The sequence below is a fragment of the Polypterus senegalus genome, chromosome 2 (assembly GCF_016835505.1).
Source record: "Polypterus senegalus isolate Bchr_013 chromosome 2, ASM1683550v1, whole genome shotgun sequence".
NCBI classification, from domain to species: Eukaryota; Metazoa; Chordata; class Cladistia; order Polypteriformes; family Polypteridae; genus Polypterus; species Polypterus senegalus.
The window spans coordinates 180,556,144-180,700,322 of NC_053155.1; the positions used below are offsets into that span (position 1 = coordinate 180,556,144).

Consider the following 144,179-nt stretch of genomic DNA (forward strand, 5'->3'; position numbering starts at 1 on the left):
GGAGCACAATTGGGTTATTAGTGTATTGCATAACGTGTGTTTATTGGAGCACAAAGCAAGGAATACAAGTACTGCAGGATTTTACTTCTATTGCGGTCCATGCCTGTGTATGTTCTTCTATTTGTGTCCAGCATATTTGCACTGGAAGTTAGGTAGAGCCATCTTCTGCCTTTTGTCTTTGTAGGGTCATGCGTGGATGTTTAGAATTCCAAATAAATGAGGTTATTGTTGAATCTAATTGCTTAAAGAACGATTTATTAATGTATATTGGTATGTTTTGAAATAAAAAAAGGAGCTTAGGAAGAATAGAGGTCTATTTTCATAATGCCATGAAAGTTAATCCCATAACATAATCTACTGGTTAATAAGCAAAACACTTTTGGACAACTCTTTGGTGTTTAGAAATCCAACCAACTGTGTATTTAAACACAGAAATTACAAAAGGCATACCTATGCTGTCTTACAATATTCTTTGTTAACAAATTAATTACAAGCCCCTTCATTTATTCTGATGCAAGACAGTGAACTAATTAAAGTGATTTATTAAGCAAAATTTCAGCAGTCATTTCTACCTAAGACAGCAACACATTTATCTTCTAAATTCAATTTTTTATTAATTTCCTTCAAATAGAGAGAGATGAAATGGTCTTCAAAATGGTGATTTGATGAAAAGTGAAACTTAAGGAAACCAGATTCTATGCACCATACATTTAAAAAGTACAACTGAAAGCTTGCTACATAATTGAAATGGTAACAATTCCAACAACAGACAGATTTTATTTATTATGGAGGGTTTGCTTAGGAAAACTGGAAGAAAAAAAAAAAAGATTAAAATGACATTTAGCACAACTGTTGGTTTTAATGTTCCTTACTACAATTTTGTTTAGCTGATGAAAACAGAAATAGCGTTCAGTCAGCATTTCTGCAACAAGATGTATAACATTTTATTTACAAAGCAAAACTTAATTAGATGTGCACAATTTCCTAACAAACCAATTCGCAAAAGCAGTTTAAAAGGCAGGTGGTGTATGTTTAACCTAAAACAAAAAAAGGAATGAACAGCACTCTAAAATAGCCATTTATACGCTTTTGCTAAATAGCAAATAGAAAAAAAATAAAATCACAATTCAGGCACAAAAAAGATTTTATTATACAACATTATTAATGTACAATATGCAAATAAAAAAATCCTGGTAGCGTTAAAAAGAAAAAACACAAAGCAGCATAATTAATGCAAACACAAAATACATAATAAATAAAAAATGCCTGACAGATCAAACTAGGTTGGATGTTAGCTTCTGAACAAGAATAAGGCAACTTATTGCAGAAAACTTTTCACAGTTTTCTTTATTGAGGTCAAATCCTTAAGGACCTAAAAATGGTAGAAAACCACCGAGTATACATTGCCAAAAAAACAGTAAAATATGCTATTACTTGTAAAATATTGTTTAGTACAAGCTATGGATGCATAATTTACAATACAGCCTGTGGAACAAAAGGATCCAGGGATTTAGTTCCATCTATCATAAAATAAGGTTGAAAGACAAGGTCTATGGAAGATAGCATACATATATACAGTATTTTCAGAGCTATTTGATATCAACTCCACTCTCACTCTATTGCGTATAGTGACTGTGGCTGTACAAACCTGCCAGGATGCAATGTGTGAGGGCTGCAAAAAAAAAAAAAAAAAAGTAATTCTTCCACTTGGACTTGTTAAAAATGTTTTACACTTGAGCAACTGTCTATTCAAATTAAGATAAGACAGCGTGAAAGAGTACTGAAAAGTAAAGTTATTTCTTCCTAACTCAATATTTTGAAATATTTATTAAAATGTAATTAATTTGTAGATGCAATAATTTATACACATATATTATGAGCAATAGCCATAAAGTTATAACTTTAATTGAATCAATACAAGCAGTCTTTAAATCATATTGACTAATGAAAATTAAAAGCGATTTCTATAAACAAATAAATAAAACCTTATTTGGATATTAAGGAAAAATGCTGGCACAGTGGTTAATGCAGCTGTCTCACAGTCTCAACATGCTGAATTAATTTCTCAATACTATTAAATGTTTTTGTATAATCTACATGTTCTTCCTTATCTAAATTGTTTACTATAATTTTCTCCCACTTTCTATGGTTGTGCATATTTCTTGAGTAAGGACCAGTGTGGTAAAAATATACTGGTGTATGCCCCATCCCAAAAAAAAAAAAAATAAAGCAGATGGTCAAAATGCAAATACATCAATTGTGAAGTAACTGTTTATTGTTCTGCAAGAATTCAGTAGTGCAGAATAAACTCTTTTTTTTTTATATTCAAATATTTTTGCTCTCTGCTCAAAAAAAGATTCTTCTTCCATTTCCAAGTAATTAATTTTCTGAGGTAAACAAACAAAAGTGAGCCATCTGAAATGACAGGAGAAATGCAAACTGAAGAAACATTTAAAGCTGATACTTTCAAAATTTGTATTCACTCTTTTGGTAGCTTGAACATCAAGGCAGTCAAGCTTTAATATGCAATTTAATTCACTTTTTTGTTTAACTCACAAAATAAAACTTGCTACCTCAGACCAAACTGATGCAGAAGTCCCTCAATTATTTAAGTCTTTTAACCTAAATAAGGAGGATATTAAATATGCTTTTTTAGTGCTTGAATGATGTTGCTCAGTTTCCCTAAGGCACATATGCTGTTATTACCGAAATACTAACAACTTAATTTTAAGATAGTAAACATTTAAGCATTCATACTTCCAACAAGGGATTCAAAACACATTTTTTGTGAAAGACAGCAGTGTACAGAATACCTCTGCTTTAGTTTCACAACCAAACAAATCAAGAAAAAAAGGATACAAAAAATGTAATAATTAGTTTCATACCCAAATATATCAAGCAAAAACATAGAAAAAATGTAATAACTATTAATAATAAGAAACAAAATATATAAATAAAAGTAGCCAATTGCTTAAACTATTTTCAAAACAGAAACCAGAGGTTTACTTCATGATTTCTTAGAGTACTTGTTATTTTAAAGTGTTATAATATGACACATACCACAACTGAATTCACAGGAGGAAACAGGTGACCAAGCATATTTGCCTAATATTATGTCCAACTTTGACACATCCAGCATGGTCTAGATGTTTGACTTACACATTTTTTTTTAATCTAGGAAAGTCTTATAAATATGAAATTAGACAGAAAACTATGCTCAACATCCAATTTCCAATTAATGTATCCATCCATTCTCTCTAGTAAAATACAGATATCTAATTTAGAACATTTGTTTCAAATTGGCATCATATCTGACAAGTGCTTGCCAACATGTCTGCAGATTTCAGCTTGGTACACAGTAAGCAGGTCATTCTTCAATTGACTTGGTCTGCTAAAGACTGCTTATTCTATTAATCCACAAAAACATTCACTTGAATTACTTAGTCAGGTTCAAAAGTCATTAAAATATGACCCCACTTTGAAAGCTATGTGGGAATGATTCGGAGTTTTGTTTTTTTTTGCTGCCCATCAATAGCAATAGCCTACTGTAATTCCTTCAAATTTCTTTAATCAAATACTTAACAGCGATTGTATTATTTTTATTATTAGCATTACACAAACCCTTTTTACCAGACTTAATACCCATTAAGTAAAATTAAAGGATCCGCCCTGCTCAAGCCAGATGCTTTAGAAACATTCACATCTTTGCAAAACAGCAGACGTGCAGATTAATCTACACCAAGAGCCTTTAGCTGTCTCTCAATCTCTTCATCAGAAATCGTAGCAGTTTTAGATGTCGATGCTATGGGCATGTTTCTGCCGGCTGAAGGGGCGTTTGCCATCTGGGAGAATAAAAAAAAATGCATTTATTACCAGGCAGTAAATGCACATCCATTAATTATTTCCCCTAAGGCTGATGATAGAGACACACTAAAAAGTACCAAAAGTTTTTCAAGCAGGTTTAGTGGCACAGTACAAATAACATTTCATTCAAGGATACTGTAGACACAAATACATTATCTTTTATAGCACAAGAAAATTTCTTGGTCAACTAAGAGAAGTGATATGTTCTTTGCGGAAGAGATTCTGTATCTTTCAGTTGTCCGACACATTATCATCAGTACTACTTACTACATAGTACAGACAACAATTAACAAAGTTGTAGGTAATTACAGTTAACTAATGGATATCACTCCTCACTTTGTGCCTCCCAAATGTCCGTCAACAGTAGAAAGGCACAATTAGCATAATGTACAAACGTCCAGGTTAGTTTTCTTATTTCACTTTCTAAATTGTTTGTACTGCAGCTATCAATCATGGTTTCAAAACACAAGTATTATTAAATATAATTGTATGTAAAAAATCAGAAGCATGAAAGATTATTTTCTGGTTTTGGTCTATGCTTTGGTAATGGCAGACCCCTGAACCTAATGTGTAGGTTTTAAAGGGGTTTTGGTAGGGATCACTCATCCAGAATTAGATATTCAGGATCTGGATGTCAAATTAGATAAACAATGCTTACAACGTTTTAATGATGTACCATGACAAACTCTCCCTAGAATTAAGATAAACCTTTATCTGCATTATACTCCACAATAATTCACTACCCCACTTGCTAGAGAAGAGTGATCTGAAACCTCACTGAAAGAACAGTAACTAAAATATAACTTGTCCTCATGTTTATCTTTGTATTATGTACAGTTTCCTTCTAAAATTAAAACCAACATTGTTCTTAAATGAGAACAAAATCCAAAAAAGCTGTTTTTACTTTTATTTAAGGTTACAATAAATTTGTTTTGCCTACTGTTTCACTAGCCAACACAACCAACTGCAGAAATTTTGACAAATAAGTTCTTAGGAAAAAGAGCAATAGCAGATATTTGAGCTCAAAACTGTTCTGCACTATTCAGTCTTGAATTTTTACTCTAGCAAAACATTTACGCTTAATAAAAATGTAATTATCCTACCTTTCCAGAAATTTCAATGCCGATCTCATCCAGAACCTGGTTTACAATGTCTTGCGATTCTTCTTCATCCCCAGATTCGTCGAAGATTTCATCCAAAGTATCATTAACTATATATGAAAACAGCAAACAAATACAAAATATTCAAACACTGAGTTTTTATAAAAACATTAGATAAATATCTATACAGATTAAAAGAGTGTGATATACACTCTGGTAGAACACCTGTCTTGCATAACTGTATAGGGCAAAGCTCACAGCCTAAAAAAAAATAACCCCATAAAAAATAAATAGAATATTTTCAGAGGTATCTATTTTTCAAGAACAAATATTAACTGTACACACTTGTTAAAATTACAAATTGAGAACAAACTATAGATATGTTTCTGGCTTAAACATCACTTATGGAAACAATGAGCTGCAGATGCCATTACCTTTTAAGGTGTGCAACTCTGTCTAATAAGTATATCCTCAGAGGAAATGGCTGAAGTGTCTAAAATAATAAGCAAACATTCCCAGGATTATGTGTAATTAATTATTCAAAGATAGACACAAGATCTTGAGGTATCTAAATAAGCACTGACAAGGGACTACTTAATGAATTAGTTTGGCACAGGAGGTAAACATTCTATGTACTGCACAAACCGTAGGTTCAAGATTAATAATTATTTTATTGGAATGTTAAATGCCACATATCACAAGAAAATTAATTTTAGCCTATCCTACAGATATGGATATAGAAAGGTATGACCAGTTCATTACATTTCAAATGTATAATTTTATAAAGTTTTAAAAGTCACAATACTAGAATAAAATTATTTTTATTCTCTCTAAAAAAAAAAACACTCCAATTAGGGCTGGTAATGAAATATATTAGAAGATAAGGTATCCACATTTTTCAAATATCTTAAATCTCAGACATTTAAACAGGCCTCATAACAGAATTTATTTTGTTTTGTGACCAAAAACTCACAAAGATTGACGAACTTTGCACTAGACACACTCCTCCTTTTATTAACATTGATACTGGAGTACTGTGCTGAGTTAACTGGAAAACATGTGTGCATTAATAAAGGTCTTTTACGACCTTAAAAGACAGAAACCAGAATTTACTTTTCTCTTGAATATCAATGTTAGCCACCTTTTTTAATTCCATGTAATTGAAAGTTTGATGATGGGGTCAAATATTCACTATCAAGTTAAGTTCAAATTCTGATTCTTAAATGTTCAAAAAAGTGTGGAAAATTGAAATTCATTTCTGTGTCTTAAAATTACAGTTTTGTCAGAAAATAATGCATTTCTTTTGATGTGCGGAGCTTCAGGATGACTACATCCAAGTAAAGACAGAACATTTCCTTTCCAAGATACCTCCCTTGAGTGTTAAGGCCTATGTATAACAACTTCTGAAAAAATTAACTTCTCTTTTTCCAACAAGTTGCATCATGTCTGCCTTGTTAAAGGCACCAGGATTACTGTTTTTTGTTCAATTTCATTCATTAGTTATGTATGCATGCATGGAGGCACATGAACAGATACCCCAAACATACCCAAATTGATTCAAAAAAGTGTATAAATAATGATAGTCGGCAGCTTGCTTGCTCTACCAGAGCACATGCTTGATGATGAAGAGAAAGAAATGAATTCTGACACACCCAGGTCTGACACCTAGGACTCTATATAGATGAACGCATTAAGCCTCATGTACCAATCTGTGTATCTATAGAGCTTTAGATTACCTCAACTGACCCAATGTGTTTAGCTTCAAATTATTTATGTTGCTGATCTAACTCTGTTTCCTGTTCATTGCACTATGCATTTATTTATGTAAAAAATAATACTACACAAGTTAATGTACTTGGTTTTTACCTAGGTATATTTTTTATCTTTGGGAGCTTTTCCCCCTGCTTCCTTCACTCGCCAATTTTATATAAATATAAACACAGTGAAACATTCAAGATTTTAAAATTACAATATGACCATACAATGTGTAAAACAACACAAGTTTACCCTTGAATATGAATTCTACACATTTTGAGATAGCTTCATTTAAAAGGCCAGGATGCCACCCCAGAACCTACTTCTTGTATTATTTTAAATCATAAAAACATGCATGATCCAGTATTGAAACACCTGGTTATTCTCAAAAGAGTAACTGTATAAGGATTTAACAACCAGTCAGCTTTATTTTGATCTGTTTATACACAGCTATTAAGAAACAATCTGCAAAGAATACTTTACAAGAGGCTGACTTGTTTTAAAACAATATATAGCAAGGTCTGTACATATCAGGTTCAACATTTTTTATGATGCTGTTGTACAGCCCATACTGATAACACACCTTAAAAGGCCCATGTAACTGGTGAATTCAGTGCTAATTTGCTTAGTGGTGTTAAACAGGAAAAACCGACAAAGAACAATCGTACTGCTTCACAAACAGTACCAATACTCGCATGAGTAGGAGAGGCTGCTCAACAAACATACTCTATTATTCAGCATTCTGATCGCTTTCACTATCACTTGTTCCCTAATCTAAATGATTACATCTGTGGAATGCCAATGATGAAGGCATTCAAACCGTCTGCAGAAGAGTAGGTACAAAAGAAAGACTGAACATCTGAGTTGCATTTTTAAGCTTGTCACCATTGTAAGAAGTGCAATAGTTGTCATAGGGACCACCAAGTTTTAAAATAAAACTGGACTGGTTTTACTGGTGCTTGTTTTAATATTTTAAGGTCTGATCTTTTTGATCACCTGCATATAATACATTTACATAATCAACTCAAAAATAATAATAAAACAGACACATTAATGCGATACAATTATCTTTATGGCACATGCACTACAGAATTTCTTTATTCTGTAAATGTAGAAAATACTATGGCTAATGAATCGGATGTGGGGCTGTGTGTTCGTGATAAGACAGTCTTTAACTCAGGAACTTGTTAACTTTAAATTGAAGTTCCTTGTTTACTTATATTGTGAAGAGGTGAATTATATGTTGAATATCAGCTCAAAACTATCCCAATATGGACAAGTAGGGTCTGCAATGAATCAGCTGCCAGTGTCTTGTATACAAAAATCAATAAGCAACTCTCCAATGAAACAAGAGATTCTACAATATTGCTGGTTGACTACATTAATTTTGAAAATTAATTAAATACAGCAAAGTTAATATATTTTAAAACACATTTTATAATCTACTTACTCAATTCTTCAGTCATGCCCATCTTCATGTTTTCCTTTTGGAAATTTTGCATTGTCTGTAAAGTCTTTTGTGGGTCCATCTTCTTGTTGACTGCTTGCATTGTCTAACAATATAGAAGAAATGGGATATGTGTCCTGCAATACTGGACTAAAACTGAAAATTCAAAACAAGTAACATCAAAAAAACTTTAATTATATTTACTGTAGAAGTTTTTTTCTCAGTGGGTAATAGCAACACTTGAATTACAGAAGATAAAGTTGATTGTTAATTATTATCGCCTTGACTGAAATGAACAATCCTTTATGAGATTATGTGACGCAGAACAGACAATTCCACTTCAAAAAAGGGGGTCATTGATGCACTAAATGACATTCTGGTGAACACTGAAGAAACAGCACTTCCAGGTACATGATTCTTGTATACTGTACACAAAAAAGGTCTTCAAATAAAACATTAAAAAAACAAAACAAGTGCATCTACTGTACCATTTTGTGAAGCCCTTTAACATGTTTGTATTATTAAATTATTCTCCTTATTCTATACACAAATTATTCAGACCCCTTCACTTTCTGCTCACTTTGGATACATCTGCCATTCAGAACTCAATAATACATAATGACAAAGTGTGAAAACACATTTTCAGGTAGACTGGCAAAATTATTAAAAATCAAAAATGGAAACCTCTCATTTATAAAAGCAATCAGATTCTTAATTCAGTACTTTGTTAGAAGACCCTTTACCAGTAAATACAGTATACAGCTTTGCACCCCTGGATTTGGCCAGTTTATCCTATTTTTCCTGGCTTATCCGCTTAAGCTCCACTAGAGTGGATGGGAAGCATATATGAACGGACATCTTCAGGTCTCTTCACACATGTCCTCTGGGGTTTGGCTGGTACATGCAAGAGACCTCTGATAAAAACAGAAATATATGTATGCACAAAAAAATTCAGATGCATAAGACTGTGCGTACAGCACACTGTCCCTTTATAAATCCCAATGAATATAAAATATAATGCCGTATACGTACATATAGCCCCACCTTGTCTCCTCCCAGAATTTTGCATATTTTAATATACAAATCAATATAAATATCACAATCCATTCGGCATTTTGTTAAAAGACAATAGCAAAATAACATGGAAAAAAGAAGAAGAATTTCAGTGAATGTGAAGTGGAGGCAAAGAAAAATGTACTAATTTTTGGGTTAAGCAGTGGTATAAGCAAGAAATGGAAGTTATGGAGTGATACAGTGTAGCAGAGACACTCGAAAGTTAAAGTTCAGAAAGTCACACAAGTCCAAATATAAAAAAACAGGTGGTCAGATATCAAAGTCGATGCGAAGTCATAGCCCACTGTCTGTTTATTCTGTTTCAGACAATATTATAAACACTGACCCTTGTGCCGAAGATGCAACTCCATGCGGTGATGCTGCTGCTGTGCCCAGCACATCTTCAGATGCTGGCTGCACACACACCAATGTCTCAGAAATCGCTGGGCAACCATCTGGCTGTGTGCAGTCAGATACGGTTCCAGAGTCACAAAATGCAATGGCAAATTGTGGTATGTGATACTGACCACAATTTAAATTAATAGGTTTAAAAAATGAATGTTGCATATGATTACCTGTTTATAGATTCTGCTAATTACATTAAAACAAAGTTGTAATCGTGTCTGATTTGGCTGATCATGTGGTGTGTCAGGGTCAGGTTCATCATAGCAGATCTCTTCAGGTACAGGGCAAGCCACGATTGTGTGGCACATTATGCAGGATGCTACATGCCTGCACAATGCAACACATTTTTTATGGACTATAGAACACCACATTATTAGAGTGGAAATGCATTCTATTTACATAAGCAAGTTTATTTTCTAAAGGCGCCTTTATAGTGTAGCATTGGTGCAGAGTGATGCAACTGATCGATTCTCTTCTCTTTACACGGCTATTTGAGGTGACTCACTATCTTTAAAACAACTGCTTACCTTTTGACGCACTAGTTGGAAAAAGAACCCATGACTGTACAGAGCTGCAGTTTTTATAGGTTTTCCACCTATACAGTATATGATGTAATGTCAGCTTATTCTTTTGCAGATTCATCCCTGGATGATGTGACATATTCAGCACTGTTGCAACAACAATGTGCGTGCAACTGAGTGGTCCAATTACATTTGGAAAACCAGACGTTGCTGCGAATTGTGGTTGATGTTTCACAGTTTAACCACTGTGTAAGGAAATCACATATATCTGGATGACAAGTGGATAATGCCGTCCCAGACAAATGGATAATGCGTCCCATACAGCTGGTATGGCGGGACTCGATGTTTGTGAAATAACCAATCGGTCAGCAAGTTCACATTGAAAAGCTCCTGTGGTTAAAAACCTGAGAGTAGACAGAACTTGCAAAGGAGTAGGTACAGCACAATTCCTCAAAGTCTGCCTTAGTAAAGCTGGCGCCAGTTCAACACACAGCTCCAAGAGGAAACCTCTTGGAAATCGACATAGAAGCCAGTCATTATCATCACCTATAAATAAGCATTCTCTTCTAATTCTTCCATTTGTGATGTCTTCTAACAACACTAAAGCAGCTATGGTAGTTGAATGATTAAAATCAACTGAAATAAAATTGTAAATGATTTAATTTTGGGATATCTGATAAATCCTGCGTCACTGATGCAAGAGTATGAAAAAAAAAAGGTAAATGACAAAGAAAATGTAGCACTGCTTTAACGCTGGGCTACAGTGAAAATGTGCAGACTTTACACAAGTTTAATTTTTTATAAATCTCAAAGTGTGCAAGGAAACGAGCATATGCAAAATTTTTGTGCATAAAAAACATTTATACCAGGTTGGTTACTGTCAATGCTGAAAAGGTAGGTTTCAGTCCTTGTGATCTTGAATTGGGTTTAAGCAAATTCAAAACTGGGTGGATGGATGGCCAAAAAATATTTTTCTTCAGCATTCTCATTGTTTTTGTGTTTATATATTGTGCCTTCTGGCCTGAAAACAGTCTGCAGAGAGGCCTCTGCAAAGATGTCAGTTCAACTCAAAATTAAATCTTTATTATCGGATGGGAGTATAGGCTGGACCTGGTACAAAGAGTTCAGTGGCTTTAATATTTAAGTGGGGGTTTAATGCACAGGACAACTGCATCCCTGCTAAATATGTTGACTTAACAGGCCTGGTGTGTCACTAGAACCTAGCAGAATGGGCAATGCCCATTTTGCTATCTTGTTTCTCTATTTCTACTGCCTTAATGTTAATTAATGTGAGAATCAGTTCCTTCAGAAAAAGGTTCTGAGGTAAAGGGCTTTTCAGATAAGTTTCAAATATTCACTACAATATGTACTGGTTCAGCACTCAAAATGTACATACTTTGGTGAAACATTAAAACAAAATGCTGCAGCTCTGATCAAATATATTAATTCAGAAATATTGGTGTGTAAGATATTACCACATACAGGTGCTGGTCATAAAATTAGAATATCATGATTAAAGTTGATTTATTTCAGTAATTCCATTCAAAAAGTGAAACTTGTATATTAGATTCATTCATTACACACAGACTGATGTATTTTAAATGTTTATTTCTTTTAATTTTGATGATTATAACTGACAACTAATGAAAGTCCCAAATTCAGGATCTCAGAAAATTAGAATATCAATTAAGACCAATGCAAAAAAAGGATTTTTAGAAATGTTGGCCAACTGAAAGGTGTGAACATGAAAAGCATGAGCATGTACAGCACTCAGTATTTAGTTGGGGCTCCTTTGGCCTGGATTACTGCAGCAATGCGGCGTGGCATGGAGTCGATCAGTCTGTGGCACTGCTCAGGTGTTATTAGAGCCCATGTTGCTCTGATAGTGGCCTTCAGCTCTTCTGAATTGTTGGGTCTGGCGTATTGCATCTTCCTCTTCACAATACCCCATAGATTTTCTATGGGGTTAAGGTCAGGCGAGTTTGCTGGCCAATCAAGAACAGGGATTCCATGGTCCTTAAACCAGGTACTGGTAGCTTTGGCATTGTGTGAAGGTGCCACGTCCTGTTGGAAAATGAAATCTGCATCTCCATAAAGTTCGTCAGCAGCAGGAAGCATGAAGTGCTCTAAAACTTCCTGGTAGACGGCTTCGTTGACATTGGACCTCAGAAAACACAATGGACCAACACCAGCAGATGACATGGCACCCCAAACCATCACTGACTGTGGAAACTTTACAAAGGACCTCAAGCAACGTGGATTCTGTGCCTCTCCTCTCTTCCTCCAGACTCTGGGACCTTGATTTCCAAAGGAAATGCAAAATTTACTTTCATCAGAGAACATAACTTTGGATCACTCAGCAGCAGTCCAGTCCTTTTTTTCTTTAGCCCAGGCGAGACGCTTCTGACGCTGTCTCTTGTTCAAGGGTGGCTTGACACAAGGAATGCAACAGCTGAAACCCATGTCTTGCATACGTCTGTGCGTGGTGGTTCTTGAAGAACTGACTCCAGCTGCAGTACACTCTTAGTGAATCTAACCCCACAGTTTGAATGGGTTTTGTTTCACAATCCAGGGTGCGGTTATCCCTTTTGCTTGTACACTTTTTTCTACCACATCTTGTCCTTCCCTTCGGCTCTCTATTAATGTGCTTGGACACAGAGCTCTGTGAACAGCCAGCCTCTTTAGCAATGACCTTTTGTGTTTTGCCCTCCTTGTGCAAGGTGTCAATGGTCGTCTTTTGGACAACTGTCAAGTCAGCAGTCTTCCCCATGATTGTGTAGCCTACAGAACTAGACTGAGAGACCATTTAAAGGCTTTTGCAGGTGTTTTGAGTTAATTAGCTGATTAGAGTGTGGCACCAGGTGTCTTCAATATTAAACCTTTTCACAATATTCTAATTTTCCGAGATACTGAATTTGGGACTTTCATTAGTTGTCAGTTATAATCATCAAAATTAAAAGAAATAAACATTTGAAACATATCAGTCTGTGTGCAATGAATGAATCTAATATACAAGTTTCACTTTTTGAATGGAATTACTGAAATAAATCAATTTTGTCATGATATTCTAATTTTATGACCAGCACCTGTACAGTCATCATGTAGTAATAATGTGCAGTACTTTCAACTTTAATCTTTGAAAACACATGTAAGAAATGATACAGCCAAAATCTTGCAGTTTTGGAGTTAGTTACCTGACCTACATCATGTGTTTACAATACAATATTTGCCTTCTGAACAGTTCACACTATGTTGGCAGTAAAAACAAACAGACAACCTTCCCACCCCCATCTCTTTTTAAATGGTACAGTGCCTTTGAACATTAATTCCATAAGGGGGTGTTCTTATTATGCTTTTAGGAACAATCATTTTCTATACACCTTATTTTCCATATCAAATGAAAATGAAACTTAATGATCTGTTCAAATGGTATAAAATTTTAAAAAGCAGTAATTTAAAATACCAGTGAGAAAATAAGGTATTAATGTCACTTTTATTCAGATTTTTTTCAAAACAATACATTCTTATAATGAGCATGCTTTATGATATTCACCTTTTTAGATACATTTTTCATTGAATTTCTTTAGCTGTCTTGGTTCATTACATTTCTATTGAACCGAAAAGTGTTTATTAGAGGTTGAGTTATCAATGTGATAACCAAAGAATGATATAAAATGAGTTCAACCAACAACTGAAATTGTACATTTAAAAGGCAGAACACGACATAGTCTTATTGAGTCTTCACAAATTAGTCTTTGCAAAATTTATATAACTGTGTATGTATATATACTCCTAAGTATCCCAGAAAGCTGTTTTAAGTACAAATTTCTTTATACTCTAAGGCCAGGTTTATACTTCATGTGACGTGACGCATGCTCCAGCGGACGCTCCTGCTACGCAAGCGTTTTACTGTTTATACTTGCTTGCGTACTTTACATAAATCTGGAAGAATCCACCAGGTGGCAGTGCAAGATATCATCACGGTGAGAAAGCGTTTGGCTTTGCCTTGTTGTGAATTGCCTGGAACACCAATTAAATTCCGATGACATCTTACCGCAATATCTCTGAAAAGGATGTTAAATGATTAAATCCATCAATCCAGGGATGTGTCCATTCCAGCAAGCATTGGGCACGAGGCAGAAACAATCCCTAGACGGGGCATCAGCTCATCGCAAGGTGAATACAATCACTCACATACACTAGCGTCATTTTAGTGTCACCAAATCTGCATATCTTTGGAAGGAAACCGGAGCACACTGTGAAAACCCAGCAGAAAAACATGTAAACTCCAGGCAGGGAATACCAACGACGTGACTCCCTGCGAGACAGCAGTGCTACCGCTCTGCCACCGTGTCACCCCAATGTGTCATTATTTAAACGAAATTAACGACTTATCTGTAAAATGTAACATACATAGTTTAATGCATTTCATCATGAAAGTGATCTATACTAATAAAAGGCAAAGCCCTCACTCACTCACTCACTCACTCACTAATTCTCCAACTTCCCGTGTGGGTGGAAGGCTGAAATTTGGCAGGTTCATTCCTTACAGCTTCCTTACAAAAGTTGGGCAGGTTTTATATCGAAATTCTACGCGTAATGGTCATAACTGGAAGCAGTTTTTCTCCATTTACTGTAATGGAGATGAGCTTCAATGCCGTGGGGGCGGAGTTTCGTTTGACATCATCACGCCTCCCACGTAATCACGCAGTACATAGAAAACCAGGAAGACCTTAAAAAAGCGCTGAAGAAAACATGCATTATATAATTGAGAAGGCAGCGAAACAATAAGAAGCGAGCGAGTGACATATACAACCATATTCATGAGTTCTGCTACTTCGGAAACAAAGCACGATGTAAGCCTACACTTTAAATTAAGTTCATAGACAGGCTGCCGCTGGCATTTGTAATTTAGTGCCTGCCCATATAAGGCCGTCCGTCTGCGGCAATCCAATAGCAAACTGCCACGGGTAAATATTCACGGGTGAAGGACTGTGCTTATGGAGAGGAAGATGAGATGGTCAGGGTGGTGTTTGACACAAACTCAGAGAAACTGCGAGAGAAAGTTTTAAGTGCCAGGACTAAGGTAACATTAAATACAGACATGTACATAGCACGAGATGGCACCAGCACAGCTGGGAAACTTCGATGCATGTACACCGAGCGGCTCACGTGAACTGACGCAGTGCACAGATAAAAAGCAACAGTTCCAAAGAGCTGAACAAAAACCGAATTACACAATTGAAAAGGCAGCAAAAAATATGAAGCGTCTGATACTTACAAGCATATTCATAAATCCAGCTACTGCGGAAACAAAGCACACGTTGGAAAAAGTCAATGTCCCGCTAAAGGAAGACAGTGTAAAAACCCGTGCATGCAGTGTGTCAGGTCTCAGATAAAGAAGAAGACGAGCTGTTTATTGATGCAGTAAGAAACGAATTGATGAATGAAACCTGTCATCTTTACAACGATTGACAAAAACGGAATGTAACTTGAACACAACACATCCTAGAAATACGAACCTGATTGAAAGAAATAATGATAATCAAATCCTTGATGACAGCAACACTCAGTAACACTCACAAAACAAATACTGTATATTGACAGTCATGTTACGTTATTTTAAAATGTTCCCTTTTCTTTTTCTACCTTTTTTAACACACTACTTCTCCGCTGCGATACGCGGGTATATATATGTGTATATATATATCCCGATCTACATACTCGAATAATGGATACTTTATTCGCCATCAATGATTGTTTTGGTAAAGCCATACTCAGTGTATTCATTAGATGAACGGTAAAAAGTAAGAGCGAGGGAGGATGACTCATTGAGGCATGCAGGCTGTAGTGCGTCAACTCTATCTGAATTGCGCTGATCACATTTGAAAAATATATCTTTTCAAGTTCTATTTAGTCCATATGTGTCAAACTCAAGGGCAGGGCCACATCCGCCCGGCGTAATTATATCCGCCCGAGATCATTTTATATACTGTATTATTGTTATTAATGGCCCGGGTATATGAAGCGCTGGTAACACAATAAACTACAGATCCCATAATGCAGCAGCTTCAGCTGCCTTGCCGAACACTTACCGCGTTAATCAAGTCTACCTTATGATGCTACAAGTTATTGCGAAGCTAGAGTTATTGCACTGAGTTTGCACGGCGCTTTGGTGACTTTGAAGAACAAAAAAAGTCCGTCTACATGTGGCTCGAACCTTGTGCATGTTTGGTAGCACATATCTGTGTGAGAAGCTCTTCTCAGTGATAAAGACTAACAAAACAGCACACAGGAGTCGCCTCACTGATGAGCACCTGCAATCCATCCTGAGAATCTCCACAACACAGAACCTCACACCAAACATAAACGAACCTGTGGCCAAAAAAAGATGCCAGGCGTCCAGCTCTAAAATGACATATGAGCAAAGACAACTTAATGATTTGATTTGTTATTGCACGTAAGAGCGGGAGTCAACCGTTTTAACAAACAGCGTATTGCACTGATACGAAATAGCTGTGTGTGTATATATGTAGATATGTATGTATATGTATATATATGTTTATATATGTGTGTGTATGTATGTATGTATGTATGTATGTATGTGTGTGTATATATGTGTATATGTATAGATATGTATATATATATATATATATATATATATATATATATATATATATGTTCATGTGTATATATATATATATATATATATATATATATATATATATATATATATATGACAACAACACTCATCACTCACAACAGTGACAAAACAATTACATTGACAATCAGGTTACGTTATTTTCAAAATGTTTCCTTTTCTTTTTCATTGCTTCTTTAACACACTACTTCTCCGCTGCGAAGCGCGGGTATTTTGTTAGTATTAAGTATAAATCTAAAGATTCTAAATGTGCGGCGAGTTAGAATATCATACATTTAATATGTTCTGTGTGATGATCTATTGCTGTTTGCCACTGCTGTCAGGTCAGGAAGAAGCCCCAGAAAAAAAACACAGCACAAAAGATGGTATGTGAGACTTTTAAAATGTATAGTGTCATTACGATCCGGAATATGCGACACTTGAATATAAAAGCACCACAAATACATCTGTATGTTGGCATTTTGCTTCACCACATCGAACCATTCATCAAACACCGAAGCACACACATCGATCCCGTAGCATCCGCATAGAGGCTTTCTGTCACATGTAGATAGTAAACAGACTCTAATGTCACATTCCAACTTTTATCACACTGTGCAACTCCCCCAGAATTTTTTTCTGGTACTGCAACCCACGCACGCATCCCATTAATTTCTGAGGACCTGCTCAGAGGACGCATCAAATGAAGGCTTGGAACACGTGGCAGCTATGATGCATGCACGGCCGCGTTCTGAGTGTGAAGTATAAACGAGCCCTAAGTACCCATACTTTTTTATTTAGGTACTGTATTTAGAATTCAAATTAGATGTCACTCATTTATTGATTAATTACTCAAGCTCAACTCTAAGTTGTACACTCTTCTAAATGTCAGTGTTTTCAAGTTTATTATTTAACACATGGATTCTGGAACACAAGGTAAGAGGTAGTCTGTTTTGCAGCTATCTCTTACATTTATGTGAGCATGGGCACTTAGAAAATGAAGCTTTTCATAACCAAGGCAGTATTAGTGTTTATAAGTTTCACAAATACCACATGATGTGTATGTCATAGTAGTCTTTTTTCACTCAATTATTTTTACATGCAAGAATTAAGACTCAACACAAATAGGCTGATATAAAAAGACAGACAAGTGCACTTCTTATGTATGGATACTACTACCCGAACAGCTACGCATGGAACTCCAGCTTCATCCTAGTTGTTGCCCTGACTTTCACTTGCATGTCATATTTCAGAGTGAGAACTTCGCTTTGCACTCTTGTGGTGTTGAGGAAAATTAATAATTCCACTTTTAAGGCTATATCCTCTGTATGTAAATTTGGACAAAACGGGAAGCACTAATGCAGAGTTAGTGAAGTATGTACAGAGTTAAGATAAATGGCTCTGACCTTCTTCAATATATCGTGCACTGTCAAGATCTGCTGTGTCTTTGCCACAGTGCTCCATTTCTGAATGCATATAATTTAAATAGTGTAGATCTTGTTAAACTAGCCAATTTGAGATTAGGTGTAATTTTCCTCTGAACATGCTAAACATGTCAATAAAATTTAATGTTGTCCCTGAAGATCAATGTTCAGCTCAAAAAGCAGTCAGGTGTAAGTGGAATGATAATGCCAGAAGCCACGAGTCATCCTCTAACTGAGGATAGGCATGATGTTAAGCAACTTGAAAATCTCCATTATTTCATAGAACAGTTCTGCAGACCTTACCAGAAATTTACCTCTAAGCAGAAATTAACCTCAGATGAGCTACTGTCCTAGTGTGAAGGACCCCACTGCCCTCTCTACAGAGCATCTACAACTGCAGAGTCCGCAGGAGAACTGCCTTGATCCTGAGGGACCCCATCCACCCCCAACATGAACTGCTCACACTTCTACCGTCAGGCAGCAGGTACAGAAGTATGAAATGCAGGACTTCCAGGCTAAAGAACGCTCTCTTTCCCAAGGCTTTAGATTCCTAAATAACTGACTGGAGTTTAACACCATGGTTTACCTCATTCTGTCTACCTCACACAACTGTATTTGATTTGTCCATGACACACCTACCTGCACATTACACTTTATATTTCTATTCTGTTTTTATACTTTATGTTGCCACTGTTACTTATTATCTATCTGCTACTTATTATTAATGTTTATTTATTTATTTTTTTTTTATTTATTTATTTATTAATTTTATTACAATCAATACATAGCAATCAAGTTTTACAAAAAAAAATTATGCTAAGAACAGATCGATCCCCACCCTTGAGAGAGAGAGCAAGCCAAACGTGTAAAATTTAAGGCTTTTAAAAATACCTAAATCAACAAATTCTCTGTGCTTTATAAAATCATTTCAAAATATTACTGATTAGATCCTGCCATGTTTTGAAAAAAGTCTGCACAGATCCTCTAACTGAGTATTTGATTTTTTCCAATTTTAAATAATATAACACATCAGTTTCCCACTGACTTAAAAGAGGAGAGTTTGGGTTCTTCCAGTTTATCAGAATAAGTCTGCGTGCCAACAGTGTAGTGAATGCAATCACAGTTTGTTTGTCTTTCTCCACTTTAAGACCCTCTGGAAGAACCCCAAACACAGCTGTTAATGGGTTAGGAGGGATTGTGAGTCCAAGACTGTCTGAGAGGTAATTAAAAATTTTTGTCCAGAATAATGTTAATTTGGAGCAGGCCCAGAACATGTGACCTAGTGAGGCTGGGGCTTGGTTGCAACGTTCGCAGGTTGGATCATGCCCTGGAAACATTTTGGAGAGTTTTAGTGAGACAGATGTGCTCGATATATAATTTTGAGTTGTATAATTGTATGCTTTGCATATGGAGCTTGAGTGAATTCTCTGCATTGCTACTTTCCACTCCTTTTCTGATATATTAATTGAGAGGTCATTTTCCCAGTGTCCTCTTGGATCTTTGAAAGGAAGGGATTGTAAAAGGATTTTATATATTGTAGAGATGGAGTCTAACTCCTTGAAATTGAGCAATAATTTTTCCAGCGTGGATGAGGGTGCAAGATGAGGAAAATCTGGAAGGTTCTGTTTAACAAAGTTCCTGATTTGAAGATAGTGAAAGAAATTTGTAGCTGGAATGTTAAATTTGGAATGTAATTGTTCATAGGATGCAAAGGCGTTGTCTATATAAAGATCTCTAAGCAAGTTAATTCCAAATTTTTCCAGATATTAAAACTGCATATGTTTGTGAGGGTTGAAAGAGGTGGTTCTTTTGCAGGGTGCCACAGAAAGAAGCTTCTCCGTCTTAAAATGCTTTCTACATTGGTTCCAGATTCTAAGTGAGTGGAGCACAATTGGGTTATTAGTGTATTGCCGATAGCGTGTGTTTATTGGAGCACAAAGCAAGGAATACAAAGAAGTACTGCAGGATTTTACTTCTATTGCGGTCCATGCCTGTGTATGTTCTTCTATTTGTGTCCAGGTTCTTATCGACTGTATATTTGCCCCAGTAATAAAACTGGAAGTTAGGTAGAGCCATGCCGCCTTCTGCCTTTTGTCTTTGTAGGGTCGCTCTTTTGATGCGTGGATGTTTAGAATTCCAAATAAATGAGGTTATTGTTGAATCTAATTGCTTAAAGAACGATTTATTAATGTATATTGGTATGTTTTGAAATAAAAAGGAGCTTAGGAAGAATATTCATCTTAACAGTGTTAATTCTTCCAGCTAGTGTGAGATGAAGGGTTGACCATCTATGCAAGTCTTGTTTAATTTTTTCCATACAGGCACGAAATTTTGTTGATAAAGAGCTTTATGTTTACTTGTGATGTTTACCCCGAGGTATTTAAACTGTTTTGCAATGATAAAAGGAAGGGTGTCTAATCTAATATTATATGCTTGAATTCACGGAAAGAGTACACTTTTATTCAGATTAATTCTGAGACCAGAGAGCTTTTGAAATTCTGTGAGTGCTGCTAAGACTGCAGGCACAGAATTTTCTGGGTCCGATATATACAGTACCATGTCATCTGCATATAATGAGATTTTCTGTTCCAGTCCTTCTCTGCTAATCCCCTTTATCTGATCAGTATTTCGACAATGTATTGCCAGTGGTTCAATGGCAATTGCAAACAGCAGTGGTGACAAAGGGCATCCTTGTCTTGTGCCACGTTCTAGTTTAAAGTAGTCTGAGCAAATGTTATTGATGCAAACTGAAGCTTCTGGGTTAGTATACAGTAATTTAATCCATGCACAAATGTTGGGCCAAACCCAAACTTCTCCAAAATAGTAAAAGGTATTTCCATTCAATCATGTCGAATGCTTTTCTGCATCCAATGATAATAATATTTCTGGGGTGTTTGATTTAGTTGGTGAGTATATTACATTAAACAGGCGTCGAAGATTTGAAGATAAGTGTCGGCCCCTAATAAATCCAGTTTGGTCTTGTGATATTATTGAGGGAGCACTTTCTCCATCCTTCTAGCTATGATTTTAGAGAGTATTTTAACGTCGTTATTCAGAAGTGAAATTGGTCTGTATGATGCACATTGTAATAAGTCCTTATTTTGTTTTGGAAAGACAGTGATTAGTGCTTGGCGAAAGGTTTGTGGAAGAGATTGGTTATCTCTGGCTTCTGTAAATGTTGCTAATAGGAGGGAGCTAGCTGAGCGGAGAATTTCTTGTAAAACTCTGCAGGGTAGCCATCAGGGCCTGCTGCTTTTCCACCTTGGAGTGACTTTATAGCATCCAGTAATTCTGATAATGACAGAGGTTTATCGAGCTCCTCCACACTAATAGCGTCAATTTGTGGTATCTGTAATTTATCCAGAAATGCATTAGATTGTATATTGTCTTCTTTAAACTCAGTAGTATATAGGGATTTATAGTAGTCTCTAAAAGTGTACATTATATTTTTGTGTTCGATGATTTTATCTCCATTCGTGTTAGTAATTACGAGATTGCGTTGCACTTCTTGCTTGTGAATTTGTTGCGCTAAAAGCTTATTAGCTTTCTCTCCATGTTCATAATAATGATGTCTGGATTTGTAAATTAGTTGTTCGGTTTCTTTAGTTGTCAAGAGGTTTAATTCTGAATGTAGAGCCTGCCTCCTCTTATGTAGAGTCTCGCTTGGTAGTCTGGCATGTTCTTCATCTATTTTAGTAATTTCGCTTTTTATCTCTGCTACTTTCTTAGCGGATTTATTTCTGTGGGAAAGATATGAGATAATCTGTCCTCTTAAGAAGGCCTTAAGAGTTTCCCAGAGTATTCCTGCAGAGATCTCAGGGGATGTATTTGTCTCTAGAAAGAATTCAATTTGTTTGGATATAAATTCAGTACAATTCTCGTCAGCTAATAGAAGCGGATTGAGGCGCCATCTGCGGGTGAGTGTATGGGGCTTAGTAATTTCAGCTCCAAGATCATCGGAGCATGGTCTGAAATAACAATAGCATCGTATTTACAAGATTTAATCTTAGGCAAGAAGTTATTATCTATAAAGAAGTAATCAATCCTTGAGTAGCAATGATGTACTGGTGAGTAGAAAGAATATGTTCTTGAATTTGGGTTTAAAACCTCCAGGGATCTGATAAGTTGTGATCAGTTATAAACTTTGTAATTATCTTTGCGGTGTTAGTTGCGTTCCCCTGTGGAGGAAGTCTTATCTAAAAGTGGATTTAGAACACAATTAAAGTCCCCAGCCATTATAAGTTTATGAGTGTTCAGATTGGGAATGGATGCAAATAAATTTTGTATAAATTCCTTATCATCAACATTAGGTGCATAAACATTTATCAAAATCATTTTACAGTTAGATAAGTCTCCCATGACCATCACATATCTCCCTTCAGGATCCAATACTACATCTGATGCTACAAATGGTACTGTTCTATGTATGAGAATTCCCACCCCTCTAGTTTTCTTTGTAAAACTAGAATGGAACATTTGGCCAGTCCAGTCTTTTGCAGCGGAACTGATCCTTACTTAGTAAGTGGGTTTCCTGTAAAAATACTATTTTAGCATTTAGACCTGTTAGGTGAGAAAGTACTTTCTTTCTCTTTAATTCGTGATTCAGGCCTTTAACATTCCAGCTTACGAAGTTAACTGTCCCATCATGGAGACACTGATTCTGAGTTTTTGGTGTCATATTATAGTCTTAACTGGAAGTGAAATAGTTTAGGTCTTAATTTCCTATTCCCCCAAGAGTTGTTGCCATGCAGCTTATTATTACGTTGATAGTTATAATTATAAAGATTGAGATGATAGATTAGATATAGATCAAGCCTGCTCTCTTTCTCTTCCCCTTAACCCCCACCCTCCCTTTTGCCTCCCCAGGTGAGGCTAAAACCCACTTCATGCAGTCCCAGTCCTCTGACATACCCAGAGACAGAGCACGTCCAAAGCACATCAAGCCCCCATGCAGTGGCGCTTTAAGGTTAAAAGATAGAGATATCTGTTACCAATATAGTCTTTAAAAGAGGAAAAAGAAAGAAAAGAATTTTGCACTTAATATATATATATATATATATATATATATATATATATATATATATATATATATATATATATATATATATATATATATATATATACATACATACATACATACAGTGGAGGAAATAATTATTTGACCCCTCACTGATTTTGTAAGTTTGTCCAATGACAAAGAAATGAAAAGTCTCAGAACAGTATCATTTCAATGGCAGGTTTATTTCAACAGTGGCAGATTACACATCAAAAGGAAAATCGAAAAAATAACTTTAAATAAAAGATAGAAATTGATTTGCATTTCATTGAGGGAAATAAGTTTTTGAACCCCTACCAACCATTAAGAGTTCTGGCTCCCACAGAGTGGTTAGACACTTCTACTCAATTAGTCACCCTCATTAAGGACACCTGTCTTAACTAGTCACCTGTATAAAAGACACCTGTCCACAGAATCAATCAATCAAGCAGACTCCAGACTCTACAACATGGGAAAGACCAAAGAGCTGTCCAAGGATGTCAGAGACAAATTGTAGACCTGCACAAGGCTGGAATGGGCTACAAAACCATTAGCAAGAAGCTGGGAGAGAAGGTGACAACTGTTGGTGCGATTGTTCGAAAATGGAAAGAGCACAAAATGACCATCAATCGACCTCGCTCTGGGGCTCCACGCAAGATCTCACCTCGTGGGGTGTCAATGGTTCTGAGAAAGGTGAAAAGAATCCTAGAACTACACGGGAGGAGTTAGTTAATGACCTCAAATTAGCAGGGACCACAGTCACCAAGAAAGCCATTGGAAACACATTACACCGCAATGGATTAAAATCCTGCAGGGCTCGCAAGGTCCCCCTGCTCAAGAAGGCACATGTGCAGGCCCGTCTGAAGTTTGCCAATGAACACCTGAATGATTCAGAGAGTGACTGGGAGAAGGTGCTGTGGTCTGATGAGACCAAAATAGAGCTCTTTGGCATTAACTCAACTCGCTGTGTTTGGAGGAAGAAAAATGCTGCCTATGACCCCAAAACACCGTCAAGCATGGGGGTGGAAACATTTTGCTTTGGGGTGTTTTTCTGCTAAGGGCACAGGACAACTTAATCGTATTAACGGGAAAATGGACGGAGCCATGTATCGTGAAATCCTGAGCGACAATCTCCTTCCCTCTGCCAGGAAACTGAAAATGGGTCGTGGATGGGTGTTCCAGCACGACAATGACCCAAAACATACAGCAAAGGCAACAAAGGAGTGTCTCAAGAAGAAGCACATTAAGGTCATGGAGTGGCCTAGTCAGTCTCCGGACCTTAATCCAATAGAAAACCTATGGAGGGAGCTCAAGCTCAGAGTAGCACAGAGACAGCCTCAAACCTTAGGGATTTAGAGATGATCTGCAAAGAGGAGTGGACCAACATTCCTGCTAAAATGTGCGCAAACTTGGTCATCAATTACAAGAAACGTTTGACCTCTGTGCTTGCAAACAAGGGTTTTTCCACTAAGTATTAAGTCTTTTTTTGTTAGAGGGTTCAAAAACTTATTTCCCTCAATGAAATGCAAATCAATTTCTATCTTTTATTTAAAGTTATTTTTCGATTTCCCTTTTGATGTGCAATCTGCCACTGTTGAAATAAACCTACCATTGAAATGATACTGTTCTGAGACTTTTCATTTCTTTGTCATTGGACAAACTTACAAAATCAGTGAGGGGTCAAATAATTATTTCCTCCACTGTATAATCTTCATCAATTTTAGTGCATTAAGATGATATCCCCAGATAATAAACCCAGGTGATGGTGTTAAAGATGTGTCCAAAACAAGCATAACAAGTCTTAATGCAGTAATAGCAATAACAGCAAACCAAGGGTATGATATTGAACAGTCTCATTTAGGGTACACATAAAATAATTAGAAAAAAAAAAAAAAAAGGAGGAAAACGTAATTAAGCACAATAAAACACAAACATTTAGCGCCCTAGTAATACTAAGTAATGATAAGTAATAAGTAAGTAATAATAATATAAGAATATGAGAATATATGCTGATAAAAAAACCCGTATTTTAAAAACAAATAGATCAGACAGTAGATTATTAATCCTAGCTTTATCATTTACCGCCATGACTCACAATTATGTATCAGAATAGTCCCGGGATCAGCTTTCTTAACTCATTTTCATTAATGTTTATTTTTATACGTTGGTTTTGTCATTTGGTGTGGACAGCAATGAAAGAATTTCATTGTACAGGGAAAAGTGCTTCCTTACTGTGCACATGAAAATAAACTTTGAACTTGAACCTGAAGCAACAAAGCTGCGTGGTCTGTGTTTTTCTTCATGTGTTATACACAAACAAATTAAGAATATGACCTTCACTGCAATGTTCATTATGTGTTTTATAGCTACATTTTTTCATACAGTGCTTACTGAAGAATTCTGCAATGATAACGGATTTCAAAGTGCAAAGAACTCCTATTGGTGTCCCAGTAGTTGCAACTGAAACAAGCTTAAAAACTGGCAGCTTGGTGTTTACAAACTCCAAACAAGCTTGAAAACTATCATTGCTTTGCGTTCCCATTCACAGACAAAATGGAGAAGTTCCTTTTTGTGCTCAAGTCTTCAAACACCATACTAATAAAAATACACATCCATGCCATCTCAATCATATTGGTTAATTTATGAAATTGCAGTTCGGTCTTTAATCCTCAAAGGCTACTATCATAGGTTCGCATCATCTTGTTACTGTATCCCTTAACAAATGAATGTCCATGATGGAAGATGCAATGCTTTTTGTTTTTGTAATCTGCATGCAGCAAATCAGGACCTCAACAAACCTCTCCATTGCTGAATGAATTTTTGTGTTTAACAATGATGTCGCTCACATAGAACAATGAAATGGTTGTTTCTTTCCCACTTGTATTAGCACTGGCCTCAAAAACTTACTGCTGTGCTATTATATGAGATCTTAACCTTTCAGCTTTTCTTTTTTGTAACTTATTTTAGCAGGGAAAAAGCAATATCAAAATCTAGGATGGCAGCCATGGTAATTTGGTATTCCATCTTTTTGCATTAAATTCATTATCAACATGCAAAGTCATACAACATATACATGGGACGAGGTTCTGAATATCAGTTACGTTGTGCCACTTGATGTGACTCCAGATATTATTATATGGATCTTGCAACTTTGCAGAACAGAGGTGTTCATGCAGCTAAACAAGCAGCCTGACTGTAAAGAACCAGAAACCAAAGAGTTGATTTCCTGGTTCGATTCAAGAAGCGAGAACTCTGGCAACCACTGCTTGGAATATGTCTATCTAACGTGAGCTTTCTGGAAAACAAGAACTATGTACTGCAGCTGTTAATACATACTAAAACAGACTTTTCTTTATTATCTGCTCTGTGCTTCACTGAAAAATGTCTGAATGACTCTACTCCCTACTCTGCATTGGATTTACCACACTTCATGTTGTACCATATGGACCACGTTGCAGCACTTTGCAACAAAATAAAGCTGGAATGTACAGTATTTCTACATTAATCAAGTGGTGTAATGATGTGACAGTTATTTTAAATCATGCTCTCTCAATCAAGAATTGCTTATTATAAACTGTTAGCCATTTTATTTACCAAACATGTTCTCCTCAGTGAGTTCAGCCAGTGCTTACATTTGCCCACACACTAATGCTCATTAAGTGAAGTGGTAACTTGGTGACATAACCACCGATATTGAAAAAGACAACCCGGACTCTCAGATCATTATTTTGGGTGATTTTTAACCATGTCAGTTTTAACCAGGTCCTTCCTAAATATCAAAAACAAATAAAATGCCCTACCAGAGATTAAACTATTCTAGGATCGCCGCTATGCATTAAGAATACTTATTGTGCCTTCTCCCATGCCCTCCTTGGCAATTCTGACTATTCTATGATTCACCTTATTCCTACTTATAAAGAAAAGCTGAAAACTGTAAAGCCAGTCAAAAGAACAGTTAAAAATTAGACCAGCAAGTTAACAGAGGAGCTTTAGGCCTGCTTTGCCTATACAGACTAGTGTGCCTTCAAAACTACCACATCCAGCTTAATAATAATAAAATACATTTTATTTATATAGCGCCTTTCCCATGCTCAAGGCATTTACAGAATATAAGAAAGAACGGCAGGGTATACAGTATATAGCATTGTACAAACCAAATAAATAAAGAAAGAAGATTAAGACAGTAAATTCAGAGAAAAGCCTAACAGAAAACATAATTGATGGTCTAGCACACACACACACACACAGGTTACATGAGCATCTTGACAGAGAGGTAAACTGAGAACTAAAATCCTTCCTGAACAGATGAGTTTTGAGTTGTTTTTTAAAACAATTCATGGAGTTAGTTGATCTAATTAATTTCAATAGGTCATTCTAGAGTCTGGGCGCTAAACAGCTGAAGGCCCTGTCAGCCATGGAGTGAATATTAGTGTGGGGCACAACAAGATTGCCAGAATCAGAGGACCTTATTGGGTGAGCAGGCACATAGTGATGGAGAAGGAACAATTCACTGCAAATAAAAGCACATCAGTCTGGACAGGCCTTAAATAGATTACTAACTACAAGAAACTAACATCAAACAGATCTACTAATCTCAATCTCATTAATCAGTTAAATCAGTTTTATGGTCACCTTGGAAGACAATGACATAAATCTACTTGATAGTCTCACTGTTTCTACTCCTCTCCTCCAATCATCAGTACAAGACATCTGCAGCTTATTCCAAAAGCAAAATATTAAAACAAAGCAAAGTGCAGGCCAATTATCTACAGCATTTTCAACCAATCTATGGATCTGTGCATTGTTCCTGCCTGCTTCAAGACCTTCCCCATTATTCCAGTAGCAAAACAATCAAAAGGTTACAGGCCTTAATAACTACAGACTAGTAACTTTAAGCTCTGAGGTAATAAAGACCTTTGAACGCCTTATTATGAATTACCTCAAGCATAGTTCCTGGACACATTTCAGTTTGCATACAGAGCCAACCGGTCTGTGGATGATGCAGTGAATTTAGCTCTGAGCTTTATTTACCAACATCTTGATAAGCCAGAGACACATGTGAGGATCTTGTTTGTGAACTTTAGCTCTGCTTTCAATACAATCATCCTAGAGTTCCTAAATAAGAAATACACAGTTCAACCTTCCCAGTTCAATCTACCATTGTATTAGACTATCTTACAGACTGGAAACAGTATGTGCATATACATGTCTGACCCATTAACCCTTAGTACTGGTGCACCGCTGGGATGTGTCTTTTCTCCAGTAATTTTCTCACTATATACAGTACAAATTGACTGTACCTCTGGCGATTTGTCTGTCAAACTTTTTAAATTTGCAGATAACCTCACAATAACAGGCTTTATTTCAACCAAAGATGAGTCCATATGCAGACAAGAAGCAGAAAATATGACATTGTGGTGCTCCCAAAATTATTTCTGCTTTGAGTAGTGAGAAAAGCGCTATATAAATGCAAAGAATTGTTTTTATTCATTTTTGCTTAAACAATAGAACTATCAATAGCCAAACTGTTGCTGAATTTGTTATTGATGGTCTGTTTCACTGCATTTGCAATGAAGTGAATGTAAGTTCTACAATTGAGTAACTTAGGTAGAGTTAAAGCTCCATTAACTAGTAAGCACGGAATAATGACACACATAATAACAGCAGCTAATTGCATTCCAGCAAAAACTGAAGTGAGACTGAAGTTTTTTTTATTTAAAACTAGAACAAGTAGATAATAGAGGACATATTTTTTCATAATAAATAATTTATTGTCCAATCACTAGAATTACCTTCCAAGTACAAGGAATCACTAATTTAAAAAAGTCAGCAAAAAGATAAATACATCACTAGTGCAACTTATTGTGAAGCAATACAAACTAAACTATTTTTCCAAAAACCCAAAGATGTCCCAGATTTCTTTTATTTTGGACAGCAGTGAATAAACAAGAAGAGTAAGTGACAGCAGCGGTTTCAGAATCTGTAGTTATAACTGCAAATAGTTTCAAGACTATGCATGAATGATAAGGGAGCTAATTTAATCATGTCTGTTCTTTTAAGGCACGAATAGCTACTAAAACCAATTAAGACCCTACTTCTAAAGGTGGGAATATAAAAAAAAATAAATAAAAAAAAATTAAATAACGGCGAAAAAAAAAGCTTATTCAACCCTTGAATATGAAAATGTATCTAATGAAATGAAGTTATTACATTACTTGTAAGTGAGACTTATTGCTTGTTTGAAAATTTTTAAATTTAAAAAACAATGTTATACTTTTTCTCCTTTCCTGCAACATTATACACTTTTTTTTTTTTTACTACGGCAGTTTAATAAAGCAATAGGTAATACAGTTATGTAATGTAAGACTTTTTAGACTTACATATTTGTTTGGTCCTCAGTTCAAGAATATTTTTTTTCGCTTGTATAAAGTTTGCCCATGATAACTTTGCTGAAAGAGATACTAATCAGGGGTGGGCAGATTCAGTCCTCGAGGGCCGCAGTGGCTACAGGTTTGTTTTTTTTCCCCCAACCCAATTGCTTAATAAGTAACACTTATTGCTCAAGTAACAACTTCTGCTTCACTTTAGTTGTCTCACGTGTTAAGATTTTGAACCCTTATTGCTTATTTTAGTCTTAAACAGCTGTAGCCTTGCTTTTTAATTGCTCCTTATTAGCAACAAGATGCAAATGATAAAAGAAACCAGCATTTCTCCATTTAGCTTGTATCCATTTCAAACTGTGTGAATTTATCATGCGCTATTGGGTTTAATTAAACACTTGGAAGGAAAGGGAAGAGAAAAAGTGAAGCACAGAGAATAACTAGTCTGTTTTAGATTTCAAATCATTTGGATGATTTCCTTAGAAAGGAAAAAAAATCTAGGATATGAGAATGACATAGCAGAGTTAAAGCACTAACAAGTCATGAAATTAAATTATTGACAAGGATTGGTTTTTAATTAAGCAACTGGATTGGAACAAAAACCTGCAACCGCTGCAGCCCTCCAGGACTGAATCTGCCCACCCGTGAACTAAGTTATGCTCATTTATTAAGTTTCTGGCCTAACATAACTTAATAAAAACACATTATTAAAAATATTGTTTGAAGTTCTGGAGAAACTGAAGCTTTAACTGCAGGAATGCCTGTAGTCGTTTTAACTTTTATCGATATATATATATTAAAAGATACATGCATGCTGAAAATTCCAAAGAAAGAAATCACTGTCTTTTAGCTATTGAGCATCCAAAGTTTACAATTACCTACAAAACAATAGTTAAAAAATTCCTTTGGTCTAAGCACAGTGTAAGATGCTCAAACTCTGAATTGAACCATCTCCAAATTTTTTAAATTCTTTTCTGTCTCAAAAGTTTCAATCAAATCAAGAAGGAAGACAAGGGAGACTGCACTTGTGGCAATCTCATATTGCTTTTTAATATAACTGAAGTAAATGTTTTGATTGGCCAATACAAATACCTTAGAGCATAAGTGTTGTCAGATATTTTGCTATCTATTGCACAATGGATGACTGATTATGCTTAAGTTTCTAACATTCCTTTGAGTTTCTGCTGCATGTCGCAGCCCTGTTACAGCTGGACATAACCTGGTCTGTTATGTAAATGTGCACTTGAAATGAATAAACTGAACAAAAAAAAAAAAAAAAAAAAGTATTTTAGATTCATCTTTCATTCCTGTACATTTTAAGTCCTGAAGTCTTCAAACTCTACACGTAATCTTTTCTATTTAGCAGATATAGCAAAGACAAATTTATTTTCATACTTGGAAAATCAAATATTCATCAAAAAAGTGATTTATTTTTTAGTAAAGCGACGTTTTCTCTTGTTTTGTACTTTTTAAAAAAAATTTAGATATGTTTATTATATGACGATCAATGTTATTTACACTCCAATATTCCTTTAATCAAAATACTTTTGAGTCACGAGAGTAGATGTTTGCAGGATTATTTTAAAAGGTGAAACTTTGCAAAGGATAATAACCAGAACAAATACAAACTGTGATGGCTCAAAACAGTTTTGAAATTGTTCTTACTTTATCTTTCAGTTATGTGGTTTCCATCCCCAATAATGTGATAGGAAACTTCAAACATTAAATTTGCATTCAACAAAACACAGTGAAAACAAAAATATAATAATAATAATTCTTTACATTTATATAGTACTTTTTTCACTACTCAAAGTGCTCTCTCTATGCAAGGATGACCTGGGACGTAAACCCATGATCTACTTACTACAAGGCAGCAGCACTACAATTATTAGGAAGAAATATAATTAATTAAGCCTTCACTGAATTGAAATAGTGTTAAAAAGGGCAGCAAGATAAAAACATGCAGGACAAAATGGCACAGTTATAAATGCACACATCTATCTAAAAATATTTGCCAGTAATCACACAACCAACTGCCTTTGTGATTTTACAGAGGCTAGCAAAATGAAGTAATCCAGGTGCTTCCTTACAAAGATGTACTGTTAATTTTAATAAAATGTAGAACAACATATATTTTCGCAGTCTTCTTTAAATACAGCTGTGATCACAAACTAACTCTCAGATAGGTAAAGCTTCAGCAACCAGTAATAAATAAGAGTAAGATTATCTATATAAGAAAGATTATAATTCAGATTGAATTAAATAAATAAAAAGGTATAAATCACAGTTATATCACTAACTTCTGCAATGACATGTTTAGTGAAGTTCAGATTGTGCTTTAATATGAATTTAATGTTACAGTGGATTAAAATAATAATGAATGGCTAAAAATGTCAGGAAAATTGAACAGATTTAATATTCAGTACAGTATGTTGTATATATTAGTTTCTCACCTTTGCAGTTGTAGACATGGCTCCCGCCATTTTCATTTGGGAGCTCATAACTTTAGTCTGAGTAGACATTGAGGTAACTTTGGAGCTCACAGCATAGGTTCTGTTTTTTTGTTTCCGGAGCTGGACAAGTTGTTTGGCTAGAATTTTGCATGCCTCCTTGTTGCCGGTTTTAGCCATTTTCTTAATTTCTAGCTCCTGTAAAAAAAAAAAAAAAACCTGATTAGTAACTTTAGAAACAAGGAAATGGAATGCAGACTGCATCTGTCACCTGTTAATAAAATATTGATTTAGTACACAGTATATTAAATACAAGAACATGAGAAGAATGTCACGTGAGAAGAGATTATTCAATTTGTCTTGGTTTTTAATTAAGATATATTCTTCAAAGCATTAACCTCAAAAGAATAAAAAAGTGTACAATAAAAGTAAACTGGATGTGGAAGAGTCTTGTTAGCAGCATAATCATAGGCTAAACCTAAGATGGAATATGTACCCTACAAATATGTAGAGTGTATCAAAGATGTTTCTAGATTATTATTATTATTCAACTACTGACTAGAAAGAAAAGCAGAAATTTACATCAGACAAATAAGAAAACTGAAAATATTTACCTTTAAAAACCTCAAAGCATTAAATTATTAATTAAGTAAACAGAAAAAACAAACAAAAAAAAAAAACAGAAAAGAGATTAAGGTAGTCAGAACAATTTAAGGCTTAAATAACTCAACATCAGAAATGCCACAGGTTTCTGTTTCTCTCTGAATCCGAGAAAACAGGTCAGAATAAAATATTGTCTTGATCATTTTTTGTAAAAATACTTAGAGACAAGCACCATAAAGAAGGAAACAATATTTATAGTGTGGTTTGTATGTATACTAAAGAACTTCTGTAGAGGACTACCAAAGAAATAGATATAGTAGGTAATAATAATAATAATAATAATAATACATAATAATGCACTTTATTTATATAGCACCATTCCCATGCTCAAGGCGTTTCACAGAGTCTTAGAAAAAAAACAGTAAGGGTATATGTAACATTGGATACAAATGTTTAAATGAATAGAATAAAACAGATAACAAAGCATTAAATAGAATGAAGGATAATAAACCAGAGTAAAGTACTAAATTCAATACTAAAAGAAAAACCTAACAACAACCTAATTTGTGATATAACAGACACACAAATTATCCTGAGCACCAGGACAGAGAAGTAAACTGAAAGAAAGGGCAGAAGGTTAAGTTAAATGCCATCCTAAATAGATGAGTTTTAAGTTGTTTTTTAAAAGAATGAATGGAGTCAGCTGATCTAATTAATTTCAGGATGTCATTCCAAAGTCCAGATGCTATGAAGCTGAAGGCCCTGTCACCCATAGAGTACAGGTTAGTGTGAGGATAAACAAGATTACCAGAATTGGAGGACCTTAGTAGGCGAACAGGAGCATAGTGATTTAGAAAGTCACTGATGTAGTCCCGTGCAAGGCCATTTAAAGCTTTGTAGGTTATTAACAGAATTTTATATTCAATCATGTAAGACACAGGGAGCCAGTGAAGGCGAAGCAGGATGGGTGTGATGTGCTCACTAATTCTGGTTCATGTAAGGACTCTTGCAGCAGAATTTTGAATCAACTGGAGCTGTGATATACTGTAAGATTAGAAGGGACACATGCCAGCAGAGAGTTACAATAACCAATGTGGGATGTGATCTCTGGTGACCACCAGAGATTCTTATGTCTCAAGGATTATATAGTATTGTTTTTTTATATCGTCAGTAATGGTACAGAAGCATACTAAATTTTGTAATCTGCTATACTTACTTAGCACTACAATAAAATTAGGAAAGTATGTAAAGATTATCATTTTCTCTGAAAATGGTAAAAAAACAAAACTGAAGATTCAGGCAAAAGCAAAATTGCTTAGAGGCTTTGGTAATCAATTTGTTAATGCTGTGTTTAAGCAGTAAATCAAAAATGTAATGTTAATAAATCTGTGTGTGGGTTATTATAAGAGAAGGATTAAGAGTGTCTGGGGGTATGGTAGGTGGCGACCACTTTTTCAAAGTAATTAGACAATTGTCTAGCAACAAGCACAAAAAGGACATTATATACAGGTGATATGATTAAGGATTTAGAATTTAAAGTGGATATAGTAAATTGATTTTTTTATGTCACACAATATCTATCTCTCCTAACTAGTAAAGAGAAGTTTGAAGAAAAATAATAATTACTATTGCAGATTTCAAATTGCATTATGTCATAATTTGTCTGGCAAAATTTCAGCATCTTCTGCTGTTAAGATCATTTTAGACTCAAAATATCTTAAGTAATATAAATGCTACATATGATTAAATAAGGATATTGTTTTTATGAAATAACTTTAACGGATACCTTTGGTGCTTCTAAAAATCTAGGTTTGGTCTTCAATTAATCTTAGAGGGGAAAGAAAAAACCCCACATAACATTAACATACTATAATACTTCTATTTTGACCACTGATCATTATGAGTTACTAAATGTATTACACAACATACATCCAAAAAACCCAGAAATAAAAAAGTACTACAAATCTATATGATGGAATTGAGTCAGTTCTACAAGCAATATGGACAGGTTTTCTTTTACTTTTATAACATAGAGAAATGACAAATGTATTTTCTAACTGAAGGCACACTTGGATCCTTTATTTCAGTGGGAGACTATTAGCAATCAGATACCAAATTTTTTAAAGTCCCCCAAGTGGACCATGTCTAACAGCAGCAGTTAAAAATATACAGAAGTAACAAAGTATCCTAGCAGCATAGCACAGGAGCAAATCCAAGCTGAAATGATAAGGTTGGATTTAAAGGAAGTTCACAAAGAATTAACTTGACAGATATTCAATCAAAAGACAAACAATCCAATGAGTATAACATATTTTATGCAGAAGGCCTAATTGTTCAAGGTTCCATTACATTTTAGGTGGATTACCACAATTGGCATTTGAAAGATATTTTAAAAATTTTGGTACAAAACATTACTAATCAGAGTCTTAATAAAAACATACTTTAATATTCTGAATCTGCTTATTCTGCTTATGGCTGCAAGGATCTCGAGTGTATACCAGCAGGAAACCAAGCCTGAACTGTGCAAGTTAATTGCAGGGCCAAGTGACAGTTTTTGACATTAATGCCATGCCAGTTTAGTTTCGCCCCTAAGACTAATTGTACAGTTATTGCTGGCATAATGGCTGAATATCATGTTTATATAAGAATCATTTAAGACTCTTCATCTTACACAACAAGTGCTAAAATATGTCTAATATCATCCAAGTGAACAAAAAAATTAAATATCTCTTACATAGAAAAAAAAAAACAGGGACTGCAACCTCTTCATTTAGCTACATAAGTTTCTGATCACAGCACAGCAACACCTAACCTCCTTATTTCATTTTTTTTATCTTAAATGACTCTTACAAGACAATCATTCGAATAAGCACATTATTCGCATTTGGGATTTTTTTCTTCTGCTTCATTTTACTTCTATATTATGTCAGCTTTTTCACACATACAAGAGACAAAGTGAATAAACAGACTATGTTATTCTATACAAACTATCTATGTAGTGTACAAAGTGCATTATTTTCTTATTCCTGCATAGATTGTCAAGCATAATCAGCATCATTTTTAATGTCACCATTTGATCTTGTCAGACAGACAACAGTCCATGGATACTTTTTAAATATCCCTAGTAACTGTGATAGGCTGGTAGAATATATTTTGTTTTAATTCCACTACTGATTATTTTCTGAATGCTGCCTTTTTATCACATTAGAAAAATTCAAACAAGAACAGGCCATTCAGTCCAACAATCCTCTCTAGTTGTATTAACTTAAATCCCCCAATAAAGCATCACCTTCAGTTTTTGTGCAAATATTACCCTTAAAAAGTGTATCCATGTTCTTGTTGAACTTATTTTAATGCCAACGGTCTGTACTAATTCCTTCTATAATTTAAACACTGATCATATCACCTCTTAATTTTCTTTTGCTTAAATTGAAAATGCTCAGCTATTTTAATCTCTCATCATAACTCCACCCTTGCAGTCCTGGAATCAGTCTAGTCGCTCTTCTCTGGACTTTTTCTTTTGATTCTATGCCTTTGAACAATTTTCTATAATAGTTAGATATAAATCATTAAAAGAGCAGATTTTACACTGTTTGAGGTGCTAAAAATGAGGTATTAAAATCACTATTAACTGAATTGCTGATTTATAGGTCTACTCAACCATACCCCTAATTTAAAACTGAAGCTTACAATCTTTTATACTATCCATCCATCCATTTTCAACCCGCTTACTACCAAGATAGTTTTTTGATATAGTAGTTTTGTTATCTTTTTCACTGGTGTGTAAATAGAAGACTTTTGTAATGCTGTATATTTTCAGGAAGCATGACATGGTAACCACAATTGTAAGAGGTCTGAAACACGTTAGATCTAATTGTTCATGGTGCTATTCAAAGCTAATTCTTCCTCTGCTAAATCCATTTTTAGATCACTACATATATGACTTGTTTTGCCCCTGCTAATTCCACTTTAATAACAGAACACTGCAAAATTCAAATTGCAACAGCAAATCAAACTTTACTTGATATTATAAAGAACTGAGACCAATACAGATTGGCTCAAATAGGGTTATTAACTATTCTTTAAAAACTATATATAGTAAATTTCTTTCAAAGTAGGTGGTGCAAAAAAGAAAATAGCAATAATGTAGTATTTCTAAACACAAACAAACTTGAAAAACAGAGCATAGATGAGGAACAACTAAATAACCAGTTTACTTAATGGCATGTGCTGAAAGCCCTAAAAAGTACAGACAACCCCGAAAATTCGCGGGGGTTACGTTCCTAAAGCACCTGCAAATTGTGAAAAACAGCAGATTTTGGACATGATCAAAAAAATGCCTATTTTTATAGTTTAAACCATAAATATGCCCCCAAAACACTTAAATTTAATTTCAAACTCAGCATAATACATTACCCTAAAAAAGTGTAAAGGTAAACCCATAAACTGTACAGTACTGTACTGTTATGTCTCCCGCAGTGCTCGAATGTAAAATACCTATGTAACCCCTACATGTACTGTAATTAATGCAAGCACATTTTCTTTGGTATGCACTGTCATTTTCTTTCGTATAAGTGGGGTAAATATGTAATAACTTAATTTAATAAAAATACAGTAAAATATATGGATACTTAACAATAATGAATGAAACTGATTGAAGATGATGATGAATTGCTGTGCAGTACGATGAAGGTATGTAATGAAGATAAAGACTGCACAGCAAAGCAGATGATTTACAGTGCCTCGGGTGGCTACTACGGCATAACTTTTTAGTTCCGGGAGCAAATCCAATAGTTTAACCTTCTCCTGGACTGCCTTAAATTTTTCTGGTGCTTAGGTTCATTGCTAATTATCCTGTTATATTGACTTTCCTTCTACATTCTAAAGACATTTAGGTTACATTAACTAGTCAATCTAAATGTTACTGGTATGTGTGAAAACAATATGTGCATTACAATGGTCTAAAATGGGGGCTCCATCTATATTTTCTAACTTGTAATACATTCAGCTGGGATAGGTATCCAAGACTTTGAATCTTGAGCCAAAGCTAATGAATAATATACAACTTCAGGGTTGCATACATTACCACATTTTCTGACTGCAATTTCTTGGAGAAAGTAACAGAATATAATGAAAGAGAGGAGCCAGAGGAGTAGACATCACAGCAGGTCTAATGCAGCAGTTTTAGGAGGGCAGTTAAGGTTGGTCATTAGTGAGGTTAGTGTGTAGTGTACACAGTTAAGATTAGAGGTAACTTAAGGTTGGGGAAAATGTTAAGTTTAGGAGTTAGTGTGGTTAGTATGTACTTAAACACTGTTACAATTAGGGGTAACACAGGGTTAGAAGTTAGTATAGTTCAGGTTAGGGGTTTGTGTGGTTAGCAAGTATTATAGACCCGAGTTAGTAAAATCACTTAGACATTTATCACTAGGAAAGTACAAATTAACTTGGCAAAGAAATTTTATGAAGCAAAAAGCATCATAACAATTGTGAAGAAACAAACTTCAAAAATACAGAATTTAGTTTCCAATATACACACATCTTTTGTTTTTATGTTTATGGGCAGCTATTTTTAAGCTTATGCAAGAGTAGAATATTTTCTCTAGCTAAAGCCTGATCTCTCTTTTGTTACATGCACTTAAAGTAGATGGCTACTATTTTTTTCAGTCAAGAACCTCATAAAATGAGATTTTTCACATACAGAATTACCCTTGTCTAGACTTACTATAAAGCTGTATGGAATCATACGTATTGAAAATTAACTGGCAACCTCTCCTGTTTTAAGCCTGTTCTCAGTAGGCCACTGGACTAAATATTGCTTTATCGGTTTACCAGTTCTGCACAGTTACACTTGCAAATGCATCATCTGTGCGGTGCCTGCATTAACATGTGTGTTCAATTTACAATTTGCACAGTGGTAGAGCAGAGGACTGATTAAGATTTCTCTTCAATCAGCTGCTTGCTGAAAGTTTATTAGTAGAAGCTGTGCAAATGATTGCCACGGCAACACCGTTGTGGTCTAATTCACTGGATATTGCTATAATTGATCAATATAGCTAAGCCTCTTTACTGAATTATAGTTTATTTGGAAAGTATTTTTCCCTGGTAACTAATTTGGACAAAAAAGGTAATCAAGGCCACAAATAAAACAGAATACTTTCAAATGTGCTCCATTACAAATACCATATAAAACAAAGTCTAAAAATGCTAAATTAATGTTTTCCATTCGTAGTTACTATCATCTTATATTAACATGGGACATTTCAGACACAGTTTGGTATTCAGCATTGCTCTTTGTAAACAAAATTATTCTACTTAACACACAAGAAATTGCTTTCTTGAGTATCATTTCCATCAGCCTCATTAACTATTTATTGCAAAACAAAATCAAACATGTCTTCAAGGGATTCTTCTTGGCTACATCTTACTGCAGATATAACCTGCTATAATAAACAATACTACTCACAACCAAGAGGGCCATTAGTTTAAGTGTATACCTTTCATAAATGTATCACACTGTCAATAGATACAGCAAATTATTAGAGCAGTGCAGCTTTGTGGTTTGATAACATATGGACCTGGAGAATGTCAATTAACATGCTAATTCCCAAATACATGAATTAAAAACTAAATGCTTTTATATCCTTTTTGGGAAAAGCACATTAAAATGTATCACACAAGGCACAACAAAAAGAACTCTTTCCTTCTGTTTGATAGCTCAAAGCTGCAAAAAGAGTTTCACCAGTTTGCAGTGCTACTGTTAATTTTCTCAAGCTTATTAGCACTACAAATTCTGGCATAAGCAATCCAGCATATCCTCGGAGGGGAACTGAACATGCTCAAGATGGTTCTATTTAGGAGTTTTGATCACTCAAGATATTGGCAGCAGACTAGCCAGGCCACATAACAATTCTAAGCACCTTGAGACGAAAAGCCAGTCTTCTCACAGTAAGCATGCCTGTTATTTTTTAATTAAGCAATTGTACAATATAAAATATTGAAAAAAAAAATACCAACAATCTAAAAATCTTTTAATAAATGAAAAAAAAAACACTGAATTTTGACATTTCCAACATAGAAAAAAAAACACTGAACAAAAATGCATCAGAATGAGAAATATACAGTATAAACCTTATAAAAACCTACTACAAAGCAATACTGTATAATCCATTGGAACAAATAAAAATAACTCAACCTTAATAGCTAGTCAAACATGATGTATGTCGGACGTAATCATTTAAGTAAGTTTGAATGTAGAGAACAAATATATAGGTAGTAATTCATTATACTTAAAAGGTGCAGGAAAGTAATTCGTTACAGTCAACCAAGTTATTAATAAAAAAAATGCAGCCATTCAGAAAATAAAACAGAAATGGCTGTTTTCTCCTTGAGTGAACAAAATGCTAGCATTCTGTTACAAATGGAATTGAACCTGCAAGTCACAGATCAAGTAAAGCAAAGTAACCAGGGTGGCTTGGGGAGATGCACATTTGCACTATACAAACAACACACATAAAATAGAGCTATGTTTGTGGACAATAACTAGGATTTTACTTCAAATAGTTTTTCTGTTAATTATCCCTTTAAAATGACATTGTGGATAATGTAAAGCTTCCAGCTTAAATTGACTATATACAGTATGTATAAAGTACTTGCTCATTGTGACCAAGAACATTTCTATCTTCATCAATAAGATGTAAAACACTGCACATTTTAGCTGTACAGCAAAAGCATTGTCTTTTATTGAACATAATGTGCAATAACCTTAATACCGGAGACCTCCTTCATACATAGCACTAAAGTACAAACCAACATTATGACAACTGTTTCTTGCATATGCAAGTAGAAAAGCATCAATGGAAATCATGGAAGCTGATATCTTGTGCACAAGGGTACATTTGTAGACTGATCTACTCTATGCAAAAACAGCAAAATTTTAGGAGCACCTTTAGTATGCAAATGAGCAATTACAGTATGTAGTTCAAGCTGCAAACACAAACATTCGCAATTAGGTACAGAGAACAAGACCACTATTACACATTATTTACAGGTTATTGGAGTGATTTTTACTTAGTATAAAAGTGAGCAAATTAGAACCTTTTCTGTTTGAAAAAGCTTTTGAGAGCTTTTAATGATCATAACATAGACTACTTTTACAACAGCTTTGTTAAATACTGTCCATATATTAATCAAAATGTACTGACTGCTTTGGACAATAAACAGTTGTAGCCTACCATTCTTAAAAAAAAGAATCATGAAAATAAATTGTCCATATTAATAATAATAATAATAAATGTTGTATGTGCATAAACTGTAAGGAGAATGTGTTATATGTATATAATAAAGAGGATAATAGAGAGGGAAAAACCAATAGTTAATATAAAGTGTGAATGAGTAAAAGGTTGTGTTAAATATATAAGCATTAGTTGTCCAGGACTGCTGTAATCATTATTGAGGCAACGGGACATAAGCTTTCTCAGAAGTAGAAAATGGAAGGTATGAGTGTATTCACTAATCACAGAATTACACTATTGGGATCGATAATCTTAGCTATAAGCTAAAAAAAAGCTGTTATCCTTTAATGGCCATCAGAATTAGGAACCTCTTCTGTTACAGTCTTTATCTTGCTAATGGAATAAAACTCCAATAACTTATCTATAGCCACATGCCTGTTGATTTACAAAAAGACAACCTCTCATTATGTCTAACAAATGGGGATTTTCTATAACATAAAAAATTATAGTTTTTACTGTTATAACACACTTATTTGTTACAATTTATTTTGTCCTAGTAGCATATTTGATTTAAATGGACTATTGATGATCACATTTACCTATCTTTGGACAAGCAATCAAAAATAAATAATTTTTGAAAAAGCACAGCTTATTTCATTTTGTGAACTATAAAGGATAAGATAGAATCTTAAAAGCATATCTAGCTTCTATCACAGAATTGTGCATTTGTCTGTATAATTGTCTGTTATGTCCTGAATGAATAGTTTAAATTATACCATTAACAACAATGTAATTTATTAAATATCCTACTAGTAAAATTTGACTTGATTATTTCAGCCATAACTGTATATAGTACTAATTTAGTTTGGTTTAGTGGGGCAAAAAAAAAAAACAAAAAAAGACAGAAGACATATTTAAGATTGTAATGGGTTAATCAACAAAATCTCTGTGCAATATGCAGAAAATATAATGATCAGTATGCCACTGTACTTATGCTTTGAATGGTTACGCAGACATATGTTTCACCTGCATATTTAGATACAAATGATGCTAACATTTAACCATAGATTATATACAGTATCTATATCTATCTATATACACTGATCAATTCAAACACACAAACATTCAACTAAGTAAATTATTAGGAATATTTATATACTTATCTAATCAGCCAGTCATATGACAGAGGCACAATTTATAAAATCATGCACATACAGATCAGGAGCTTCAGTTAATGTTTACATCAACTGCCAGAATGGAGAAAAAAAATGTGATCTCAGCGATTTTGACTATGGCACGATTGTTGGTGTATACTTGTTACTAATCTTCAGGGTTTTTCCACACAAAACAGTTTCTAGTTTACTCAGAAATGAAAGAGTGAAAAATAAAAAAACACCCAATGAGTGATAGTTCGGAGGACCAAAACTCCTTGTCTCCTTGAGAAAAGTCAGAAGAGAATAGCCAGACAGGTTGAAACTGACAGAAATGGTGTAGAAAGTCACATATCCACTCTATACAACAACAGTGAGCAGAAAAGCATTTCAGAATGCTAAACACATCAAAGATGGATGGGCTACAATAGCAGAAGACAATGTTGAGTTCCACTCCTGTCAACAAAGAACTGAAAGCTAAGGTTGCAGTGGGCACAAGTTAAGTCTGGAAAAATGGAGCTTGGTCTGATAAAACTTGATTTCCACTGAGGCACACAGGTAGTAGGGTCAGAATTTGGCACCAACAGAATGAAACCATGCACCCAACCTGCCTTGTGTCAAGATTCCGGGCAGCCTGTGGTGAAGTACTGCTGTGAGGAATGTTTTCTTGGCACACTTGAGCCTGTTAACACCACTAAATCAGCACTTGAATGCTATGGATTATTCTGAGTATTGTTGTGGACCATATGCAACCTTAACGGCCACAATTTACCCATTCTCACTACTTTCAGCATGATAATGCACCATGTCACAAAGCAAAGAGATCTGAATCCAATAAAACACCTCTGGAATGTAGGAAAATGGGAGATTAATGTGTAGTTGACAAGTCTACAGAAATTGTGTGACGCAATCATGTTAACATGGATCAGAATCTCAAAGGAATGTTTCCAACATCTTGTGGAATATATGTATGAAGAATTGAGGCTGTTTTGACAGTAAAAGGAGGCACTATCCAGTATTAGTAAAGTGTGCCTAGTAGTTTGCCCAGTGAGTGTATATACAATTTATACTCACTAAAAATGATACTTTAGAATTTGAAACACTATATATAGTAAGAGTGGCAGCATGGTGCAGTGGTTATCATCATCAAATTCTTCCATGAGAACCCTGAATACAATGAGGACTTATGGAGGTCATTTATGTTAGGTAGAATGCCTAGAGGGGGCTGGGCATTCTTGTGGCCTGGAACCCCTGCAGAGTTTTTATTTTTTTATTTTTCTGTCCTCCTTTAAATTCTTATTTATTTGGTCTTTTTTCTCTTTCTTCATCATGTAAAGTACTTTGCGAACATAATTTGTATGAAAATGTGCTATATAAATAAATGTTGTTGTCCGTACTACTGATACAAGAATGCAGCATCCAGGATTAAAATCCTGCAATTGTCTGCATACACAATTTTTTCACATCCCAGAAGTGTTAAATTAATTGGTAATTGTTAATTGGCCACATGCAAGTGAAAGTGTTGGTGTTTACATAATAGAGTGCTTCTATGGAATGGCACCCTGTACACCCTTCCCACCCCAAATACAGTTGTGCTTGAAAGTTTGTGAACCCTTTAGAATTTTCTATATTTCTGCATAAATATGACCTAAAACATCAATAGATTTTCACTCAAGTCCTAAAAGTAGATAAAGAGAAACCAGTTAAACAAATGAGACAAAAATATTACACTTGGTCATTTATTTATTGAGGAAAATGATCGAATATTACATATTTGTGAGTGGCAAAAGTATGTGATCCTCTAAGATTAGCAGTGAGTTTGAAGGTGAAATTAGAGTCAGGTGTTTTCAATCAATGGGATGACAATCAGGTGTGAGTGGGCACCCGGTGTTATTTAAAGAACAAGGATCTATCAAAGTCTGCTCTTCACAGTCCGCTCTGTTTGTGGAAGTGTATCATGGCACAAACAAAGGAGATTTCTGAGGACCTCAGAAAAAGAGTTGTTGATGCTCAAAAGCCTGGAAAAGGTTACAAAACCATCTCTAAAGAGTTTGGACTCCACAAATCCACAGTCAGACAGATTGTGTACAAATGGAGGAAATTCAAGACCATTGTTACTCTCCCCAGGAATGGTCGACCGACAAAGATCACTCCAAGAGCAAGGTGTGTAATAGTCGGTGAGGTCAAAAAGGACCGAAGGGTAACTTCTAAGCAACTGAATGCCTCTCTCACATTGGCTAATGTTCATGTTCATGAGTCCACCATCAGGGGAACACTGAATAACAATGGTGTGCATGGCAGGGCTGCAAGGAGAAAGCCACTGCTCTCTTTAAAAAAAAAACACATTGCTTCTCGTCTGCAGTATGCTAAAGATCGCGTGGACAAACCAGAAGGCTAACGGAAGAATATTATGTTTACGGATGAGACCAAAATAGAACTTTTGGTTTAAATGAAAAGCGTTATGTTTGGAGAAAGGAAAACACTGCATTCCAGCATAAGAACCTTATCCCATCTGTGAAACATGGAGGTGGTAGTATCATGGTTTGGGCCTGTTTTGCTGCATCTGGGTCAGGACGGCTTGCCTTCATTGATGGAACAATGAATTCTGAATTATATCAGAGAATTCTAAAGGAAAATGTCAGGACATCTGTCCATGAACTGAATCTCAAGAGAAGGTGGGTCATGCAGCAAGACAACGACATTACGCACACAAGTCGTTCTACCAAAGAATGGTTAAAGAAGAATAAAGTTAATGGTTTGGAATGGCCAAGTCAAAGTCCTGACCTTTATCCAATCGAAATGTTGGGGAAGGACCTGAAGCGAGCAGTTAATGTGAGGAAACCCACCAACATCCCAGAATTGAAGCTGTTCTGTATGGAGGAATGGGCTAAAATTCCTCCAAGCCGGTATGCAGGAATGATCAAAAGTTACAGGAAACGTTCAGTTGCAGTTATTGCTGCAAAGGGGAGTCACACCAGATACTGAAAGCAAAGGTTCACATACTTTTGCCACTCACAAATATGTAATATTCAATCATTTTCCTTAATAAATAAATGACAAAGTATAATATTTTTGTCTCATTTGTTTAACTGGTTTCTCTTTATCTACTTTTAGGACTTGAGTGAAAATCTGATGTTGTTTTAGGTCATATTTATGCAGAAATATAAAAAATTCTAAAGGATTCACAAACTTTCAAGCACAACTGTATATGCTCTAGCCCCTTTATTCTTTAACTATAACACACCTTTCCTGTTCACATTCAGCAGCATTTAATAAATACCACTTTGGTGTACATACTTTTTGGTCATTTAGCTTACAAATTAAGGTTTCAATGAACAAGATTTAAACATATATATGTGTAATTGATAGTGCAGGCTTCCTCACAACTTTAGGAGCCTAGACTAATCCTTTGCCTTTCCAATGTTTTGAGTTTAGACATTTAATCACTTTCTGTATGGTTTTCGAATTGTATTTATTTTTGGTGAGTGTGATCTGTGATTGACTACAAATCTTATTGAAGGTGTGTTGCAGTTCTGTACCTGACACTCCTGGAACAGACTACATCTCTATAATGTACTTCAGAATGCAAATGTATGTGAGTGAATGACAATAGGTCTGTGCATTACTTGAAGAATTTTTGACATTTCTCTCGGTTCCTATCTTTCATCTAAAACTGCAGGAATAGGCTCCAAACATCCATAGCTTGAATTGGAAAATGAGTCATAAGAAAATGGATGTAGAGATGAATGTGCCAATTTCAGCATCCTAAGTAATTTGTAATGAAATAGTTTATTTATACATAGCTTACATTTCTAGAAGTCACTACTAATCATTAATTTTCTTTAAACCAGCCTATTTTTTTTTATATATTATTTGATTGAGTTGACAGTCATAGCTACATTTAAAATACTTCCATGCCAACATCCTGTATGTTTAAAATTTTGCATTATTCCTAGTTATTGGTGTACAACATGCAGATGATGGACTGAAGATGAGGGAATATTCTTCTGTGTGGAGGTTTAATTTTTGTACTCCTTATTCATTTCGTAATTAATTTTAATGATTCTTGCATTTGTCAGCACTGTGGCAAGTTAAACAGAGAGTGCAGGGAGTATGATTTAGTGTCAGTGTATATACATATTAACCTAAAAAAACTGACAAAGATTCCTCTGGAACTCATCTTGCATAGCTTACTTGTCAAGACTAAAGAGCTGAACAAGCAAAGTACCCACCAAGGAGCTAATCATGTAACACTTAATGCAGGTGCTGCTTCAACGCTCCACAGATTTGCATGCTAAGCAGAACTGTAAATAAAAAAAAAAAAAAAAACAAACAAAATAGCAAAATCAAATAATTTAAACAGGAAAGCTTAACTGATATTTTAAAGATTAAATTAGTAACAAGTAGCAATAATGCAAAGCGGCATCTTAGCCACTTCAGGTTTAACTTCAGGATAAAAGGATGTAAGAAGAGAAACGTGACAGCTGATAGGATTAGTATTTACCGAGAAATTGGGTTCATGAAATAATACATATGTATGTATAAATATACACATATATAAAAATATATAAATATAGAATATATATACACACACAACAACACACACATACATATACACACACACAATGTATAGGTATTTATATTATTTATTTATATTTATAAATAAATAACAGAAATATATATATATATTCATTGTGTACTCTTTGTATTATTTGGAAGATACCGCATCATGTATTTATGATCTGTTTCTTGCAAATGAAAGAATGTGGTGGTCTGGTTGGTAACCATACACATACACAAGCGCACACACACGCACACACACACACACACACACACACACACACACAAATACTCTTTACTAAATTCACCTGTTCAACTGCTTGTTAACGCAAATATCTAATCCAGTCACATGGCAGCAACTCAATGCATTTAGGCATGGTGACAATCTGCTGAAGTTCAAACTTAACATTAGAATGGGGAAGAGAGGTAATTAAGTGACTTTGTATCAATTGGTCAGGTTGTTGTTGGTCATGTAATGGCCAGGAGGCTGTAATGGAAGGAATGAGCAAGCAGACTCACCGGGAGCAGTTCATTCCACCACATGCAGATTACAGTTTTTCACAAGGCTGGACCAGTTTAAGACACCCACAGGGAGGCATGGGAATTGAAGTCCAGAGATGCAGACCTGTCATGGTCTTTGTGACGGTGCTGATAGGGAAGTACTGCCATAGTTTCCACATGATCCAGAAGTGCTTCAGAGAACTTTGACAGGAAACCAAAAGCAGTTCCTGGGTCGACTCTAAAAGACAGCCCGCCGCCTTACTGGAGTCAAGTCAGAGCCAGGAGGCAGCATCTGACACTCTTGGAGGAGGAGGGAGTTTTGTGAATCGATTTACTCATCTGGTATTCTTGTGAAAATGGAGTTTGTTACAAAAAAAAAAAAATCCTTTGTTGAAACCTGGGTCTGTGTTGGCTATTTCTGTGTCTGTGGTTTGGGGCTCAGTGGCACCCCCCTGTGGTTACAATATATATTGCTTCATTGTTATTCAGAGACAAAAGAGAAAAGAGCTTACAGTATTTGCAAAGAAAACTCTTTGCTGCTAACAGTGCCAATTAGTGCGAGTATTTACTAATTTGCTATTTTATTTACTTGTATTTACTGTTTGTATTGCTGTTATTTATTCCGAGAGAAGGGAGAAGCACATTTGTTCTTAAGAGAGTTTTTTCAGAATACCAGGCATAAGGGTGCTTGGTATTGATTTTTCTATGATTTTGTTTCTATTATTGTACTATATATAAAAACACATATTTGCACAGAGCTGAAAGTTGCCTCTGCCATAAAGCTTCATTTACCTCTGATCCAAAAAAGCTTCATATTCACAGTGAGAAACAATGTAGTAAAAAAAATTAATTATTTGGCTGTTCATATAGATATATACAACCGAGTATTTTTTAAAAAAATGTGATGTAACAACAAGGGCAGCCGGGGATTCAAATATTACCCTGACTCTCTTTCTACTCCAAAATAATGTATAAAAATACAGAAAGTTTAAACAATGGATAGCCATTTTGAATATCTCAGCATTTATTTAACAAGGAAATTTTCTAACCTGGCTTTGAAAAACAAAGTCATTTCTTACCTTTAAATACACTCTCTTTTTAATTAAGCAGCTTATTTTTGCTCTTAATTCCCAGACAAACCAAAAGTGGTTTTGCTCCTTGCTCTTAAAAGGACTTGTCTGATTATCTGCACAATCAGGTACAAACAGCATAGGCTTTTGACTCCTTTTGGCTACATCTACTCTTTTTTTTTTAATAATGCCTATTTTAAAACAAAAGAGTAGTAAAAACAAAATTAGCTAATTAAGTTAAGGCAAAAAGATTAAAATAGACCAGTTTCTTTCTTAATATGCTTGTGTCTATATTTCTAAGATTAGTAAATCGCACAGTTCAGTACATTTTCTATTATGTTAGACTGAAAGGAAAAAAAAAAGATATGTATTTAAATAAGGAGTTTATTTATCTGCATTAATCTTTTTCAGAAGAATAGAGATATATCAAAAGACCACATGACACAACACATGTTTACGATTCTTAAGTTGTTCAACTAACCAGTTCTACTTCCAAAAGTGGTATAGATAAGACCTGCATGGAATATCTCAAGTATGGAGGAAAGAATGTAGCTGAATGGATGCACAGAGTGGTCAGGTCAGTGTGGAGGAATGAAGAGATACTGGAAGACTGGAGAAAAATGATACCTGTACCACTGAATAAGAAATGAAGTGGCAAAATGTAAAAATGCAAGAGGTTTAAGTCTGCCAGGTGTTCACAACAGTGATTCTGAATCGAATATTTGAAGAGATAAATGAAAAAAAAACAAAAGCTTTACATGTGCTTAGTAGATTTTAAACAGGTTTCCAATTCAGTATGGAGAGACTGACAATGGGTGAAAATGAGATGGTACAGTATAACAGAGATCGTTAAGATGGTAATCAAAATGTACAAGAAAACAAAAGCATGTGTCAAAATTGAAAAAAATAGGTCTCAGTGATTTGGAACCATGGTAGGAAAAAGTAACCAAGTATCTTTAACTTGGAGCTGGACCATGTACTGGGGGAGGTTGGTGAAATATATAACAGTGGCAGACTATAGATAACGGCTGAGCACTGGAGTATTTGGGTCAGAATCAGAGAAGGTGGAGTTAAATATAAAAAAGGCAAAGCAAAATGGATGAAAATTGGTGAACAAGAATAAATTAACAGATTGGAATAAAAATGTTAAGAACTGGAAAGAGTTGAGAGATTCACATATTTGGGAAGTAAGCTTGGGGCAAAAGGGAGCTGTGATGCTGACATGATGAAGAGATTAGGTTTGGCAGGAGCAATGTTTGTTAAGTTAGAAAGAGAAGGAGGCATCACACTGTGGACAAAATTAAGAGTCTATAAAGCATTAGTAGTGTCTGTAGCCTTATATATGGAACTGAAAACTGGACATTTAGCCAAGCAATAAAGAAGACTGGACATGTTTGACCGAAAATGATTATGAGAATAAGCTGGTCAACAACAAAATTAGTAACAAAGATTTGAGAGAAAAGACTGGTCAGATGGAATTCAGTAAAATAGGCGTTTCAAGAATGATAAGATGGATGGGACATGTATGGCACATGGATGACTCAAGGACAGCAAGAAACGCAGAAATATGTATTGCAGTAAGAAGGAGAAAAGCATGATGACCATGAAAGATGTGAAAAGATAATGAGACAGAAAAAGCAAGAGGAAGTGGCACAAGAAAAAGTGGATGAAGCTCTGTAACAGGCAAGGCTAAAAAGTTGAAAACAACGATAGCATAGCTAACTAAATAAGACCATCACAACTTTACTGCAGTGCTATCTAGACAACTGTTCAAAAGAAGAAAAAAAAACAAACAAACAAATCATACCAATCCCCAAGTCCTTCCGTTATGAGTTCATACAATGACAAGACAAAAAAAAAGAAAAAAATTATCCCTCTCTTTTTGGACCAAGCATTAACAATCTTGTTCTTTTCCTTTAATTTTGAATCTGCAGTAGTTAAATGAAACTTAAAGTCACTGTGTTACCTCAGTCTGCTCCATGTATGAGCACTTCACATATATTACATAATATCAAGGAATGCACAAGTTTAATCTGATAAAAAAATTGAAAGGGTTGAAAATGCTTTAATAACCATTAGTATACCTCAGCAAATCTGAATACTTCTTATATTAAACTTTCAAAGGTGCATAGAAGTAAAACAAACATACGTGCCATATATAAACCCTTACTCAAACTACTGGTATAAGTGCCTCTTCTACAGTTAAATCTAGTGACCCTAACATGGCCAAGCAAATCAAAAGTTCTTTGTAAATGTGTAGCTGCATAATTACAATGTATTCCACGCATAATTTCATGTAGGAATAGCCACATAAGGCAACTTTCCAATTTATAACTTATATAATACATACTTTAGACTAAAGATTTTTTTTAAACTGAATAAATAACAGTACCCCTCCTTGAACCGTCACCTTATCGTGGTGGAGGGGATTGCGTGTCCCAATGATCTTAGGAGCTATGTTGTCCGGAGGTTTATGCCCCTGGTAGGGCCACTCAAGGCAAACTGGTCCTAGGTGAGGAATGAGACAAAGAGTGGTTCAACAAACCTCCAATGATGAGCGAAACCTTTGGACGACGTTTTCCCTTGCCCGGACGCGGGTCACCGGGGCCCCCCTCTGGAGCCAGGCCTGGAGGTGGGACTCAATGGCGAGCGCCTGGTGGCCGGGCCTGCACCCATGGGGCCCGGCCGGGCACAGCTTGAAGAGGTAACGTGGGTTCTCCTTCCCATGGACGGCTTCGAGGAGATTCTGGTCCACCGTCTGGCGTCTCAAGAGGGGGAAGCAGTGCAGTGTCAACACCGTATATGGTGGGGATGGTGTGCTGCTGACCTCGACTCGGGACGTTGTGGGTCGGTGGGGGGAGTACTTCGAAGACCTCCTCAATCCCACTAACATGCCTTCCAATGAGGAAGCAGAGCCTGGGGACTATGAGGTGGGCTCTCCCATCTCTGGGACTGAGGTCACCGAGGTGGTCAAAAAACTCCTTGGTGGCAGGGCCCCGGGGGTGGATGAGATATGCCTGGAGTTCCTCAAGGCTCTGGATGTTGTAGGACTGTCTTGGTTGACACGTCTCTGCAACACCGTATGGACATCAGGGACAGTGCCTCTGGATTGGCAGACCGGGGTGGTGGTCCTCCAAAGGGGGACCAGAGGGTGTGTTCCAACTACAGAGGGATCTCACTCCTCAGCCTCCCTGGAAAAGTCTATTCGGGGGTTCTGGAGAGGAGGGTCTGTCGGATAGTAGAACCTCGGATTCAGGAGGAACAGTGTTGGTTTCGTACTGGTTGCGGAACAGTGGACCAGCTATACACCCTGAGGGAGGGTGCATGGGAGTTTGCCCAACCAGTATACATGTGTTTTGTGGACTTAGAAAAGGCATTTGACCGTGTCCCTCGCGGAATCCTGTGGGGGGTGCTCCGGGAGTATGGAGTACCGGACCCCCTGAGAAGGGCTGTTCGGTCCCTGTACAATCGGTGTCAGAGCTTGGTCCGCATTGCTGGCAGTAAGTCGAGCCCGTTTCCAGTGAGGGCTGCCCTTTGTCACCGATTCTGTTCATAACTTTTATGGACAGAATTTCTAGGCGCAGCCGGGGTGTTGAAAGGGTCCGGTTTGGTAGACTCAGGATTGGGTCACTGCTTTTTGCAGATGATGTTGTCCTGTTTGCTTCATCAGGCCGTGATCCTCAGATCTCTCTGGATCGGTTCGCAGCTGAGTGTGAAGCGGCTGGGATGAGAACCAGCACCTCCAAATCCGAGACCATGGTCCTCAGCCGGAAAAGGGTGGAGTGCCCTCTCAGGGTTGGGGGAGAGATCCTGCCCCAAGTGGAGGAGTTCAAGTATCTCGGGGTCTTGTTCACGAGTGAGGGAAGAATGGACCGTGAGGTCGACAGGCGGATCGGTGCGGCGTCCGCAGTGATGCAGGCTCTGCATCAGTCTGTTGTGGTGAAAAAAGAGCTGAGCCGTAAGGCAAAGCTCTCAATTTACCAGTCGATCTACGTTCCTACCCTCACCTATGGTCATGAGCTATGGGTAGTGACCGAAAGAACGAGATTGCGAATACAAGCGGCTGAAATGAGTTTCCTCCGCCAGGTGTCTGGGCTTTCCCTTAACATTAGAATTACCAGAGCCTACGAAAAAACTCGTTATTCTGTTCCACCTTAAATTGCTTCTTAAATCTCTTCACACCTCTCCGCCAGTGCCCTCTGTCTTCTAAATGTGCTGATAAAGAGAAGCTAGGAGCAGCCGGCTATTCCATCCCCCCACCAATTTAGAACGTGCACAAACTTCTCTCAGCTCATGCCTTGATTGGGTATCTGGGAGTTAAGTGGAGTTTTAGAGTGGAAATAATAGATCGTTATTTGGAACACACGCATTTCATGTCTGTTCCGTTTCTACAGTAATCTGTGTAAACACATTGTTAAAACAGAAACTTTTTTTTATATTCTAGTAGTAGATGACAAAATGTAGGCATAAACTATACAATGTATGAAGCCTGAAGTCCAAATAGCAAAGAAACATTTTCATAAAAGGTTCAAATATAACACAATTGCGTTTTTATTCAAAAATATAACTGCAGAAACAAAAAACCGCCTTAACATGCGACATTGACAGTCGTTTATTGTAACTGCCTCCGTGGTGCAATAGAATCAGTTCTTGCCTTGGAATCAAAAGGTCGTGATTTCGATCCTGCACCACTCCGTTTTGAGAAGTAAACTGCTCTTAGTCTTACTATTTTAGAATAAAAGCATACATTTGATTTCAGTCTGTAACAGCCGGTGCAATTTATGATCCTTGTAAAGGTTAGCTTTTTTTTTTAATTCACTTTTCATTCTCTCAGTCGCGTTCAGAATCAATCCATACAACCCCATCTGACACGGCTGTTTTCACTAAAGACGCGCTATAGCTCTGCAGTGTACCACGATGCATACTAACGCCCCCCGACCCACCAACCGGGTTCTGACACACAAACGCTGGCGAAGCTGCCTTCTTCGTATCTCACCGTCACTTGCTTTTCTTTTATTCAGTTTTATTGAGTGTTCCTGCCAGTCCCCGCATGTTGCTGTATGCTGTTTCTTTTGTACCCCAGGACATGCAGAGGAAAGAATGGTAAAAAGCAGTAACTTCGGCGCTATATGCAATAATCAGACACTCCCCATCTGCCCGTCGTTCAAACACAGGAACATATATTGGTGTAAAAGTATAACAAAAGTGCACTTTTATTCAAGTGCACTTTTTCCATCGCTTTTCCTGTAAGAAGCAATGTACACACTTCTCTCTATGCTGTGGTTTCTATTACACACCTGAAAGAAAGAGACAATACATGTGAAAATATCATCGCACTAATGCAATATTATTTGAAAACAGTTATATTTATATAGTTATAAAATATAGTTATATTTTTGAATAAAAGCTTAATTGTGTTATATTTGAACCTTTTATGAAAATGTTTCTTTGCTATTTGGACTTCAGGCTTCATACATTATATAGTTAATGCCTACATTTTGTCATCTACTACTAAAATATAAAAAAGTTTCTATTTTAACAATGTGTTTACACAGATTACTGTAGAAACGGAACAGACATGAAATGCGTGTGTTCCAAATAACGATCTATTATTTCCACTCTAAAACTTCACTTCACTCCCAGATACTCAATCAAGGCATGAGCTGAGAGAAGTTCGTGCATGTTCTAAATTGGTGGGGATGGAATAGCCGGCTGCTCCTAGCTTCTCTTTGCCAGCACATTTAGAGGACAAAGGACGCTGGCGGAGAGGTGTGAAGGGATTTAAGAAGCAATTTAAGGTGGGACGGAATTACGAGTTTTTTCGTAGGCTCTGGTAATTCTAGTGTTGATAGGGTGAGAAGCTCAGTCATCCGGGAGGGGCTCAGAGTAGAGCCGCTACTCCTCTGCATCAAGAGGAGTCAGATGAGGTGGCTTGGGCATCTGATCTGGATGCCTCCTGGACGCCTCCCTGGTGGGGTGTTCCGGGCACGTCCAACCGGGAGGAGGCCCCGGGGAACACCCAGGACACGCTGGAGGGACTGTGTCTCCCGGCTGGCCTGGGAACGCCTTGGGATTCTCCCGGAAGAGCTGGAAGAAGTGGCTGGGGAGAGGGAAGTCTGGGCCTTTCTGCTCAAGCTGCTGCGCCCGCGACCCGACCCTAGATAAGTGGAAGAGGATGGATGGATGGATGGATAAATAACAGTACCAATTTATAATAAATAAACATCAACACAGAACTATTTTGTCACACAAAATGTTTTCAAACTTAATTTCTCTTAGCAATTGTGCCACAGTAAAACAAACTATTGGTCATCATGGCTAAATAAGATGAAATCAAACTTCTCAATTGTATAGCATCTGGTTTGTTTCTTAATAGACTACTTAGCTTAGAAGTTTCTAACCAAGAATACTAGTCCACCGTTGTTGGCTTAAGACAAATACATTGGACAAATGATGTTACCACTTGCTGACTTGCACTGAAAATCCTCTCTGATGGGGAGCCTTTAGCCAGAATACACACATACTTGCGGGGAAGCTTGGCAAATTGTGGAAAGTTAACCATGTTCGATTTCCACCATGAAAGTGGACCTTCTTCTTTGTCTATGGAAGGTGTTAGCAGGTAGTTGTTTAACTCAGCTTCCATAGCTTCCTTAACAGTCTCAGGGAGGAATCACCCTTTACTGCAGCTCCACTTTATTTAAAGAAACTTTCTAAGGACCTCTTGGCTTTCTTCGCCTGGGACATGTCAGCAGCTGTGGGCTCAACTTCAGAGCTACAGTGTGAGGTTTCTTGGTAATCAATCATTTCTGAGGACACTTGACTTTGACTTACTGTCAGCACTGATGAAATCCATTTTGAACCAGGGTCCCTAACAACATGTCATAGCACCTCTTGTGTAGCTTTATCATTATATTTCTCATTACAGTAGACCAACATCTCACTCTTCAACTTCTTGGACAGATCTGTGTCTTCCTCTTGTATTAGTAACACTGAAGTGTTAAACAGGTGAAGAACTGGCCTCACATAGGTGACACTAACACAATCTTCTGAAAGTGCATCTGTGAGGTCCAGCAATGGACCTGTTGATAGCCTCCAAGACATCTATATCTTGCCATGTTGGAATCAGATGTCGCACCCTCTTGTCCGCAGACAGGACATGCGTTAAAGCTTTCTGCTACTCTAGTGTTCTCCTGATGATCAACTGTCTGGAACCCTATCTTGCTTGGCATACTCATGTGAGGAAATGTAATGGTAGACCCGAGTTCCTTCGGGGCTTTTTCCAAAGAACTTCTAGAACTTCCAAGCAGCCAATGTTTCTCTCAAACCTGTTGCAATATTCTCACTTGTATGATCTTGCGGTAAAAATGTTTGCAAACAGCGACTTGTTAGTTGGAAATTCTCATTAATAAAGTGGATGGTCAGATTATGTAAGGCTTCGTTGTCTGGCTGGACCACAAAACCACTGTTGCAGCAAAACATTCCACTTTTGATGCTAACTGGTACCATGTCTTTTGTGAGATGAAATATTATTGTATCAGTAATTTCTCTGCTGTTTGGAACCTCTCTGGTATGGTGTAACACTGGCAAACGTGTCTGAAATAGTTTTTCTTTGCTTTGGACGGCTTTCAGATCTGTTTGCACTCATCATACAGAGTTTTGTGAGGCCGATTTTAATTATCAAACAAATTAGTTGTGTTGCCTCATGTTGTGGTAACAATTGCAAGGCATGTTGAGAAAGTACCTGTTTCTGGTCTCCATAATCCTTTCTGAAATGAAAATAATTCCATATGACTGATGTTACATTTCTTTTTACAACCAAATCTTCCCTTCCACTGTTTTTCTCCAGTTCATTGCCAATTCTCAGGTCCATTGTGAACTGCAATCAGTGACTTGCGGGGCCTGCTTTGTTTATTCGAGAACGATTTTGATGAAAAGGTCTTTACTGTGGGATGTGGAATGTGGCGGCATTTGAATATTTTGCTCATCGAGATCCAATGTGCGATTTAAGTGTTCCCATAATTTTTCTGAGCGATGTATAGTGGATATTGCTTTCTGGGCCAAGTCAAATTGTCAAACTTTATTACTTTGTTGAGGGTTAGGTCCTGCTAAGCACAATATCTTGAACAGCTTCAGAAACAGGCAAGAATTAATTTCATTTTAGGCAATCTGTAAGAAAAACCTAGGTAAGGAATCAAACACCTCTGAACTCTAATCGCCCAACCCCCACCAATCCCACCAAAAAGAAAAGAAAACTAAATAATTAAATGCAAATGGTGGAAAGGATAGTCATCTACAAAATACATTACAAGTGATGAAAAAATGATAAGCAGTACATCCTCCTAAAAAAAAACTAACTCATTAGTATATAATTAATACTTAAGTACCTTTTAATGTATTATCTTCAACTGTTAGCAGTACTCCTCAAATTATGTTTCTCTCTTGCATTATGGGTTTGCTGCTTCAGTGACTCTATACACAATTGTTGGAACAACTCAAACTAAATAATAAGAGCAAAATGAATTATATCAAATATATATTTTCAATCTGGCTTTCATTAACATTAGCTCAAAAGCAATATCTTACCGCTGTTTTCAGATCTGTACAACTGAAACTGAGGTAGACCCAGAGATGACATAATCTAGACAGTAAAGGTACTTTCATGATTAACAATAAATTAGGTTTGCTAAGAGGTTTCTTATGATTTCTCTCTCAAACATTTTATAAACAAAAAATGTCAGTTAGACCAAAATATTAATTTTGGCAGAAGTTCATTGTGGCTTTACTTATTTTAAATATCTTGCATTCATACATGTCAATATAGTTGCGGCTGTTCAATGCATAGAGAAATGCTGAATCATGCTAGGATAATGCAGTTGTGAGGTTGTTTTGAGTGTAACATTGATATTAAGTGTGTATTTTTTCACTCTATACTTACATAATATATCATACATTCATTCTTATATAAGTTACATTTTCTTTTTTTTTTCATGGTTAACTTATTTCTAACAGCAGGAAAATTGAGTTGGTATATCAAAGGTGCAGCTCAAATATGCATGCCTCTCCCGGAGTTTCACTAACTTGTATTGGAATTTGTATTGCCATCCGGAGTGGTCATCGGACAAGTAAAATAGGAAATTCTTGTAAGTTGCATTATATTGTTCATAAAATGTACTTTGATAGGTAATTTATTAAAGACAAACCAAAAAATACAGATCTACTATGAAATCACCAATGACCTACATATGATCTTCACAAAAGCAGAATGCTATTGTTGCATTCAAACATATTAAATAAAGAATATCAGACAGTTAATAATTTAAAAAGTTAAAATAGGCCATATTTTACATATTCACATGATAATTTTAATTATATATATATATAGGTCATTTTTTAAATATACATCTTTGATTTTAAACAGCCAAACAGAAGATGACTAGATTAATTAGAAGAGGGATTAATTAGGGAAAAAAAACAGAACGCCCAAGAGAGTTAATTATGTGAGCAACTGATTTATTTATGTATATTTGTTTATTTTAAAAGATTATATTTACAGATATTATCCTTAGAGATGTAACATCTCAAATTGTAAGAAGTAACTACTTTACGTTCTTTTTGTTCTAATACAGCTAATGGCTTCTGATTTTATGCTTCAAACAATTCCAGTTGATAAGCACTGTTGCTCAATAATGACTTCACCAAGCCACTTAGATGTACAATACACATTAGAACTATAGTGCATGTTAGCATGATAACTTAGTATGTTTACCTAGAATCTCACTTCCCTGAAGGCTTTCATAAAAGTGTGGGTGATCACAGTGACAGTAGCTGGTTACCAAATCTGTGAAATGCAAGGTAACATCCTACTGTCAAGGAATGCCATTCGCAATAGGTAACTATGCTTTATTAGAACAATCACTATTCATTCACATGTAGTATATTTAGGAGGCACAAACTCTAAATAAAATCAAATGTTTTACACTGCTGTTTTTAAAGTAACAGTTTTGAATACAGCAGAATAGTAAAAATAATTGCATATTAAACATTGGACAGCACATTCAAACAAAGTGTGCATGTTATGAATTCACTGTTATTACTAGAGTATAAGCATTACTTATTTATGGAGGATAAAAAGTAGAGCAAATGCAGAGATTTAACAATGGAGAACTGCATGTGCATGTTTAGATTTTTGCTGTACTCTTTGAAATTAACTATACAGTAGGAATAAACTACCTGAGCAAAAAATTACTCCAGGCAATTTCCAAGCTTGCTAAAAAAAAAAAAAAAAAAACACAATTTCAGTCATAATTGTTTCACTTCACTAAAGTAGTTCAATAACGAAAGAACAGGAGAAAAAAAAAATCATATGTTTTTAATTAATATACATGTTGCTAATGTCACTAGCCCTACAAATTAACATTCACATTTCAGAAATAGTGATATACTGTACAGACTGAAAAACTAATAGCACCAACTCAAAGGGACAAAGTTTTATATGTAGTACATATTTGAAAAAGGAATATAAGATCTCTAAATGTACTGAAAATGGTTTGATAAGAATGATGAAAACTACCTAAGAAAAAACTCTCACATTTATTTATAGCAATCTGCTCCTAATTGACTAAGCAATGGACAAATGCAAAGTTTTTGGCTATTTGCAGGCAGCCTAAAGAAAAAGTTTTCACTAATGGATTGATCTCATTGACATGAGACCTAGAAAAATACATCCTCACTGAAAAGTTAAATAAATGGTGAAAACATACAGAAAAAAATTACATAAACAGTGTTTTTTTTCATTAAATGGTGGGAAAGGGTGATCTTAGTACCATTTTAAGATGGGCGTGGAATAGCACCAACGGGTCCTGCTTGTATCCTTTATTTAATCAGTCTTATTGATGATTAATTTGAAAATTACGCAAAAAATAATTATCAATGCTACATAGGCAATGACAAATTACTGGTTGAATCTTCTACCCATTTACTGGTGTAAATTAGGGTGTTTTTTTTTTCTTCTATCCACTAATATTCTTCACAAATAATTAATATACAGTGGTGTGAAAAACTATTTTCCCCCTTCCTGATTTCTTATTCTTTTGCATGTTTGTCACACAAAATGTTTCTGATCATCAAACACATTTAACCATTAGTCAAATATAACACAAAACGCAGTTTTTAAATGATGGTTTTTATTATTTAGGGAGAAAAAAAATCCAAACCTACATGGCCCTGTGTGAAAAAGTATTGCCCCCTAGTTAAAAAATAACCTAACTGTGGTGTATTACACCGGAGTTCAATTTCCGAAGCCACCCCAGGCCTGATTACTGCCACACCTGTTTCAATCAAGAAATCACTTAAATAGGAGCTGCCTGACACAGAGAAGTAGACCAAAAGCACCTCAAAAGCTAGACATCATGTCAAGATCCAAAGAAATTCAGGAACAAATGAGAACAGAAGTAATTGAGATCTATCAGTCTGGTAAAGGTTATAAAGCCATTTCTAAAGCTTTGGGACTCCAGCGAACCACAGTGAGAGCCATTATCCACAAGTGGCAAAAACATGGAACAGTGGTGAACCTTCCCAGGAGTGGCCGGCCGACCAAAATTACCCCAAGAGCGCAGAGACGACTCATCCGAGAGGTCACAAAAGACCCCAGGACAACGTCTAAAGAACTGCAGGCCTCACTTGCCTCAATTAAGGTCAGTGTTCACGACTCCACCATAAGAAAGAGACTGGGCAAAAACGGCCTGCATGGCAGATTTCCAAGACGCAAACACAAATGTGTTTGATGATCAGAAACATTTTGTGTGACAAACATGCAAAAGAATAAGAAATCAGGAAGGGGGCAAATAGTTTTTCACACCACTGTATAATGCTTTAAAAACTATACAGTATTCCAACAATACAGTACTCTATTAAACTTATGTATTAAATAAAACTATTCCTTATTGATACATTTTAATAAAAAGGGCATGGAACTTTGTGCAACTCATTAGATTATTATATTTTTTAAAGAAATATTATAATAAAAAACACACAACACAAAAGCTTAATATTTCAATCCAAGTACACAAGAACTTATTTTCTTATGTATTAAGGTGTACATTTAATATTTTATCAACTGGAAAAAGAATATCCTTTTTTTCCCTTGCTGTCTTTTGTACTCAGAAACTTACAGTAAAATTTACAAGTGTGTTATAGTTAATAGTAGAAAAGGTGCACATACAAAAAAAAAAAAAAGACACAATCATATCCTACATATGTGGATGAAAGCGAGTAATTTAAAATGAGTTAAAGCTTTTTCAATTTCTATTACCACAGTAAAACCCAAAATAAAATTTCTCATAAAAGAATGTGTTTTTCAGGATAAGACTGGAATCATGACGTTACTTTTTTTCCAAAGACTGTATAAAAACTGTAAATTCAAAATCACCAACTACATTCCCTCTAATCCAAATCATATTAACTTTCTCTACTGATAGTGTGTTCACTCTAGTTGATTAACCATTTTTGATACCTTAAATGGTAGAAATCATCTTTAAGCAAATGAACATTACAGAGCGATTTGAGAACAAACATAACCTTTGAACAGTCTCTGGTTCTATTAGCTTGTCCAACAGTCTATAATAATTTCTGCAAAATAACATAGATACTACATACAATAACATACAATATTACAACACAATATACAGTACACTTTATCTGCATCCTTAAGGTAGTTAAGTACAGTGTATTCAACATACCATTTGCTTCTCCTGTTTCTCCAGTGAAGCTCGATCTCTTGCAATTTGCCTCTGTGTTCCTCTTAGCTCTCTGTTCTGTTCTTTTATTATATCTAAAGAATAAGAAAGTAAACTTGGGTTTGTTTTATTTTCAGATTTCAAACCTGTGAAATTAACCATTTTTTAAATAATGTAATTTTAAAAATTTAATTTCAAAACTACAGTGGTGTGAAAAACTATTTGCCCCCTTCCTGATTTCTTATTCTTTTGCATGTTTGTCACACAAAATGTTTCTGATCATCAAACACATTTAACCATTAGTCAAATATAACACAAGTAAACACAAAATGCAGTTTTTAAATGATGGTTTTATTATTTAGGGAGAAAAAAATCCAAACCTACATTGCCCTGTGTGAAAAAGTAATTACCCCCTGAACCTAATAACTGGTTGGGCCACCCTTAAGCAGCAATAACTGCAATCTAGCGTCTGCGATAACTTGCAATAAGTCTTTTACAGCTCTGGAGGAATTTTGGCCCACTCATCTTTGCAGAATTGTTGTAATTCAGCTTTATTTGAGGGTTTTCTAGCATGAACTGCCTTTTTAAGGTCATGCCATAGCATCTCAATTGGATTCAGGTCAGGACTTTGACTAGGCCACTCCAAAGTCTTCATTTTGTTTTTCTTCAGCCATTCAGAGGTGGATTTGCTGGTGTGTTTTGGGTCTTTGTCCTGTTGCAGCACCCAAGATCGCTTCAGCTTGAGTTGACGAACAGATGGCGGACATTCTCCTTCAGGATTTTTGGTAGACAGTAGAATTCATGGTTCCATCTATCACAGCAAGCCTTCCAGGTCCTGAACCAGTAAACAACCCCAGACCATCACACTACCACCACCATATTTTACTGTTGGTATGATGTTCTTTTTCTGAAATGCTGTGTTCCTTTTACGCCAGATGTAACGGGATATTTGCCTTCCAAAAAGTTCAACTTTTGTCTCATCAGTCCACAAGGTATTTTCCCAAAAGTCTTGGTAATCATTGAGATGTTTCTTAGCAAAATTGAGACGAGCCCTAATGTTCTTTTGCTTAACAGTGGTTTGTGTCTTGGAAATCTGCCATGCAGGCCGTTTTGCCCAGTCTCTTTCTTATGGTGGAGTCGTGAACACTGACCTTAATAAAACCATCATTTAAAAACTGCATTTTGTGTTTACTTGTGTTATGTTTGACTAATGGTTAAATGTGTTCGATGATCAGTTTTTAGTACTTAGGACAAATTATTGCATTTTTCCTTAATCAGCAATCAAACAATAATCATGTGCAAAGTGAGCCAACACAACAAAACTGTCCTGATCTGATTTGCAACTGTGTGTTCTTCAGGTGACCTTTTAATGGTGCCCTCTCGAAAAATGGTAATTTTGATCGGCCGAGCACTCCTGGGAAGGTTCACCACTGTTCCATGTTTTTGCCATTTGTGGATAATGGCTCTCACTGTGGTTCGCTGGAGTCCCAAGGCTTTAGAAATGGCTTTATAACCTTTACCAGACTGATAGATCTCAATTACTTCTGTTCTCATTTGTTCCTGAATTTCTTTGGATCTTGGCATGATGTCTAGCTTTTGAGGTGCTTTTGGTCTACTTCTGTGTGTCAGGCAGCTCCTATTTAAGTGATTTCTTGATTGACACAGGTGTGGCAGTAATCAGGCCTGGGGTGGCTACGGAAATTGAACTCAGGTGTGATACACCACAGTTAGGTTATTTTTAACAAGGGGCAATTACTTTTCACACAGGGCCATGTAGGTTTGGATTTTTTCTCCTAAATAATAAAACCATCATTTAAAAACTGCATTTTGTGTTTACTTGTGTTGTATTTGACTAAAATGTGTTTGATGATCAGAAACATTTTGTGTGACAAACATGCAAAAGAATAAGAAATCAGGAAGGGGGCAAATAGTTTTTCACACCACTGTATAATGCTTTAAAAACTATACAGTATTCCAACAATACAGTACTCTATTAAACTTATGTATTAAATAAAACTATTCCTTATTGATACATTTTAATAAAAAGGGCATGGAACTTTGTGCAACTCATTAGATTATTATATTTTTTAAAGAAATATTATAATAAAAAACACACAACACAAAAGCTTAATATTTCAATCCAAGTACACAAGAACTTATTTTCTTATGTATTAAGGTGTACATTTAATATTTTATCAACTGGAAAAAGAATATCCTTTTTTTCCCTTGCTGTCTTTTGTACTCAGAAACTTACAGTAAAATTTACAAGTGTGTTATAGTTAATAGTAGAAAAGGTGCACATAAAAAAAAAAAAAAAGACACAATCATATCCTACATATGTGGATGAAAGCGAGTAATTTAAAATGAGTTAAAGCTTTTTCAATTTCTATTACCACAGTAAAACCCAAAATAAAATTTCTCATAAAAGAATGTGTTTTTCAGGATAAGACTGGAATCATGACGTTACTTTTTTTCCAAAGACTGTATAAAAACTGTAAATTCAAAATCACCAACTACATTCCCTCTAATCCAAATCATATTAACTTTCTCTACTGATAGTGTGTTCACTCTAGTTGATTAACCATTTTTGATACCTTAAATGGTAGAAATCATCTTTAAGCAAATGAACATTACAGATATGTAATTACTTCAACAAAGGAACAGATTACTACTTTAATAAACTAACACAATAAACTGGTTGCTATTAATGTATATCATTCTGTGTTTACCACTCTTATACTGCACTTAAACAATGTCTGTGTTTACCACTCTTATACTGCACTTAAACAATGTGGAAGATGATACAAAGTGCACATAAAGGTTTGCAGAGTGTGAAACATTCCCATACAAAACTTAAAAAAAGAATGTGAAATTCCTACTACAGAAAAAGAACAGAAAGGTTGACCATTTAAATTCAGTTTCCAGGAATCTACTTTGAATTAAAATTTGTACTGTCAAAGCCAGAAGTTATATTCCTTGCTTCAAGTAAATTCTTATTAAAACAGATGCAGTACAGAAAGTTCCCTCCAAACAACTGGAAACATACGGTGACTCTGTGCCAATTCTGAGGAACAATGTTTTGATTAATTAAAAAGAACCAAAAAACTATATGCTGCTAAAAAAATACCTACTTAAAAAAAACTGACAATCTCTTTTAAAGTCACCCTAGCATTCATTAGCTACAGATTGACTGCAGGTGAAGTGATTTTCCTACTAAATACGAGGGCTTGAAATTCTTTAAAATAGTAGATACAGTTAGCAGATAGTCATTCAAATAATGTGCTATTTCTGTTATTTGAATTCTTTAACTTTGTATGTATAGATATCCATTCATGTTTTGGCCAAAAACAGGTTTTCCAAGGAAATATTAAATCAGAAGAGTAAAATAAACTGAAAAATAAGTGGGTTTTTTTTTGTTTTTACCCCGTACCCTACTTTCTTGTTAAGACTATATTATTTGCAGTTTTAAAACAATAGAGCAGTCAACTTAAGGTTAAAAGTGTGAACACTATTAATTTAAGAAACTTCAGATATTCAGTTAAAATATAATCAACAAATTATAAGCTTACATGGCGGAGTAGTGCAGACTGATTAGCACTGCCACTTTACTGATCCAGCCAATTATGTTCAAATCTAACACCTTATTATTTGTGTGTAGTTTGCATATTCTCCTTGTGCCTCTGTTTTTTTTTTTCTTCTTCTGAATTGGAGTAAGAGGATTTGAAAATGAAAATAACTATTATTAGTTTGCCAGTAAACATTGTTGCATTCAGATTATCATGAACTGTTGCCAAAACCAAACAACTTTTCTAGAAGACTGCAAAAGATTGAAAAGTGAAATCATTAAGAAAGGCATCCTACAAATTCCTCAGTTTTCTGTTTGATTGTATTTCTTGTCAGAGTTAGAGAGGTGCCAACCTTCAAAAGGCATTTTTTATAATGCTAAAGATATCCCTGAACATTGTTTGTTGTCCGTTTCTGTAAGTCAAGGACTTGTACTTCTCAGATTCAGGCTTAAAAGCACTCACTCCAATAAAAAACATTTTAAAGAACTGGGTAATTTCATATCAAATCATTACACATTTTAACGAAACTTGGAACTGAAATTGCATGTGTCATGGATCAGTATTAAGGGAGATTTAAACTAACAAAGATTGAACTTATTGGATGGGTTTATGACTTTGACTGGCTATGTCTGTCTATTATAAAAGAAAATCTTGAGACAAAACTTTTGTCAAGTCCCGCCCTCCTCTCAACTTGTATGAATGCTTTTGTCAGACACAGTTTCTGAGCTCTCAGCTCTTATAAATATTTATGTTTTACTCACTTTAATTTCCCAATAAAAGAAGACTTACGTCAAAATCTTATTGATGAATTTCATCCTGAAGGGTTATCAACAGAATAAATGAGTACACTGGCAATCCTAGCACCAAGAAACAATGAAGTCAAACAAGTGAACGAGAAAACTGTCGATTGGTTACACAGCAATGACATGTAACATTATAACAGGTGACAGGAAAGGTAATGTGGTACATCTTCCACGGATTACATTAGACACCAAAGGAGATCTTGATATGCCATTTGTATTAAAACATTTACAGTTTTCCATTAGAATAGCTTTTGCTGTGACAATTAACAAATCACAGGGACAAACATTCGAAAAAGTCGGTTTATTTATTAGAGAGAAAGAAACGATATTCATTCATGGACAGGTATACGTTGCATTGTCACAATGTAAATTCAAACACTGAATCAAAATTTAATATGGCTGCTATGAAAAAAATGTCATGTCAACTACAAGTAATGATATCTCAGCAACGACTCAAAAACCAAAAAACAAATTTTCTGGAGATGTTCATGACATTATAAGATAGCTTTAGTAAAATTTGACCATTTATAAAATATAGATTTTTTCAGTATTCAATTTAATATTATAATCATTCAAAACATAGTCCTTTTTCATTTTGGGGATAGCATAGTATTCACATAAAATATAGAGCTGGAAAAGAGCTTTAAAACGATACGAGAACCATTTCTGTGCAACTTATATTTAGTGAGATATAGCCGATCAAAATCATAATCCCTCCCACAATAAGTTCAAACTATGTTAGCTTAACTCTCCCTAAATATTGATGAAAGACTCTATGACCATATTAGCATTCCAAATTTTGTTAAAAACTGACAAGGTCTAAAAGTATAATGATTTGACATGAAATTTTGCAACTGATGAGTGTCTGCTTCCTTAAATTTCTGAACACACTCCCGAATTGGCAGCTGTCTTTTTATCAAGTAAAGAATGAACCTGAATACAAATTCACTAAACAATCCAAATAAGTTTCCTAAATTTCTGTATTAGTGGATTAGAATAATATACTTCAGCATGTTTTTAGCCTTAAATTTAACAAAGTTGAGTTTCTTATGAAACTCATTTTAAACAAAGGGCACGATTAGCTCTGTGCCCTTGACTTATGCTACAAACTTAAGCAACTCCACTGAACAGCTGACTGCAGTATTCTAACTGTGCACCTTCCAGTTAAGAGCAATGGCAACAGGAAGCTGACATCCTAATGAATTTGACCCTATAAAACATAAACAATGAAAAAAATCAATTCCCAAGTAATACATTTGGCATAATTATAAAACAGTGATTGAAAAAAATGACATTGACTGTTCTTATAACAAGAAAGTGTGTTTACCAAATAAATAGGGATGCACCGATATGGGAATTTTAGGCCGATGCCGATATCTGATAATGTCTATGTACTTACATGCCGATGCTGATATACATATTTGTAAGATACAGAGAAAAATGAGACTTGATCTGTCTGGACAAGAATTACAGACAAGGTGATCATTTATTTGTATAATAATTTTGCACACCACATTCAATCTTTAAAAACAAATGATATGTGCCACATTTGGCTGGCTACCTGTTGTTTACATGGGAAACAGTTTTGCAGGTTTTTGCTTTAAATAACACTTTTCTCTTTCTTTTTGATGGAACAAATACAACAAATTCAACAATAATCGAAAAAATGAAAACTGAAAAAAAAAAAAAGGTAAAATGTACAATTACAATGAAATAAGCAATACAATTGTGGCTGGCTATCTGATCCTTTGTTTAACAGTCTGCAGTATTAAATAATACATAATACTTTTTTTCTTTCTTTTTGATGGACTAAATCTAATCAATCTACAGTATAATTTTATAAAACAGAAAAACGTACAACAGTAAAGAAATAAATAACTTTTTTCTGAAGGCTTATCATTCCTTTCTATTTTTTAAGCATGATAAGGAGGTTTTTCTTAACGAACAACAGCATCTCTGCCTTGTCACAGGAAATTCTGTTTCTCTTTTCATTGATCACATTAGAAGCCAAACTGAATAATCTCTCACTGTCCACGCTAGTACATGGGGCTGACAGGAAATTGTGTGCTACTTTGGCAATACCGACTCCAGTTGTTATTCCAGTATTTCAGTGGATTTTCATTCCTCGGGATTGGTGCATCAGAAAGAAATCCCTGCACCTGCCAAGTAGCATGCATACATATACAGCATTATATTCTGTGTCATCTTTCATATCTAAAAGATATATCTGCAGTTTGGCTTTTACCAGGGCTGTCAGATTAAGATTAGAGTCCTTACAATAAAAATAAGTATACAGCATTTGAATTGAATGCATGTCTGTATTGTATTTGCTGTTCTTTGAAACATTTTATTATTAATATTTTTGCTTTTCACTGTAGATCATGATCTGCTTACAAGTTGCTTATTACTGCTTAAGAGACTCAGGTGAAAACAGTGGCTTCCATAAATGTGATTGGCTCTCCCACAAAAAGCAACGCAAAGAGAATTAAGGCACACACTGCACTGGCACTTTCTAACGACAATGTTCAAAAGAAAAACAAACAAAATTGTCAGTGATTGCTCAAAGCAAATGCAATCATTTTTTAATTTTTTTTCTAGAGGCCAGAGGACCTTATATTCCTGTGTCTATTTTTTACAGTAAATAAACTGCAGCATTGTGACCCTTTACGTGTTTTACAAATGAAACAAATGTATTAAATGTTACTTTGTGGTGGTCTTAAGTATTTTGTGTATTATAATCAATTATTTAGCAGCCAGCATTTTCCAAAGTAACAAAAAAAAATGTAAAATGAGTTTAAGTGTTTATTTACGAAATGATTTAGTTAACACACATCGGACAAAATTATGAAGCAAAGAAGCATAGGCTATAGTTGGCTCAGTTGCTTAATGAAAACTAGCGATCTTTAAAATGAGCGTGTTTAACACAGAAGATGCTAACTGGTTAACTCAGGGGTGTCGAACTCCGGTCCTGGAGGGCCGCAGTGGCTGCAGGTTTTCATTCTAACCATTTTCTTAATTAGTGACCAGTTTTTGCTGCTAATTAACTTCTTTTGCTTTAGTTTTAATTAGCTTGACTCAGCCCCCTTAGTTGTTTTTTTCCTTAATTAGCAGTCAAACAATAATGAGAAAAAAAACAAGCCACCACATGACCAGCTCATCTGTGCCCATCACACAATAACTGAAAATAAAGAAAAGTGAAGGTCTCAGTAAGGCTGATCTCTCAGATCACCAAGAAAATAATAGAATAGCAACAGTTTTGGAAATGTCTGCTGTGACAGAATGAGAGCAGCAACAAGACATGGAATTGAATAACGGGTTTTTTGGTTGAAGTGAAATTAGTTGGAATTTGAAGCCTCAATTTAGCTGGTCATTTGTTGCCTTGTTTCACATCTCATTTCTGTTTAGCTGTCATTTAATGAAGAAAAGAATCAATTCAGAAGACTTAATCATTAAAAACAGGGCTATTAAAATAGAGGGGAAAGAAGGTAATTAGCAGTGAAAACTGGACACTGATTAGGAAAAGGGTTAGAATGAAAACCTGCAGCCACTGTGGCCCTCCAGGCCTGGAGTTCGACACCCATGGTTTAACTAATGACTAATAACAATATAGGTTAACAATTCAGAAACACGTATAGGCTGATCCTAAAAAGTTACGTGCAAAAACAGATCTGTAAAATACCACAATAGTGTCCAGCACGTCTTAAGTAACATGAAGCCAAAGTTAGTGTGAAGTAAAACCAACAACCACTCTTTTACATTCGATTGCTGTTTTTCTTTCTTGCCTTCCAAGATTTTTTTCCAAGATTTGGCTGTTTTCCAAGGCATCAATGTGTTCTTTCAAGAATTTCGTTGCACATTTCGAAGATATGCATGCCACCTCGTCATTTATCTTGTCCCTTTCTGCTATAGACAAAATATCTGTGATTCACTCGTTTGTATTTTGTTCGATGCAAGTTCCATCTGACCTTGCAACACTTCGAGTGCTAGTGATTTTACATCTGCATCGAAATAACGGTCTTTGTATCTCAGGTCTACAATAGTGGCAACACAGTACATGGGTTCTGCGTAAATCTCAATGAAACGATTGTTTACAGCCTCCAAGGGAGCGCTTTTACTGGTTTTGACTCCGAAGTCAGTATGAGCGCTTTTAGTCAAAAGTCATTTTAAAGCATTAACTGAGAAGCCAAATCTTCAGACTGGCAAATTTCTTTGGTCAGTTGTTCAAATAGAGCAAGGAGTGTGATTATGTTCTCGATCAAACCCCACTGAATAGCCGTTAGAGTTGCAGGTAGCTCAAAATAGGAGGCATAGGCCCCAATGGCTCTTTTCTGCTCCAGCAAGCTTTGCAGCATATAGAATGTGCTGTTCCATCTAGTCGAAACGTTTTGTTGAAGCACTTTCGGCTACATACCAAGTTCAGTTTGTATAGTTTTGAAACGCGAGATGGGTAATTGTGAATGCTTAAAGTGACCGACTGTTTTTCTGCAGATCGCTATTGTATCCGAGACGCTGCGCTAGGATAGTACGCCGTCATTCACAGCAAGCTGTAAAGTATGAGTCATACATGACAAACTTGGGATCCCGCATTCCTCCATAACCTTTGCAACGTTGCGTGCATTGTCTCGTAATACTACTTAACATCCTCTTTGGGTATTTTCCATGTTTCAAACATTATTTTAAACGCCACAGAGAGTGAAACACCCGTGTGTGATCCAGGGCATTCTTGGGCGAGCAAGATTGCTTTCTGCAATTCAAACTTGCGGTCAATCCACTGAGCAGTTAAACTAAGCATACTAATAGCACTCGTATCAGATGTCCATATATCAGTGGCAAAGCTTATGGCTGTGACATCTTCAGCAAGGAGATTGTGCACATGACTTTCCACAATCTTATGCAACTCTGGAAGCGCTATGTCAGAAAAATAGCGGCGACTGGGTATCTGGTAACAGGGCTTGAGATGCAGCCTTCTACAGAAAATGGCTGATGGTCCAGAGCAATAAATTCCATCACCTTTGCAGTAATTGTTTGAGCTTTAGGGTTATCTTGATCAGTTACTTGAAAAATCAAAGAAATTTGATAAACACGTTGAGCAACTGTAGTTTTTGATTTTGTGTGTGGTGGCGCAGGATTCTCCTCTTTTGCTCTGAGGAATTCTGTATATTTGTCAGGATGGCGTGTCTTCAAGTGTGTAACTACGTTGGTGGTATTGAAATTTCGTACTTTGGTCCCGCTGCGCAGAACATTAGTTGAACAAGTGTTGCAAATGGTATATTTTATGTCACTCTGACTCACTTTGAAAAACTTCCACACCGCAGACATTTTCACACAGTAGCCCAGCGTCAGCTAAACAACTGGCACATCCAGAACATCAATATCGTTTTGAATTATCAGTCCAATTTTGTCATCGGTTCGATGCCGATAAAATTATTTTAAGCCATTATCTGCCAATACAGATATAAATCCGTTATTATCATGCATCCCTACTAAATACCTGTGTGTGCTGGAAACTTGTGCATAAAAACTAGAATTTGTAAGAATTACTAACTTTGTACAGGATACAATCCAGTGCTGAATTTCAAGCCCTGAATACCTACTGTATACAATGCAGGCAAGCTAAAATCCTAAAACATATGAGGAAGTTGGATTTCTTAGCTCAGCCCACCTCATTAACTCTTGTTGGACACAACAGGTTGCCATTACAGTCTGTTATAACATAAACTTTTTTCTCTTGTTCTGCATGAAAATATGACATTAGAAAGTTTTCTCAGTCATCACTACAAACTATGTGGGGTTAGTAAAACATTAAAAAGTCATCCCTCTTGGTGGAGTATTCCTTTAACCTCAATAACCCCTAAAATCTGTCCAGATTATTATTATACAAAAATGTATCACCAAGTATCATCTTTAGTGCCAAGACAAAATAAATTATACAAGAACCAGTAATGGTGCACTGCAGAATAACGTGCAGTGAATACACTTGACCTGAGCATTCATAGTTTTCATACTCTTTCTCTGTACGTTTAGCATTCGTTTGCTCTGAGACTGATGCGCTTGCTGCTCTTCATTTCTCCACCCTAGCAGCCTGCTTCTTCTCTTCTTTCGTCTGCATCTTTTTGCATTAAAACTGATTAAGTCAGTGTTTGTGTTGCATTTACTTACTACATTTTCCTTAATTTTTCACATAAACTGGCACCTAAGTATACAATTTGCTTCAAGAATGATTTAAGATATGAAGAGGTAGGGGAAGTGATGGTGAAGGTGATAGGGATGAGAACGGTGCCCGTACACATGTGCTGCACGGCCGCCCTGCTGGTCGCTGCTGAGAGTTGATTCTACAATAAAATAAAAAAAGGAATAACCTTGGAGGTCAATCTTCACCCTGAATGTGGATAGTAGACGTCACATAATATACAGTATGTGTACCAAATTTCATATCAATAGGTCAAACGGTTTGCGAGCCACAGGCGAATTTAAATCCTAGACAGACTAACGAACAGCCACAGTAGCTAATTTCATATAAAGATAATGGCGTATACTTGATCACTCATTAATTGGAATAAGACTATTTTCTACATTATTATAGTTCAATGAACTCATAAGTTAAAAAAAAAAATGAACTATTGTAGTGGTTTGAATTTTAAAGAGCAGATTATTCACTCCTCTCAGGACTACCCAAAAAAGACATAAATCATTTGCAACGAGTGCAGAATGCAGCTGCTAGAATCCTAACTGGGAAAAGAAAATCCGAACACATTTCTCCAGTTTTGATGTCACTACACTGGTTGCCTGTGTCATTCAGGATTGACTTTAAAATACTGCTTATGGTTTATAAAGCCTTAAATAATCTCGCTCCATCTTATATATCGGAATGCCTGACACGTTATATTCCAAATCGTAACCTTAGATCTTCAAATGAGTGTCTCCTTATAATTCCAAAAGGTAAACTTAAAAGAAGTGGTGAGGCGGCCTTCTGCTGCTATGCACCTAAAATCTGGAATAGCCTGCCGATAGGAATTCGCCAGGCAAATACAGTAGAGCAATTTAAAACACTGCTGAAAACACATTACTTTAACATGGCCTTTTTATAACTTCACTTTAACATAATCCTGATACTCTGTATGTTCAATTCTTCATAATAACTATTCATGGTGGCTCTAAAATCCGTTACTGACCCCTACTCTCTCTTCTGTTTCTTTTCCGGTTTTTTTGTGGTGGCGGCCTGCGCCACCACCACCTACTCAAAGCATCATGATGCTCCAACAATGATGGACTGAAAGCCAGAAGTCTACGTGACCATCATCATCAGGTCCTTCCATGAAAATATGATGATTTATGTTAGGTAGAATGCCCAGAGGGGACTGGGCGGTCTCTTGGTCTGGAACCCCTACAGATTTTATTTTTTCTCCAGCTTTGGAGTTTTTTTGTTTTTTCTGTCCACCCTGGCCATCGGACCTTACTCTTATTCTATGTTAATTAATGTTGACTTATGTTTATCTTTTATTGTGTCTTCTATTACTCTATTCATTTTGTAAAGCACTTTGAGCTACATTTTTTTGTATGAATATGTGCTATATAAATAAATGTTGATTGATTGATTGATTGATTATTGAGGTACAAGAATACTCTTCTGGATAGATGTACTTATTTAGGAACGCAAATGTTAAGGTTTGCTAAACTGTGTCAAAAAAAGTACTGAAATTTTATTAGAGCCAAGGATAACCTAAATACAACTGTGTACTCCTGAAACAGAGGAAATCAGTCCATTATCAATAAAGCCACTGGCATTGAGGATTTGACATTGCAGTGTTGAACAACAAGCAAAAGGTTTTAAAAAGTAATTTAGTTTAAGTGTAGAGGAGAAGGAAAAGGATACCCAAGAGTATATTTCTCTGATTGGTGTATAGTTAGGTTCCAAACTCACACTCAATAATTGGCTTATGTATAACTAACAGAAATGTGGACAAGTTTACAGTTCAAATCTTAGTGGTGAGAAGTTAAGCAAAATTACACATTTTATTGGCTAACTAGAAAGATTACAATATGCAAGCTTTTAAGGCAACTCGGGCAAGATGTAATCACCACATCCATAATGGCTAACATGGTATAACACCCTAGTACTACTAGTCCAAATCTTACAATTCTAATAGAAATGATTAATGAAGAAATGTAATCCTCCTGCAAAGCCAGCGTTACTTGGCTATGGCACAATCAAATTTGACATGTGTAAGAATTCTCTTAAAATAAATATGTAAAATGCAAACCCCTTTTCTCAAAAACAATATTTAGACTTGTGTTAAAATACTAAAACCCTCTACAATGTAGATACTACAGTGTCATTAATTAACCTAAAACTGATATCGTTATAACATAGGAATAAAACTGGAGAACTTGGGAGAAAAATCTATAGAGATGCAATGAAAACATGCAAACACCAAACAACATTAGCTAAGATAGGACTTGAACCGAGGACCTGGAACTGTGGCATCACTTTTAACTACTGTACCAAAATACCAATCAATGAGTAGATAAGGACAAGGCTATTGGTGTTTGAGTAGTGATCATTAAACCCCTAAATATTATTAACAAGCCCATATTGGAAAATACGCTGTAAACTGATGTCACTTTGTTGTGTTTTTGCATGCTGATGCAAAGTACTACAGTATTTGTGCTATGGGTCCTGATAATCTTCACAATTGCAGCATTCACAAATCATTGATATTTAAAACAAAGAAATGGTCTGCTTTAATAATTATAAATTTAAACTGTAAATCATATTACATTTTCTATATTACCATAATATCTGAATTTAGTTTATTAAATACTGTCAAGCTTGTTTTTTTTTAATGAAAATAAAAAATAAACTCTTACATTTTATTAATTTTTTCACCTCATATAGTCTAAAAATGTTGAGTCTAGTTAGATTTCTGAACCTGAAAGAAAGGGAATTTCAAATTCAAGAGAAAAGAAATTATAGCTCAATTTACAACAGACAAAACATTCAACGATCTAATTTTTTAATCCAATTTCTGTTTTATGGTTGTGTGGTACCATAATCCATCCTGGCAGGACAGTGCGTGTAGCAGGAACTAAACCTTGAAAGTGCTGCTAGAACATTCCAGGGCATATTCATATATTTAACCACATTCACTTATACTGGTACAAAAATCCTGGATTAAAATGGTTTATGTTGGGAGTAGAATGGTGGTGTAATGCTGATTCAAAGATCCAAGATCTGGAAAATCACCATGTGAACATTCGTTCCATGTCTGTGTGGATATTACTTTCAGATAAACGTCCAAGTACACTCATTTTCCTCCCAGATTATAAAGATGCGAGTGTTAGGTAAATCTGCAATTCTAAAAAGGCCTTGTATTGATCATAGTTGTGGACACAAGTGGGAATTGCAATTAACGTAGTAAACCTTATAAGCACTGTCTCCAGTCTTCTTCCTTAGTGCAATTTAAACCCCTGATTTGGATTAAGTGGATTAAAGAATGTAATGTTAGATTTGTTACAGTGGTAGATCCCAAAGAGAAAATGACTATATAAAATGAACACATTTTACTTTTCTCACCTAAAAGTAAAAATTCTAAATATTTTCTTCCATTTAGCTATATATATATATATATATATATATATATATATATATATATATATATATACACACACAGACACACACACACACACACATATATATATATATATATATCTGTACTAATAAAAAGGCAAAGCCCTCACTCACTCACTCACTCATCACTAATTCTCCAACTTCCGTGTGGGTGGAAGGCTGAAATTTGGCAGGTTGATTCCTTACAGCTTCCTTACAAAAGTTGGGCAGGTTTTATATCGAAATTCTACGCGTAATGGTCATAACTGGAAGCAGTTTTCTCCATTTACTGTAATGGAGATGAGCTTCAACGCCGTGGGGAGGAGTTTCGTGTGACATCATCACGCCTCCCACGTAATCACGCAGTACATAGAAAACCAGGAAGACCTCAAAAAGCGCTCAAGAAAACATGCATTATATAATTGAGAAGGCAGCGAAACAATAAGAAGCGAGTTCTGCTACTTGAAACAAAGCACGATGTAAACCTACACTTTAAATTAAGTTCATAGACAGGCTGCGCTGGCGTTTGTAATTTAGTGCCTGCCCATAGAAGGCCGTCCGTCAGCGGCAATCCAATAGCAAACTGCCACGGGTAAATATTCACGGGTGAAGGACTGTGCTTATGGAGAGGAAGATGAGATGGTCAGGGTGGTGTTTGACACAAACTCAGCGAAACTGCGAGAGAAAGTTTTAAGTGCCAGGACTAAGGTAACATTAAATAAGCTATGGACATAGCACGAGATGGCACCAGCACAGCTGGGAACCTTCGATGCAAGTACACCGAGTGGCTCACGTGAACTGACGCAGTGCACAGATAAAAGCAACAGTTCCAAAGAGCTGAACAAAACCGAATTACACAGTTGAAAAGGCAGCAAAAATATGAAGCGTCTGATAAGCATATTCATAAATGCAGCTACTGTGGAAACAAAGCACACGGTGGAAAAAGTCAATGTCCGCTAAAGGAAGACAGTGTAAAAAACCCGTGCATGCAGTGTGTCAGGTCTCAGATAAAGAAGAAGACGAGCTGTTTATTGATGCAGTAAGAAACTAATCGATGAATGAAACCTGTCATCTTTACAACGATTGACAAACACGGAATGTAACTTGAACACAACACATCATGCAAATACGACCCTGATTGAAAGAAATAATGATAATCAAATCCTTGATGACAGCAACATTCAATAACACTCACAAAACAATTACTGTATATTGACAATCATGTTACGTTATTTTTAAAATGTTCCCTTTTCTTTTCATAACTTCTACTTCTCCACTGCGATACGCGGTATATATTTAAATGTATATATATACCCTATCTACAGTACATACTCGCATAGACAAGCCACATGCTGTGGCTCAATTGTAGAGTCTTAAGCCTCTAATGCCGACATTCGAGGTTCGATTCCCGAGAGGGATGCACTGAGTATGTACGCGCTACTGATTCATTTTACCTTCATCTCCTTGGTTTGGGACGTATGAAAAATATTAGGTTAACGCAGAATCATGTTACGTTATTTTTAAAATGTTTCCCTTTATTAGCACAAGCACAGCTGAGAAGCTTCGATGCATGTACTCCATAACGCGTTAAAAATAACGCATTTAATCACACTTTCAATTCCAAGCAAGCGGGAACTTTTGTCAATGCATCATTTCCTGGTACATCCATTACACTGATGCACACATCACAGCTACAAAAATGTTAGAGTCGGAATAAAGCGCGTTCCTCGACTGATCATTTCGACTTCCCGAAGCCTTGATAAAAGCATGGTTTTGTGCACAATGAAAAGCAAGCAAAATTAGATGCATTACAGAAAGCGGACTTTGTGGCTCTTACTGGGGATCATTGGACTTCCGTGACCGTTAGTAATTCTAATTACATCTAATTACAAAATGTTCAATGATCACACTGTTTTAGCCTAATGTACAAAATAATTTTGGCTAAGGTTACTCAGAGTTTAAAGATTAAGTTGGTCAAATTACCTTTTATGTTTCTGACTTATTTTTTAAGAAGAAAAACTGCACTTTATGTTGAAATTTTGGTTATTATTATTTAAAGACAATACTATTCTGAAAATCTACTTAAAGTACTTAAACTACCACTTTATTTTTAAGTCTGCCCAATTTTAACCAGGGATGATATTTTTGTTTCTGTTTTGAATTCAAATGCAGTTTAAAGGCTTTTTTTCAGAAATTAAAACAGCTTCAGTTTACAATATTCATGTCCATGTCTATTATTTGATTCTGTCGCCCACTAAAACACTTTTAAATTAAAAAAAACATTTGCGATTTGGGGCAAATTTACGTGTCGATTACATACGATTAATCAAGATTAATTCTTACACAGCCTCTAATTAATTGGATTAATTTTTTAATCGAGTCCCACCTAATATATATATATATGTGGATATATATATGTAGATTTGTATATATAAATATACAGTATATAGATATGTATATGTGTATATATATATATATATATATATATATATATATATATATATATATATATATATATATATATATATATATATATATATATATACTTACATATACATACACTCACCTAAAGGATTATTAGGAACACCTGTTCAATTTCTTATTAATGCAATTATCTAATCAACCAATCACATGGCAGTTGCTTGAATGCATTTAGGGATGTGGTCCTGGTCAAGACAATCTCCTGAACTCCAAACTGAATATCAGAATCGGAAAGAAAGGTGATTTAAGCAATTTTGAGCGTGGCATGGTTGTTGGTACCAGATGGGCCGGTCTGAGTATTTCACAATCTGCTCAGTCACTGGGATTTTCACGCACAACCATTTCTAGGGTTTACAAAGAATGGTGTGAAAAGGGAAAAACATCCAGTATGCGGCAGTCCTGTGGGCTTAAAATGCCTTGTTGATGCTAGAGGTCAGAGGAGAATGGGCCGACTGATTCAAGCTGATAGAAGAGCAACTTTGACTGAAATAACCACTCGTTACAACCAAGGTATGCAGCAAAGCATTTGTGAAGCCACAACACGCACAACCTTGAGGCGGATGGGCTACAACAGCAGAAGACCCCACCGGGTACCACTCATCTCCACTACAAATAGTAAAAAGAGGCTACAATTTGCACGAGCTGACCAAAATTGGACAGTTGAAGACTGGAAAAATGTTGCCTGGTCTGATGAGTCTCGATTTCTGTTGAGACATTCAAATGGTAGAGTCAGAATTTGGCGTAAACAGAATAAGAACATGGATCCATCATGCCTTGTTACCACTGTGCAGGGTGGTGGTGGTGGTGGAATGGTGTGGGGGATGTTTTCTTGGCACACTTTAGGCCCCTTAGTGCCAATTGGGCATCGTTTAAATGCCACGGGCTACCTGAGCATTGTTTCTGACCATGTCCATCCCTTCATGACCACCATGTACCCATCCTCTGATGGCTACTTCCAGCAGGATAATGCACCATGTCACAAAGCTCAAATCATTTCAAATTGGTTTCTTGAACAGGACAATGAGTTCACTGTACTAAAATGGCCCCCACAGTCACCAGATCTCAACCCAATAGAGCATCTTTGGGATGTGGTGGAACGGGAGCTTCGTGCAAGATGCTATCCTATAAATATGGGCCAACATTTCTAAAGAATGCTTTCAGCACCTTGTTGAATCAATGCCACCTAGAATTAAGGCAGTTCTAAAGGCGAAAGGGGGTCAAACACCGTATGAGTATGGTGTTCCTAATAATCCTTTAGGTGAGTGTATATATATATATATATATATATATATATATATATATATATATATATATATAGCATCACAATATAAAGTGTCAAACGTGAACACAAAAGGCTTGCCTACACTGGTAGAAAAGCTAATTATTCACAAGCTGCACAAAATGCAATAATGCTTCCTAAAGCATTTGATGTTGCTCAACAAGAACACTAAATATTAAAACAATCTGAAAAAAATTATAGCTGAAATACCTATAAAAAAAAAAAAAAAACTCAATCTAAAACATGGTTTACCCTGTTTAAAAAGGTCCACCTTTCCACAGAACATACATACAGACAAAATACATTCAGACACCTCTTAAGCAATTAGTTGATCAAAACAGTACCAATATATAACTTAGGAAACAATCTCAATAATCAAACCACTCACTCATTAAAAATTTAAATTAGCCACATGGCTAAGGAAGATGGTCAAAGCCCCTAGCAGGATTTCTAAATAGGAATAATGTTGCCTCTTCTTCCCATTGCTGGGGTTTATTGTTAAAAAAATAATTTCAACACCAGCAACCTTAACCACTTATCTCAACTTTTCAAATTCTTAGGAAGGCAAAAAACCTCTTAGAAAATATAATAATGATTTTAGACAACAGAAATCTACTTTACATTTTCTTAATCTATCAAATAATCAAATTATGCAAGAATTGTTTAACTGTACTATTGCAGCTACTACTAAAACAGATTAAACAAAATGAGTTTACCCAGCAAGCACAAAGGCAATACAAAGGCCCTTGTGACAAAACTCTAATAACACTACTCAGAATTAATCTAGCAAGAGATCAGCTTGGAAAGAATTCATTAACACTTTCTACTTCTTGAAAGCCCCAATTCCCTTTCCTGTTATCATTCACACAAAGGAATAAAAGGATTCCCCTCTCAGCAGCTTTGAAATATATGTAGATGCCCAAAGCATAAACATGAATGCCTGGAAATTGAGTCAAGGTCATGGCAATACCACACCACTGCTTACGGCACTTTACAATTACCTGAAATGTATTAAACATGACACTGTTTTGCATCATCAACAATTGCAAATTTATCTTAATGGTCAAAAGAACAGCAAAGTAGAACAGCATACCGGACAGTCTCCTCTGGGATACTACCAACCATTACACCAATCATATGCCTGTTTGCTTAGCTCAAGGATATATATACTAATGACCAAGCCTTTTGGGAGAATAGGGCTATTAAAAATAAATGTGACGGGTACATCAAGGGGATCAAGTATTTAAAGTATCTATTTTAAACTAGCTGATACATAATTTACATTTTTATGTAAAGTTTCAAAAGAAGTGACTAAACAAAATTATTCAAATGAAATTGAAACTTCAGTTATATAGAGAAGTTCTGATCTTTTAATATTTGCAAAAGGACTGATTGTCGCATTATGAAAGAGGAGGTTTCAAATTTATTATAATATAGTGCTCCCAAAAAAGAATTTTCACATGATTGTAATTTCACAACAAATTTAGGAATGCTCACATCCCTCTCATTTTCGTCCAAAGCTAAAAGTGTCAAATATTCAAAAACGTAACGAAATATTAGAAAAATAGATCAAAAGGACATTAATAGTTATTCTATTTACTTCTGGCTACTGATATCTACTTTAGTTTAATCATAAAATAAATAATAATAATGTTAAATACAGACAGCAAAAAGCCTTCAAAAATAGTGCCAGGAGTATCCCATGCAAACTCTGGGGGATAACAAGATTCAAAAGTTTTTATGCATACTTTGGAACACTAGACCCAGCATAGAGCAATACTGTATTGTGGCACCAATAAAAACAAACCAAGTTCAGTTGAGGTATATATTGATGACACACAATTTGTCCATACAATCTTTGATCTAAATGAAGTGCAATAAGCATAGAAGGTCTAATACTAATATAATGACTTCTACAAAATGTGCTATATTTTGATTGTGTGTGTGTGTGTGTGCGCGCATAATGTGCTCTATCAAAATATGAATGGTTAAGAAAAAATTAACTACTTGTGTAGTCTTCACTAGTTTTATCCTCATTAGAATGACATTTCACACTCAGGCCTTCTTCTTAAGATTTCTTTCTAATATAGCAATTACCCAAAAGCTGAAGGTAATGTTTATTTTTACCATATTCATATAGAAGCATTATCAAGTATATAAATGATAACAAGTGTGTACTGAATAAAAGATGTCTGCTGTATTGGTTGTCTGTATTAGGACAAGGCCCATAAATAGTGCTGTTACTGGTCTTTCATTTTTCCTGACTGTTTCCTTTCCTATTATTGTCTCCTATTTGTGTTAGTCCCATAAAGCCAGAGCAAAGTTATGAAAAAATATTACCTGTTTTACCTTTCACTACACATTCAATATTTCCCGCAGTTAAAAAAAACGCAGTAGAGATCACTGATGTCCTCATATGATTTAATGTTTGATCATCTTAACAAGGAGGAATCTACACAGCATTCTAGATGCACATGCAATGTTAGCTAAAATTGCTCATTCTTACACCTGTTAGTAGCATGGACAGATGGCACATACCTGAGGTAAGAAATCAAGTATTTATAGAGTTATGTATACATACACTCACTGTCAACTTTACTAAGTACACCTGTTCAACTGCATGTTAACACAAACCTCTAAACACCCAATCACGTGGCAGGCACTCAATTAATTTAGGCATGTAGACACTGTCAAGGCAACCTACTGAAGATCAAACCAAGCATCAGAATAGGGAAGAAAGGTGGTTAAAGTGACTTTGAATGTGGCATGGTTTTTTGTGTCAGATGGGCTGGTTCGAGTATTTCAGAAATTGCTGATCTACCAGGATTTTCACACACAACCATCTGAAGTGTTTACAGAGAATGGTGCAAAAAAGGTAAAATATCCAGTGAGCAGCAGTTCTTTCGGCGAAAATGCTTTGTTGAAACGAGAGGTCAGAGAAGAATAGCCAGACTGGTTCAAGCAACAGTAACTCAAATAACCACTTGTTACAACCAAGGTGTGCAAAAGAGCATCACTGAATGCACAACATGTCGAACCTTGAAGCAGATGGGCAACAGTAGCAGGAGACTATATCGGGTGCAACTCCTGTCGGCTAAGAATAGGCAACTGAGTCTACGGTTTGCATGGGCTCACTAAAATTGGACAACAGAAAATTCAAAAAACTTAGTTTAAAAACACCTAGTCTGCGGAGCCTTGACTTCTGCTGCAATATTTCAGAATTTGGTGTCAGTAACATGAAAGCATGGATCCATCTTGCCTTGTATCACCGTATCAAACTGTTGGTGGTATAATGATGTGGGGGATATTTTCTTGGCACATTTTGGGCCCCTTATCACCAACTGAGTGTTATTTAAATGCCACAGCCTACCTGAGTAATGTTGCAGACCATGCAGGATAACGTGCCATGGCACAAAGCTAAAATCATCTCAAACTTGTTTCTTGAATAGGACAGTGAGTTCACTGTATTCAAGTGGCCTCCACAGCCACCAGATTTCAATCCAACAGAGCACCTTTGGGATGTGGTGGAATGGAACAAACAAATCTGCAGCAACGGAATGATGCTATCATGTCAATATGGACCAAAATCTCTGAGGAATGCTTCCAGTACCTTGTTAAATTTATGCCATCAAGAATTACAGCAGTTCTGAAGGCAAAAGAGGGTTCAACTCGATACTAGCAATGTGTACCTAATAAAGTGTCCAGCGAGTCCACATACACTGACACTGACCTTCAAGTTTGAATATAAGGAAGAACTCAGAAAGCATAAGGAGAAAGTCCAGTACAGAGACTAACTTAAGCTAAAATTACAGCAGAACAACATTAAGGAAGTGTATGGAACAGGATGATGGCTATTACTGGCTACAAGCAGGCTGTAAAATATTCAGAGGAAGTGAACAAGAACAGAGCTAAAGAACTGAACCAGTTCTTCAGCAATTTTGAGTCATTCTTGTCAGTCCAGCCCATTGTCAACAGTGGGAAGTCTCTTAGTGCAAGCTGATGAAATTCTGGAATTCTAATTGCCATCTTTACCCTGCATGACCTTCTCCTATATTGACATCACACCTGTGGTCTCCAACACCCTTCCACTTCCTAGACTGTCTGTCTCTGCTGATTAAGTAAGGAGAGTGCTGAGGATACTCTGCACAAACAAGGCTGTAGGGTGGGATGGAATTGGCCCAAAGGTGCTGAAAACATGTGTCAATGAGCTCTGTGGGCTCCTTCAGCTCATATTCACCCTTTCCCTGAGTTAGCAGAAGGTTCTCCAGCTGTGGAAAACATCCTCTGTAGTCCCAGTTGCAAAGAAAGGGCATTCCAGTGACCACATATACTTTAGACCAGTCACACTAACTACATACAGCCGTGAATACTTTTGAGAGGCTGGTCCTGAAATGACTCTGAACCCTGGTTTCAGAACATCTATATACTCCACACAATTTATTTCCACTTTAAATTATACATTAACTATTATCTATTGATTGATTGTATTATTTGTCTTGTGACTCTGTATTTTTGTTGAATATGCCTCTGATACTACATGCATCTAAATTTTCCTTTGGGATTAATAAAGTCTATCTAAACTAATTTAACCAAAACATTTTTAAAATGCCCCAGAAATATATTAAGTGCACATTAAAACATTAAAACACTATGTTAACAAACTGTACAAAATTAGTTTATGATCTAAGTACAGGCTCTGGTTAGGGATGATTGTGAGTAACCAAGTAATGGAAAAACACACATTTTAACTTTTAGTTTATAAGGATATCCAGAAGAACAAGGTGGATGTGTTTATAAGGCATGCAGCATGGTTTAATAATTTTTGAACTTGCCTCTATGGGGTAACAGAGCAGGAGGTGATTATGCTAAAGTTGTTAAAGTATAACGTTTGAATCAGGCACGGATAGGCATATTAATACCAATTCTATTAAGTGGCATTATGAACCATTTTACTAAGATGGGCTCTAGCTTCTCCAAAACCTCTTACTCTAAGAGCTGCTGAGATATGCATCAACAGTGACAGACATGCTTGATTTCCTCCTTCACAAAAAAAATGAGGAGTTTGAGGCTTGAAAGAGTCTATTATTTGTTATTAGATTGTATTAATTTTATTAGATTATTTTGATGATATTAGCTTCAAAACATTTACTGTTAAGTAGATCAGCAGAGCAGAAAAATTTGTTAATCAATAACATATCTGTTATCGACTTATATTATTGAGAGTAAACTTTTGTGTAGTCGTTGTCTAAATGAGGTTTAAAGTTTAATAGAATCTGGGTGCCACAGACTCGACCCTTAAAAGGCCCCATTATTCTAGGTAGAATTTACTGTACACTTCTACTTCATTACAGCATTTCTGACACTGCAACATACATAAATAGAGGGTTTTTGCTGTGAAAATACTGAATTTGGTGCATACATTCACACCAAAAATGTTGCTTTCCTTGACGAGCACAATTAACTTCAATGCATTTCTTTATATTTTATCACTTCTGCCAGAGGTATTACATTTGTAGCATTGATCTCATGATAAATTAAGAAACTGAAGAAAAAGTAATCATGATTTTGTAATCAATTATTTAGCCACACACTTTCTAAACCAATCCATCTATCAGTTCAGTCCTGCATTTGTTCCATCCATCCATCATCCTAACTACAGGGTCACGGAGGTCTGCTGGAGCCAATCCCAGTCAACACTGGGCGCAAGGCAGGAAACAAACACTGGGCAGGGCGCCAGCCCACCGCAGGGCACACACACACGCACACACACATACACACACACACTAGGGACAATTTAGAATTGCCAATGCACCTAACCTGCATGTCTTTGGACAGTGGGAGGAAACCGGAGCACCCTGTGGAAACCCACACAGACACGGGAAGAAAATGCAAACTCATGTCTCCTTACTGCGAGGCAGCATCGCTACCCACTGCGCCACCATGCTGCCCTGCATTTGCTCCCTATTTTACAAATATCAATGTCAAAAGCAAAATGATTTAACTAAAGAAAATAAGATGTAAACAAAACAGCAGTCAATTATGAAATATCTCATGAAATCATGGCAATTTTGCTTCAGAAATCTACATGTCCTGAAAATAGCTTTTGTAGTGTAAAACAGTAGTAGTGGTCAGTGCCAAATTTCAATTAGGGAAATGTCACAACAGAAGAAGGTGGTATACCTCTGGTTCATTTATAGTCTTCTTTCCACAATTCAATCACAGAAAATCTGATTTTACAAGTATGAAATACATTTATAAAGGAAATTTTTAAATGAAAGTTAAATAGTATGAAACATGTCAGTCCCAAGCTTTAAACCCTCAAACACAGACCAAAATCCATGAAGTACATTTTCTATGTCCCCAAAAGAGTATTTTTTTTAATGTAAAGGTGCAAATTTACTTTCAAAACCGATAGCTACAGCTGACATATAAGATAGATAGATAGATAGATAGATAGATAGATAGATAGATAGATAGATAGATAGATAGATAGATAGATAGATAGATAGATAGATAGATAGATAGATAGATAGAGGCACCTGACGTCCATGCCCAGCCGGGACGCCACTGCACACTGTATTCAGGGGAGCAGCCCTGGACAGTGCAATACCTCCCCCTGGGATGGTGTAGTGCCTCAGTTTCCCACAGGGCTCCATGGGAATTGGAGTTGGGGGCAGCCCTGTTGGGTCCTGCAGGTACCGCCAGGGGGTGCTGTGTTTGGGACTCCTGAGCCCATGTGGGCAACAGCTTCATCACACCTGGAAGTGCCGCCGGATCTTGGTGATCAAACACCTGGAGCACTTCCAGGTGACCTATAAAAGGGAGCCAGCAACCACCACTCATGGGCCAGAGTCGGGTGGAGGAGGACAAGGTTGCGAGGGAGGAGTGGTGGTGCCAGTGAGAAGAGTGTGCTTGTGCAGTACTACTGGTGTTTGGGACTGTGGGAGGAGTACGGGGAAGACGTGCCCTCCAGCTGAAGAGGAATAAAAAATCCTTTTATTTTACACGTGCCTCCCGTGTCCAATCTATACACACACACACACACATTCTCCATAGCATCCCAACTTTTTCTGATTTGGAGCTGTACATACTCTGTTTGCCATTAGTTTAACCTTTATAATGCTGCTTATATGCTATGCTGCTGGAATTTGGCCATGAATGCAGCAGTGTTTTGCATGTGCTAATATGCTGTGAAAGTGTTGATTTTGTATTTAAGCACAACATATTACATATATTGGTCAAAATGCTTATGAAATTAGTTACATTTAGCATGCTTAATTTTCTCTGAAAATCTCAGCTCTGCTAGAAGAAGCAAAAAGATCTGACATGCACAGTAGCTTAAATGCTGTCCTGATCATTTCTATTTAAAGAAAAAAATGGCTTAAAATAAGTCAGTGTCACCTAACCCTAATGCAACAAACCAAATAAAGTTCCTGCTGCAAAATTAACTGTACTGATATGATTAAGTTTCACCTTTGTCAGATTAAAAGTTTATCGTTCAAAATTACTAACAGGAAGAATTATTTCTTTTGTCTTTATTTATCTTTAATTTTGAAATTACTTGCAAAGCTCATTCTTAATTCAGCCAAACTGAGCAATACTGACTCTCCAGATTCTTTTCGTTTTTAAAAGCAATAAAATAAAAAGGATGAATATGAAAGTGAGTTTTTCAACTAAACAGTCCAGATGTCTGAAATGGCTAAATGTGTACCATGTGTGAAGTATTACATTTTCTAACATTCCCATCATTTTATTGCTCTCTTTTATTGCCCTTTGTAAAGCCATTGATCAGCAATAAATGTTCTTCATTTCCTGTGGTAATACAAGAAGCTGCTGACTTATCCTTTTAGAAATGCAAGTTCTATGACATACCAAGACATGTCCACTTCACTTAATTATGTTATCGGTATACACAAGAAAATGCTTTGTAGCTCATCATTCAAGTCAGAGAGACCTGACTGTAGCACTCCCAGCGCCTTTTATCATCCCCCAGGGAATCCCTACCGGGCTGCACTTCTGAACTTCCAACTTCCATGCAAGTGTCCAAACTGGGACTCTATATGACCAATGATGCCACCTAGTATAATGGGGGATAAATTGCTCCTTTTTGCCCTCTCTTGCCATTTCCAGTTACCTTTGGGCATTCCAATCAGGACGGGAATTGTAAGGTGTCCTGGCTGGGTACTGCCCCAATTTACTCCATCCTTCCATCATGGCAACCACGTTGGGTAAACAAGTCACCTCCATCCTGAGTGGGATGCCCATCCATCCTCTGGGGGCATCTATTATATATATATTTTTTTCCATTTTAAATTTTGCTATTCCCAATCCACATTGTATTCAATAACAAAATCCTATTACATATTAAAGGACTCTCTAATCCACAAAAAATTAATTGCTGTTATGGAATGAGTCATCAGTCAAATTGGATATAATAAGCTTATTTCATATGTTCCACACATAGGCAGCTTATCAAGTTTACCTTCAAAAACCTGTATCATATAATTAATATTTTATGAAAGAGAAAAATATTTTTCTAGCTACAGAAAATGTCTACTATTTCCAGAGATATACAGCTGTCATGGTTTGCTCTATTACAGCAAATACAACACATGACAGTTGCCATAATAATGAAGTGGTTAGCATGTTGCCTCACTGACACAACATTTTGGGTTTAAAAACCATGTATATTCATTGTCTGCAAGGAGTCTGCAAAGGTTTTCTTCTAGTTGGTACAGTTTTCCTACCATGTCACCAAAAATATGAACATTAAGTTAAATGGTTTCATATTGGCCCTGCCTGGAAGTGTTTGTGAGAGATTATTGCCACGGACTGTTGTCCTGCCTAGGGCGGTTTTCTGCCATGACAGGGACTGTGCCGCTGTAACCAAAATTGGAATACGTGGCTTTGAGACTATGCAATTGTGCAAAAACACATTTTTTTGTTTTTAATGTAAATACCAAAAGTACTTCATAGAAATAGTTTAAAGGATGTTTATTTGTTTAAAATTCTGTAGTTAACTACCACTCTATAAAAAGTTTGTTATGCAATAAACCAGATTAAATAATAAATAAATAAATAAATAAATAAATAAAATGTCAGTACAGTTAAAGAACGTATGTGGTACAGAAAAAAAATGTACTCAACATAAACACCATAAAGCAGGAAAGGTACTTACTGTATACACCTCAAATGCTAGCATGAAATGGTGAACAGCTTTTCCTGGATCATTGCATTATCTCTCAGTCACAAAAGAGCACTGCTCAACTGGAAATGATTATTTGCCACCTGGGCTATATGTCCACTGTACTTCTAGTAATCAAAATTAAATAATCTAAATGAGCAATATTTACTTAAACTGTCGAATCAGCTGCCAGAAAAGTTATATCAGAAACCTATTGTCATATTGTGCATAAATGTTAAAGAGTAAGAATGAGTTAATGTTGATATTGAAAAGGTGCATATGATCTACAGCTCAGTAACTCTAAAAGTTGTTAAGTCCTTTGAAACACAGGTTAATGGAAAAAATTGCATGCTATACATCATATTACAGCAATTCAATTCAAAAGCAGCTCTTAGATTTTAGGAAAGTTTCAGTAACAGTTTTAGCATTAAGAAATCCAAACACACACACACACACAAATAAATAACAAAAGACACTGCAGAAGTAGTCCATCAGGTATTTTTAGGAAGAAGCCTTACATTAAATCAAGGAGACAAGCTACTTTTGACCAATAAACAATTAATATTGAAAGGTGTATATAATCTTAATGTTTTCTCCTTTAATGTCACAGAACTGGCAAAATGTAGTTAAAAAACTGACTTATAAAATAAAATCATTTTTCTTATCACTGATATATCTATAATAAAAACACTACTGACGTTTACTTTTCCTAAGCCTATCAGAAAATTTCACGATATAAACGTGGCACACGGATGTGAAAAGCATGACACGCTGTGATGATTTGCATTCTTCTATTTTTTTTTTACACGTAAAAGCTCCTCCCACATATCCCTTTGGATTCGACACAAAATTCGGGATTCTATACTTACAGTTGATCGGATGAAGAGATCCAGTCACGGAGACAAGACAGTGCAACTGGAACCTGAGGTAATACATTTATTTACTTAATGTTTTTGTTAAAGATACTTTACAAAAATTGGTCTCTCTTAGTGTGCAACATAGTGGCTTCCTTAACTTAAAGTTGTAAATGCGACAGGCTAAGGCTCTTGAGAGCACATAGGGAAAATTATTTATTAAATTATCGACAAACACAAAAAAGCTAAGAATTTCAGTCAAATTCTCAAAAACACATTGAATAAAGCACGTTTGACAGCAATGGCAGGACTGGTCAACAGAAAGACTTCTGTTAATGAAGAGCGCAGTTCAAGGAACAAAGACATGCAGTCAAAATGCCACAGGAAAAATGAAGCAGGAATCCAAAAATATGTACTACAGTAGAAAGTGATATATTTGCATCCAAGTGTGTGTGCATGTGTATATGTTATTTACATATAGACACAAAATATATACATTTTTTCCCCAGAGGGGACTGGACGGTCTCTTGGTCTGGAATCCCTGCAGATTTTATTTTTTTTCTCCAACCGTCTGGAGTTTTTTTTTTTTTTGTTTTTTCTGTCCACCCTGGCCATCGGACCTTACTTATTCTATGTTAATTAATGTTGACTTATTTTTTATTGTGTCTTCTATTTTTCTATTCTTCATTTTGTAAAGCACTTTGAGCTACATTTTTTTTTGTATGAAAATGTGCTATATAAATAAATGTTGTTGTTGTGTACATATATACAAACAAAATATTAGAAATCACGGCTTTCAGCTGAGATATCTAAATAATAATAATAATACTACATTTTATTTATTTAGCGCCTTACCCATGATCAAAGCACTTTAAATACACACTACCAATGAAAGTTACAATAACCCATTACATCTGAAAGATTTTAAAGCATCTTCAAATGGAAGTAATGTTGTGAGGACAATTAAAAAAAAAAAAAAACAGATTCTGAAAATCTAAAAATATCTTTGACAGCTTCAAATTGCTATACAGACGTCTGTGAAAGGTGTTGTACAATAGAACTGATGACAGTGTATAGACAGGTCAAGAAAGTGTATATACACAAGACTGACAAATAAAATTCTACAAAAAACAACTGTGAAAGAATTTTGAAAGCAACAACAGGAGTAGTTAAAAAAGATTTTCACTACAAAGCCTTGTATTGGTTTCAGAGACCTTTAAATATTTGCCATGCATTTATCAACAACTACAATTCAGTATAAAAATTATAAATAAATAAATTCACCCAATGCTTCTTCCCAGTTTAGGATTTACTAAAAAGCTTCCTGGGCTAAAATTAAAATTTCAACCCATCTAAACAAAAAGGAAAAAAAATCACATTGCAGAGCATAGAGCCATTAGCACATCATATAGGTAAACGCTTTCTGAAGACAATATGCTATGCATCTCACTGTAGTCTTTGTGTAAATAATAATGAAATGCTCCACACAAACTTCAATTCTTCCAGTATACTATGGCTTACCAAAATAATAGTATCACAAACAAAAAGTAAAGGTGATATGTAATCGATACAAGTACAAATCTCCACGTTCTTAATAATCTAAATGTATTTTGCTTTTTTACTTCAAATTAAACATTTAATTTTTGCAGGACAACTATCTAAACGTCTGAAAAAAAAAAGCATGAAGAAGAAAAAGACTGGATTGTTTCCTTATACAGGAAGATAACAGTGCATATGAAGGACACTACTGGATTAAATATTAATAATAACGATTTTCCTTTTGAAATCATCAGCTCTTTTCAAGAGAGTCCATGCTCCTGATTTGAAGAGACAGAATAATACAACTATGCCCATGCCTTATTTATGATGATGTGTATAAATGATTACTACTGGCAAAGACAGACGAAATTAAGTGTGATTAGTTACGTGCAACAATCAGTCGCAACCCATCAAAAGTCTCGCGCAACAACTACTTTTAGTAAGAGCACGGTTTGAAAATTATTCTAACTCCGCCGATCTCCCCAGAATTGCTTATTCATATATTGTAGTGACATCTCGACTTCTGCTGCGGTTTAATAATTTGACTTTGTCACCGATGGGACTTCTGAAGTCTTGTGTAACCCAGACCAAGTCACAACAATCACAGCTAGTTGTAAGTGTGACACAGTTTGAGGTTTTAAATTGGATTATCATTGTGATCAATTAAATACGTTTTGTTACACGTGAAAAGGGAGGGTTCCGAGCTAAGGGGTATTCTTCCTTTCAAATTTGCAAGATGACTTTTACCTGCGACTTGGTCACCTAATTCAGCTAAACCGGGCACTGGATAATTCCCATGTATTAAATAAAAACGAATCCCGAGGTGTACAACTAAGGCTGGTCGTAACTCCGCCGAGGGAAACGAGTAACCGTATGGCTGCAGTGTTTGGCAATGACTCTTAAATCTCGACAGATTGAACTTCCACACAAGAAACGTTCATCCTCGAACCACAAGCGAACTTGAGCACACTTTCCAATACTTGGAACGTGCAAGCGAGGCCTCCCTCCGAAAACAAGTTTTAAACTCACCATCTACAGTCTTCTTCTTCAGTAAGGATGCCATGGCGAGCGGAGGAAGGCCCCGACCTTTAAGAAACCAAATTCAGAAAGTGACGCCAAACGATTCTTTTCTATTTATTTTCTCTTAATATTTTAAACACTCTTCCACCGCAGCTCCTGTTTACACACGTTGATTTCCTGGTTGAACAAGTCTACCGGTTAACATCTCACCGGCTTTGCCTCACATGACAACATGAGTCACAGCGAAACCGTGACGTCATGTAGGCCAAGCTCCGCCTTAAGCGCGCGACACCAGTAATAATATCCAAGTGGATGTTACTCGACACCAGCGTTCACGTTTGTAGAAGCTGTGTCTGCTGCGCGCCCTTCACACGCTTCCAGGCTAAATAAGTTGCTATTGTCCATTCATTCATTTTATAAATTTGTACTTTTCTTTTAAATGGTGGACGGCTGCCAGATCATTTGCAAACAGCGTCGGTTGCAAGGCAGAAACCAGCCGTAGACAGCTTCCCAGTTCATTGCCAGTCACACCTATGAAAAATAGAGAGGTATTTATCTTAACAGCTAGAACAAATACGAACGTTGTCGGGAAAATGCTAAGGGAATTTACCAATTTTTTACAAGTTTGTTATTAATAATATGATAATAACGTGTTCGTGAAATGCCTCCGTACATCATTCAATTGCATCGGACGCTGTAAGGGAAACAACTCTGGACGGTCGTACCTACACTCATTTATTATAAAAAAAAAACTACCAGGATCATCAAAATGAAATAAATATGAACGATATGTTAGCTTTATTTAATTCCATTACATTATTTTTTCACTAGTTTTATTTTTAAAAGTAATCGGTCCATTGACTTTTGAACCCACTTCACCAAGCATTGCAGAACGTCAGAGTTTATCCTCTTAGTATAGCTGAATCGATGAAGGTGGATTCGATTGTAAAAGCGAGTGATTCAGAAATTGTCCGTGTGGTGGAAAGCGACTGTGACTCGCAACAGAATGCTCGCAGCTCTGGAATGGGTCCAGGCTTTCTGCAAATCACCTAATGAAAAAAGCGCAGTTGGGAAACGGATGAATGCATAGGCTGATTTGCTCTCCCTGCTACGTCAACCAACATCCGTTTAATTTCAGTAACTTTCTATGGTCGCCCGCTTGGTAAATAATATTTTTGTAATATCCAACTCCTTGGGAAAATAAAAGTGATTAAGACTAAAACAGATATACCTGGCCTTTTTTTTTCTAAAAGGATTTTTGTGACAGTGTTCTGTTCTGAAAGTCTCAACAAATCTCTCGATGCATGCTCAATAATCCAGGTATGGAAATTCTAGAAAGTTGATTCAGTTCATCTGGACATAGTTCTTTTCCAAGGAGATTTTTTTTTTTTTAAATATACTTTATTTACATATATGTTTGGGTTATATATATAAACACTAGTAATCTTACAATCTATAGCAATCTGCTATCTCAAAATAGAAACGACTGTATTCAGCTATTGTCTGATACAGTCTTTCACTATCATTTACCAACTGCACCTTATTTACATATGCATAGGTAATATATCTATACAAAAAAACAATCCTTTACAATATTACACGCCAAATTAAGTGTTTTGTCAATAACATTCGGTTATTTTCCATTACATTCAATACAGCAGTCTGGATTCTATTACTATTTACAAGTTATTGCAGTCTTGACTTTGTCCCCATCTTCGGAGGCTTGTCCTCAAAGAGGGGGCTTTGCCAAGGGCTGCATTAAAACCAAAGTTATATTAAGACACCTCTTGGAGGGAGAGGTGGCTTTACATATCCTCAGTTCTTCAAGGAGTCCAGGATAGAATAGTCTCTGAGGAGGCTGTGGATGTATCTGCAGCAGTCCTGGATTGTCATCCTTTCCCTCCCAAGGATGAGGCGGTTCCTGGCGACCCATAGAGCATCTTTCACGCAGCACATGAGACGCCATGCCTCCTCGGTGGCTTCCAGTGAGTGGGTACCCAGGAAAAGTCTATAGAGCACCGAATGGTGCAAGAGATTATCTCTAGGTACCGACTCTTCCAATTCGTCTTTCAGGGCGACAAAAAGTGACTGTGCCACTAGGCATTCCCAGAAGAGGTGCAGTGCGTCTTCTTTCCGCAGGACGCATCACGGACAGTGTCTGTATCTGCACAGATTCCTGGCATGCATGAACGAGTGGAGAGGCAGTCCCACGTACAGCCATCCACGCCAGGTCACTGTGCTTGTTTGTCAGTTCTTTGGAGGCTATGTTCTCCCAGACCACCATGGCTGTCGCTGATGGTATGATTCCAATAGGCTCCGTCGTGTCTTTGGCTCTGATGAGCTTGTAGATGGTTTTTGGTTTCCACAGGTCCGGCTTGACTCCCTGAAGTCCGTGTTCCCTTACGAAGCGGACGACATCCGTGTAGAACCATGGAGTGTCCCAGTTGTAAGGGTAGGAGTTGTCCCACTTGTCCCAGCCGAGCCTTTTCCAGACGGGCAGGAGAAAGAAGTGGGACATGGAGTTTCTGGACCATCCGTTGCTGTACTCCATCAGTGTCCTGTGGATGCAGTTGCAGGCAAAGAGGGCCCTGAGTAGGGTGGGGATGTCGAGGATGCCTTACCCACCCTTTTGAGGTTCTTTGTACATGACTGCCCGCTCGACTGTCCATCTTGGAGCCCCAGATAAAGTGAAAGACTGCCCTGGTGATGGCTCTGCAGACTGTGGTGAGTGGTGGCCATGTCTGGGCTGGGTACTGCAGGACCGGGAGGATCTCGTTCCGCAGCACCAGCGCCTTGCCTTCCACGGTGAGGTCTCTGAGGCTCCACATCCCAATCTTCTGCCTGACTTTGGCCAGTCTCTTGTCCCACGTCTTCAGGACTGTTCCCTCTCCACCGAACCAGCTGCCCAGGATCTTGATGGAGTCCCGTCTGATGGTGAAGGGGAGGGGGGTGGAGGGCGTCAGGTGCCATTCCCCAAGGAGAATGGCTTCTGACTTCCCGCAGTTGACCTTAGACCCTGAAGCTGATCCGAAGTCTTCACAGATCTCCGCCAGCATTGTCATCAATCTCTGGTCTGCGCAGATCACGGTGACATCGTCCATGTAGAGGGAGCATCTGACCTCTCGCCTTTCCGGTCCCGGTGCGGTGATCCCTCTGATCTCCGGTCTTCCTCTGATCCATTCTGCAAGGAGCTCTATACAACAGACAAAGAGAAGAGGGGAGAGAGGGTAGCCTTGTCTGACCCTGGACCGAACTGGGAAGGGGTCAGTTTTCCTGCCGTTCACCAGCACTGTGCTGGAGATGTCTCGGTACATCAGGCGGATGTACGAACAGAACATGTCACCCATTCCGAGACCTCGCAGGGCCCCGATCATGAACTCGTGGGACACCCAGTCAAAGGCTTTCTCTTGATCCAGGCTGACCAAGGCCGCGGCGATGCGGTGTTCCTTCACGTAGTGTACCGAGTCCCTGATCATGGCCAAACTGTCAGAGATCCTGCGTCCAGGGAGGCCGCAGGTCTGGTCTGGGTGGACAAACTGTCCGATCACCTTTTTAAGCCGGTTGGCTATTTCCTTGGCCAGGATCTTGTAGTCCATGCTCAGTAGGGTGATCGGGCGCCAGTTTCTCAGCTCGCATCTCTCTCCCTTCTGTTTGTACAAGATTGTCATCATTCCTTCTCTCAACGACAGATGCATTCTGCCATCCACCAGCATCTAGATGGCCTCTGGGCCGTGTGATCAATGATATGCAAATTGTCCATTGATCAATGTCCATGAGTACCATTCACAGAAAATTGGGGAATGGCTGCAATCACAGCATTGTAAGATGGTGAAAGATGTACCCTTAGGCCTCTCCTCGGTTCAGAGGTGGTCGTTCCTTTTTCACATTAATGGCCTCCTTGATTCCTCGCTCAAACCAGCATACCTACCTGCCCAGGATGTGCACATCTTTATCACTGAAAGAGTGACCACTGTCCTGTAGGTGTAAATAGACTGCGGAGTCCAGGCCTGACGAAAGGATTGTTGTTGTGCCATCCACTTCACCAGTGGTTGCTTGGTTTCCCCGAAGTATAATTCATGGCAATCCTCTTGGCATTTAACTGCATAAACTATATTAATCTGTCTATGCTGGGGCACCCGGTCCTTGGAGTGGACCAATTTTTGCCGCAGCGTGTTTTGGAGTTTGAAAGCCACCGAGACCTGGCGTTTTGAAAAAATGCGTCTCAGCTATGCGGATACTCCTGAAACATAAGAGATCACCAAAGGTTTTCGCTTAGGCATCGGTTGTCCTTCCTCTCTCCTGGATTGCTTAGAACATTCTTTAGGTGTCTTCCCTGCTTTGACAAAAGTCCAGCTGGGATAATCACATTTTCTCAGGGCCTTTTTGATATGATGTTCTTCTGCTTCCCTGGCCGCTGTGTCTGTGGGTATGGTGTTTGCTCTGTGTTGTAGAGTCCTGATGACACCTATTTTGTGCTCTAGTGGATGGTGAGAGTCAAACCTTAAATACTGATCCGTATGCATTGGTTTACTCCACACATCAACTTTCAAATGTCCCCCTTTGCTGATGGAAATTTCACAATCTAAGAAAGCTAGCCTGTCAGGTTTCATGTCCTCCCTGGTGAACTGGATGTGTTTGTCCACTGAGTTGTTGTGGTCAGTGAATTGTGGTACCTCCTGAGATTTGATTTTCACCTAGGTGTCGTCCACATACCTGAACCAATGGCTTGGTGGTGTTCTAGGATAGAATAATAGCACCCTCTTTTCCACTTCTTCCATATACAGTACAGATTGGCCACAATAGGTGAAACTGGGGAACCCTTGGCGCACCCATGTTTCTGCCTGTTGTACTGGCCTTTGTATAAGAAATATGTGGATTGAAGACACATTTCTAAGAGCAGACACACTTGGTCAGTGCTGAGAGTGGTCCTTTTTCTCAGTGTGGGGTCATCATGTAATCTCTTACGGACCACCTCCACTGCTTCTGTAACTGGAACGCAAGTGAATAGAGATGTAACATCATATGAGACTATAGTTTCCTCTGTCTCCATAATGACATCCCTCACCTTCTCCACAAAATCCAAAGTGTTCTGAATATGGTGTTTTGAGCTGCCTACAAACGGGTTGAGGACAGTGACCAGGAACTTTGAGGTGTTATATGTAACCGAATTGATCATGCAGACAATGGGTCTTAACGGTGCATCCTGTTTATGTATCTTCAGTAAACCATACAGACTTGCTGTAGCTTCCCCTGGGTATAATCTGTGGTATGAGGTCCGGTCAATAGCATTGTCATGCACTAACTGCTTGAGACAATCTATCATCTTTTTCCTGTAACCACTACTTGGATCTCGTTTTAGGGGTTTTAGTGTTTTTGTCACTAAGCAGAGACAAAATTTTATCATGATAGTCCGTCTGGTTTAGCAACACTGTACACCTCCCCTTGTCTGCTGGAAGGATGATGATATTGTCGTCCTTACTGAGTCCCATGAGAGCTTTCCTCTCCTCAGTACTAATATGAGGTGCAGGGGGCTTAGTATTGCTGAGACATGCCGAAACTTTTATCCGCAGTTGCTACGCTTCCACATCTGCAATTTTGTGGTTTCTGATTCCTGACTCTGTGGCTGAGATCAGTTCCACTAGCTGGATTTGTTTCAGTGTAACAGCAAAGTTTAACCCTTTAACAAGGACGTTTTTCTCTACTTGGGTGTCTGTCAGGCAGATTCTTCACCCACTTGTCCACATCTTCGGTTTGTGTCTGACATCCTTCTCTCTGTTGGCTGTGGAGAACCCTCCCTATCGTATGTTGATGTTTCTGGTGCATCACAAGTAGATCAAACTTCCTCTGCTGCCTGGTCTTAGACTTTTCATGCTGTGCTAGAGAAGCCTTCTCAGTGAATTTATCACCTGCTAGTTTTGGTCATTATGCAAAGGTACTGTTTATAAGGTTGGAGAAACCTGCAGTCAACCGAGACTGAGAAAGTCACTTGGATGAGTGATGTAACGTTATCTCCCTGGAAAAGAACTATGTCCAGATGAACTGAATCAACTTTCTAGAACTTATCAACAAATGTTATTTCAGAGATCTAATTCTTTCACTCTGTTAAAGGAATTATAGAAAATGTAGATTTCTTGATTTGCTAACTTGGCCAAGAACATTCGGAAAAGTAATGCTGTAATACTGTTGGCACTGCAATGCAGATGGCACAATAAATCAGTCTTCATTTGATATAGCATAACTAGGTCTTATCTCTTAGAAATACTTCAGAAAAATATGTAAATATATACAGTACATAAAAATATTTATATAAAATAGTAATCTTACCCTCCTTTGTTTAGGGTTTTATGGATGGCAATGTGTATGTTTTGGGCTTTTGCTCTCCCTCTTGCTTTTTGGGTATTGCTGCCTCATTTTTCCGTATATGTGAATTTGACTATCAGCCTGAGGTTTGAATGTCTTATTTGGAATCACACTCAGATGTTTTCTAGTGTTGGGGAGTTTGTGCATTATCCCTCTGTGGTGTTCTTCCAAGTTGCTCTGTTTTCCTTGGCATACTAAAGGTGTGCAGACATTTAGATGAAATGGGGAATTTGTCCTTTTGAGTTCAGCATAATTCTTAGCACTAAGGGTTGATGGAGAGTTATGCTTTTATGCAAATTGCTGTATTTTATTAGTTAAAAGTTGGTAGTGGAAAATAATCAGAATATGGTGAATGATGCATCCAGCATAAACAATTGAAGTAGACTTTACTTAATTTCAAATCCACAGGTGAACTACATACTCTTGTCTTAATGCTGAAAGTAATAAATATTGCTGGATAGTGGATATGGCAGTAAGTGAAGCAAGCAGTTCTTACATTTGAGCCAATAAACCAGAATCATTATGTCTTTGATACCATCTGTTTTACAGATTTTACAGCACTACACATATCTAAAGTGCAGTGTAGTGTCTTCTTTACAGAGGCATCAGTCAGTTAATCTATATTTTAGATATTTATATTTTATATGGCCCTTTTCATACAGTGAACCATCACAAGGTACTTTAATTCTCACAAGGTACAGGCACTGAGAATTGCCTTGCTTATTGTGGCACCAAAGAGTTGTGACATGTTGCACTTGTAAATAAGAATTTCACTGTACTCTGTACACTTGATAATATGCTACTGAATGAATTGTAGTAAAAAAAAAATGCCTGGCCTGCATGAGTTTGGATTCAGCTTTAAGCCTGAATTGTATCCATCCAACTAACTGTTTGGTCATGGGTAGCTGAACCCTATCTTCAAAAGCACTGAGTTTAAGGCAGGAATAAAATGCTGGACAGGACTCTAGTCCTTCACTGGGCAAAACCACTCACAGAACATTATAAAGTCACCAAATCAATTCCCAATTTTCCATGCTTGGTCTTTTCTATTGTGGTAAGTATAAACCGTACATAAAGTATAAGCTGCGGTGGGCTGGCGCCCTGCCCGGGCTTTGTTTCCTGCCTTGTGCCCTGTGTTGGCTGGGATTGGCTCCAGCAGACCCCCGTAACCCGTTTATTTGCATATAACGTTTTGGATAATGGATGGATAAAGTATAAGGGCTATCCTTTCCAGGGTTTATTTCTGCTTTGATTTCTATGCAAGAGGGATAGACTTTACTCTCACCTGTGCAACACTTAATTCCATTAAGTGTGTTTGAAAAGGAATGGATAGAATTTTCAACAGATTTTCCTCCATTTACTCAGTACTCTCTAGTATTCTCATTCCAACACAAAGTGTCATAAAGCTGTAATTGTCAAAAGAATGAGACAAACTCAAACATATCTAATGTTTCTGTAAGCAGGGAAGGATAAAGGCATAAAGTTTACAATATCAAGGGCACATAATTTAGAACAAGTGCTTTGATGATGGAAATGCAGACTATTCATCATGACATTTCTAAAATATTATACCTTTTTGAAAACCTTTATAATTTTTCAAGTAACTCCAACCATACTAGGAATGTAACTAACACAGCTCCCTACTTTTTTCTTGCCCCTTCATTATATACTGTACTTAGCTCAGCATACCTCCTAACAGATCCCAAATTGACAATACTTTTGAATTTGCCCCCACTAGATACTGCATTCATTTCCAATGACTGCTCTTATGATACATAAACCAGGATAGTAATCCATCCATCCATTTTCTAACCCGCTGAATCCGAATACAGGGTCACGGGGGTCTGCTGGAGCCAATCCCAGCCAACACAGGGCACAAGGCAGGAACCAATCCTGGGCAGGGTGCCAACCCACCGCAGGACACACACAAACACACCAAGCACACACTATGGCCAATTTAGAATCGCCAATCCACCTAACCTGCATGTCTTTGGATTGTGGGAGGAAACCGGAGCGCCCAGAGGAAACCCACGCAGACACGGGAGAACATGCAAACTCCACGCAGGGAGGACCCGGGAAGCGAACCCGGGTCTCCTAACTGCAAGGCAGCAGCGCTACCACTGCGCCACCGTGCCGCCCATAGGATAGTAATATTTTTGTAATTTACAAAGCAACAATACACCATATGATTTGTACAGAGGTACGAGATTCAGGGTACCAGAAAGATCCTATGGTGTTGGGGTCTGCATTTGTATGCATTTAATGACATGTGCCTAGTCTGGCAAATCAAACACACTGCCACCCCCCCAACCCATAAGAAAAGGAAGGTTGGGGAAAATCCAAAGAGTAGTAAGCATTTTTGTGCATGGATGTTGGAAACTGTCAGACTACTTTGCTGCCAGATGCAGAATAATCTGCATCCTGAGAGACTTTTCGTCTGTTGAAAAATCTGCCCATACGCCTGAGTAGAGTAGCATGATTTACATTTCCCCATAACAGATAGAAGCTGCTACTCCAGTAGGTTGATATATAAAAGAAACATATAGCACTTGCCTAACAGCTCACAGAGAAGTACTTTTTCTTTTGCCTGTAAGCTCAAGAGAGACTTAATGTACTCTGTGATATGGTAGCAAGAAAGGACATAAGCAAATTAACAAAATGAAAGGAGTCCACAAAACCCCTTTATTTTGCTCAGTAAGTTAATAGCTGTGTTTCTTCCTATCTTATCCAAATATTTTTAAAAATTGTGTGGATATCTGCTTCACTACATAACTCTAACATCATCTTAACCTTATTGAAACTAAATAATTCAATTCAGGGTCACAGGAAGCTGGAGCCTATCCAAATAGCATGTAGTAAAAGACAGAAACCAACCCTGTATTGGGTGCCAGTCAATCACAGAGCTTGCACACACTTGACCACTATAGTCACCAATTGACCTAATACACATGTTTAGGATATGGAAGGAATATTAGAAATCACTGAAAACACAAGTTAGAAAATGTATGCATGACGTAACATTCAGTTTTCTTCAAGGTCTGTATAAGCACTGTTGCCCTCAAGGAACTGAATTCTTTAGGATATTGAATTCTCTGAATCCATTTCAGTTTACATGGGCCAAAGACTATCTCTCCAGGATTGAATAAAAGACTGAAAACAGGCCTGGACAGGCTAGTCCATCACAGGGACCACTCTCACTCACACGCACACATAAGCACACACACACACACAACCCATACTCACACACTGTGACAATTTATATTTGCCAATTAAGAACATGCCTGACCATTGTAATTTTCATTAAATAGAACTTGCAGAGCTATTCAGTTATGACAAATGTTAGGGAATAACAGAAGTGAAAGGCAATCTTTATTGTAGTGACGGACCATTAATGGATATCATGTGAATGTGGCACTCTGAAGGTAAATTATAGGGTGACCAGATTTTCAAAGTCTCAGAATAGGAAACCTCTATAGCATGTATGCCCATGCCAGAGTAGATCCTAATTAGTTTAATGTATGCTTTAACTCATCATCAAAAGAGAGGGATCTGGGCATGGAAAAAAAACCACTTTTATATATTCACATATAATGATTCCACACAGTACTTGAGGAAATAAATAAATGGCAGTACTGTCTGTTTTTGTCTACTTTTTCATCATCCTCCCAATGCAGTTCAAATTTAACACAACTTAATAATTCAAGCTTTTCAAAAGATTGTTTCTATTGAGCAGAACTGGCCATGTGGTTTTTATAATTTTTTTCTCTGTATGTAGAATTTTGAACTTTTCTAATTTAATTGCTTTTTGTACAGTATTTGTCCAATTAAGATCTCTTGAAATTTCTTTTGCTGCCATCTCTGTTTGTGCTATCCTTCCAAATTTGTATCATTAGCAAATTTCATCACTTCTACCATTCAGAGTTTATGCCAATAGTATAAATAGACAGAGTAACATTCCATGGAGAGGCCCAAATAGTCTTCAGTGTTGACCTCACTTCATGTGGAGTGTTCTTCTCTTGTCTGTATTACTCTATTTTACCTTCTAATGAAAAAGGTGTTCACCTTTCCATTCCACCTCTGCAGCAGAACTATGTTAAGTTTTTTTTCAAACTTCTAAGTAATCCAGGTCTATGCTTTGCATTTTTCTATTTTTCCAGATGCCTGTTTAAAAAATCTAGCTATATTGCCAGGCTTTCACCTTTGAAAGCGATTTCATTTTTGTTTTTTGTTAGTACACGTAGGACTGTAGCAGCTTTGTACAGGGTGGTCCAGATCTAATTATGCAGATCCAGATTGCATGGATGATTTTGATTTATGCGGGGATGATTTTTCATGTCCTCAGTTCTCACACTTCTCGATAGTTCGGGATTTTTTGGGTGATTTTCTATGTAATTAACTTAATAAGTTATAGCGTAATGACAATTGCATAATTAGATCTGGACCACCCTATAGTGCAGTGGTTAGCCTTGCTGTGTTATACCTTTAGAGTCATGGAACCCTTTCCTGGTCTGTTTACTTTGTATGTGGTGTTTACTTAATACTTACTTTGTCTTCATGTATTTCTTTATGAGTACTCTGAATTAAATCCATTACCCCAAAAATATTTTACGTTAATTGGAAAATCTTAATTGACTCAGTTAAGAATAGTTAGTGGGGGTGTATAAATGTGCTGGCCCTGATTACTTGTGCTCAATTCCCACCTCCTAAAATGGATGAATGATAATGGATGACTAGTTTAGTAAATACAAAGATAAGGGATAAAAAAGATAAGTTAAAGGAAAACAATGAAATCATCACTTCACAAACAATATGGGGATGCTTCTTTAATGACATGACAAATCAGCTGTCCAGTTTATTTTCTCCTTCACCAGTAAGAGTAGAGAGAACCTATATGAAATATGCGTGGTGAATATGAGGTTCAGTGGGACTGTGAAAATTGGTCAGTTGGTGTTTACGGTATTGCTGAATTGTAAATGAAGAAATTGTTAATTCCCCAATAATGAAATAGAATGTGATTTTGAATAGCTCTCATACCCTGTTAGTGTTCTCATTAAAGACGTACACAACCAAAATGTACTACCAGTAAAGTGTGGTGGGAGTGCATACATTATGGAAAGAATCTATGTAATGTAATATTAAGAGGCTCACGATAGAGTGATCAAATAGAAGGCACTGCCTCCTTGTGTCTAAGACACTAGTCTGCATGATGGCTGGTTAAATTCCAACCTTAGACTTACTATGTGATCCTAAATGTGTCACTATACTTCATATATACTTCATATATATATATATATATATATGCAAATAGTTTTACTAAATCTGTAAAGTTTTCTTAAGAAATATTAATTAAAGAAATGAAGATATATATGTGTGTGTGTAAAATATGGAGTTAGTTAGCAGAGTCTGAGTTCAGTTTATTTCCATCCCAAAAGTGGAAACATATTTACTCCTTTCATACATCTAATTGTAAGCAGTAAGACATTTGAAGATACTATTAATACTTTTGCAAGCTTCTTAGTTTGCAATGCTGGAAAAGATCTTCAAAGTCCGAGGTTCTTTACAATCAAATATCCAACTAAAGACTCCTACCTGGGTCAGTGCCTTCGGTCCCTAGTGGGTCTGTCTCACTCCCTCATGCACATATATACAATTCATGGTACATTTCCCACAATCCCTTTTATCACCATCTCCATTTCCTGCAAAACCCTTGGCATCTCAATCCAATTTATTTTCCTGACTGCTCATATTGCAGGTCAGAATGAGTATACTGACCCCCTCATTCATGCTCCATACATTTAGAGAGTTTACTAGACAGACATATCAAGAGACAGATGAACCACCCTCTCCCCCTGTGCCACAGGTACACTGCAAATACACAATTAACAATCTTTCTGATGTTCTTCACCTCTGAAAGGCAACTGGTCATTGCTGTGCAGTACCAAGGATAATTACACACAGTAATGGAAACTACCTTGTATGCCACTAGTGTTTCAACATGATATGTCTATGCAAAGGTTTTAACATAATTCTAACCTGAGCTGGAGCAGTTGTATTGAGATTCTAATATGAATGCTAGAAGAATATACTATAAAATTAGTGTTAGTTGTTTCAAGCCATTGTCAGTCATTCATATAGGTCAGATGGTTCATATGCTGCTGCTTAAACGCCATTTTTATGCAGTATGCTGCATTACCATAATTTACTTATATCTCTGTTTTTTATTGATAAAAATGCATTTTGTTTACTTGAACTTGGTTTTAACAGTGCACTGTCCTGGCGAATGTGCTACAAAATAATCCACTTATGGCATTTTTAACATTGTGCTTCATCGAAGATAATCCTTATAATAAATGTCATTTGTGATTCCTCATAATAGTTATCAACTGAATTTTAAAAGTTGCTATATAGTAGTTTATTGTGTTACTAAAATGGTGTTAAATGTAAATGCAATAAGGAAAAATGCACACTGAGAGAATAAGAAACCAATCAACGTCCACTTAGTCATATCAGCAGAGTCACCCATCCATCCATCCATCCATTTTCCAACCCACTGAATCCGAACTCAGGATCACTGGGGTCTGCTGGTGCCAATTGCAGCCAACACAGGGCACAAGGCAGGAACCAATCCTGGGCAGGGTGCCAACCCACCGCAGGACACACACAAACACACCCACACACCAAGCACACACTAGTGCCAATTTAGAATCGCCAATCCACCTAACCTGCATGTCTTTGGACTGTGGGAGGAAACCGGAGTACCCGGAGGTAACCCACGCAGACACGGGGAGAACATGCAAACTCCACGCAGGAAGGACCTGGGAAGCGAACCCAAGTCTCCTAACTGTGAGGCAGCAGTGCTACCACTTCAGCAGAGTCACATTACATTATATATGCACATTACTGTATATACAGTATGTGCTTCAATTAAATATTTAAATCTGGAAAATAACTGAACCAAAACAATATACAGTGAATATCTGTATGGAAAAAGGGAATAAAATATAAAAAAAAACTGTTGTCAGGCATTAAAAGGAAATACTTAATATATTCATCCACCTCTTTCAAACATGCACATAATCCAACTAGGTGTCATGAGGTCTATCTTGGCAGCATTGAGATGAAGTCAAGAACAAATCCTGGATAAGATTGCAAAGTACACAATAGCAACTGAAGTGTCAATTTACAGTTAAAATTAAATACCATGTTATATTTTCTTTGGATGAAAACTGAAGTGCCCATAAAAACACAGAGAGATCTTGCAAACTTGCTACAGATAGTAATTGGTTCAGAACCTGTGAGTGAACTGCTCAGCAATTGCCATACCATGCCACCCATTGAAATATACATTTCAGTTCAATTCAGTTTATAATTATGTATTGTGATGATTTCGTAGAATAAGTGATGATTCATTAATTAACACTACAAATTGTACGGGATAACATTAGCTGGCCTTGTTGCCTTTGATATTACCTAATCAAGAAAAAACATATACTGCTTTGAAAAATCAAAGCCACAATTAAAGCTTTAGTAGAACGTTGTATTGAACCTTCCGCATATTCAGTTCCCACCATAAATATATACAAAATTCTGTCACATCGCCAATAAAATCTGCTTTAAGGAATCAAATTATCTAAATATTTTATATCTCACTTGATACAGTGCCATCACTGATCAAACAAAATGCTGGCTGCATCAATCAATGTCAACTTTTGCTTAACACATCTACCTAATGAATGTTAAGTGCAGCAGTTAAGTGGAGTATGGTCTTCTAAGTTTGAAATAAAAGTGATGGTCAGAAAATGGTGTGGTTTCAATTGTATATTCTATGCTAGACTGAAAGGTAACTGTAAAGAATGTGAGTAGAGACGTTATTGAGCCTGAAGCAATGCCCAGTCTAATCTTGTTCGACAAGCTTTTTATATTCTTAAGCCTTGTATAAGTGAAAATTCATTGATTTATTTATGTTTTCAAACATGTTTATTCATGTTTATTAAACATGTTTGTATGAATATGTGCTATATAAATAAATGTTGATTGATTGATTGATTCAAAAATAGAGTCATAAGACAGGAACCTCTTTGGATGGGATGTCAGCCTGTTACAGAGTACACATAAAAATACATCTACACTTAACACTGGCTCAATTTATAGTGGCTGATCAGCATCACAAAAATGTTTTTAGGATATGGAAGGATGCTAGAGAATATAACTGCATTAACTACCCCGACTGCTAAGATATTAATCATCTAATAATATCAAATGATAAGAGCCTGAGTGCCAATAAAACAAATAGCATGGAAACTATCATTCTAGTGTATGATGTAACCACCAAAAATAGCTATAATACCTGGGAACACATTCTGATGTCTTATGTCTGAAGCCATATGACCTGAATTGTGAGATGCTAGAACATCCTAACTTCACTGCATGTAGTTGGAGACTTTGAGTAGTTAGAGTCTAGACTTTGAATACGCATTGGACATTGACTTTTCTTAAGGTTAGAGAAAGAATTGAGGGCAATCATCCTAGGTGTCACTAGGTGGTAGCACCGCCTGGTGGCCACAATACGTTCAGATCCGTGATGTTTAAGAAAATTCCAGTGGTGACCATGAAGGGTTAATAAATCTCTGCTCATTACTCAGAATGTAGGAACTCAGAACAGGTGGCAAAAGTGATCATCCTTTTGACAGGAAGAATTTTAAAGAATAGTATAGTTTGCTTCAAAACAGTTAATTTATAGTTTAATAAATTACCACTGGAAAAAAACAAATAAATAAACTAAGTACTACAGTTGTGGCTTACCGCTATGAACATAAATGTAATGACTAATGAATAAGTGAAGAGAGAGTTTTCAATTCCAATGCTTGATCCCATTTGAACGTGTTTTCCTGTTGTGGAAATACAAGGGTTTTTTGGAAATCATTTGTTTAGCAATATTGTGTCCAAAATATTTGTATTTAGGATGTTATGAGTATATAACCGAATACCAGATGTGGATTATGTGACACATGAGTAATCTGAAAATTTTTTTATGGATGATGTAGGTCTCCTCTTAAGCTTATTGATTCCAAAATTTTCTTGTCATCAGTTTCTGTGAAAACATGAGATTATCCCTCCCTTTCAAAGATCCAATAGGACACTGGGAAAAAGATCTCTCAATTAATATATCAGAAAAGGAGTGGAAAGTAGCAATGCAGAGAATTCACTCGAGCTCCATATGCACAAAGCATACAATTATACAACTCAAAATTATATATCGAGCACATCTGTCTCGACTAAAACTCTCCAAAATGTTTCCAGGGCATGATCCAACCTGCGAATGCTGCAACCAAGTCCCAGCCTCACCACATCAAATGTTCTGGGCCTGCACCAAATTAACATTATCCATTCACCCATCCATTTTCCAACCTGCTGAATCCGAACACAGGGTCACGGGGGTCTACTGTAGCCAATCCCAGCCAACACGGAGCACAAGGCAGGAACCAAAAATGAACATTATTCTGGACAAAAATTTTTAATTACCTATCAGACAGCCTTGGTCTCATAATCCCTCCTAACCCATTAACAGCTGTGTTTGGGGTTCTTCCAGATGGGTTTAAAGTGGAGAAAGACAAACAAATTGTGATCGCATTCACTACACTTTTGGCATGCAGACTAATTCTGATAAAATGGAAGAACCCAAACTCTCCTCTTTTAAGTCAGTAGGAAACCAATGTGTTATACTATTTGAAATTGGAAAAAATCAAATACTCAGTTAAAGGATCTGTACAGACTTTTTTCAAAACATGGCAGGATGTAATCAGTAATATTTTAAAATTAGCTCATAAAGCACAGAGGAATTTATTCATTTAGGTATGTTTACAAGCCTTAAATTTCACGCCGTTTGGCTTGCTCTCTCTCAGGGGTGGTGATCGATCTGTTCTTAACTCAATTTTTCTTTTTGTAAAAACTTGATTGCTTTGTATGGATTGCAATAAAATTAATAAAGAAAAAAAGAAAACATGCGATTAAAAGATTTTCTCATAACTAACATTGCAAGATAAAGTATAGTATGAGACAAAACAGATAACAAATTATCGGTGGTAAGTAGAGCATTCTTTTCAGGTTTGTTTATTAACAATTGAGACAGACTGACATCTTCTCTTGTTTAGTTCTTCCCATCTAGAGTAACTAATTCTAATTGTGTGAAATGTTTATATGCTAGTATTGCTAATTTTATAGCAATTATGTTAATCCAAAATCTACATTATAATGAATAGTACAGAAAACATGTTATATTATTTATCATGATTTAGTTAGTGGGCAGTGTGGTGTAGTGGTTAAGGCTTTGGGTTTCAAACCTTGAGGTTGTTCATTGAAATCTCCCGACTGACACTGTGTGACCATGAGAAAGTCATTTGATCTGCCTGTGTTCCAACTGGGAAAGCAAAAAACTGTAACCAATTACTTCTCAAATAAGAAAATGTAAGCGATTTAAGGACAGAAGAAATAAATTGATGTCAGTTGTGACAATACCATTAGAAGAAAGATTATCTGGGATTGGACAATCTATAAAGAAAACATCCATGGCCATTTCCTGAGGTCACAGTGTCAGCTACAGTTTCAAAGTTGCAATTAATATTTGTTAGATATAGCATATTTTACTGTTATCACCATCATGAAAAGTGCTTTTCATATACAAAGGCAATGTGATGTCATGTAACAAGGTATTTAAAAAATAACAAGTATGTTATCCTTAAAATAAAAAAAATAATTTAAATGGTTGCACTATAAGTTTGGAAAGTGGAATGAGTGACACTCCTCCAGCGTGTTAAACATGACCTGGCAAGTATCTTTTCATTCACTAGCGCAAAGTGTAATAATAACACGAGTTGTGAACCCTCAGAGTTATGAATTACACGCTTGACAGCTTCTGTGTATGTTGCCAGTCCTCATTTGACCCCAAACTGCTTTTTACAATTCACACGTATTTTTACAGAAAAGCAGTGGTGCGCTGTGGCCACATATCTGCTGTGAAGTTTTGACCTGTGTTCAGTTTTGTGTTGGGTTTAAGATTTCCCCTATGGTCAGCTGCCAGTGGCTAACATCATGATCTGGCTAGATGAATTACATAGCGCTGACCAAGAAGTCAGCCTGCTGCTTATGTGTGGGGATGGAAGAGGTGGTGGTAAAAATAACGAGTGATTAAATCAGCAAAAGTAACAGTAATTAAAGTAAAAAAAAAAAAAAGATTGACAGTGTATAGTGAATAAACCACTAAGGTATAAGGTTTCTGGTTCAATCAGCAACCCTAACTCAATATGTAACCCTGAAGAAAAACTTATAGCTATACCACTGCACATATATGCACACAATTGCATTTGTTTTATCATTTGGATAAAATCCAGCCTTTTTATTAATCAATTTTAGGTCAGATATGTGGGAAGCCATAATCTATTATGACAGCAATAGTCACGAAGACTGAAACCACCCCTGACTGAGATAATTCATTAAACAACAGACTAACACAAATCATTCAGACATATCTAGCCAGCTATGGTTTGTCAAAAAACATAGCATGCATAGGAGGAAACTTCAAATGAGTCTTAAGGTAAAAAGTTCAAAATAATAATATGCATTGGTCATGGCCAGATTAAGGCCAACTGATGACCTAAGCACAGTCCCACATTGATGGCCCCTCAGTACTTCCATTGCTTAACTGTTAGGATATTAAGACTCAATAAGCACTGAAAGTGAATTAAACCTTATGTTGCTGACATGAAATATCAGTAAAACAAATAATAAAATAAAGACTTTAAGGGTCCATCTCATAACTCAGTTGATGTGTTAAACTTCCATTTGATGGAAATGAAACTCCTATTAAATGGAAACAAATGTGATATCTGATGACACCTTTAGGCCAGACGTTTAAACTTTAGTCACTCACAGTGCCAAAGAAGAGTTGTTTTTTTTTTAACACTGCAAGTTAAAGTTGAACATGGCAGATGACCATTGTTAAAAAATGAATAAAATTGATTGGAGTCAAGTGTGGTAGTGAAAGAGTTAAGGATATTAGACTGGATGGGGAGGGATCTCAGTGGTGCCTCCCTTATGTCCTGAGCGCCTTCTCTTTTTTGCTTAATGGTTAAACCTTTGCTGAATTTTGTATAAATGTCAATGATTTAATAATTTACCTTGTTAACGTTACATGGGATGTTTTAGTGATAATTGTATATCTATGGGAGCTTAAAAAACATACCTGTTGGAACTGTGGTACGCGAATGGGATACAACAGTTTGTGATATTTCACTGCTCTTTTCACAGGGTTTTTCACCATGTAACATCTATAGTGTGACCCGGGCATTATATTAATATGCTCAACTAGTGACACAACCTTGCATAATATTATTGATTTTTGTGCAAAATTCAGTGTTGTATATAGGCTACGGTACTATACAAATACTAAGATTTCTTTTAAAACCGGTAGACTATTCTAAAAAAAAAATACGTGGCCTTAGGGATAACGTGTAAAGCGCACACATACATGCAATGTCAGTTATTTTACGTTAATTTTAAGCTCATGGAGATGATATCCAGAAATTCGTATGTGTAATGCACTTTTCTACATATCATCGCTCCGCTGCCTCTTGGTTTAAAAATCGAAAATTATTATTATTAATAAAAATACATGTATAACTTCTACAATATCCTGAGAATTATTAAATAAGAATTTAAATATCAAACTTTGATCGTCTTTTGTGTAGCCTATAGCATTTACATTTACCGTATATATGAAGCCTGCACGCTTCTCGTATATAGTGAAGAATTCGCTCCTTTTCACAATGCTCTTTGCAGCTAGTTTAGCAATATAACTTTTTTTTGCAACAAAGTAAAGCTATTATATATTCTATAGTGATAAATCTATAAAGAGAAATTGCGACTGTAATACTGTAATAAATTGTTTATTTCTCAGTCGTTGTTGAACAAACCAAAGCCGATTCACCATAGCTAGGCGGGAAAGAAAGTTTAAACAAAATCAATCAGAACATTTCCGGACTCTTAGGCCGTCCAGTTATAATTAATCTTCATAACAATATATGGAATTGAACTTAATTGTACTTCCGTATCCATGTTTATCCTTCTACGTGAAACACCTCATTCATTAAATCAATTAATCAACCAGGTCAGAAGTTCGATCAACCAGTAATCTACGGCCCAGGATTTAAGGGTCATTTATTTGGCGAGACCAGTGTGGTACCCCAATGGTTCATCATGGGAGTGGTTCCTGAACACGTCTGTACCTACTTGAGCTTAATTGATTTTGGGTGTGAGTGTGTGTGCAGACTGATGTCCAGTCAAGGGCTGAGTCCTGTCATGTATCCGATAATCTCATTTTCATAATGTTAATCGCTTATCCTGGCGAGAGTCAAAGTGTGATCTATGTATTTTATGCAATGCCCACAAAGCATTAAGTCAAATCACAGTTAAAAAACATCGTAAAGAAAAAAAAAAAGATAAAATCAACAAGCCAAGACAACTGAAATGGAGTAAAAATTCAATTAAGATGTCCCATTACTGGGAAGAGCATAAACAACTAATCAGTGCTGGCGTTAGAGCTGACAGCGCAGACATGTAAAGCTGGTATCGATACGGAGGAGTTATAGAACACGATAAACTTAGATAGAGCTGTTAAAAATGCAATACGATAGATGATAACTGGTCTTTCAAACACGAATTGAAAGTTAATACTTGGATGACACCCTAATGGACCCTATAGAGATCGAAAGCTAAATGAGCGTTCTCTGACCCCAAGTTGTACACCTTCCTTCACCAGAGGGTACGGGGACTGCAAGCTATCTTTTCTGCTACCGTCCATAATGAGTTTGACTCCCAGCGGTATTTTTTTTTTTTTGGCTAGGCAAACGCAACAATGATAGTAATCTAATTCATCCTATTTTTGTGCCATTTAAAGTACAATATTCAGAACTTAACACATGCGACCTATAGCTGTAGAGCTTAAGCTGACGACTTTGCCTCAAAAATAATGTATACGTACATTATATATATATATATATATATATATATATATATATATATATATATATATATATATATATATATGTAGACACACAATACTGTAATCTCTTGTTCTTCATTATGTGCTCTTACTTGGCCCATAAGATAATGGTGATAACCTTGCTTTTCTCTGTACATTTCCACATTTTTCTTAAATCTTAATTGAAGTTTGTTCTGTGTAGACTGATCCCATACAAACTGGCTCGGGCTGGCTTCTTGATATTCATAGTTTATGGGAAGATTTTTACAGGTGCCGTGTGATTTAAATAGTACTACTGCGAGCCTAGGATAAAGGCTGGGGACTAAAATCTGCAGTGTGAAGGCGAGACAGCCAGGGGTCTGCCAAGAATTTAAGAGTTTTATAAGCGTGATTGCTCTGTGCCGTCTGGTGGGAGCCGCGATAAAAAGAGCGCTTGCAGTGAAACAATAAACACGCCTGTTCATACTTGAGCTTAACTGATACCCCTGTGCAGACCGGGGACTGTCTCTCATCTCCCTGCCAGTATATTTTCTCCATGACTGCCTGGTCTCCTTCCATAAACTAAAATATGCGACGTTAAATTAAATGGCAGGGTGAATATGACTTTGTGTCCATTCGGAGCTGGTTACACTTTTGAACCCAATTCTTCTGTGAGAGATATCGGCTTTCCACAATACCGAAAGCTCATTAGAAAAATGGATTGACAGTCATTTGAAAAGGCAAATCTGAATTTGCTCTTGTAACATTAATTAAGCATTCTCTCAGATCACCTTTTTGGTATTATCAGGAACACATTCATTTGTTAGATTTGTGTTTTGTTCCTACACTCTTAAAAATAATGGTTCTCTAATGGCATGGCTCTTTACTGGGTTGTAGTTCCTCATAGAACTATTGTTTGAGCAAGCACCATTTCATTCAGGGAAGAATTCTTTGTATATGAAGTTGGTCTTTCATACTTTGAAAAACTTCCTAATATGTGGTGGAAAAAATGAAATCTCTAATATATGGTAGGCTAACTAGTAGGACACTAATAGGTTCAGGAAACCCGGACTTGGCCCATGTTATTGAATGCAGCAAAAGCCTTTTTAAAATTATGGCCCATTGGTATTTTACAAATCTGTTATCATCTAATCATAGATATTTGCTGTATAGAGCTTGTTTCGGATCTGAATAAAGGTTCTTTCTGAAACATTCGGAAGGATGGGTCTTTTGGGAATCAAAAATGGTTCCCCCGTGGCATCACTCAGAAGAACCTCTCTGCAGTCTTTATTTTTAAGATTGCACTTGCAGCTTTATTTTCCTTTGTTTATGTATTGTCAATCTTTGTTTATATATTCTATTGCATTGTCATTTTGCATGTCAACCCCATAATGAATTTGTCATGTTTGTAGTGATACCATAGCAGTTGTGACATATACCTATCTTTGTACTTTAAGGCACCTTGAAGGAAAGATTGTGTATCGTAAATATTTAACTAGGGTTGTGTTTCTGGTTTAAACTTTTATTTGACTATTATTCTGTTTTGTCCTTGCATTTGATAATAATATAATGATCTTAACTTCATACAGACCTATAGGCTAGCAAACTGGACTAAGGAGAGTCACAGAGGCTGCAGGTGTTTCCTTCCAGACATTTTCTTAATTAATAACACTAAATAATGTTTAGCCTTAATTTTAATTGAGTACCTTTTTAAGATTCTGACCCCTTAATTGTTTCTTTTCAGCAGCTAAACAGTAATGAAATGCAAAGTGAGCCAACAGATATGCCCAAAGGAAAATTTGCTTGTCCTTGCCATTGACCAATGGGATTCTCCTTCTTCCCCTATTCAAATGTAATGCATATTAGAAGTATTGTAGAGAAGCAGCTCTTATTAGAATCTGTAATTCAGAAAAAGAGTAACAGAAAGATTACAAATCTATCTATCTATCTATCTATCTATCTATCTATCTATCTACAATATAAACTAGCTGTGCAGTTAAAATTAAACATGTAATTTTTTGCCATAATAGCAGTTATTATGAATATATTACAATACAAGCCACCACTGATTCATAATTATGTGACAACCTTTTTAACTTTAGAGCATTTTTGCTATGAGACAATGTAATAGATTCATATTTTCTATTATAATTTTGGCAATAATGGTACCAAGAGATCAATAGAATCATAACAGGGTTTAGAGAATGTGCTTGTAGAAAAGGGCTAAGTTAAAAATACAGTGTATAAGGGGGGGTTTAGGGAATGTGCCTCCAGTATTAGTGAAACATTATAAGTTCCAATATAGAAGAACTGTATGGTATTTATCTTATTATCGGATGACAGGTCAAAGTATCCCTTCACTCTTAATCACTTTGTTTCCAGTACTGCTGTCCATATTTAATTCAATATTATCTATGTATGAAATAGAACCAGTATTTTCTCTACACGTTTTATGTGTAATAGTGCAAAACTTTGAAGCTGTCAGACTGTTTCTGCTGTATCAGTGATATTCAAAGGTTAGGGTGTCATCAGTCGTATGGTAATAGGATTTTGATACAAGCTTTAGTACACTGTTTTGACATAGTTTGCTTCATTAACATGATATGAGCTTTGAAGCCTTGGTGTCAAACATCCAGTCCCTAGAAAAAATGTAATATTTTTGGTAGAGAGATTTGGGGAGTTTAGGTAGGCCCAGAGGGATATTGTCTTTTCTCCTTTCTGTACTATTTGTATTCTTTCCATTATTCCCTCTCTTGTGTGCTTATTGATAAAATATGGTCTTCTCATTTTTTATCTAGACTATGGTGGTTTTTGGGTGCAGGGTCTGCTCAACAGTACCCCCTTGTGTTCACACTATGTAATCTATTCCTCCCTGCTGTATAAGCATTTAATTTTAACTTATCCCTGACTGTGTGTGTTGTATCTTTGCCTACTTATGCACCTTATTCTCAGTAGTATTAAGGGCAGTTACAATATTTTTTTGAACATCATATTTGTATTCCTGTTTTCAGGAACTTTTGTAATTCAAGATTGACACTGCAATGAGCTACTAAATGCTACTTGCTCTACCAGTACAAAAAAACATAATCTTATGTCAGAAATACGTCCAAATAATCAGAATATGGCTGCAGAGTACCACTGACAAAACATGAGAAAAACCACTGTCCCTTTCAGTTTGTAGAAAAGAAGCAAACAGAGGAACATCTCCCAGAAACGTCTTTTGGCTATGATGCCCATGTTATGAAGAAGCACAGATTTCTACTGTGGAAAAGAAAATGTTAACTAAGAAAATGTTATTTCAAGGGTCTGTCTATGTAGCATTATTCTTTTTATGATGGCCCTGGGTTAGAACCATTGCAGTGTCCAATTTTTTAATCATTCCGTTTTTTGAGCAGGTTTTAATTCACTTTTGTTCTTTTCAAAAACAAAACTGAAACCCAATTTAATAACTAACAAAGAGAACAGCACAAATGGCTTCACATGATAATAAACAAGAAGTAAATGGACATCTTTCTCAAAATTGACATTCAAATTACATCTAATGGTTTAGGGGAAAGCAGCTGACATCATTTTGTTTGTTCATGATCATTTTTTTTTTTTTATGTAGTGCTTAGATTTCTTTTCAAGGCAATTTGTTTAAACATGCTGATTTTTAGAGATTCCTTGCTATCTCCAATAAGGACCTGTAAGGCATGATCCATTCTTCTGTGTTCCTGAACAGCTTGATTGGTATTTTTTATGCACACACCAGTGGTCTTGTAATTAATCAGAGTTTCAAAGCATGTCAAATTAATTTTTGATATAGAAGACACCTGATAAATTGGTCTGTCATTAATGCCATCTTTAAAGATTTACTATGACTTTTTTTCTATTATTTTAATCATCTTCTAGTGGATATTTTGTTTTATAATCATTAGATATTCCTCAATTAATAGGCGATGTACCCACTTGGCCATACTTTCTGACATTAAGTTTAAATTAAGGTTGTAACAAAAGGGTGCACCCAAGAGCGGCATTTGGGAGTGGCAAGTGGGCAGACCACCCCAGGCTCCGTGCCTAAGGAGGCCCTGCTTTTGAGGTCCACATGTCCTGTTCGAGCAGTTTTGTCAAGTTATATTCTCCAGTATATATATATATTTGAGATGCTTCTAAGAGGAACCCTTTTAAAATCTCTTTTCAAAGTCATATTCCATACATGTACGTCTTTGAAAACATTACATAGTCCACCTTCATCACCCGAAAAGGGTCCGCCAGTATAATCCCCTCCTAAAATAGGTATAACTCATTAGTTGGCTTCTCCTATCTATAAAAAAGACATTGCATCCAGACTAGACTACGAAGATGTCATCAACAACTTTTCCAGTCGGAAGGCAAGAAAAGTGGATTATCATCACTGGAACTGGAAACCTGTAAGAGATTTCATGATGATACCTCTATGTTAATTTCACACTTCCTGTCAAAACACTGAAACTCACATTTTATTTGTAAACCATAAATATGTCCGAATATTAATGCACAAAAACATGTATCGCTAATGATAACCGGCTGACATGACATCAATGTGAGTTATGACTATGATATCCTGCATATCGAAACTCCAAGTATACTTGCAATTTGGGTACTTTTCTAGAAGAGGCCCTGCTAATTTCCGCATGACACTGCATCACATTTCACACTCTCGTGGTATTGTCATGAACTATGAATTGCACTTTTTTAATAGATTATATCTTTATTTTTTGATAAAATATCTTTGAAAAATTTAGCTGAATATTGTAATGAGAAAATCCAGTGTATGTTAACATAATTTTTATTAAATTCACATGCAAGTTTATACAGTCCACATGTACCGGTAACAGCATTTGATATAACTGGCCCTGTGTGGGGTTGGTCAGCCCTAGACCCTACACACCCCTAAGGCCACCTCTGGGTGCACCAGACATATTTCCAAAGTGTCTGCAATATCAACTGAAACATACAACACAGACTAGTGCAGCAATCACAGGAAGGACACAGGATAACAAAGCAAACAACTTCATAGATTAAAATTTTCTGCCCCACATCGATTGTTACCGTCACTGTCTAATGCATTGGCTTCTCTAGTTTCTCATGTTCCAATACTAATTATGTACTCTCCTTCTTACCTCATAGCTCTGTCTTTCTCTTTCTTTTTACTGACTCTACTCTGAATCCCCACCAGTGAGAACTTTACCTATATTCATATATTATATGGGAGTTTTCAGTTCATCATTTGTAATCTTATATTTTCCTACTTTATTCTGTTCATATGCATTTCCAGAGTTTATTTTTTTCAAATAATAAAATAAAGTGTGAGGTTAGCAATTCTTCATACCTTGGCAAATTCAGCTAACCAAATTATTTTTGAATTTTCCCAATGGGAAGTACCACTTACAAAGGAGTTCATGTTAAATTTTCTCCTTGGAAGCTTGTATTTCCCATAGCTCATGAAAGCAGCATTTTTCCACCTGCAACTGCAAATTCACAAACACTCAAGCAGAATGGGGACCTTTAAACCAGATCCCAGGATTGTTCTCTGTAGTCAGGAGTGGCTTATACAATTTCAGGGCTAATTGCTTACAGTCATCTCAATGAGCCCTTGGAGACACACTCCCCATTAACTCTGGGTGTCCTTTAAAATATCTAGCCTTTAGGTTGGAATATCAGACTTCCCCTATCTCCCTATCTCTAAAAGTATCTTCTCAATGCCCCTGCCCATTCCAATGACCTTACTTTCTCTCTCTCTCTCCGTTACATATGCAATTTAACAGTACTTTGCATTCTTTGTCTTCCCACACTGGCAAGCAGAGTTGTATTCTTATTGGTTGCATTGATTTCCTTCCTTGCCCAAAGCCTTTGTTGGGTGTATCCATGCATGTTTGCGTTGGCACAACATGGGTAAACTTCATATAAGGAACTTTTCTAAGATAGCATTTGATTGTGATGTCACCTCTAATATAGGAAATATACAAAGATATGTACCCTTGTAGATGTTCAGATTATCTCATATTTGAATTTTCTAGGTGCCCCATATTTTGGTCTCTTCCTTTCTCAAATGTTGGCACATATTAACAGGGCACCTCAACTATTCTCAGTAGTAAAGGACTAGGTATTGGCTTCCAAATTGAGTACACTGGCACATTGTACTCATCCTGGCACTCAATTTCCACACATTCTCAAGAGGCTGATGCTATGAACCTGCTTTGTGTAAAATTTAAAAGATTTAAATTCTAAAGACTTAAACCATAGGCCACATGGCACTGCTTGTATCAGCTGTATTATGCAAAAATAATCCAGTTGAAAATATCTTGGTATCCCATATTTGGCCTGGAGTCATTTCTTGGGTAAATATGATTTCTTGGTAATCATGCAAGTCAATGGAGTCTTAAACATTCATTGAACTTGAGATGAGGCAAAGGGCTGTTAGGCTATTTTAGAATCCCTTTGGAGAATCAACCTATTAGTCGAGTACAAAGAGTATAACTCAAAAATCATCTCCTACATCTCCTATTTACCTTCAGAACTCTTGCCTCTTAAAACTTGTTAAACCCCTCTTACTCAATATCTCTGCTCTCTTTTTGCTGACCGCTACAGCATGTATGAAGCTTGTAAGAATTTCATTGTACTATGTACACCCTGAAAAATGTTTATTTTCTATTTTATTGTTGTATGTGAAATTGTGAAATATCATTTTTCATGTCTTTTTTGTTTTTTTCCCATTATTGTTAATACTGTTATGTTTGTTTATTTCTTAGCATCTGTCTATTGTGTATTTGATTCTATTCCTTGTGTTTTGCTGGTGGAACCACCATGTTGTCTCTACTCTGTGGGCCACCCTTAGCTTTTACATTAAGGTTGAGGAGATGGTCTCAGTAGCATGAACATTGTATTGCAAATAATAGTACAAAATGGCAAAAAGTGTGCAGGCCTTAAAAGATATTGTAAGAGCCGGGCAAGGCCCCACACAGGTCAGCCTCAGGAATGCACCTCACCCCAGGAAAAATGACACATAGGCTATTAACTATTTAAAAATTCTTTTAGCTGTCCCAGCTATACAAAACTGTCCTTCAAGGTGGTGGAAAACTTGAAATCTTCAGGTGTAAGGGACAAAAACAAAACTTTTTCCTATAATTTAAGGCATTCTTTAATTCTTGATGCCCTCACAATCTCCTAGATCATGGACTACCTGACCAACAGACAGCAGTTTGTGAGTTTGATGGACTCTGTGTCAGAAATGGTGGTTTATAATACTGGTGCACCTCAGGAAACTGTCCTGTCTCCTTTTGTTGTTACCCTCTACACAAAAGACTTCCAGCACTTTTCATCTACAGAAATTTTCAGATGACTCATTCATCATAGGCTGCATTAATAATGGAGAGGAGTCAAAGTATAGGAAGGTTGGGGAGGACTTCACCTTGTAGTTCAGGGACAACAACTTACAACTCCACATCAGAAAGACAAAAGAGCTGGTGTTGGACCCTGAGACCAGTCACCTTTTAGGGGGAGGACGTGGAAGTTGTCCAGAGCTACAAGTACCTGGGGGTCTATCTAAACACAAAGCTGAAAAGAAGCACAATGCCTGAACAAACTTTTTAAGAATGCCTGCTCCGTCACAGATCGAACCCTGGAAACACTGGAAGATATTGCAGAAAAGAGGTGGTGGCAAAATTGGATGCCATCATGAAAAAAAAAATGTCCATGCCTTAAAGAAGGTGGTCTTTTGGAGCACTTTCAGCCACGGCCTCATTCCACTAAAACCACCAATGGTGGTCTATTATGCCCAATGCTTTTAAGCAATTCAATGCTTCCTCCCAGGGTATTTATTAAGTTCATTTTTGAAATAACATTATGAAATACCTGCACAATATACATTTATTTTATATATTTTTATATTTACATATTGATTGACTAATTTATTGGCTGCATTATTTGTCCTGTAAAATGTGTATCTTTTTTTTAGGTTTTTGCTGCTGTCTTCTTCTTTTAGCTGCTCCCGTTAGGGGTTGCCACAGCAGATTATCTTCTTCCATACCTTTCTGTCCTCTGCATCTTGTTCTGCTATACCCATCATCTGCATGTCCTCTCTCACCACATCCATAAACCTTCACTTAGGCCTTCCTCTTTTACTCTTCCCTAGCAGCTCTATCCTTAGCATCCTTCTCCCAATATACCCAGCATTTCTCCTCTGCACATGTCCAAACCAACGCAATCTCGCCTCTCTGACTTTGTCTCCAAACCGTCCAACTTGAGCTGACCCTCTAATGTACTCACTTCTAATCCTATCCATCCTCATCACACCCAGTGCAAATCTTAGCATCTTAAACTCTGCTACCTCCAGCTCTGTCTCCTGCTTGCTGGTCAGTGCCACCATCTCCAACCCATATAACATAGCTGGTCTTACTACCGTCCTGTAGACCTTCCCTTTCACTCTTGCTGATAATCGTCTGACACAAATCACTCCTGACACTTTTCTCCACCCTTTCCACCCTTCCTGCACTCCCTTTTTCACCTCTCTTCCACAATCCCTATTACTCTGTACTGTTGATCCCAAGTATTTAAACTCATCCACCTTCGCCAACTCTGCTCCCTGCATCCTCACCATTCCACTGACCTCCCGCTCATTTACACACATGTATTCTGTCTTGTTCCTACTGACCTTCATTCCTCTCCTCTCTAGAGCATATCTCCACCACTCCAGGGTCTCCTCAACCTGCTCCCTACTATCGCTACAGATCACAATGTCATCAGCAAACATCATAGTCCACGGGGACTCCTGTCTAATCTAATCTGTCAACCTGTCCATCACCACTGCAAATAAGAAAGGGCTCAGAGCTGATCCCTGATGTAATCCCATCTCCATGTTGAATGCATCCGTCATTCCTACCGCAGACCTCACCACTGTCACACTTCCCTCGTACATATCCTGTACAACTCTGACGTACTTCTTTGCCACTCCCGATTTCCTCATACAATACCACAGCTCCTCTTGAGGCACCCTGTCATATGCTTTCTCCAGGTCCACAAAGACGCAATGCAACTCCTTCTGGCCTTCTCTAAACTTCTCCATCAACATCCTCAGAGCAAACATTGCATCTGTGGTGCTCTTTCTTGGCATGAAACCATACTGCTGCTCACTAATCATCACCTCACTTCTTAACCTAGCTTCCACTACTCTTTCCCATAACTTCATGCTGTGGCTCATCAATTTTATTCCCCTGTAGTTACTGCAGTCCTGCACATCCCCTTATTCTTAAATATTGGTACCAGTACACTTCTTCTCCACTCCTCAGGCATCCTCTCACTTTCCAAGATTCCATTAAACAATCTGGTTAAAAACTCCACTCCCATCTCTGCTAAACACCTCCATGCTTCACAGGTATGTCATCTGGACCAACGGCTTTCCATTTTCATCCTCTTCATAGCTGTCCTTACTTCCTCCTTGCTAATCTGTTGCACTTCCTGATTCACTATCTCACATCATCCAACCTCTTCTCTCTCTCATTCTCTTCATTCATCAGCCTCTCAAAGTACTCTTTCCATCTGCTCAACACACTCTCCTCGCTTGTGAGTATGTTTCCATCTTTATCCTTTATCACCCTAACCTGCTGCACATCTTTCCCAGCTCGGTCCCTCTGTCTAGCCAATCGGTACAGGTCCTTTTCTCCCTCCTTAGTGTCCAACCTCTAATAAAACTCATCATATGCCTTTTCTTTAGCCTTTGCCACCTCTCTCTTCACCTTGCACCTTATCTCCTTGTACTCTTGTCTACTTTCTGCATCTCTCTGACTATCCCACTTCTTCTTTGCCATCCTCTTCCTCTGTATACTCTCCTGTATTTCCTCATTCCACCACCAGGTTTCCTTTTCCTCCTTCCTCTTTCCAGATGTCACGCCAAGCACCCTTCTTGCTGCTAACCTTACTACATCTGCTGTAGTTTCCCAACTGTCTGGTAACTCTTCACTGCCACCCAGTGCCTGTCTCATCTCCTCCCTAAACTCAACCTTGCAGTCTTCCTTTTTCAACTTCCACCATTTGATCCTTGGCTATGCCCTCACTCGCTTCCTCTTCTTGATCTCCAACGTCATCCTACAGACCACCATCCTATGATGCTTAACTACACTTTCCCCTGCCACCACTTTGCAGTCTTCAATCTCCTTCAGATCAACTCTTCTGCATAGGATGTAATCTACCTGTGTGCATCTTCCTCCACTCTTGTACGTAACCCTATGTTCCTCACTCTTCTTAATATATGTATTCACCACAGCCATGTCCATCCGTTCGGCAAAATTCACTATCCTCTGACCTTCTTCATTCCTCTCTTTGACACCATACCTACCCATCACCTTCTCGTCTTCACTGTTCCCTTTACCACCATGCCCATTGAAATCCGCTCCAATCACCACTTTTTGTTCCTTGGGTACACTGTTCATCACTTCATCCAACTCACTCCAAAAATCTTTCTCACCCATTGCACACCCAACTTGCAGTGCATATGCACTTACAACATTCATCATCACACCTCCAAATTCCAGCTTCATAATCATTACTCTGTCTGACACTCTTTTCACCTCCAAATCACTCTTGACATATATAACTCCTACCCCATTTCTCCTCCCATCCACACCATGATAGAACAATTTGAATCCACCTCCAATCCACCTGGCCTTACTCGCCTTCCATTTAGTCTCTTGCATGCACAATCACTCCATGCACTCCTGCCTCCGGACACGTTGACCCCCATCTCCTTCTTCTTCTTCGGCCAACAGTAGCCCAATTGTTTTTGCTGCTGTATGCATCTGAATTTCCCCTTGGGATTAATAATGTTCATCTAATCTAATGTAATCTAATCTAGTCTAATTTATTTAGTAAACAAATGAACAAAGTATGGCAAAATAAATCAAAATTGAGGCAGTATGTTTTGCCTAAAAGACAATCCAAGGCACTGGTGTGAATATCTCTGACCAAACAATCAGAAACAGACTTTGTGAGGGTTCCTGATGGCTCAACGTCCTCTAGTGGGCCTTGTGCTCACTGCTCTGCACCCTTGAGCTCGATTGGCATTTGTCATAGAATACCAGAATTGGCAGGTCCACTACTGGCAACCTGTGTTTTTCACAGATGAGAGCAGGTTCACCGTGAGTACATGTGACAGATGTGAAAGGGTCTGGAGAAGCCATGGAGAATATTATGCTGCCTGTAACTTTGTTCAGCATGACCGGTTTGGTGATGGGTCAGAGATGGTCTGGGGAGGCATATTAATGGAGTGACGCAAAGACCTCTACAGGCTAGACAATGGCACCTTGACTGCAAATAGGTATCGGGATGAAATCATTTGAACCATTGTCAGACCCTATGCTGGTGCAGTGTGTCCTGAGTTCCTTTTGGTGCACGACAGTACCCGGTCTCATGTGGCGAGAGTATGTAGGCAGTTCCTAAAGGATGAAGGAATTGATACCATTGACTGGCCCCCATGCTCTCCTGACCTAAATCGAATAGAACACCTCTGGGACCTTATGTTTCGGTCCATCTTACACCACCAGGTTACACCTCAGTGATGCCTTGGTCCTGATTTGGGAGGAGATCCCCCAGGAAACCATCCATCGTCTTATTAGGAACATGCCCCAACATTGTCAGGCATGCATACAAGCACGTGGGGGCCATATAAACACACTGAGTACGATTTTGAGTTGTTGCAAAGAAATTTCGGCAAATGGACTAGCCTGGTGCATCATTTTCTCACTTTTGGGGTGTCTTTGAATTCAGCCCTCTGTAGGTTGATAATTTTCATTTCCATAAAATGATGTGGCATCCTTTTAATTCTAACACATTGCCTAGTCCATATCAGTATAGATATCCAGCATGATTTTTTCCCATTGAGATCTGATGTGTTTTCAAAGTGTTCCTTTAATTTTTTTCAGCTGTATATATAACAGCGTGGACCCATCTAAGAAGTAATGCCTACTAGCCACACCCCCATTGGGCACCAGAACAACAATATAAACAGAGCCTGGAAGGGGTTGCCATCTTGTGACTTGCTCAACAGCCAGAGACTTACAGTAGATCTCAATTAAATTTCCTGAATTAAGAGTGCAAGTAGCAGGATCTTTATTTTGAGGTTTGTACATCCTGAAGGACTTTTTTATTTTGAACTGTTTATTTAAATTGAAATGGGAGTAGCCAGGTTGGCACCTCAAAAATTTAACAAAGCCTCTAATATTCTTTCGTTCACTACATATATATAGTATATATAAATAAAATCGTAAGCCTTTTGGATGTTTGTTTGTTTACTAATCACAAAAATGGCTGAACCAGTTTTCACAAAATTTTACATGTGTCATCTGTTGGCCCAACATAAAATAAAAGCTATTTGTCATATTGGGAAGAGAAGTTATAGTGGGGTCGGGGGCAACTCAAAAAGCAGAGCAGATGTGGGTAACAACAATTACAATCAGCATCAGGAGTGCACTGGGGCTGTGACAAAGGTATTGTCATCAGTATGCACAAAGTTTTGTAACGACCAAAGCATGATCTTAAAGACCACAGGTATCCAGAACTAATCTGGATAATGGTTTCATTGTCTTACTGGATTAAAACTTTTATCTAAGTGTATATCTGTTTATTTCATCATCTGTTGTATTTAGCCATGTTGAATTTTCAAAAGAAAAGTTTTCCCTGTGGCTTATTTATTTATTTATTGTAATTATATGTTTTATTCTTCAGCAGGCTTTACAAAAAAATCTTGGCCTAAGCAGTCTTTTGTGGCTTAAAGACAAGAATGCACTTGTCCCCAGACTCAAGAAGCAGGCTTAAATGGACCAGACTGAAAAAAAGTTAACAATAAAGGGAATTGATAATCAATAAACCCCTGGCCTCAATATCAAAATAATGTTTTTAATATTTTAAAGGTTTTAATCCAAAATGTTAGAAAAAGGAAAAATCAAGAACAAAAGATATCAACGGGGTGACCTGATATATATATCTTTATACGTATATAATATGCTACCGTGGCTATTCATTTGTCTGTCCAGGATTTTAAATCACCTGTAGCTCGCAAACCGTTTGACCTATTGACCTGAAATTTGGTACACGTATACTACACTATGTCTACTATCTGCTTTAGGTGTGATCATTGACCACCAGGGTTATTCCTCTTTTTATTTCGATTTTATTGTATTGTAGAATCAACTCTCTGCAGCGGCCAGCAGGTCGGCCGTGCAGCGCATGCGTATGGGCGTCATTCTCATCCCTACCACCTTCGCCGTCAACCACCCCTACCTCTTCATATCTTATATCATTCCTGAGGCAGATTGAAGACTTAAGTGCCAGTTTAAGTGAAAAATTAAAGAAAACATACTAAGTAATTGCAACACAAACACTGACTTAATCCAGCGTTTCTCAACCTTTAAGTATTTGTGACCCAAGTTTTCATAACAGTTTTAATCGCACCCCCCTAATGTTTTTTTGAAACCCTAATAAAATTTATTCCTATATTTTTTGCTGCCGATACACCTCTACAAGTTTTATTGTACCTACTTAACTTTTATCGACATTTATCTAACTCTATTTTTATTTTTCTAGTATCAGAATGTAGTTTAAGTTAATTTGTTTTGGTTTCAATAGATGTATTTTTCATATTTTCGATTCTTGTTTTCTTTTTTTCACATCTTCACGCCCCCTTTTCTTGTTACTTTGAGCCCCCCCTAGGGGGGCACGCCCCACAGGTTGAGAACCGCCAGCTTAATCAGTTTTAATGCGAAAAGATGCCGACGAAAGAAGGAGAAGAAGTGGGCTGCTAGGGTGGAGAAAAGAAGAGCTGCTCAGGAAGCAGCAAGCGCATGAACCTCTGAGCAAACGAATGCTAAATGCACAAAGAAAGAGTATGAAAACTATGAATGCTCAAGTCAAGTTTTTTCACATGCGCCGTTACTGGTATATGTATATTTACTGTATATATAGAGATTAAAATTATTGGTGTTTAATGTTTGTGTTTGAAATGTATATACACTGTATGTGCAATGGAAGATGGATGGTCATCCTGAAGGAGATAGAGGAGGAATTCCTGCCTAGTCAGGAGGCCATAATGGAAGGACAGCGCATTTGGAGGCAGGTTGGTATAACAGACTTGTGGATGGACTAGCAGAAGCTAGAGGATGGGTGTGGTTTAGCCCCCCACACAACAGGTGTCTGTATCCCTCTTGAATAGTCCCAGTTTGGACACCCACATTGATACATGGGAATTGGAATAGGGATGTGCAGCTCTGTTGAGGTCCTTGGGAACTGCTAGAGGGTGCTGGTGGGGAAAGACCTCCCTGGTTTCAGGGAGTCGGGGAAGGAAGGCAGTGGGCAATACTTACCAGGAGAAGCAGAAGGAAAAAAAAATATTTATTTTGTGTATAATTGTGATATCATATTTGCACATTTGAAAAGTGTTGGCAATAAATAAAAATCCTTTTCTTTAACCTTGAACAGTGTTGAATACTGTTGTGTCTGGGGTCTGGGATTCAGTGGTGTTTCCTTGTGGTGACAACATATATACAGAAAAAAGTTTATATAGCATTTAGCCATTATATACAACATAGTGCTTATCATGTTACTATATTTGTTATAATGAATATATGAAATTGTGAAGTACTGAGTGAATAACATTATGAGTGCAAATTAATTATTTAATGGTTGATCAACTGACTGATTGGCATGCTTATGTCATGGGTCTCACCCTCTTCAGATTGCCTGTCTAGCTGCAGTTCCTCATCTGGTACTCTCTTGCGCTGCACCTGTTAGAGGAGAACGGGGGATTAAACAGTGAGGTTAACTGCATATTTATTACAACAGAAGAGAGTATCTGAGGGTAAGAGAAATATGAAATTAAGAGCCAGCAGCAATCTAGGCTTAATTGAAAAATAAGGCTTATCATCTCTTGGGAGTACTAGTCTGTCATAAGCATCAGACACCAATATACCAACACAAACCAAATTTCCACTCATCCACACAATTACACCCACTTCATCACACAAATGGCTTAGTTGAGTGTCCAGGATATTGAACTTTAAACCACAAAGTAGCCAGTTCAATCTCAATTTTTTATTTATTGTGTGATGCTGAACATGGCACACTACCTGCCTGTGCTCCATCTTTAAAAATATCATAAATACCAATTGTGTTGTGGTCTTGTCAGCAAAAGTGTCTCTTAAAGAGTCAGTAATAATAAAATTACAAATCCAATAGGAGTCAGGCAAACATTTGTGTACTCTTGTATATTCACAAAGAATTAACACCTGTTAATAAATATGGTGAGATCTAGTGTTATATCCTTTTAACAGGGGGTCCTGACTCTAGCACCATTTTCACTCTTCCTCAGTTTTGCCCTTTCTTTTCACTGTGCATCAAATTATTTGGCAGTAGAGGGCATGCAGTCTTGTGATATGGAAAGACACTGAGAGAAGAGGAGAAAGCAGGGAGATAAATGTGAATAAATGCTGGATGTGCTGCAAAGGCACTAGGTGGCAAGATGATCTGTTGGGAATTCTTTCTGGCCCAGGTGTAGATTTGTTTAATTTGGCTCGTCATTTCATTATTTCCTATTCTATGTATTACTAGAGCTTCAGGCTAGCCACAGCACCGCTGGGGCTTCTCATCATTAGAGGAACATTTCGCACACGCGGCACATCATAGCAGAACATCCCCTTTGCAACCTTAACAAGATGAACGCCCAGGGAAGTGCAGTATCCTTGAACAGAAGAGCTCATGGCCCCAGGACACTCCTCTTTCTTCCCAAAGTTGCCAGAGCTTGCTGTACACTTTGCTTGTGATTTGTTGCCAGCCTGCTGCTTGGTGTACCGGAGGATTTCCTGCCGTCTGCCAGATGGCAAGTGCTACTGCCATCAAATACTAAAAGCAAAAGAGCTGGGGGTTCAGGGAGGAGCCTGGAGTTAAAGGAGCAATCTGATATGGTGGCCTACCTACTTATTCAGCAGCAATGAGAGAGAAAAAAAAAACATGCAGTCAGGACCAACTCCTGAGGGGACTTCTGTTCACAGATCTGTTTTTGCTATTGTTTTATTCATTTTTTGGATTCTAATTCACTGTCTATGAGTTATATTGTTTTTCTTTGGGATTGCATTACCAATGACATGATGGTGCCATATAAAATAACGAGTGATTGAGAAAGTGGGCTTCAAGACTTCAATAATCTGTGTATTTCTCAATATTTGTTTATACACACTATTCAGATTTCTGGTTTTACCTCTATGAACTAGTAAACCTAAAGGGTTGCTGTCTGGTTGATGTTATTATTATCATCCCCATGTAATATAATCCTTGTGTTTATATGTCTTGTTGTATTGTATTTGTTTTTCATTTGCCATTTCTAAATTTTTACATCTTGCTGTACTGATGCTCTTGGGCTGTAGTAGAGTAAATGTGCCATCATATATGATGAACCTGTTGTCATCCAAATGATATTATCATCATTTGCATGTTGAATATCCTTTACATGACTAACATTGGACATTAAGAATTTGTACTTAAAACCACCCTGTATACTCATGTTTGTCAGTTCCCTCTGCCTTCTCATGAGAAACCAAGATGGGAGCACAGGAAGAAGACCTGAAACTCCATATACCTCAAAATGTGCTTTTCTGTTATCATCTACAAAGGGACATGGCCTAGCAGGAATTAAGTAGAATTTAGCAGGAAACAATACTACTCAAGAGGTTGATTACAAGGGGCAAAGTGCCTCACAACCAGAGACTAACATAAAATAAGAATTCTGGGAGAAGAAGTCAGTACACATGAAATAAGGAAGACGGCCCATTTAGGTTTATATTCTCCCGGATGAGCTCCAGGTGATTCCCTGACACTCCTTCATTGGCCACGCCCAGCATGGCGGCCCCTTTAAGTGCCGGCTGTTCTCCGCAGCATGGCTCCAGGCTCCGCCTTTTTTAATTCTTCCCCCCAGCACTTCTTGGTGTGGCGGAAGTTCTGAGGTAACAGGTCCCCAAGGCATTGGGGCGCCTCCTGGCGGTGACCACGGGCCCCTACAGGGTGGGGCTTCCATGCCCTCAACTCGTGGCCCCCAAAGCAACCAGGAAGGCGGCCCCCACGTGATCCAGTGACCCACATCCGGTCCCTCACGGCGTCCCAGCCGGGTCATTGCCCCTGGCATCCCTGACACTGCCCCACAGCCAGCAAAGACCACTCGGGAGGAGCGGCCCATCCCGTGAGGGCAGCACACTCCCGAAGCGGGTCCTACTTCAGGACAGCCGGGATCCGGTCCTGTTCCCCAAACAGGAATAGGGGCGGAGACGCGACCTGAGCACCAGCCCTTTGTGCCCTCCTGTGCCTCGCACAGGTTGCGCTCCCCCCTCTTACCAGCACCCCAGCGCCCACTCGTTCGGCGCCCCCTCCGAGGTCTTTGCGCCCCTTTGGTTGGAGCCACTCGCTCCTCCGTAGCCTCGCCAGCGGAGAGTCCTGCAAGCAGACGGCCCGTCCTCCGAGGGCAGGTTCCCAACGCGGCGGATCCTACTGCTTGTCCGGGGTGTGTTCCTGAAACAAAGGGGCAGAGCCGCTGCCTGGACACCCTTCCCTGGCGTCCCCTTGTGCCATACACTGGCAGTGCTCCCCCCTCCGACCGGCACCCCGGCACTTGCCTGTTTGGCACCCCCTCCGTGGGTTCCATGTCCCTCCTGTTGATGTAACAGACGGGACCGCCTTCCGTTCTTTCCTCCCCACCGACTTCACGGGTTCCCTCTGCCCCTGCAGAGGGCGGCTAGCAATCGGACGTGAGCACCCAGCACCACGTCCTCCCAAATCGGAGGAACCGGCACTCAGCCTGCCATTCTTCCTGTCACTCTGGGATGCCCTGACGGTTTGAGACTCCTTATTACAAAGAAAGAGCCTCTTTCCCGTCTGCGTCCCTACAGTGCGGCGCGAGACCGCAGCTGACTCGGGGCGGAGGGCGCTAGGAGCCGGGGCACTTAGCAGCCCGTGTCCACTCAGCGTCTTCATCACTCCCCCCTCGCCGTGCGTACAGCCTGCAGTGCCGCACCTACTGTCGGAGGGCTGCTTACTTGAAGCTGATCTTTAGAATTACAGCCATGTTCAGCAGACCCTTCCTCATGCTGTACGGGGACTGCGAAACCTACCTTCCCCACCGTGTTGCTCCGGCTGGAGAATCCAGTGCCGCGCCGTCGGATCGCCATTCGCAGGTCCTCTATGGACGCGACTGCCTTCCTCTCCAGTACCCGCATCTCTGCCCGGAGGGCCCGTAGCACCTGGAATAACCCCTGCTCTGCGGACTGAAGGCACGCCTCCAGCTCCGACAGAGCAGCCAGCAAAGACAGGAAGTTAACCGACACAGAGCCTACCTGTCTGTCAGCCTCCGACGCCGGCAACTTCCTGTGGGCCTCCTCCTCTGGCCCAAAATCAAGAACAAAAGATATCTGATGGGGGCAAGCCCAAAGATTAATAAAATCAAGTCCACTGGCCAAAAATCAGAAACCAAAAAAGTTCGACGATATATGCATGCTTAGAAAGTCTTGGGGGCATCACCTCTGCTGCAGCATTGGGGTGGGGTGGGGTGGGGGCATCTTGCTCACATAGGCTCGGCATAAACAAAGTGAGGCACAGGACATAAAAAATCAGTAAGTAATTAGTATAATACATAATACACAATACCTAATATGCAATGATATAACAAAACAGAGAATGAATTCAATTACAAAATATTCAAAAGAGAACAAAAAGATAAAATAAAAAGAAAAGATAGTTGGGCCAGCAATGAAACCCTACCTACAGCATAATAATTATCCCCATCAACATTAATACACGTTGCATTTTTCAGAAAGCTTTTGTAGGTCACTCTTATAAAGAAATTGTTTCTTGCTCATTAAATATTTCTAACATAGCTGGTTTCATGTATTTCTCATTGGCATTGGGTGTCCCGTAGAGGTAGCCACTCAGAGTGGGAAGAGGTGGCAGTTACAGTATATGAAAATTCTCACATAAAGTTTCAGAGTTGAAATAAATGGTCCTTGAAATGGTTAAAATGAATGATAGGGATAGTGATTTAAGCAAGGAGCTTCAAGGGCATCTTGTATCTGTAAGTTAAATACTCGCATGCCTACAGGACAGAATGAATAAAAAATTTGAATTATTGCTTATAAATTAAACAGTTTTTCCTTTATCGTGATTTATCATGATTTTGCATGTTTTGTTTATTTTCTGTCTGGTCACTTAACAGTGAGTTAGTTGAGCTGTTTTATTTTTCTATGTTTTGTTATTTCTATATTTGTGTTTTTGAAAACTGTTTTATCTGTCTACTAGTGGAAGCACTTGCCGTTGCTTGGGTAGTATATTTGGTATAATGGGTGAAGGAAACAAAAGCAAAGGTTTACGTGTTTTTTAAATGGTGACCCTGTTGTTATTTATATGTATCTCATCCACATAACCTTTCTATCAGCGTCTCTGCTTTCATGAGAATTTGTATTTTTTTGGTCCGAGTGGAAACCAGAATTGCAGTAACTCCTTGCTTGGTTGTAACCTTGAATGCTGTTATGTCTGATTCATCCTCTTGGTTCAATGTGGACAATTCATTCAGATGTTTCACTTACTCTGAGCCAGGAGGTGGCACTGGTGTGCAAACTGTAGCACACTTTGCCCACCAGGGTCTAAATTTTGAGTTCCAAAATAGTCTTGTCGGTCAAAGGGAGTAAGATTATATTTAGAACAGAGAGGCAGACAAACATTTTATTTTATATATATTCAGCGCAAATGTTGAAGATGTGCATTTTTATTCCAACAGATGGCACATCACAAAAATTAGCCTTTCTGTTGAGAATCCTGCACCAAACACAGTATAACTGAGACATATAACTTTATAAAGGGAAACTTAATACTAGCAGAACCACAGGCAATTAGCATGGTGTCTTTAAATCTTTATTATTTCATCAGCGTGTGTATCATGTTCCTGTCTTTCCTTGGCTTTTCATAAAAAGGTGCACTGCAAATGTCCATGTTGTTGTAACTCTGACTTTCTGTTCAGATAATGTGATTCATGATGTTTTACTTTGTTTTTTTTTTAAATGAAAGATCCCCTATTACTGCCACTAGCAATACCATTGAACATTGGCACCCAGACGTGAATCGGTGTCCAGCATGAACTTCACCGTATTTGATATTTTTTTCACCTTAGAAAATCAAGTCTAGCCGCTGTTATTGAGGTTATAGTATGTTGTTACCCAAGTGTCTCCCTCCTCCAAAGTACTATAGAATAACCACAAAAAATATCAGTTATAATTACTCAAATTGTTTCAGTATGTGCAACATAAAAAGACTGATGATCAAGTTACTTCAGTAATCTAAAAAGTGAATATAAATTAACCTGAAATTGCATTTCAATGTTTTCAGACAACTTGGAATACAAAGTACACAGCTGGCATCAGTCTGACAAAGGGAAAGGTGAATACATGAGATTCTGCATTGTGGTGAATAAACAATGGAAACATTTTCACTGATGGTAGTTGGCTGTAAATCCTTTTAGGAAAAAAACAACATTAATGTTACATACACACAAAACTGCACTCATTGAATTATGCAGTTAATAGTTTGACTGCAAATGCATACACAAGCAAAGAAAACCAACTCTTTGTTCTTATACCATATTTGCATACATTGTCTTCTGTATGCAACTTTCCAAAAGGCAAATTGCTACCGTCTATGTGCTTTGTATACTGGCAGCTTTGCTTATTATATCAGACACTTGGCATACTTTAGGCAGAGCTGCATCATGTGTTACAAGTAAGGGCAAATATAATTGTTGAGAGAAAAAGAAAGATCATACTCAGTTAACAGGGAAAAACAGTCTGTATTTATGATGATGTGACTCCTTAATGGTCAACAGGCAATGAGAGAAATGTCACAATGTTTTCATACCATTTTTCCATGAAAAATATGCCACTTGCCTTAAAGAAAAACCTGCTTTGTATCAAACAAACTGAGACATGAGCTGACCACCACTGTGAAAAGTAACGCAAGAGATGGTCAAGGAGACTGACATTGATAAAACACCAGTGCACATATAATAAAACGCATATGAAAAAAGTGACATAATTTTTGGAGTTGGAGTGCAAAAATGAGTTTAGACTGCTGAAATGGATAGTATTATGATCAGTTCATCATGCCGGTTACCATTTATGTACAAAGTAGGTGAAATATTAAGTGTAGCTGTATTTTTTTAAAACAATTTGTATAGAAAAATACTCTGTTTAACTTAATTTACCATTATACATATCCATGTCACTAAAAAGTGTTGCATTGTTTTTTATGATTACATTTTGAAGAGGTTTTATACCTAGTAGCATTTCGATTTTGTAAAGTACTCATATCATTGCATTCCTTTAGGTCTGCCTCGTTCCTGTGAGGATGAAACAGTATAATTTGGGATGACATTCACACAATAAAACAAAAGGAAACAGCGCATAGTGTGTGAAGATGCCAAGAATATGCTCTGACTGCAGACTTGGACTATTTTTTAATCAGCACTTAACATTTACAAATGTTGCATTTTCATAGAAATATGTGAATATGGTTGTAAATGTTTAAATTATTGCTACAAAAAAATAATTTATTTCATCTGTTATGTTATATGCCCAGCTGATTGAAATGTATTGATTTGTTTTTCACTAATAAATACTAAAACAGTTTCTGCCCAGCGGCATCACAACCTTGCTATTTGTTTTACATATTTTTAATTAAAAATACTAATATTTAAAGTGAAAATATATGCAAAATATATATTCTGTGTGCAAAGTAAACATTTTTATGCTCAGCCAAGCTATATTAGGCTGTCTTTGTTTTTGGGGGTAGAGCTGCAGGGATGGTTTATCAGGTTGTCAAGCTGATGGGTCTTTGAGAACAAAAAAATTAATTTGCCTCTTGGTGTAGCCTTGGCAGTTACAGTACAAAAAATGTGTTAAATGGAAAAAGAACAGGAAAAAAAATGAATGATACAGGGAATGGTAATCTCATTTGACTCCTTAAACATCTGTGAAACACAGAGTGCCAAGACTTTTTTTAGACACCCAGGAAGATTTTTTACTGCTCAAAGGTTGATCTTTGATGACTCATGAGACATTAAAGAGATTCTTATTTATGTTTCATTTAAGACTCAACTTTGTCACAGACGTTTATTCTAAAAATCCTCATGAAAAATAGCTTTAGACAAAAATGAGATGTACTATACAACTGAGGTAATATTCAAAACTGATAATGTGTTTCTAAAGAAATCATATATTTTGTGAGGTCTCTTTCTAGTCTTGTTATAATCACTTTGAAGACTTCATATTTTTTTTTTCTTAGTATTGGACTGATGTTTTTATCCAAAGTGACTTACAACAGTAGAGATCCAATCAGTTACAGCTCTTTTATTTTTCCATTTAAAGCACAGGTAGGTTAAGTGACTTGTTTGTGGCCAAACAATGGTGTCACTAGTGGGATATGAACCCACAAACTCAGATTTTGAAGTCTTAACCACTAAGCCACACTGCCTGCCTTTTCTTACAGGAGTTTAATATAATTGGAGCACTGCAATATGAATTTCAGCAACTAATAGTATTATTCAGAAGCAAAGACTACAGATTTGTAATCGTAGTAAACTGATTTATTACCACAAACTACTCTCCGTACATATCCCCATATATTATTGAGCACACAATGCAAAGTATTTTGAAAATGTCAAGAAACTACTTGCAACGTCTAAGTCCACTGTGTGACTTTCCTGAGATCTCTGGTGAAACTCAAAAGGAGACACTGATAAGAATACTGTATTGCTGGATTATGCAAGGATATGTGTGGTGTAATGGTTAAGACTTTGGACCTCAAACCTTCAGGTTATGAGTTCAGATCTTGCTAGTGACACTAAGCAAACTAATGGACCTGTCTGTGCTCTAATTGGGAAAGCAAAAGCAATGTAACCAATTGTATCATAGGTTTTGTAAGTTGCCTTGTAAGATAAAGGCATCAGCCAAATTTGTTGATGTGATAATGTATTTTTTGTTGTTTCAGATTGTTATTCTTTTTCACGAACAATGCCATGTTGTTGATAGAAACAATGCCATTGTTAAACCATTAGAGAGTAAAGCCTGACTGTAGCACAGCATATACAAACTTGCATTTGATTCTTGAATGCAAAATAAGGCTATTTTGACATTGTGGTTCAATATCTGTTTTTTCACTCACATGTGACAAAGATCTGACCTTTTCAGAGAAATGTGATGAATAAAAAACAAATGGAGGCACAACTTCCAGAAAGAATTTACACTACTTCCATAACCGCTGTTTTACATCCAAAACCTCAACATCTCACCCGCCACTCCTTTTTCCTCTATAATGTCCTTAGGTTTCTATATACAGATATAGCAGTAATAACTGTGCTCAGAACAACAGCTATTTTCTATTTTCTGTTTCTCTTCCTTACTATCACGAGCTGATGAACTGAAGTAAAAGCAATGTACCTACCATACACAGGCTGTCACCCCATGGAGCCAAAGGAAAAGACTCCCATGGTCCACTAGATATGCTAAATGTGTTTTTTCTTTAGCTGTTTCATTCAGAGGTCTTTGCCAACACACCTTGGTCATATCTAAAATTGTTAGGAAGCATGTGTGGCCAAGTCTCTTGATAAGATTATCAACCCTTGGCGTATGATAGGCATTGAGCTTTGAGACTTAGCTAATTCGATGGATATAATTGCAGAACCACCATAAGACATCTGGTTTGAGAATGAGTACTATGCAACCTCTAGATTGATCATTTTCTCCATCTTCATTTTGACCATGGGATATTTCACCTTTGGGTTCAAAAACGTTTTTCATGTAAATATCATGTGATATCGAGTCTATGATATCCCCTACTTATTCCAAGATTGCTGTTAACTGGCATTTCTAGGTTGGAGATATCGGGCCTGCAGAGTTTTATTCTGTCAAGATTGAGAACAGAAGAACCGTGGCTCTGATGCAGCTTAGCATTATACTTTTTTTCTGGAGTTCTCATGTTAAATTGTTTTACCAGCTTTTTCCTCTCATTAACTCATATGGATCTTGCCAATGTGTAAGGAACTTGGAATGGGAAGTAAGACTGAGTACCTTCACTTGATCTTCTGGCTGAAACTCATGCAACATGGTGCTTCAGTTGTAAATATGAGTGTAGTTTCACTAAGCATTTTCTATGTGGTCACACTCTACAGGGGTTCTGTCATTCCAAAACAGTCAAACAGCTGTGCAACACATTCCAGAACATTCATTTGGGCATCTGATATTGTCTTCCATCCTTCCTTCATTGAGTTGAGGATACCACTGTGCCATTTCCCATACAGCATTACAAAGTGTGGACCACCCTGTGGATGCTTGTAATACCTGTCTGAACACAAATAGTACTTCTCCTGCTAATTTGTTTGAACTTGCATAGCATCTGTTTGAGTGTCACACCGAACCAGGCCTTCAGTCTGTGGATGATAAATGGATACTTTGATACATTTAATGTGAAGTATTTTGGCCTTTTGTTTGAACATTTCAGATATGAGCAGCCTGGTCGATGAAAATGGTGCTTTTCTTCTCAGTGAAACCTGTTCTACTGTAAAAGATAAAACCATTTCACTTCACTGAGTGCAGGCACAGAGCACTGTGACAGGTTGTCAGGTAATATACAAATATAAACTTTACAAATTACTCTTTACATAATGGGTACACATAAAGACACACATTTGTTTAAACAGACAGGAAAACAAAGTAGATAGAAAATAGACTGAATGAAAGATCATCTGGTAACAGTTTATAATAAACTCTCATTATTAAGTTATTATCAAGCATTATATGATGCATAATCATTTTTATGTACATTGAAATAGTTATAGAGTTACTGAGACCCCACCACCTGCTTTCAAGAGTATCTGGTTGTGCTCCACAACTAACTGTCCAAGATCATGCACAGCATTATAGTGCCTCTCCACTGTTTTCTGGAGTTCACAGAAATGTGTAAATCACCATCGTCTAAGCAGGTAGCTACAATTACCTAGCAGATGTAATGACATGATTGTTGTTACATTAAACAGTCCAGGCCATATGAAAAACTGAGGGTTCAGCCAGTGTTACACTCTGGCACTGGAAGTACTACTGTGTCTGATATAAAAGGATGTCGTCCAGCTTCATCTGGAAGAGTAAGAGTCGTGAGGAAGGAGTGCATCAATCGCTTTAGGGAGGTGGATGGAGAGAGAGAAGAGAAGTAAGGATGAAAAGAATATTATTTATATTCAACCTTGTGAAACCTTGTAGAATCCTTTGTGAGTGACTGTACTGGAGTCAGTTTCAGTTGTGTCCAGGAATTGTGGCTCAGTGGCGCCTCCTATCTGTCACCATGTACAGCAGCATCACGTCTCATCACGTCTTTCAAAGCTGCTTTGCCTCACAACTAATAAATTGTGTATTGACCTATGCAACCGAGCCACAATATTTGTCTGTCTCATCTTGGCATCAAAGATGGCTTGTGCGTTAATGAAAAATAACTGCTTATAGTTAACAAAAGTAGCTTCATTCTCACTTGAGACCCTTACTGCAATATAAGTGCATTAAAGAGCTGCAGAATTATGTCAGTAGAACCAGACACTGCTGCAAATTGATTATTTATGTTGGCAAATATATGTTATTTTTTTGTGTATGTATATCCACACCATATGAAAACTGCATGCCTTGCTGGTTGGTTAATGGCTTCCGACACAGGAGGCATGATGGAGTGAAGCTGGGCTGAAATGCAGGCATTAATAGTGGCTCCTTGACAACCTATTGTAAACCCTACACAAAAAATCTTAGTGTGATTTTTGATAATGCATTCAAATAGCTCTGTTGTTAAAACCTGTTTCTATCAACTTAGGGTATTAGCCATAGTCAAGCCCTTTCTTTCTGTACATGATTTTGAAATACTAAGTCATGCCTTTGTCTCTTCTTGGCTTGACTATTGCAACTCATTATACATTGTAAATAACCAGTCAACTCTTGATCATCTCCAGCTAGTCCAGAATGCTGCTGCCAGGCTTCTAACAGGCACATGAAAACAGAATCACATTACACCAATCTTAGGTTCTCTTCACTGGCTTCCTGTTTGCTACAGGATTAAGTTTAAATTTTACTATTTGTTTTTAAAGTCTTAAATGGTTTAGCCTCCTTTTATCTTACTGACCTCTTACACCCTGACTCTCCTTCACCATCACTGAGGTCCTCATACCAGAAGTTATTGGTTATGCCCAATTTAGAATTAAGCTTAGAGGTAACCATGCGTTTTGCAGTAGTCTGCCTATTTATAGTAGGTCAGCAGCAACTTTGGTCACTTTTAAGTCCCTCCTGAAAGGCGATCTTCTTGAGTTAGCTTTTCACACTTGTGTGAGTGTGAGTATTTATTTTTGGTGTATTTATTTACTGTATATAAACTCTGTATACTATATATATTTGGTGTATGTATGATGTATTTATGGAAACTGTACCTTGGTGGATTTCTATTGTTTTTAAATGTGTTCAACAAATAAAATTGAATTGATTTGACCCGTTGGCCAGTTTGCTGAGAAGTGACAACATGTAGCCAATATAAAATGACAAAAAACAAAAATGTTCTTCAGCTCTAATGCAGTATTGACTGTCTTAAAAGGGAAATAAAATAGTCTGTATATCATAATATCACTTTTGAAGTGTAATATGCTTGTCATTCTAATAATGCCTTGTTGATATACAGTATATTATTATACACATGAGTCATCATTTGGTTGAGTTGGATGCAGTTCCCTACTTAATCAAAGGCTGTTGTCATTTCCCAGTTTTTCTATAATGTAGCATGATGAACCACTCAATCTCACTGAGACTGCACAGGTGGTTAACCAGCTGAGGGGAGGAAAAGCTGCAGGGATCTGTGGAATCCTATGTGAACTTCTCCAGGCTGCTGGTAAGGCTGTCCTCCTGGCATTGCAAGCAATCTTTGCTTTCATTTGGATGAATAGGATCCGTGATCACCTGCTCACCTACCAGCGACCAGAACAGTCTGGTTTTACGCCTAAGAAGTCTACCATCGACTGCATCCTGGCACTGAGGGTTCTTAAGGAGCACAAACGTGAATATCGGCATGAGTTTCTTTGCAGCCTTTATCGATTTTTGTAAAGCGTTCGACTCAGTTGATTGAGCTGCTCTGTGGGACATCCTGAGGGTTTGAGGTTGCTGAATATCATGGCAGGCCTATACACTGGTACTGTAGATGCTGTGCAGAGTGGAAGCAGAACCTCTGTGTTTTTCCCAGTTGATTTTGGGGTTCGTCAGGAGTGTGTTCTTACTCCTACTCTGTTCATTGTTTGTATGGACTGGGTGTTGGGCAAGGTCATGGGGTCCAGCGGCTGTGGGGCATCTGTTGGTGAAGAAAGATTCACGGATCTTGACTTTGCTGACGATGCTGTCATCTTCACGGAGTCAATGGAGGCTCTGATCAGGGCATTTGAGAGACTAAACGAGGAGACTGAGTGTCTGGGCTTGCGAGTGTCCTGGATAAAAACCAGGATCCAGGCCTTTAATGAATTATTGGGCACAGCCATCAGCAGTGTGTCTGTTTGCGGAGAGAGTGTTGACCTTGTCGAGAGGTTTACTTACCTTGGCAGTGACATTCATGTCTCTATTGACTCTTCCTATGAAGTCAGTAGATGGATTGGGAGAGCATGGGGGGTCATGAGGCCGCTGGAAAGGGGTGTGTGGTGTTACTGATATCTATGCAAAAGGACGAAGGTCCAAGTCTTTAGAGTCCTGGTGCTTCCTGTCTTGCTGTATGGTTGCAAGACATGGATACTATCCAGTGACCTGAGACAAAGACTGGACTCCTTTGGTACTGTGTCTCTCCGGAAAATCCTTGGGTACTGTTGGTTTGACTTTGTGTCGAATGAGGGGTTGCTCATGGTCAGTCCTGAATGAGGCACATTACCTGCATTGTGAGGGAGCATCAGTTATGGCACTACGGCTATGTGGTGCTTTTCCCTGAGAGTGATCCGGCTCATAAGATCCTTATTGTTGGGGACCCAAATGGCTGGACCAGGCCAAGGGGTCACCCACGTAACACCTGGCTTCTGCAGATAGATGGTCATTTCCGGAGGGTGAGACTGGACCGTGTGTCTCCCTGGGGGGTTGCCAAACGGGATCTCGAGCTGTCACGTCATGTAGTGGGTGCGCCAACTTGACTTGACTTGACTTGAGCACGATGGGTAAGAGCTGCCATAAATATATGCACATTCTACCATCAAATTTTCTTTTATAAATCCTGACGTTTGCATGGAATGCACATTTTGAGGTTCTTTTTGTGCATACACAGGTTTTATAAATCTGACCTCAGGTCAGCAGAGGTGAGAGTAGGAATTCCGAATAGAGTCTAGACATAGTGTAGCTTTAGGGGTAATGACACTATTATCAAGGATGTACCTTAGTAGCTGAAGTCCAAACTGACTAGTGGGCTTGTTAAGGTTGATGTTCATTGAATCTGGTAAGAAGAAAGATGAATGCAGAGGTTTAATAGATAGTCTGTGTACATTGTAATCCTGGGTGAAACAGTACTATAGGCAATGATGCACCAACTGCCCAGTGGTTTGGTTTGGTTTAATTATTTATATAGCACATATGTATATTGTGGCCCACAGAGGGCACTCCAGCTGCCCAAACCTGACACAGACAGATGCAGACACAAGTTTTACCAGACAACACATGTTTATTATAAGTGGGGAAGCACTTTTTTCTTACTCCCCATAGCAGCATAGTACAGTGCACAAGCACAATAACTACCCAGTCCTTTCTTTTCTTTTTTCTTCTTCCTTTCTCTTCTCTCTGTCATCTCTGTCATCACCTCTACTCTTCCTTCAGCAAGCTTTTTCCACCTTCTCCCGACTCTGGCTCCCGGAATAGTGGCAGCTGGCTCCTTTTATAGGGCACCCGGAAATGCTGCCAGAAGAAGATCACTGGATACCTGTAGTGGAAGTGCTGCACTAGAGGTCTCAGCTATTCCTGCAACTCCCCTTGGTGGTGCCCACGAAACCCAACAGGGCTGTGGCAAACTCCAACTCCCTTGCAGCCCTGTGGGAGTCCAAGGCACCGCTGCAACCCAAGGGGGCTTCCATGAATTGCTCTAGGGAGGTAATGCACCAAATATGCACTCTCTCCCAGTCCTTCCACTATTGAGTACAGGGTGGTCCAGATCTAATTATGCAGATCCAGATCATCTGGATGACTTTGATTTATACGGGGACAATTCCAGTTCGGCGCAAAAGCAATTCTTCATGTCATCAGTTTGCACACTTCTCGATGGTCCAGGATTTTTTCGATGATTTTCTATGTAATATATAAACTTAATAAGTTATAGCATAATGAAAATTTCATAATTAGATCTGGACCACCCTATATATATGTACAAGAGTAAAATGAACAAAGTATAAACAATATGAACTACTAAGCTATAAATAAATTGAAAACCAGTGAACAGTGGGCACACTATAGCTGAAAAATCTACAGTCCTGGTGAAGGTGCTATATATTACTACAGTCTGGAGTATATGCTGCCATATAGCAAATAACCTAAGGTTTGGTTCAGTGTAAAAAGAAAAGAATGTTTGATGATATTACAGGATGTCCTACCACTTGATCTTGTGTTGTCTTCCTGGGATCAGAGGAGGACAGTCCTGAGGCATTCATAATTATACACAATATACTTCAAACTGCTGAAAGAAATGTTTCCTGATTTCTTATGAATATAAATACAAAATGAAATAGTACAGCATTTAAACAGGGTGGTACAGCTGTGCAACAGCTAGTGGTGCTGCCAAAGTAATTATTGTCTTATTTTTGAATCCCACATTTGGTTGTTGTCTGCTTGGAGCCTTACATGTTCTTGCCATGTCTGCATTGGCCTTTCTCCGTATTTTCTAACATATTGAAGAAGTGTACTGTAAATAAATTTAGGAATTTAGATTGGTCATGTGTGGGCATGGGAGTTAGTGGGCCATACAACTGTGCTCTACCCCAGGTGGGCCTCTGCCATCTACCTGATGATTTCAGCACTGCTCAATGTGACAATATACAATAGGCGACATCACAAAAGTACATGTAGAAAACAATACAGAAGACATTAAACATGAAATACATAATGCATAAACCAATGTAACAGTTTGCATAATGGTACCATTCTGTTATTCTTATAAAGAGAAACATAATTTGGTGGAATGGTGGGGATAAACGTGCTGGGAGGCACAGAGGGTTGGACATTTTCTTAAGTATTTGGGAAGCTGAGATACTATATGAAACAAACAGCTTAGAAAAGCAGTAATACTCCAATATACCCACCTACTAGACCTTTCGTTGCCTGTATCTCAGGCTGAGTATAAGCTGAGTGTAGAACCTGGAGTAATGACTTTTTGTAAGGGATATCAAAGCAATAGGGTGTTCCTTTTTCTCTTTACACACTTTTGAGTCTATCCCGAATGAAAAGACTTTATGAGCCCTAGAGAGAATTTATTGACTTCACAGGGAGACAGATCAATTAGAAGATCTTAAAATAAATGCACTGCTCTTCCACTGACTGAGCATTTGCTGCTGTTGTCTCAAATTACAGTTTAGTAGTCAGCCTGCAATTAGGAAGTGCTTTTATTTCTTCTGAAGAGTGCAGACACATCTGCATAAGTGCAGATGTTTCAGAATTCCTCATGAATGTGATTAACACGATTTGCACGCTTATGTTTTTTTTTTTCTCCTTTGTCAGCAGCACTCCGGCTGATACAGTTCAGCAAATTGCACGTGCATTGTTGCCGAATTGCAGGAAGAGTATAGGACAAGTGTTAAATGCTGAGTTGGCCAGTGGTGGAAGCAGATGACCTCACATAAGATGACATATAAGATCAAAACTCATTTAAATTGTTTGTGTATTTTTTAAATTAGAGCACAGACATCAAGTCAGAGGTAGGAATCATATGGCCAACACGCAGTTTAAAGTAAAGAATTCTATCTGCTACATCATGGACTGTCTTATTCCAGAGTATTACTCGAGAAATAATTTCAGCTTTCAGAACTGGGCTTTGAGAATTTTTTTATGTAGATGTGATTCTTAGGTAATGAACATTTTAGCTATTTTAGAAATCTTCCAGGAAGTGACAAGTCAGTGGGATCTGTACACTGTTTCAGCTCAGATCAGTTCAGTTAATTTGTATATACTGTACTTACTTCATGGTAGCTAAGAGATTATAAAATTCAACACTTGAATAGGCAGCAACATGGATGGGGTTTGGGGGGATTTAGCCAAAACAGAAATCACAATCCATTTTTCATTTATTGAGGGATAAATGTTTGTATGCAGCATACTTATGAAGGACCAAGGTCTGTGTAAAATAGTTCAATGTCAAAGTCTGCTGGACCAATCTAAAACAAAACATCTGCCCATATATCATCAACTTCAGTGTTTCTAAAGTGCCACCAAGCACCTTGAGGAAGATGTGAAAGTGACACTAAATTTAATTTAAAAAGATGGAGTGACAACAGGGAAATTGAGTGGAGAAAGATGTGAAAAGACTTTATCATATTGTTCAGGCACTGCCACCTGCAGTTGAAAACCATTAAACAAAGGAGGTGATCAGGAAATTCGGCCATGTCAGGATTCCAAGAGATCTGAAAAGATCAGCCACTATTATTAAGAAGTATTCAGAGGTAGTAAAGTTTTATAAATAGCTGGGATCTATTTGAATTGTAGACTGAACAGGAAAGCAGTCTGTCTTCCTGAAGATATTCAGTGTCATAAAAACACATCACCCCGGTCCACTAGCAATAGCTCAGCTTAAGAACTGATTCAGGTCAGAAATGGAGGTACTCAAAAAATCAAAAATGACATGTGAAACATTACTATTAAGATGAACAATTAAAAAATTAGGTAATAGGTTGAACATGTGAACAAGTTCTATTAAAAATTAACTTTTAAACCAAGATGTTTCATTACTCACGTATCCTTGTCTGAAATAATTACAGTAGTTGATCCATAAACCTTCTTTTAGGCCTTCCTATTTTCCTCTAACTTTTGCTTTAGTCAGACATCTTGAAGACAGAAAGGTCAAGTCAAGTCAGGTTGGAGAGTGGGCACTGGTAAAGCATGTTACTGCACCCATCACATGATGAAACAGCTCAGGATCCTGGTTGGCTACCCCCTGGCCGACACGCAGTCCACTCTGGATCCCCCACCCCCCGAAAATGACGAACTATTTGCCACAGCCAGATCTTACATGGGTGTCCCCTTAGCCTGGTCCAGCTACCCTGGTCCTCAACAATGATGATCCTGTGAGCCGGATCATCCTTGGGGAATCACGCTACATGGCCGTAGTGCCGTAAGTGACATTCCCTTATAATGCAAGTAATGTGCCTCATTTGTGACTCTTTGAGCATCCACTTGTTCGAAACAAGGTCAAACCAGCGGTACCCAAGAATTCTTCCAAAGAGACA

The 144,179-nt window shown here is 37.2% G+C and overlaps 1 protein-coding gene across 1 annotated transcript; it reads right to left on the reverse strand.

Annotated features, from left to right (window-relative positions):
- Positions 1-3,511: 3,511 nt before the first annotated feature.
- On the reverse strand, positions 3,512-91,522 carry chmp2ba (charged multivesicular body protein 2Ba). Its single transcript, XM_039744984.1, has 6 exons — positions 91,270-91,522; positions 60,931-61,022; positions 32,078-32,272; positions 8,170-8,272; positions 4,968-5,074; positions 3,512-3,842 (listed from the first exon to the last, which is right to left on the reverse strand). The coding sequence occupies exons 1-6, from the start codon at positions 91,301-91,303 to the stop codon at positions 3,729-3,731; spliced, it is 645 nt and encodes a 214-aa protein (XP_039600918.1). The 5' UTR covers positions 91,304-91,522; the 3' UTR covers positions 3,512-3,728.
- Between the last annotated feature and the right edge of the window lie 52,657 nt (positions 91,523-144,179).

Bases quoted from the DNA above. Each gene is read 5' to 3' on its own strand.
- chmp2ba (XM_039744984.1), bottom strand. From the start codon at position 91,303: ATGGCATCCTTACTGAAGAAGAAGACTGTAGATG. The intron at 61,023-91,269 runs GTGAGTTTAAAA...CTTATTCTTTAG, and splicing joins GAAGAAGAAGACTGTAGATG to ATATAATAAAAGAACAGAAC. The intron at 5,075-8,169 runs GTAAGTAGATTA...TTTCATATATAG, and splicing joins GGGCATGACTGAAGAATTGA to TTAATGATACTTTGGATGAA.